The 144,179-nt window shown below is 42.6% G+C and overlaps 2 protein-coding genes and 1 pseudogene across 5 annotated transcripts; 1 reads left to right on the top strand and 2 right to left on the bottom strand.

The window, feature by feature from the left end:
• Window positions 1-29,750: 29,750 nt before the first annotated feature.
• Window positions 29,751-92,577, top strand: Rbpj (recombination signal binding protein for immunoglobulin kappa J region). 4 transcript variants are annotated; one of them, XM_032915965.1, is made up of 12 exons: window positions 29,894-30,119; window positions 56,287-56,470; window positions 68,149-68,187; window positions 75,609-75,704; window positions 82,696-82,861; window positions 85,856-86,030; window positions 87,771-87,908; window positions 88,067-88,179; window positions 89,109-89,249; window positions 90,214-90,369; window positions 90,732-90,835; window positions 90,954-91,487. In XM_032915965.1, exons 2-12 carry the CDS (start codon window positions 56,454-56,456, stop codon window positions 91,267-91,269), a joined length of 1,461 nt encoding a protein of 486 aa, XP_032771856.1. In that variant the 5' UTR covers window positions 29,894-30,119; window positions 56,287-56,453; the 3' UTR covers window positions 91,270-91,487. The 4 variants fall into 4 exon arrangements, with proteins under 4 accessions (XP_032771854.1, XP_032771856.1, XP_032771855.1 ...); XM_032915963.1 differs by lacking the exons at window positions 29,894-30,119; window positions 56,287-56,470 and adding an exon at window positions 29,751-29,887 and having other exon boundaries at window positions 90,954-92,577; XM_032915964.1 differs by lacking the exon at window positions 56,287-56,470.
• A 28,811-nt stretch (window positions 92,578-121,388) lies between these two features.
• Window positions 121,389-121,539, bottom strand: LOC116913018 (annotated as a pseudogene).
• An 11,002-nt stretch (window positions 121,540-132,541) lies between these two features.
• On the bottom strand, window positions 132,542-141,224 carry Cckar (cholecystokinin A receptor). Its single transcript, XM_032916972.1, is given in 6 exon segments — window positions 132,542-133,488; window positions 134,426-134,553; window positions 136,506-136,767; window positions 139,914-140,165; window positions 140,907-140,971; window positions 140,973-141,224. Coding segments are annotated over 6 exon segments (1,332 nt in total). The 5' UTR covers window positions 141,062-141,224; the 3' UTR covers window positions 132,542-132,952.
• Window positions 141,225-144,179: the final 2,955 nt, after the last annotated feature.

Below are 144,179 nucleotides of genomic sequence, written 5' to 3'. Positions count from 1 at the left end.
CGTATATAGTGCCACTGTTGCCTGAGTTCTGGTTTGCAAAGGCCATGTCATGTCCGCAGGACAGTTTCCCAACCTTCCCCCCTTGGGCTCTTAATTTTTTCTGCCTCCAAATCCGTGATGGTCTCTGCACCTTGGTTGGGTTGATACTGATGCTCCATTTAGGGCTAAACCCCCAAAGGTCGCTTATTCTCAGCACTGTGACCAGTCATGAGTCTTTGCACTAACCGCCACCCCTCACCCGTGGTAGCTTCTCTGGTGGAGGCCACGAGCAGCACTGATATATGGCTCAACACACACACACACACACACACACACACACACACACACACAGAGAGAGAGAGAGAGAGAGAGAGAGAGAGAGAGAGAGAGAGAGAGAGAGAGAGAATTGCCAACATTGATTTTCATTGCATGAAGAAAAAAACTGATAAAGTAACAAAGACTGTTGAAGATATTGTAGCAAAGTTGTCATTTAAAAATCAAAATACATAGGCCCTAGGTTGGTCCCCAGCTCGGAAAAAAGAAAAAGGAAAAAAAAATCAAAAAACGTTTAGCTCCTGCACTAGCTTCAGGGCTGGGGTTGTGGTTCAACAGCAGTGTCCGTGGACCTGGTACTTTTAAAACTGTATAAACTTCAGTATACAGGGGGAGAATTAAGAAAGCAGCTGTGGTGGGGAAATGTGTTCTGAATTGCATGAATTGACAAACTGGCCCAGGCCCTCATTCAGAGGAAATGGGCGGTAGAACACACAGGGAATCCTACTTCTAGGGATTGCGGTCTCATGATTTGTGTTTTGCTTATTTTGTTAGTTGGTAGGTTTTTCAAGACAGGGTGTCTCTGTGTAGCCCCGGTTGTCCTAGAACTCACTCTGTAGAACAGGCTGGCCTCCATTTTACAGAAATCTGCTTGCCTTTGCCTCCTAAGCACTGGGATTACAGGCATTTGCCACCATCCAGCTTGCTTTGTTTTTTAAGGTTTTATTTTTTTTCTACCCTTGTTGAGAGAGAATTGGCAACTTGCACAGTTTTATTGTGTGCAGTGGTTTGTTGTGCGTGAACAGTATGAAATGATTGCCGTAGTCCAGTTAGCTAACAGACCTATGGACCCGCAGAGTCGGTTTTTTTCTTCTTGTCTGCTTAGCAGATTTCGGGTGCACAACACAGTGTGTTTAGTTATGGTTATCACGCTGTATCTTAGGCCGCAAGAACTTGCTGGTTTTCTTTTCTGTCTGTTTTCTGTTGCTGTTTTGGTTTTTGCTTTATCTTTGAGATTAGCATTTAATTAAAGTGTTTCTCCATTCCCTTTCATCCCTCCAACCCCTCCCATGTATACGCACTCCCCCATCCACCCATTCCCTTTTTACCCTGCGAGTCTCTTTGCATTAATTCTTGTCGTCTTAGAGAAAATGTGTGCCTTTGATTGCATCTGTCAACCCCCCCAGCCCTTCCGACCACTGTAGTGTCCTCTACTTCTCTGAATGCCCAACCTTTTAGGTCCCCGTGGAAATGCCAGTTGGGTGGCATTTGCTTTTCTCTGTCCCATTATTTAATTAGTTGGTTACTTATGGTTTTTGGGGATGTAGTGTCTCCTGTAGGCTGTTCTCGACCTTCCGATCTTCCTGCCTCTGACTCCCGAGTGTTGGGATTATTACAGGATGAGCCACCATTCACTTAGTGTGGTGCTGTCAAGGTCCATCTTTGTTATTTCAAACGCCAGGATATACTAATTGTTCGTTGTGGTTTATTTATTTATTTTGTATGTTTTTGATGCAGAGTCTCATTCTTTAACCCAGTCTCACCTAGACCTTGCTAAATAGCCCAGGCTGCCCTGGAGCTCAGAATATTGCCTTTAGTTCTCCCCCCTAAGCCCTGGGATTACAGACATAAGACACTCATGTCCTGAGTGAGTTTCATAGAGAACTGATATTCTACTGTGTATGCCTCTATCTCTCTCTATATGAGGACTTGTATATAAGATAGAGAGGTAACGTAAAGGTGTTTGGTTTGGGGGGCACTTGCTGTGGGCTGAACCCAGGGCTTCATGTGGGTTAGTGAGCCACCTCCCATTAGCTACATCCCCAATCCATATGGCGCAATTCCTTTCTTCATCCTTCAAAATACTGTTCCTATATCTTTGACTACCATGGACTGTATACATCAGTGCATGAGGACAAGCAGCTGCCTCTTAAATACTGGGTTTGCTTCCCTGGAATACACATTGGAATATGATTCTGGATGTTTGGGTGGGGCATAAGCTACAAGGAGGAGAGTGAAAGAGGCCAGAGGCTGAGATGTGGCCAGAAACCACACCTTGAAGGGGCCTCACAGGCCTGTTACGTCCTTCCCTCTGCAGGGCCTCCTCAGGCACCAGGTCTGAACAGTGTCCTTTCTTCCTTGGCCACAGATGACCGGGCTGCTCAGATTCTGCTTAGCCAGCTGTCACGATCCGCTCTCTGGCATCTGGAAGTGGGCCCTGGGTTCCTAAGCTCTTTGTTTCTTGTAAGATTGCACATGGCCTTTTTGTTAGCAGATTTTCAATGCTAATTATGGTGGCACCATGCTTGAGAGATGACAAAAACAGTAGACAAGTGTATGGGAAGTTTTAAATCTAAGAGTAATATGAATATGATGTCTTTGTTGCTGTCTCTCTGTCTCTCGTGTGTGTGTGTGTGTGTGTGTGTGTGTGTGTGTGTGTGTGTGTGTGTGTTGGACTTCATTGTGAAATCTGAGTAATCAGACAGTCCCTAAATTCTGTTTCTGGGGTAGAAACAAGGGAGGGGAGATTCTTCTATGTTGAGGTCCTCAGGTGGAGCAGGGAATCACTACAGCTAAGCACGTCTCTCCTCTCTTCAAGTTTTTTCTGGGAATGGTGGTCCAGGCACTGTAACTCCTTGGAGGACATTTCAGCTATGAACTCCACTGTCCTGTTGATGTGCCAAATACATTGTCAAACCTGGCAATGTTTAAGATAGATTTTTATTAAGGGCAAAGTCGGTTCCAACACCAGAAGAGTAGATGTCACTGATAAATTCTCAGAACACAATCTGGTTCTAGGTGTAGGCCAGTGTGCCCTTTAGATCTTCCCATGGAGGGTTTCTCTGTGAAGCGTTGGCTGTCCTGGAACTCACTCTGTAGATCAGGCTGGCCTCAAACTCAAAGATCCACCTGCTCTACCTCCCAAGTGCTGGGATTAAAGGCCTGTGCCACGGTTGCCTGACTAGATTGATTTGTATTTCATGTGCATATGTCTTGTCTGTATGTGTGGGCAGTACATGCATGTCTTGTGTTCCAGGAAGCCAGAAGAGAGCATCAGCTTTTCTAGAACTGAAGCTACTGATGGTTGTGAGTCAACATTGTGTGCTAGGAACCAAACCCAGGTCCTCTGGAAGAGCAGCCAATGCTCCTAACTTCTAAGCCATTACTCAAGCCATGTTGCTACCTTTTTTGAAAGTTGAGCCCAGATGTCAGGTCAGATCTACAAGTGGTCCATTCAGAGTAGGCACATAGCTGACCACATCAATGAGTTTACTATTGAGTTCAGAGATCACCTGGCTCCCAGGCTGGTGCTAACAGCTACCAGGATGATGTTCTAGTTGTTTCTAGGGAGTCACCTACAGTCTTCTAAGGGTCAATGATATTTTATACCATGGTCATGAATTCCCTCACAATGTCAAAATTGTCATTGATGAACCTTTGAGTCCACCCTTTTAAGTGAGTTCAGCTTTCTTCGTTGTAGTAGAAATGCCAGAGATTCTCCCAAAGTATTCAGCACTGGCATCCTCCCATTTGATGAAGGCAGGGTCTTCTAAAGATGAATATAAGTTTTCCATTGATGAGATAGACATTCTATTCTCAGCCTTCACTGAGCCGTTACACTCACCATGGGTGGAATCACACTAGAATATTATAACATGCAATTGATATCGATGAAGGGTCACCGATGGCCACGATATCCTGGCAACCAACTCCCATTCCGGGTAAATCTACATGCTTGGGAGAGAGCTGCATGACATGAAAACTCATGGTTGTCTGTCAAACAAGGAGTGGTGGTGAAGCAGGACTTACAGTTTTGAAAGGTCATTCCAGATGACCCCGTGAGCTGGGGGTAGTTGACACACACACCTATAATCCCAGAACTAAGAAGTTAAAGCCAGAGAATTGTGAGTTTCAGGCTAGGCTGGGCTATTAGTAAGAACCTATTTCCAAAAGACCAAAGCAAGCAAACCAAAGCAGGTATACTATGAAAGGTGGACTGCAGGAGAAGAAGGTAGAGTGGAAGAGTAAGGGCCCCTCCACCAGGCCTACACCCAAGGTGTGATGTGGCAGAGTTTTGCCCATGGCGAGAAACTAGAAAGATGGCTTAATTATATAATGACTCATTTCACTCCGGCAATGCTTATCAGACGAGGATAATTGTGAAAATGGCTTCTTCCCACTTAGCACCATTATCAGAGCACCTGAATTAACGAGCCCAGTAAGTCCAGAAAGACAAAAGGAGCCAGCACTGCGTCCTCCACCAATGTCTCCCCCACGCGTTGAAGGCTAAAGGCTGCGTTTACAGGAACCGTCTGAGCCCTAGAATTGGCGGTTTCAGTGACTCCACCCATAGAACAGAGAAAGTGAGTAATATTTAGCACAGTGATCTCCCACTGTAGTTACAGGAATGCAAGGCTGTCAAGTCCTACCTGCCTTGCTTCTGGCAGCACTGCCACCCCCACACCCCCTTTATTTTAGAGCATTAAGTAGCTGAGAGGAGACTTTAGCCTAGAACTCCACTATTGAAGCTAGCTGCTAAGCCTGGAATTGTGGCTGGTGTTCTTATTTTTAGGATTGGGTTAAGCTCAAAACTAGTCAATAGTATTTATTTCCTCATGTTTTATAAAGGCTTTAAGGAGGCTTGTCATAGGTGAACGGCTAAATGTGTCCATCTGATAGCAAATGGTTTATTTTATTGTTTTATTGTTTTTAATCCATTTTTTTCCTGAGTATTTTCCTTTGTACCTAAGATGAACAGTATTTGCCGTGGTTCCCTACAACACCCTCTCCGAAGATCAAGGTCCACAAGAAAATAAGCCCTTAATTTGGAGGCTGTAACTCATTCTGTTAACAAGAAACAGCCATTGCAAAGAACTCTGTTGCTTTCCAGGCCAGGGTATCATTCATATGGAGGCTCAATGCAATCGCTTCTTGGCGGACTCGCCTGCCCGAATGTAAGCTGTGTTCTGTGGGCAACCGTCTGCTTATTTTCTTTTCTAGACAAGTGGTTAGCCCATGTTGGATATCCTGTGTTTATGGAATTCCAGAAAGGCTATGTCATAGGAATCGCTGGTGCGCGCGTGCGAACTTACGTACGACTTATGGAGAGAAAGTAAACCGAAGCAGATTGCGGAGAAAATCCATCCTCTAGAGGTGGCCAAGGTGTCCTTTAGAAATGCGGACCTTCATTTCCAAGCGCTTCATCCGCTTTGGTACCTCATAAGTACCAGAAAGTAAACAGTAGACCCAAATGTCAAAGGCTGAGGTGGCCGGCAGAAAAATCATAAAAGCCAGACATAGCAGTTTATTGTCCATCATTCATAACATTAAAAAAAAAAAGATCTTCAAGTTGCACTCAAACCTTAATTTATATTTAAAAGGTTGCTTTTTCTCATAAAATCTCAGAGGGTTCCCAAATTAGCATCGGCTTAGAAAATAAACAAAGACCATAAAGGAAAAGCCTAGAATTTAATAGAAAGAAAGAGTCCTATAAAAGCTTTTATACTTTAATTTTTTTTTCAACATCTAAATGAGTTCTGTTCCACTACTCACTTCAAGAAGCTTGACTTTGTGTGAGGAGGGAGACTCAATCTTGGAGTTCAAGGGTTTTGTCTGTGATTTTAACATCACAATTCGCACAAGCGCTAAAGAAACTGTTTGTTCTGGTTTCTATAAACTTGCTTAATGCTTTAATTCACCTGAACCAACAACCGAATGCTACAGGCCATTTTGAAATAACTTTCCCTAATCATTAAAGGTAGCATGTGCTTCTCATATTCTTTCAAATACTGATCCTCGAAACAAAACCAAAAACATACCTTTGCCCTGTTTTCTATTCACTGTTCACTGTTCTAAGTAGGTCCTCTTTGGGGGGGGGGTGTGCAAAATGAAGTTTAACCCACAATTGAGTCTTACATCCTGTGGTCTTGGAATTTTAAAATTTCATTCAAAACACACATTATAAACAAACTCTCCCAAATGACCATCTAGAGAGGAATGTGGCCAAAATCCAGAAACAATTGTAATATTTGGCCCAAGTACGAGCACAAATAGCCAGCGTGTGTTTTCGTGAGGAGATTATGGCTTGCCGTTTCACAAACCCTACAGGGGATTTTGTAGATGAGCAGAGCGCAATTCCATGTCGGTTGAGTGGTCTCCAGAAGAAAACAACCCCTTGACAGTCCGTGAGGATGAGCTATTAAAAGACTTTGTTTATTGGAAGCAGTGGTGTGTGTGTGTGTGTGTGTGTGTGTGTGTGTGTGTGTGTGTGTGTGTGTGTGTGTATAATTCATGCTAGGGGCCTTTTCACATACTAGGTAAACACCCTACTAACTGAGCTCCAGCCCCAAAAAATATCTTTTTAAAACCACTCATATCTGTTGACTACAAACATTGGGAGGAAACTTTCTGGCCTATAAATGCTCTATACACTCAAATACACTCAAGCTTAAAGTTGTATACTTGGCACCTGATCTTTAGCATAACAGTGGAGACCAATTCAAGGTGGAAGGGTGCTAGGGAAAGGTCAGGAGCAGGAGGATGGAGTCCAGCTGTGCTGCAGGGTCAAGCTTCAAAGAGAAAAGGTAGGATAAGGAAGCTATAGAGAACCTCCTAGTGTATGCAGTAGCCTATGTGAACATGCGCGCATGCAAACGCACACACACCACATGTGCAAACACACACACACACACACACACACACACACACACACACGCACGCACATACCACATTGGCATGAGAGTGAAGAACAATTAAGCCAGAGTCATTTCAAAATGGTTCTTGGCTCCTTACCTCCGCAGCAAAGTTTAACATGAGGAAACCTTGTGATTTCTCTTTTAGCCCTCAGTAAATTTTAATGGTCTATGAGTTCATCATTTCTTCAAAAAATTTGTCTAGAACAGCATTATCTGGAGATCTACCGTGAATCTCATGCCTATTTTTAATAGCATCAACACTCAGAAGAGCTCTACAGGAACTGGCAGGATCACCTACTCTAATGAGTCGACCTTCCCACCTCCATGATGCTTCGGTTTCGTTTTTAATACTTAATTCTGAGAAGCCTGGGTGGACTAATTTAGCATCGTAGGTCGCTGGGTTTTTATCATCGTGAAAATGCATCATATCTCTGGGAGGGACAAAGGAAAGTAGAGGTTCTTCTTAGGAGCTCCGTGAAGCTCACCAGGCACAAGCAGGAAACAGTGAGCGTCTTCTCAGAAGACAGGGCCGAGGCTGCTTTAGAATATGGTGCTCATCACCATTACGGGTTGATAATTATCTGAGTGTTAGCACGGGCAATATGTGATCTGCAAGGCGATGAAGCCGGGCCTCAGAACTACCGAGTTGGTGCCATGGTGAAGTGGCTATGTCCAAGGTCCTTCACACATCTTACTACTTCTTAAAGTCGGTTCTACAGTGCAAAAGGAGGGTTTGGCAAGCTGTGGAAATGCTACAGAAGGGTTTGGGCCTCAGAGAGAAGATAACCATCTTTAGTGTCTGTTTCTGTCCTTCCCTCTCCCTGCTACCCCTTGTCTCCTCTCTGAAGTCCTGGAGCTTGAACCCAGGACCTCATGCCATTCCAAGGAGCCAGCTCTGCACAGAATCGTTAGACATCTCCAGCATTGATTTTTGTCTGCATCTGACCTGGTTATACCAGGATAAATCAGTTGAATTTTGGATTCCCATTTCATTTCTCAAATGAGGATAAAAAGCATCTGATGCTTGCAGAGCGGGGGTGTGGGGTGTGCGGGGGGTGTGTGTGCACATTCGATCAAAGGAGTCTGTAATACAAAAGCTAATGGTTGGTCAGGGTTTACTGCATTTCTTTCCTTTTCTCACATTGCTTTCACCAAAGAAGAGTAGAACTATCCAAACCTATACCTCACGAAAGAGCGTAGTATCAACCGAGTGCTGGATTTTATTGAAATTGAAGGTTATTGTTTTCTGCTTGTGTGTCTGACAACCTTCCTGTTGGAGTACAGACTTAAACTGCTTTGCTCACCTTAACTGAGTCAAATTCACCAGTAGGGAAAAGGAATTTTTGATTACAAATTTAGTTGGCCTGTGTGGAGTGAGTTTTCCTTTTTCCCTAGCATCCTGTTTAATTTCTTGCATGGCTTTTATCATCACTGAAAATCCCTTACGTACATCATATGCTATTCTCGGTGTCCTGGTACTTTGCAGAGCAGCCTGGCCTGTAACTCACAGAGATCTGTCCCTCCAGAGTGCTGGGACTAAAGTCGCATACCACCACACCCAGCCCCGTATTTCCCCACTTCCAGTTTAGCCCTGTCTCCCAGTTCCTGTCTCATAGTAAGTATCCAATACATATCACTTTTGAGTTAATAAATGTCAGGGGGAAATTCAATAAGATGAAGGGAGGTGAGTCAAATGAGGCCATCAGTTTCTTGAATGACATACATAGTTGGTCAAACTGCCTGATGGTAAATTCAGGTTGTTTTGAGATAGAGTGAGTTTGTCTGACCTTTGGTCCTAGGCAGAGATCTTCACCGATAACCTTTAAAGAAAAACAACCCTAAAGCATCCAGTCAGAAAGGGATAAGTATCTACTGATCTATAGCCTGACCTATAGAGTGAGTTCCAGGATGACCAGGGCTACACCGATCTACATGTGTCTGCTTTGTACCAGATGTTAGCTGAATATCGTGGTCATAGCCCAACTGACAGGTGATCTCAGAAGTTAAGGCATGTAAGCAAAGTTCCCACCTAGCAACAACTAAAATTTGGCCTTCTTCCCCTGCACCTAATCTTATGTTAGGTTAAATCATGGTTAAATGCAGCATCATTCTAATTTTCTCCTTCAGTTTCTTTGATTACTATAAGTGGAAGATTATTCTGCCCTGGGACTGACAATTTTGCTTGCTAGAAACCAAAGTAGGTTACAGAATATTCCTGAAAGCTGAGTGTGGTGACTCCTAGCACTTGGGAGGCAGAGGCAGGCAAATCTCTGAGTCCAAAGCCAACCTGGTTTATAGAGCGAATTCCAGTCAGGGGTGGGGCAGAATGTTCCGGGAATGTTACTCACAAAACCGATAGTAGAATTTTCTTTTTCGGAGAAGAACATGACCGGAGTCTGGCTTTTCTGTTCATGGAGTTTTGCCGGATAAAAACAATATTAAACTTTCATTTCAGCTGTTGGGAGACGTAGCTCAATGGCAGAGGACTTGAGCAACATGTGAGGTCCTAGGTTGAACCCTTGGTTGTGAAATACCCAAAGGAATAAATAAATAAATAAATGATAATGAGACAAACAGCAAATAACTTTAGTTTAAGTGTACACCAAATAACACATGGGATAAATATATATCATCTAGGAAGAGACAATTTAAAGTGGGATAGCATTGGTTCTGGGGGCTTAAAATGAAGTTAAGAAACTACTGTTAACTAGATCCCAGACTTTCCTGCACACGAACCTTTGACTGGGCTATTGACAACGTCTCCTCACATGCCAGTTGACCTTTGAAATGTTGTTAGCTTCTCCAGACTATCTGCACAAGAAACCCCAACTCCTCAAAGTCTAAAACCATGTTCAATCTCTTTCTTGGAAGAGAGCTCAACTTCTGTCAGCACCAAGCACATCTCACTAGCAAGTGATGAGTCACCAGTCCCTTATGACTTAGACCAAGTGTAAGCTCTGGTACCTCTTTGGAAAACCTCGGGCACTTTTTATAAAGTAGGCTTAAATCTGTGCTTGCCTGGATTACAACCCCAATTATATCCAAATCAAAGAAAATGTCTTTGATCTCAACCATGTTGATCTTGTTCTAAGGTAAAAATAAATAAATAAAAAGATAAACAAATAAATACACCTCACTAAATGTGCACATGGTGTTTACTCAAATTATATCTTGTATTTTTATTTGCTAAACCTGGGAAGTACAAATATTCTTTTCTATAAATTTAAATTTTTGTTCCATATGTACATATTGCTCCTTTAAAATGTAATTGTGATTTTTTTTTTAAAAAAGTGTTTTATTCCCCCTGTAACTGGAGCATTGTTAGAAGCAACTTTGGGACCGGACTAGGACTCAATGGAATGTGCTGAAGTTAAAGGCCAATTTAAAAAACAAGATTAAAGGAATACATTTGCAAAGGAGGCGTTTAAAGACAGACATGTACACTGGCAGAGGGAACAGCAAAGAGGAGAAAGTTGAAAAATATCCTTCCCGAGGAAACTGTAGTCAAAAAGCTCTGAGCGTTCTCTTCGGGCCTGGAGCAAGGCTGTGTCAAGCATGAAATACAAAGGTCTCTGGATTCCAGAATATCTTAAGTTCCAGGTAGAACTTTAAATGTACTCTGTTCTCCTACCTGCCTTCCTTATTTAAAAAAAGACTTCCATTTCCCATAGGGATTCTGATGCCATTCCTTTCCTAGTCCCTCATTCCCAGAAACACCCACTCTCAGGAGTAGCCTAGACATAGTCTTCAAGGCAACGTTAGCACACTGACTTTGTAATTGCCCTTTAAATCCCCTACTCCTACCCCCAGTCCTCTCAGCTATGATTAAAGGTGGGAGAGAGGCAGAAGGCAGCAGCTGAGCACCCAGTGGTCGGGCTACAGAGGAAGGCTAGAACACAGCATTAAAGCTGGAACTGTCCGGAGCCATGTGTGTGAGTTTAGGAAAGTTACTTAATTTCTCTGGGTCATAACTTCCTTCCTAATTTCTCTGAGCCATAACTTCCTTAAAAGGGGGCACAGGAGTCTTAGGGAGAAAGAAGGAGCCGCAAAGAAAATGTCCTATAAAACCACTCGAATTAAGCTAAGGTTTAATGATTCCACCCATTAATTTTTATTAAGGATAAGCTGGGGAGATGGCTCCATCAAGAAACTTGCCAAGAAAGCTTGAGGACTTGAATTCTATCCCGAGCACCTCCATGCCAGGTGTCTTGGTGCATGGCCCAGACCTGTAATCCCAGGGTTGGGAGGCAGAGGACGGAGAATCCCTGGTTTGCTAAGCAGCAGGTCTGTCCGAGTCAGTGAGTTCTGTGTTCAGTGGGAGACTGTCTCAGAAAATGAGGTAAAGATGGAGGGAGATGCCCGAGGCCAACCTCCGACTCCACTGTAGGTGCGTGTATAGGACACACACAAATAAGATCGTGCCACATCAGAGATGTTAAAGAGCCTGTCTGAAAAACATTCTCAATTTTAGTGTGAGAATCAGGGGTGGATCAACACAGTGATGACTGTTCACGGGCTTTCTGTGGAGTTCATTCCATTATTTATTTATTGTCCCATCGAGGCAAAGCTCATAACGAGATTTTAAATCATTTAATTGAATGAAGTATGAGTATCCCCGTCTTCCTCCTTTCTCCTATTGTTTTTGGCCAGTCCTCTTAACAACGTTAGTAGTGAGATGTTAGTGAGGTCTGTTTCCCAAGCTTTATAATTTAGTGATTTAGAGTAAACGTTCAGGCTAGGATACAGCTCAGCTGGTAGAGTGTTTACTTGGCATGCATAAAGCCCAAGGTTCCAGCCCAGCACTGCATAAACTGGGTGTGGCGGTATGTGCTTGTAATCCCAGGTCTCTAAAGACGGAGGTAGGAGGATCAGGAGTTCAAATCAGATTCACGCAGTATCGAGTCCAGGCCAGCCTGGAGGTTGCCGAAACACTGTTAAACAAGACAAAACAGACAAAAGGGCACATTTGATGATTTTTAGTATGTTCACATTTGTACATTCGTCACTACAGTCAAATTTTATCACCCCCGACTCAAGTCCTGTCCCATGTGGTAGTTATTATTTCTATCTCATCTGTCTGTCTATCTACCTATATCATTTATCATCTGTCTATCTACCTACTAGCTATATAATCTATCATCTGTCTATATAATCTATCAATCATCTATGTATCTATCTCTCTACCTACCTATATAATCTATCATCTATCAATCATCTATCTATCTATCTATCTATCTATCTATCTATCTATCTATCTATCTATCATCTATCTGTCTACCTATATAGTCTTATCATCTATCTATACATATCTATCAATCATATATCTATCAATCATCTGTCCATCCGTCCATCATCCATCCATCTATCCATCCATCCCTCCCTACCTCTCTATATCTCTCTGTCTATGTCTATGTGTATCTTTGTCTCTAAATATCCCTCCGGTCTAGACAGCCAGTCTTCTGTCTCTATATTAATCTACCGACTGTACAGACTTGTATTTTCCAGAAATTAGAGTCATACTATACCGTGTATCTTCTTGTAATTTGCTTCTTACACACAGCTTGGTTTTAGGTGCTTGTAATGACTATCAGTGATTAACTGTTTTGTAGCCTAATAATCCATTTTCTGGACATACCGCACTTGATTTATAGATTCATCAGTGAGTATGCATTTATAGTTTCCCATTTTCAGAGGTTATTAATAGTACTGCCATGGACATTTATGCTTCTGCATGGACATGTACTTCATGTTTTCTGTTCTCTTTGGTTTCATACCTGAGCATGAACTCCATGAGTCATTTAGAAAGCCTGTCTTAGCCTTTTGAGGAACCACCAGTGTGTTTTCAACATGGCTGCATTGCTCTGCATCCCCATCAGCTGAGTATGGGGTTTCTAGCCTTGTCAGTCTTTGGTTCTTGTCTTTATCTCTTTTTCATTGTCGCTTTCTTAGTAAACATGAAGTGGTATCTCACGAATGCTGCTGCTGAGGCCACTGAACACTTAAAAATCTGTTTAAAGGTTTTTGTATATTTGGGGGAAAACATATCTAGTTGTGTCCTTTTGTTTTGAAATGCCGGGAATTAAACCCAAGGCCTTGCACGCTCTAAGCCAGGGTTATCACCAGTCACACTTCCGGCTCACTGTCTTCTCCCTCCTCTCTGCTTGTCTACTCTTCCTCCTTTCAGGTTCCCTACATGCTATATCGCTAGGCTCTCTCTGCCCATTTTAAAATTGAATTGTCTTTTAGAGATGTGCGTGCATGTGTGTGTGTGTGTGTGTGTGTGTGTGTGTGTGTGTGTGTGTGTGTGCACCACAGCACAAATGTAGAGGTCAGAGGACAGCTTGAGGGAGGCAGTGCACCCCTTCTGTAGGTGAGCACTGAAAGTTAAACCCAGGCCTTCAGGCCTGGCAGGTGCCTTTACTCACTGGGCTAGCTCACCTGTTGGGGTTGTCTTTTTATTACTCAGTTTTAAGAATTTTCGCCTTATTCTCTCTGCTAGGCTCATATCAAAGGAATCATTTGCAAAATATCTTCCTCCATTCTGTGAGACTTAATTGTCACTCTTTCTTTGGTGTGCAGTACATGCATGTGTGTGTGTGTGCACTGGTGTGTAAAGCACAGAGAATGGCATGTGTCTTCTTCAATATCACTCCTCCTTTCCTTAGTGTGTAACTGAAAATGTTGACACATTTATTTTGCGCTGGCATAGTTCTTAGAGTTAAAGTTGAATAAATACCACTGGTATTATTTTGACAGTCTATAAACTTGGAGCTTTTAATTTTTATTTTTATTATACTATTTTTTTTAAATTATAGTATAATTACACCATTCCCCTCCCTTCCCTTTCTTCTCTCCAACATCTCCCACATACTGTTTTCTCTCTCAAATTCATGGCTTCTTTTTCTGTTATCACACACACAGAAACACAGACACAGACAGACACACACAGGTTACTAGATAATACAAACACAATCTACTCAATCCATATATTTGTATGCACATGACTTTAGAGCTGGCCACTTGGTATTAGATAACCAAATGTGAGGGCTCTTTTCTGGGAAAGACTTTCTCCTGCTTTAACACTCCTCAGCTGCCTGTAGTTCTTTGTGTAGGATCAAGGGCCTCATGAACAATCCCCCTTCCATGTCAACATTCCATTAATGTCCTTCTTGTTCACGTCTGGCTTAGGCAGTCACGTTGATGACATTTCATGAGTGTTGCTTCCACATTATTTTCCAGACAGGCTTTCCCTGAAATTGGAGCTTGCTATTTTCAGCTAGTCTGGCTGACCAGTGAGGCCTCAGAATCAACCTGTGCTGGGATTACAGACCCCTGGCTTTTCACATGGGTGCCAAGCCTGGAGTCAGGGCCTCAGGCTTGCTTTAGGAAGCACTTTAAACACTGAGACTTCTACCTAGCCTTCCTTTTACTCTCTTGAGAGTATCCTTTGAAGCACAAAAGATTTTAATTAGAATGAAATCCAAGTTATTTTTGCTTTTCATTGTTGTGGCTTGGTTTCTATTTTTTTGAGATATGTTTTCACATAACACAGGTTGGCTATGTGCTATGTAGCACAGGTTGGCTTTGAACTCCTGATCTGTCTTCACTTACCTTTTAGGTTCTGGGATTGCAGCGATGTGCCACCGTTCCCTGATTCATTGTTTCTATGCTTTCACATCATAGCCATGAAACCATTGCTAACGCAGACTTCAAAGGATCTTCCTTATGCTTTCTTTCATGGATTGGAGTTTGGGACTTTATGTTGACATATGATCTGATTTTTAAGACATAAATTTTAATTTATGTGTATGCGTCTATATCTCTGTGTATATGCATGCTGTGTGTGTATGTGTGTCTGTGAGAGAGAGAGAGACAGAGACAGAGAAACAGAGACAGAGACTGCAGAGGCCAGAACAGAGGGCATTGGATGCCCAAGAGCTGGAGTTACAGATGGTTCTGACCAGCCAGCATGAGAGTGAGGAACGGAATTTGGTCCTCCTCAGTAACAGTTGAACTACCTCTCCAGCCTTCAGTTACACTCTTTTGCATGTAGATACCCGATTATCCCTGGGCCTTGGTTTTCTCATTGAAGTCTTTCTCAAGATCAAATGAATGCAAATGTGGGGGCTGACCTGTGGACTTCTGATTTGCTTTCTCTGTATGTCTGTTCTCATGCCAGGGCCACACAGACTTAAGTATGTTTTGTGTTTGAAGCGAGATCATGTCAGCCTAACTTCTTTTTCAAGATTGGTTTGTTTTTTTTTTTTGTTTTTTTGTTTTGTTTTGTTTTGTTTTGTTTTGTTTTGTTTGGTGGATTCTTTATAAATTTCCTTGTCAATTTTTGCAAAGCATATGCTTAGGACTGCATTAACCCTGCTCAGTCAGAAACGTTGCCACCTGGATGACAGCATCCTTGAACACAACATGTCTTTCTACTTGGCTCTCTTGGAGTTTTTAGTTAGTGATGTTTTGTAGTTTTCAGATTATAAGCTTTAAACTTAAAAAAAAATGTTCCTGAATACTTTATTCTTCTTGATGCTATTACAAATGGGATTTATTTATTTATTTTGAAACAGTCTCTCTCCCATGTAGCCAAGGCTTTTATTTCAATTCAAGATCCTCCTGCCTCAGCCTTGTAAGTGCTACAGTTGCAGGCATATGTTAGTATGCTTAGCTTGGAGTATTTTCTTAATTGCATTCTTGGTGTTCATTACAAATACATTGACTAAGCCAGACAATGCTTTTAACCCCAGCACATGGGAGGTAGAGACAGGAGGATCTCTGAGTTCGAGGAAGACCAAGTCTACAGACTGAGTTCCAGAACATCCAGGACTACGAAGAGAAACCTTGTCTTGAACCCCCACAACCTCCCCCAACCCTCAAACACATCGACTACATTTGACTGCTGTATATTGATCTTGTTTCCAGCAATCATCCCAATTGTCATACGTTCATTCCTTGCCTAATTGCTTTGGTTAGAGCATTCTGTACAATGTTGGGTGGAGTGATGGATGTGCTTCCCTACTCTTCTTATTGGTGCTATAGAGAACACCTCAGTTTTCTACTGCAAGCATGAGCTTGGCTGTTGGTTTCTTCTAGAAGTCCTTTTGTAGGTTGAGGACAGACAAGTTTGTACATACTTTATGGGTGCTTGCTAGTACTTTGCTGAGAGCATTTATTTATTTATCCATTTATTCATAAGAGCTATTGTTGATATAGTTTATATATTTATAAATTATTTATAAGAGCTTTTGTGTCCTTATTTATAAGAGCTATTGATATATATTTTTCGTCATGAAGATATTGGGGAAATATTTTCTTTAAATAACCAACACAGTAAAAAACAAAACCAAAAGCAAACACGACAACCCAACAAACCCTCCTAAATGGGCATTGGTCCGTGTTCTTGCTTTGACTGTCAGACATCTGTTTCTCAGTGTTATTAGTTCACATATTTAAAGAAAAAGCAGAGCTAATTTTAAAAATACATATTTCCGGCCTCCCCTTATTTGCACTTCTGCACATCTCTTGTTAAAGTTCTAGATTGGGGCTGGTGAGGTGGCTCGGCATGAGAAATGTGCTTGCATCCAATTCAATCCCTGATAGTCACGGAGTCAAGCCGGATGCAGTGGTGTGCACCTGTGTCCCACGCACTCTACGGTGAAGTGGGAGATGGAGACAGGAAAGTCACTTGGCCCGGCTAACCTTCAGTTCGCAGTGCAGCAGATACAGCAAAGTGGAAGGAGGGAGGGAGAGCTAACTCTTGAAAGATGTCCTCTGACCTTCACATTGGTATATGACCTCACGAGTGCACACACAGCAAATAAATAGATATTTATAATCTGATGACAATGTTGACATTAACTATTCCTGCTAGTTCATAATAAGATAATGTAGTTCCTAAATGAAGAAGTGTCCTTGGGTCATTGATTGTACTTCTAAGAGTTTAATGAACATGAATCATATCCTCTGAGAATATTCTGTGAAAATGGAGACAAGTCCTCACTCTCAGCATTGTGCTGAAGATTGACAGAGAGAGATGACTGATGTTCCTCTGAGGGCCTGGGACAAGGAAGATGCAGTGACACTTACTGAGCTCGCAGATTATACACCACGGCATGCATTCTTTATTTACTGCACTGCTGGGGTGTAGCCCAGGGCCTCGTCTATACCTAGGCAAGTGCTCTACCACTACCCAGCCACAGACTCAGCCCTGGCATCTTTTAGAACAGAAAACACTTGTGGGTTTGGCACACATCCTTTTGGAAACCTTCTACTGCATACAACAAAATGCTTCTGCACAGAACCCATTCTTCAGAAGTTATCTTTCGGGTTTTCACATCCTTCTCTTCTTGCCTTCTATGATTATTGCTTATTTTGGGAACTTGGAAAGTACCATGCAAATATAGATATAGCCATGCTAGTTAAAAATAAAAGGCTTAGATTTGCTGGCGAGGGAAAATATGATGCTCTCTGTAGGTATAACTGCTTGATGAACACCAGATTTGCATTTCATAAGAACCTTACTGGAGAAATTGAGAGTACATTGAAAACGAGGAGCCAAATGCTTTTCCCAGACGGTAATTTATAACTCTCAGTGAAGTCAAAAGTAATTCTGAGGGTAGAGTTTAGGCCACGTGTTTGGAAAACTGGAAGAAAAAAAGAGGCATGAATAAATTTTCAAATCTTTCCAAAGTACTTAGAAGGGAGGCAATTTGTAGTTACGAGCTTAAGAAATGTTTTTTTCCACTGGTGGAATATTCCTTCCACTTCAGTATAATTTATTTTACCTATTACAGGATGCTAATCACGATAAAAATTTAAATAATCATTTAAGCAGCAAAAATTACATAGGGCCATGCCAGTTATAAATCCTAATGCAGTCCTTAAGGATTCTTTTAAGTCAATTCTCTAATACATTTTCTAATAACCAGGTCGGTAGCTGGAGCTGAAGCTTTTCAAGCATACTGTGTATCAGGATGACTGTTCTCATGATTTATCCACAGTTCAATTGAAAACCACTGAAGGCTCTTACTTTTGTTCCTTCCTTCCATTCTTCCTTCCTTCCTTCCTCCCTCCTTCCCTCCCTCCCTCCTTCCCTCCTTTCTTTGTTTTCCTCTTTCTTTCTTTCTTTCTTTCTTTCTTTCTTTCTTTCTTTCTTTCTTTCTTTCTCTCTCTCTCTCTCTCTCTCTTTCTTTCTTTCTTTCTCTCCCTTCCTTCCTTCCTTTCTTTATTTCTGTTTCCTTCCTTCCTTTCCTTTTCAAAGGTTTCAAGAGCTCCTTCTAACAATCCCTACATGGGGCTGGTGACAGTGCGAATTAAGAGCATGTACCACTCTTCCAGAGGACCTGAGTTCAATTCCCAGCACCCACATCAGGCAGCTTGCAACTGCCTGTAATTCAGGTCCAAGGGAGAATCAAACACTCTTGGACCATTGGAACACCTATATAATTTAAAAAATAATAAAAAATATCTTTAAAAATCCCTACATGTAGGACAGGTGTGGTGGACCATGTCTTTAATCCCAGCAACTCATGAGTCAGAGGCAGGTGGATCTTTGAGTTTGAGGCCAGCTTGGTCTACAGAGTGAGTTTCAAGACAGCCAGGGCTACAGAGAACCCCTGTCTTGAAGAACCAAAACCAAACAGATATTCTTACATGTTGTGGCTGGAGAGAGATGGCTCAGATGTTAGAACTTGTTTTCCTGTGGGCACTGGGCACATTCATGGTGCATAGGCATGCATGCAGGCAAAACACCCTTATACAAAATACAAAACAAATACAAAAATAATTTTTAGAAACTCCTACATATTAATATCATGACAAGTCAATGTGGTTAATATCTGAAATTGCATGTCAACAGCTACACACAGAACATAACTCTGGCAGGGATGTTTCAGGAGGGGACCAGCTAGTTTGCTGACTTTGACAGATATCTGTTATCGCTTGAATAGATGTGTCTGAGATTAAGTTTCTTATTACTTAGTCCATATTGGACAAAGATACTGGCCACAAAATTCTTGCCACAGTTTGATGCCTCTCATTATGACACGATATACAAGGTTTAAAGCCTTTCTGGATGGCTTGCCTTGAAACTGTGAGAAAGAGCATCTTCATGTTCAGGACAGAAGCTTAGTCATAATACAGACCAGAGAAGGAGATGTAAGGCTTGTTTTTCTATCATAATGATTTGCTTTATAGCCAGTTACCCTGTAAAAAAAAAAAAAACAAAACTCTTCCTGTGTATGCATGTGACTGTGTTTGTGTTGAAGGTATACACACGTGTGTGCTTTCACATGCACATGCATGTGGAGGCCCAAGGTTTCTGTCAGGAATCACCCTCTATTGTTCTCTACAGTCTTCCTTGAGGTGAAGTCTGTGAGTCAAACCCAGAGTTCACCATTATAACCAATCTCCTAGCCAGCTTGCTGTGGGGATCCCCTTGCTTTGCCTTCAGAAGCTAGAATTACAGGTGAGCCGTTACTGATGGGCCAGCATTCACTTGATTTTGTGGGAACCCAAACTGGGATCCTCATACTTTCTGGATGAGCACTTTTAACTGCTGAGCCCATACGGAGCCCTAGCCCAACAGTGGACTTTTCAAAAGCAAATGTACCAACTGAAAATGAAACGCCATGGCCTCACTTAAGGACAGCTGTTTCTGTTTAGTTGCTTACAATGATCTAGGTTGGATGCATGCTATAAAACACTAATGGAGGTGATCGTCCATCAAAGGGTTCAGAAAACTGAATGTGGTTGTAGGGTAGGGGTGAGAAGCTTTTCAAATACTTGATAATTCATATAATATTTCAAACTGTGTATTTCCATTTGCAGATTAGGAAAAAATGAACCCGTTTACAGTGGACCAGGGGTTTCTTCAAACTGGACATTTAACACTGACATAGTGCAAACCCCTAAACTAGTGCAGTATATGATACACAACAGAAAGGGAACGCCTAGGAAGTCAGAATTTAAATAGGTGCTGCCTCTATGAATGGATAATTAGAGTTTTATGATTCCCATGGTCTTACTTTTTAGTGTTTAATTGCCTTTATATCACTTATTATGAAAAGAATGAAATATATCAATCATACTTGGGAACATTTTCTTCCTATTAATTTGCTGTTAAAACTCTGACAGATCATTAGCCTTGCTCACATGCTGTGCACCGAGTGCACACTTGATTCCTTTCCTGCTGCACTTAGCTAGAGCAACTGGCCTGCTTCCTAGCATTGCTGAACCTCAGCAATAAGCAAAAAGTAAACCAGGCCCACAAAAAAGTCAAATTGCTAGGGCCAAAGAATCTTGTGAAAACTCAAATGTAACTGGAAAGAAAGGGTGGGTATTTGTTTTCTTTTCTCAAGTTCACCTGAAGCTCGTCCGTTTTGTGACTCACTTCCAGCGTTCTCCTTGTTCTTTTTAAATCTTGGAGTTAGAACTCACATTCCTTACAGAATTGCATGGTTTAATAACATCCTGCACACTTTCAACGTTCTGTAAATTCGATTAACATACACTTGGGTACAATAGAGATGATGCTGTAAGTACAAGGGAGGTGTGAGGAGGAATGGGAAATAGGCTATGCGTGTATATGCTTGCGTGTGCATGTATGCACACATAGAAGCCAGTGCTTGGCATTAGATGTCTTCCCCAGTTGTTTCTCATCCTGTATTTTGAGACAGGGTCTCTTTATGAATGGGGAACTTGCAGATTCCCTTAGATTAGCTAGGAACCATTCTGTCAATTCCTTCCCAGCTAGGTGTGTATGCACGTGTGTGTGTGTGTGTGTGTGTGTGTGTGTGTGTGTGTGTGTTGTTGGGGGGATGCCTAGATTTTACATGGGTACTGGAGTATTAAACCAAGGTCCTCATGGTAGTCTGGTATTCATTCTAGCTGAGCTATCCCCTCCCTACCCTCCAGGAAGTCTTTTAGGTAGAGTCCCCATTCCATGTGATGGATGGCAGGATGCCCTACTTCATATATTCAGAGGTATACACTACTCATCTGTAGTGGGTTTTCTCAATTACTTGAGGCATGTGAGCCATTCTGAAATTAAATAATACTTAACTTAATAATATTAAATTATTAAATAACTGCCATTTCCGAATGGGATATGCTAAAGGGACAAACTAACACTTCTCTGGATATTTGGCTATCTTAAAATGGGTTTTTGAGATTCTCAGAATACTTTGTGCTTTAGAAGGATTTTGGCAAGAATATAAGCCTTGGACTATTGAGTTGATCTCATGGTATTATTCACAAATAGTAATACTTTGAGTCCCTGGAACAGCTCTCTGAGTTGGGCACCATCATTTACATTTTACAGGGGAGAGACAGACCTTAGAGGTTAAAATCATTCTGTACTGCCTTATAGCTGTGAAAGGTCAATGCTGGGATTACGGTTCATTTATGTGGGAATCTTTCTTTGTTTTTATTTTTTTTTAAAGTATATAAAGGGGGTTTATTTGGTGTTAGCTCTCTGGCAGGTTCACCGATCTCACAGGAGGTCAGTGAAGCCTCCGTGGAGAGGGAGGCAGAGGGGAGGGGGAAGAAAAAGAACTTGTGCACATAAAATAAGTAGAGAAAATGGAGAGAGAGAGAGAGAGAGAGAGAGAGAGAGAGAGAGAGAGAGAGAGAGAGAGAGAGAGAGAGAGAGAGAGAGAGAGAGAGAGAGAGAGAGAGAGAGAGAGAGAGAGAATGTGGGAATCTTGATTTCACTTGATTTTAGGATAAAAGCAGCATTAGCCTCATTGGGAGGCAAAAGTAGGCTTTTCAGAAGTTCAAAAGCAGCTTGATTTACAGTGAATTCCAGTCAGCCAGGACTCCATAGTGACACCCTATTGAGAGAGAGAGAGAGAGAGAGAGAGAGAGAGAGAGAGAGAGAGAGAGAGAGAATGAATAAAAGCTACACTGAATGCTACATGTGTTAATGAGCCACTAACTGTTTTGCTTTCCCACTGGACACATGTTCAGGGACTTCCAAACTCGTTTCTTTCCTATTTAAATATTTCATTTATTGGGTTATAAAAAGAAACAATACACCATCACTCCTGAAATGAAAACTTCTGGGGAAAGGCGATGCCGTATCTTAAACTCTCCAAGCCTGTGTCAGGCCACTGCATCAGCATGCTTCACATCTCTGATAGTCTGCTGTACACACCTGCCCAGGCCACTCACTCACTCCTCACTCACTCACTCCGAGTTTTAGTGACCTACACTAAACATGTTTTTTTAATGAATGTGGGCAGTTTGCCTGAATGTATGTAGACACACCATTTGTGAGCACTGTGCCTCTGTAGGCCTCTAGGCACTGGATCTTCTAGAGCTGGACTTACAGAAAGTCGTAAGTAACCATGTGAGTGCTAGGAACCCAGGTCCTCTGGAAGAACAGCCAGTGCTCCTAAACCCTGAGACATTTCTCCAGCCCCTATCCTTTCCTTTACAATTAAAACATTTTAATTTTCATGTAGACAATATAGGGTTTTATTACAGCATTTTCAGATAAAATTTATTTTTGCTAATTCTTCTATCCTCCTCCTCCTCCCCATGACCTCGAAGTTCTTAGCCACCTTGCCATTTTGATGTCACATGTATCTTATTGCTTGCCCTGCTCTGCTTCCTTTTTTCTTGTCTGCTATTTTTTTTTCTTTTTTTTTGGAGCTGGGGACCGAACCCAGGGCCTTGCGCTTGCTAGGCAAGCGCTCTACCACTGAGCTAAATCCCTAACCCCTCTTGTCTGCTATTCTTTCTAGTTTCATATTGTGTGCTCACACGCGCGCGTACCCACTTATATGCATATGTATAAATGTAAGCTAGGAGTCATATATGGGAAATTTGATATTTGTCTTTCTGAGTTGGGGTTACCTCACTTAATCTATTTTCCAGACCTATTTATTTGCCTGCATATTGAATGATTTCTTTTCTCTTTTCGACTGAACAAATTCCATTGTGTATATGGGCCACGATTTCATTATCCACTCATCTAGTGATGGCAGTCTCTGGATGACTTTTTCTTCAGTTCCTGCTTCAATCTTTGTCCCTGTGTTTACTCCCATGAATATTTTGTTCTCCCTTCTAAGAAGGACTGAATGAAGCATCCACATTTTGGTTTTCCTTCTTCTTGAGCTTCATATGATCTGTGGATAGTTTCTTGGGTATTCCAAGCTTTTGGGCTAATATCCACTTATCAGTGAGTGCATACCATGTGTGTTCTTTTGTGATTGGGTCACCTCACTCAGGATGATATTTTCTAGTTCCATCCACTTGCCTAAGAATTTCATGAAGTCATTTTTTTTAATAGGTGAGTAGTACCTATTGTGTAGATGTACCACATTTTCTATATCCATTCCTCTGTTGAGGGACTTCTGGGTTCTTTCAAGCTTCTGGCTATTATAAATAGGGCTGCTAATGAACATAGTGGAGCATGTGTCCTTGTTGTATGTTGAAGCATCTTTTGGGTATATGCCCAGGAGAGGTATAGCTGGGTCCTCAGAAGTTTTTCCATTTTAACTCCACTGAGATGGCACACCGCATGCATGCATAATGTCTATTGGAAAAGGAGTGCAGTGAAGTACACGGAAAAACAAGTGTGCTCTCCCTCTCTCCCTCTCCTTATTGAACATTTATTACATTTTCTTTTATTTTCCTCTGTTTTATATTTTGAGTAGGCAATACAAGCACTTGGCACAAATTCAAAGGATCTGGAGAGGCTGCTCTGAGGGAAGCTAGCTCCACTAGAAACAAATAGGCCACTCTGTGTACATTTATGTATCCTATGTGCTTATTGTTGAAACTATGAGATTCTATCTATCACATAAGTATATAAAAAGTAGTTCTGACTTCCGCAGATGCATACTATTACTGTTCCTACAACCGTTTTCTATAGTATCTGCAAATGTATACATAGTATCTACCACTGTTTGCTTGTTATTGAAACATCCACCTAAGTACCTGAAGAGTAGGTTTTATTAAAAACAGGTACATACTATTACATTCCTCAATTTTTCTTGATTTACAACAAAGCAAAGCAAAACAAACCCTGGGCTGAGAAGAGAAGACCCAGTGAATAAAAATGCTAGATGAGGACCTGAGTCCAATGTCCCCAAACCCATGTTAAAGTCTAGCAACTGTAATCCCATCGCTCTTATGGGAAAATGGGAGGTAGAGACAAGACAATCCTGAATGCTCCCTGGTCAGCTTGCTTGGATTATGCAAGAAAAACAACAGACCCTGTCTCAAACTAAGTGACAGGTGAGTATGGCCAGTCTTTATGTCTCTATGCACATGCATTCAGTCATACAAATACAGGAAAAACAGTAAGAAAAAGGCATTTCTTACTGATAGACAGGAGGTTCCCAGTATTTTCTTTGACCATCAGAAGTGCAGAAACATACAGGCAACTTAACAAATAAGTTAGTATATTTGTAGCATAAACCACACCTAGTTGTATGATTAACACCCAGTGACAAATACACACAAGCAATTTCCACAGAGACCATTTTTTTATGTTATAGGTTTTATTGTAGTTTTAATAGAGAAAAATGATATAAGTCATAGCTTACTTTGAACATGTATTAGAAAATGTGAACGAAAACATTGAAAGCATCATTATTCACTACATCAACACTGTGGGAAAAAGAAACAATACTTTTCAATAGGAAAACAAATGAATAGAGAGATGCATGTTCACGATGAAATACTGTGATCCAAATGAATAATATAGAGCAATATAATGTGGACATATCAATATAATATGGGCATATCAATATACTATGGACATATCAATATAATATGGACATATCATAGCAATATGATATTAAATGCAAACTGTCCCCAGCTTTGCACCGTATATCTCTTTCTCTGCACATAAAACAATAAAATACTTATGTACCTTTTAAGAATATACAAACTTTTAAAAAAAGAATATACAAAATTGCACATATAATAAACTACATTTTAGAACAATAATGAGCACAGGATTTAGGATAATATTTGCCTTGAGTAGGAAATGCTTGGGGAACAGATTGGGAGAGACATGTTTTCTATTGTAAATTATTATCAATTCTTTAAGTTTTATTTTGAGTGACGTGTTTGAAAGAGTTAGAGCCAACCTCGGGCCAGTGGGAAAATTCCCACCACAAACCTCCAAGCACAGGGACCCCTCCCTTCCGTGAAGAAAAAGGCTGGTTTGGTTCCTGGAACAGCTACGAGCCAAACTGTCACACAAAGCTACCTGTGGCTTCCAACTGATTCCCCCTCCCCCAACTTGGGAAAGTCTTGAATGGGACACTGAGTCCAATCTGAAAGTTGTTTCGCTCCACCAAGTGATAATAGTACCCTGCCTAGCTACCATTGTGCAAATTCTGCCCCAATTGTTTGAATTTTGCCCCAATTGTTTGCAAGGTATATAACTCTCTGTTAGAAACTGTTCAGGGTTGTCTCCCCTTGAAGTGAGAGGACCCCAACATGAGACCATATTTTTAATCCCACGAGCCACTAATGGAAGTATCTTTTTCTTTATTGTCCATTAAAAGAATTTTTTTCTTTCCTGAGCGGCTCACATGAAGAGCAGAAAAACTCTTAAAAGTAGAGCCCCATTTACTGGTCTAATTCTAAATGGGCTCCCCTTCCACCACCACCACCACTTTTTTTTTTTTTATTATTAATTTGAATATTTCTTATACACATTTCGGTTTTTTTTCCTTTTCCCTGTTTTCGGGCAAACATCCCCCTCCCCCCTCCCCTTCCTTATGGGTGTTCCCCTCCCCACCCTCCCCCTATTGCCGCCCTCCCCCCAACTGTCTAGTTCACTGGGGGTTCAGTCTTAGCAGGACCCAGGGCTTCCTCTTCCACTGGTGCTCTTACTAGGATATTCATTGCTACCTATGAGGTCAGAGTCCAGGGTCAGTCCATGTATAGTCTTTAGGTAGTGGCTTAGTCCCTGGAAGCTCTGGTTTCTTGGCATTGTTGTACATATGGGATCTCGAGCCCTTCAAGCTCTTCCAGTTCTTTTTCTGATTCCTTCAACGGGGGTCCTATTCTCAGTTCAGTGGTTTGCTGCTGGCATTCGCCTATGTATTTGCTGTATTCTGGCTGTGTCTCTCAGGAGCGATCTACACTTCTGCACTTCTTTGCTTCATCCATCTTGTCTAATTGGGTGGCTGTATATATATGGGCCACATGTGGGGCAGGCTCTGAATGGGTGTTCCTTCAGTCTCTGTTTTAATCTTTGCCTCTCTCTTCCCTGCCAAGGGTATTCTTGTTCCCCTTTTAAAGAAGGAGTGAAGCATTCACATTTTGATCATCCGTCTTGAGTTTCATTTGTTCTAGGCATCTAGGGTAATTCAGGCATTTGGGCTAATAGCCACTTATCAATGAGTGCATACCATGTATGTCTTTCTGTGATTGGGTTAGCTCACTCAGGATGATATTTTCCAGTTCCAACCATTTGCCTACGAATTTCATAAAGTCGTTGTTTTTTATAGCTGAGTAATATTCCATTGTGTAGATGTACCACATTTTCTGTATCCATTCCTCTGTTGAAGGGCATCTGGGTTCTTTCCAGCTTCTGGCTATTATAAATAAGGCCACCACCACCACTTTTAAATATTCTTCCTTTCATCCTTTAAAATCATCTCTACTTTGCCCTGAGAGATTACCTATCTCCCCTCCATTCTTCCTGCAAATGACTACCTACCTCACCTCAGATGATGTTCCAGGAGACTGAGGCTTGAAGACAGAGAAACAAAGCATGTAAGAAGGCATGCGAATCACTCTTGGGAAGGATGGCCAGAAATTGGCCAGGGTCTGACATTTCCCTAAAGACTTAAAGAGTCTTCCTTCCTCCTATATTCGTGAGGGGAGAGCACTGTTGTTCAAGGAAACAACACAGGCTTGGAGTTGCGAGTGCTTACTCTGCCCCCTGAGCTTCAAGAAGGGCAGCAGGCTAGAATTGCAAGTAAAGGAAGGGGAGGGACAGCGTGGGAATCAATCAGTCAGGAGAGTTAGGCAGCTAGCACAATCTTGAAGCTCAAAGTAGTAACGTGAGAAGTGGTTGAATTTTCAAGAACTTGGGCCCAGTGGCATATAATCAGGGCATCAAATCTGACAACCAAAGATTGATCCCTGGAACCCACATAGTAGGTGAGAATAAACTTAGCAAGTTGTTCTTTGACCTCCACGTGTGCTGTGGCCTGTGCACACCCACACATATAAAAAAAGACAAGGTAACTTGATCTTTTAAAAAGAGTCGTTCTAAAAAGAATAAACCTGGCTCTCGTTCTGCCTCTGGTTTCCAACCTTCCAGTGTATGTGAACCTCTTTTATTATTGTGTATGTGCACATACTTTTATTATTGTGACACCATCTGTTGAGGAGGACTTGCGGCAGTCAAACAGATGTTAGCATCATTTGCTCCTGCACCCTCCAAAGCTGGGAGCAATATTAGCTTCCTTTCTTTACATATTACTGATTAGAAAACAGACTAATAGATCTGACTAGCATGATTTTCCTTGGTGGAATCCAGGATGTGCAATATAAAAAGGCAAAAGTAATTCCAAGGTCCTCTTCTGTGAGAGCAAAGGAATTGGCTTTATTGAGAAAAGAAAACACTGTAGGTGGAGCTGATGAGTTGAGATTAGTTTTATGACTAACAAGGCTTTCCAAGGTCTCATGGCCGTCGGTCCAACATTAGTGTCACAGACCACACTAGGTTTTAAATTCATTGGGATGACCATGGCTCTGAGGAAATGTTTAAGGGCACTTTACTTCTGCAGCACTTTCTTGTTCTGGGTGAGACTTGTTTTGACATAGCATATTAAATGGCCACACGTCTTTTTTAAAACGTCAAGTAAATAATCAAAGTAACAGGCAAACGCATATTGCATACCCTTATAAACCTTTATAAAGCAAAGCTTGATTTCAACCAGGAGACATTAGCTATTAGAGGGTTCACTGTCCTTTAAATGTCAAAGTTCAGTCTTTATTTGTGGGTGCATGATGACAGCAAGATACTAGTCCTACACAGCACCACACCAATCTGAAAAGTGGCAGACTGAAGAAAGTTCTGACACCTCTTAAGCAAGTAAATAATTCAAGAAGGGTGCGTGGAGAACAGCAGCCACTAACGTATCTGATGAAACAGTACCTAAAATGGGATGCTTACTACAAAAGTATAGAAAGAGGAAGGAAACAAAACTGGCACTTTAAGTCCTATGGGGGAGAGAGGAGACAAGAAACTGGTATCTATGTAGGACAGACAAGGGGTAGATATTTAAATCTTGTCCTCGTACCACAATACAAACGTGTGAGATCGTCAAGCTCAGCTTTCCCGGAGCCTTGCCCGGCTCACAAAGCCATCGAAGACAGTATAAAGAAAAAACCACCCATTGCTAGCACAGTTAAGGGAATCCAAACTTGTTGTAAAGCAAGTGAAGTGGAGGCCAGACTAGGTGACTCAGATGTATGACTCAAAGCCGACACGGGGCTGTCTGTCAGCTCCCGGAGGCGGGGGGCACCGCGTCTGTCACATTTCAGGAAAGTACCAGGCTCGGGAGGGCGACAGGAAGCTTCCCTGGCGCGTGCGTGAGTGTGCCAGGACGGCCTCCGCCTGCCGCTCCCCGCCACACGCCCACCGCCCCGCCTTGCGGGCCAGCCCGACCCTGCCTTTCGCGCCCGGGCACGCGCGCCGGGAGCCGCACGAGACGAACACCTGTCGGGGCCCCGCTCCGCGAGATTTAGGGCGCACGCCCAGCCGCCCGCGGGTGGGTAGGAGAGCGCGTTCTCGCGAGGTTTAGGAAATTTCCCACGGCCCGTGTTGTGTCTGAGCCGAGCGGTGGAAGGCGGTCGGAAGGAGGTGTAGCGTGAGACTCGGCTGCCCGCATTGCGCACATGCGCAGTGGCGCGAGCGCTCCGCGCCAATCCTGCGGCGCTTCGGAGAGGGTTTCGGGCGGTCTAGTCCAGTTTTCCGGGTTTTGTGGCTCCCTGCGGGAGGCAGTACAGGAGCTGGGAAAGCTCTTGGAAAGCAAAGGGCCGGGAGGGGGAGCAGGGAGGATCGCAGGTAGGGGAGGGGAGGGGCTGGGCTCTCGGCCTCCACCTGCCTAGGTGTTCCGGGCAAGCAGCGGGCGACAGGGTCAGACCACCTCCGGAGGAGCTGCTTCTAGGCGGTCACCTACACGCCTGCACCTACACCTCCATCCTGCAAGCTGGCTGCTGCCTTGAGTTCCTAGGCAGCCGGAGCTCGGCGGGAAGCTCACTCCCAAGTGCCTAGGCTTGAAGTGTGGCTCGTAGTGGTGGCTCTGGGGAGAATCATTCGGGGCTCTGGCGTGTGGGTGCAAGGTGGACATCTGGGGGGCGCCTTTGTCAGAGGCTGACCTCGGGATGACCTCGTCTCCCATCGGGGAGAAGCGGCGACAGCCACAGAGCTTTTAGCTCCCAAAGCTTTTCGCCTGCAGAGCTCTGGAAAGGGTCAGGCCACGCGGCAGTCATGCCTATCTCACCACGTGTGCGGGTAGTGCAGGAGCAAATGAATGAAGACTGTCGCTGGCAGGTCACGGGGACCGGACAGAGATCCGGTCCCCACCGCTCCGGCACCTGATACGGAGATTAGAAAAAGGGAGGTGTCCAGTGAGCGTCTGAATGAATGAAAAGGGCTGGGAACCCGCGGCGAGCGGGAAGCCACTTGGAAAACACCCACTTGAGGAGGTGTCTCATCTAGGCCCGTGAAACGCTCACATTTTCCCAGGACCCCTCCTCCCGGCCCTTGGGCCCCGCCTCCTGACCCCTCTAGTCTTGGTCCCCGTAGTAATGCCCTCCGGTTTTCCTCAGTCTCCACGTACGTCCCCGAGGGCGCGTCCCAAAACCCGGATAACCGGAGCGCTCCCCATGGACTACACGAAGGGCTCGTCCGCGGAGGAGCGGCCTGCGCATGCTCCATCGTCGGGGTAGGTTTCCAGGGAAGGCAGTGAACAGGATCCCTTAGTCCGCGGGCGGCGCGAGGTGGCTGGCTCCTGGCGGCGGCGGAGCGGGGAAAGACGGCGCGGGGGCCGGGTGGCAGCGATCAGCGAGGCCGAGGGAAGGGGCGGGGGAGAGGAGCAGGGAAAGGCGGCGGGGGGAATCTCGCGAGGGTTGGAGTTTTGGCGAGAGTTTGTGGAAGATGGCGCCTGTTGTGACAGGGTAAGTCTGAGGGGGCAGCGAGTGCTGGGAACCGGGAAAGTTGCGGGCGTCTGACTGCCTGCGGTAGGCGGCGGGCCGAGGCTGCGCGGCGCGCCTGGGCTCGGGAGTCGGCGCGGGCGGCGACGCGGCCGCGCGGGGTGGTGCGGGACTCTCGGTGCGCCGCGGTGGAGCGGGCTCCGGCGCGTGAGGGCGGCGGTGACGAGGCCGGCGGCTGCGGGCGGAGTGCGGCCGGCGCGCGGGGCCGTGGGCACCGTGCCGCTGCGCGCGCCTCCCTTGGCGGGCCTGGCTGGGATCCCAGCGCAGCTTTGTTCCCTGTGGCCCGCGTCGCCTGTCCGCCCAGCCGCTGCCCTGGGCGCCCGAGCGCTTTGTCTCTGCGCGCTGCCCCCCGCGACTCTGCCCCCGGCCCTTTGTTTCGCCGCCTTAGGCGATATGTGGGAGCTGCTGCGCGCCCCGCATCCCGTCTGCACCTCCACTCCACTGTCCTTCCTCCCGTGCCCCTTTGTTGTATCCCTCTCCTCAGTAGCCGGGTGACCTGCCACAGCCCTGGCACCAGGTTCCTGCCTTTCTCTTTCTTCCATTGTCTTTCTCGTGTGTATCCCCTCTCACCTTTTTCTCTTTGGTCCTTAGTCACCCCCCAGAGGCTTTGTCTCCCCCATGTAGTGTCTCATTCTCTTAGCATCCCCTTCCCCTCGCGTCACTGCTTGCTTGATTTATCCACTGCCCACTGTGTCTGTCTGTTGAACTGTCTCAGCCCCGGGGACTCCATCTGGTGCTTCTAAGTGCACACAGACTCTACGGTTTGCTTTTGTTGTTTGAGTCTGGGAGATGCTTGGGGATACTTAAGTTTGCTCCTCCGCGTCCCTGCTCCCCCCTCCCCCCGCACCTCTTTTTCTCGGGATCACACCCCTACCCACCCCAGTCCGCCTTTCTCTTGGGATTAAAACGATCCCACTTTTCTTTGCCATCTTTCTGGGCCCGTGATTGTTTTGCTTGCTAACAGCGCTGGAAAAGGATCTAGATTTCTTGATGGTTATTGCTCTCCCATCACTGGCTTCTGACGGCCCAGGCCAAGGGCATCCGCAGTAGCGTTGTACCTGGGTTACCTGAGGGTTGATGGGAGGGTATATTTTAAAACTGTTATAAGTAGGCTCAAAGGTACTTTTTTTCTTGTTGGTGTTGGAGAATAGTTCCAGATATTCTCCAGTGGATATGCGTTTGATGTGAATAGGAGGTGAGTGAATTTTGATGTTGAAAATTTGTGAATGTTGGGGTGGAGAAGTTACCTTTTTCCTGGAATCTGTATCTACAGTTTTAATTGATTTTTCTACTCCTGCTTTTTGGGAGGAGACATCTGGTTTGGGAATTTGATCACTGGCTTGCTTCACCATAATTTAAATGAGTTTACCATTTATGATTGTTTGAATTTGCAGTTTGAGTATGTAGTTTGTGCTTTTTACATCTGCGATGTGTGGCAACTCCTAGTCCGACGTTGGGAATCAGGTGTCAAAGACCAGAGCACAGTTTTGGTTTGAAGAATACTGCTTTGAGAATCTTTGTGGAATGCATTAATTACAGGAGGCCAAAGACTGGTAGCTTTTAGTTTGGTTATCTTAAAGGTACTTCCTTAAGTTACAGGGGCATTAAGTTGTTTTTGGCTTATTGTTATGGTAATGTTAAAAGCTTGGGTGATGGGTGGGGGTGTGGTGTAAGTTATTGTATACCAATAGCCTGAATTATTGTATCAGGGTTGTTGTTAATACTGAATGTATTGTTGAGAAAATTCTTTTCTACTAGTTGACCACTACTTTCAGAAGATAAATTACCCATAAAATTATATGCAGCTTCATAAAGTTGTACACAAAGGACTGCTGATGAGGACATAGATGAGGTCTAAGGACTATTGGCATGTTGGGAAGCTTTTAAAAAACGTAGTTATTAAAATTAATAGTGTAATCAGTTTAAACCACATTTTGTGAACAATACATAAAGTTGTGAGAATTTGTATTTGTCTCATACTTTAGCGCAGATCTGGAGGTTAAAAGTGGGGACTCAGTGGTTCTGGTAGTGAGCACAGTGCAAATGCTGTATAATAGTTTAGTTTGTGATTTGTGCATTTAAGAATGATCGCAAAGACACCATAAAGCTAGCTTTACGACTTGAGTTGTGTTGTTTCTATGCATGTGAGACTTTCATTTATAGTTTTATCTTAGCCAGAAGGTGAGGAGTGTAAGACTTTTCATGAAATAAAAACGGTGCCTTAACTTAGCAGGATATTTGGACATATAAATGAACGGTGGCTGGGAAACTTTCTAAGTATTTGACTATTTCAGCTTTAAACTTATTACTCCAACATATTTGTAAGGAATTGGTCTATTACATACTTCTCGGCACTCCATTTTAAACAGTTAAGTCCATGTAAAAGTTACTTCTGCTGTCTCTTAAATGGGTGAAATAAAAAAGTAAAAAGCGGCTGTTGCCAGGTGTGATTCATTGGATAATCTTTGGCATTAAGGCTGAGTTCGGCATTAGAAAAAAATGTGTTTTAAAGGTCTTAAATGTTTTAATTCTGAGGTTCACTCAGTTTTTAGAAATAAGACTTGGCTTGAAAGCAAGCACTAGTTTGCATTTTGCAGCTTCCTAATACTAAATTCATGTTATTTCAGCTAGGGGCAGTATTTTCTCATGGACTGACTAAAAATTGTTATTTTTGGCGTTTGGCTTTGTGATTATTTCCAAGATGCTCTCTTTCCTCTGCCCGTTTGCTAACTGCAGAATGGGGATGGAGTAGCTTGCTGCATCTGTAGAGGTGCCCCCTAGGGTTTGCAGAGCCCCTTTGGATGAACTGTGTGCTTACAGCCTAGGAACTATTAGGGGAACGAGCTGATGTGAAGTAGGTCATATTTTATAGGAAGTCAAGTAGGAGGTTATGAACTAAGTTCTTGGCAAGTTATAGGAGTGACAGTGGAATGAAAGAAAAAAACAACTGTATTATTGTAGTTTGTATAAAAGATATAATTTAGAGGGAGAGGGTCAAGTAAAACCAAGCTTGTGTAAGAGATGGAAGATATATCAAACTGACACATTGTAAAATTATGGAATGCCCTCTATTGATTTCTGTATGTAGTAACACTTTATTTTTTATTTATTTTAATTTTAAAAAGGTAATACTTTTTAAAAGATAGTACAAAGTATTTTTTGTACTCTTAGTCTGGAAATTTTTATATCTGCCTTACAGTTTTTGATGTTTTGAAGAATATTTTCTGAACACTAGGACATAATGTTAAACTTGGCTCTTTTTGTAGATACTAACCGATGAAACTCATTTCTTCTTTATTTTGAAAGTTGATAATCACGTGTCATCTAGTTTCCCCAGTCAAAGTTTTGGGCTTCTCTCTCACTAACCCTTAACTTCTGAACCTTTTAGACAGGTTACACCATGCAGCCTAGGCTGCCCTGGTACTTAAGATATACCTGCCTAAGCCTCTCAGTGCTAGGATTGCATGTGTGCACATAGCTGAACCTTTACTGTTTTCTAATTACTAAGAACTGATAGTTTTACCTTCTGAAGAACCTCTTTAATCTGTCTTCATCCTTAATGAAACAGTGCACGCTGACATCACTTCTCACCTATTTTACCACAGGCCCCTTTTCCTTTCTAGATTCACCTCTAGATTCTGTAGCATCCCCATGGCAACAGCAGTGTTTCTGAGCAGTGAATCAATCACTCTAGTTTTTAAAAGCTTTCAATGGCTCCCCCTACAGCCTTCACTAGGAGAAGCAGCAGGCTAGAGGGCTTTGAAGTTCTATTTGCTCTGTGCTGGGTTCCAATTCTATTTTTCTTTCTACTTAAGTCTCTGTAATATTATCAGACTGGCCTATCCTTTCTTCTCCCAACAGTTGCAAGATAATTATTCCCAAGTTAAAGGGTTGTGATGGTCAAATGAAAGAATAGGTTAGCCCTGGGTTTGGTCCCCAGCTCCGGAAAGAATAGGTTAAAGTGTTGAGTGGATTCAAGGCTCATACTGTTTTAGAAAAATCTTTGCTAGTGTTTCATAGTAGGCTTCCATAGCTATTTCATGATGCCTTCAACAAATTGTCCTTTCTTCATCTCAGTGCTCATAGTTAAGAATTTGGAGTCCCAACATAGGCCCAGCAGTTTAATGCCTCCCTGAATCAGATATATCAGACTAAGTTCCATGTAATTCTATTTTATTTTATTTTTGTATTGTTTTGTTTTTGTGCTTTTTAAGTTTTACTTTTGCTCTGTGTGTGTATCAGGGTTTTGCCTGTATGTGTGTGTGTGGATGTCAGATCTGGGAGCTACGGACAGTTATGAGCTGCCATGTGGGTGCTAGGATTTGAACCTGGGTCCTCTAGGAAGAGCAGGCAGCATCCCAATCAGTGAGCCATCTCTTCAGACCCTGGTATAATTCTCTAGGAAATATGTTACTAGATCCGTAGTGTAATTATTATACTCAAACCATTTCCTTTTAATCATTTATATATTATACTCACAAATGTGCCCAGTACTTGATAGGGCGTCAGAAAAAAATTTTTTAAATAGATTTACATTACTGTGAAACATGAATGTGACATGGCTATATAGTCTGAATTTAGTATATATAAATTATTCTTCTAATAAGATACTCATGGGGCTGGAGTGATGGCTCAGCAGTTAAGAGCACTGACTGCTCTTTCAGTAGGTCCCAAGTTCAATCCCTAGCAACCACTTGGTGGCTCACAACCATCTGTAACGGGATCAGATGCCCTCTTCTGGTATGGTTGAAGAGAATGACAGTGTACTCACATCAAATAAATAAATAAATAAGTCTTTAAAAAAAAAGATACTCATGCGTTTCTAGTTTATAATTCTGTTAGGAAACTGTTGTTGATAAAGCCAAAGGAATTGGTGTTTTCAGCCTCAGGCTGGCACATAGTATTAGAAAACATAGTGAGGTACATAGAAAAACCTTTTAGACAGTAAAAAACACTGCCATGAGTTGTTTGTCCAATAATTACAAGTGTACATTTCACATTGTGATTTTTATATGTGGTTGGTTATTAAGTAACTCTTCAGAGGTTATTATTTATTCAAAGATGAGATTTTTGGCCTGGAAGATAGCTTAGATTTTAGTTCTTAGGATGTGAATGAGTCTCAAATACTGGCATCTCAACTTTGGGGAGATTGAGACAGTAGATCCTTGGAGCTCTATTGGGCAATTATCCTAGTTACCTTGGTAAAAGATTTCAGGAGAGGGAGAGAGGAGGGGGACAGGGAGACAGACAGACAGACAGACACACACACACACATACCCCAACTGTCTTTTAAAGATAGTGCCTAAAAAATGGCACCAGAAGTTGTTCTATGACCTCCTTACATATTTACACTTAGGAAGACACACCCATGTCCATAGCTCAAGTTGTCTTAAACTCACGATCTTCTTCAGTGCTGGCATTAGCACTAATTAGATATGTTACCTAGCTAATTCCATTTCACTTCTTAGATGCATAAAAATGTACATGAAACCTTCAGGCACTGTGTACTGTTTTGTTTTTTACCCATGCCACAGACTCAAATTAATGCTGTATAGGGAAATTCATCTTTAGGAAAGATTGCTCACTAGCAATTTCTTCATTAATTGTAAAACAGGGGATTATGTTTTCATTGTATTTATCTGCTGGGCACATTGTGATTGTTTTACCTGTGAAATAGAGGTGTCTAATAAAACAAGGTGTGAGTGATTTGTGAATAATAAACTCTGGAGCTCTTTTAGTAAGTCAGTTTCCTTGCTAACCCTTCATGCACATGGCTCACAATATTCTTGTGGGTCATGTTTTAGGAAGGCAGCAGTGTGTGTTTAGTACATAGGGCTGCAACCCTTGAGGTATGGCTTTGACATTTGAGCAGGCATATTTAGTAAATTACTGCTTCACCAGGGGTGTTGTCATTGAGTCATCCCCAACTTTGGAGTTTACTTCTTGCTGCTCATGGATCTGCTTGGACAACCACAATAATAAAGGAACATTGACTGCCCAGCTGCTACTATGTTTCAGACACTATTGGCAGTTCTGAATGCCTCTTAGAGTCTGGCATGATGTTGCTTATGCCTCATTAGGCTTGCTGCTACTTTGGTGAATGAAATGATAGTCTAATGGTCTGAAAAATGTATTTTTCAAGCATACATAACAGATTTATGGGGATGGGGGGAGTATAAGTGGCAGTAATTGTCTATCTGTGTAAATATTTGTGTAAATTTGTTGGGTTGACAAAATGCACAGAGGTATACACAGCATCTGTTCAGTCAGATTGGTGAGCTCTCAGGCATTATTAGGTATAGTTAAACTAGTTTAAGTTTATATAAAAATGAAAAGACAACCATTTCTTATGCATTGTAAGTTTCAAAGACATGAACTGAAAGTGCTGTCTGCATCTGATGTATGTGAGATAGAATACATTAACTTAGAAAAATCACCAATGAGATTGCTGTATTCCTATAGTATGTTTTGTTGGCACTAGAACTAATTTGCATTGTTAATGAGATGATAGTCTAAATTGCTAAGTCTCCTATGAAAGTATTACTTTCTGAACGTGTTAGAGAATGTAATAGAAACAGACTGCATTACAGTATAAAGCCAGTGTTAGAGGGCCTTGTAAAGTAACAGACATGCTAGCTTCAGACTAGATTGCATTAGAACAAAGGTATTGTTCCCCTTTTCTGCAAGTTCATGAAGGACTTATGCAGACAGTTATTCAAATCCTAATTTTTGTTTTAGGTGTGAGAATAGTTCCCATGCCAAAAAACAAACAAACAAACAAACAAACAAACAAAAAACAGTTAATTCTGTACCAGGTTCCCAAGTTTTAAACCAGTTGGAGTAAGCAAAAACGTGGAGGTCCCCAAGACATGATGAGTAACTAGGGAAATGAAGCTAACTTCTTCCCTTAATGTTTCATTAACAATGTGTCGGAAAGAGTCAGATGTTGATTGAATTCTTCTAAGTAAAGGACCCCACTCTAACAGTCTCCTAAGTGTCCAGCATGCTGTGTTGGACATGATTTAGTAGGAAGTGTCCAGATAATTACAGTTAAGAGAAATTGTGGTCAAGGCTGAGATGCATGTCTTTGTATAGTATTGGTAGGGACACTGTCATTGATTGATAGGTGTTTATAGTAAAGATGGGTGGTAATAGGGGATTTTAATTAAGCCAGAAGTGTAGTTTGGGCTCTTTGAAGAAACTTACCAAGCTAAGTGAGGGTTTCAGAGAGTAGGTGCAGATTTTAGTTGATCTCAGGCTGGTTGTAAACTGAAGTAGGTTGGAATTGGTGGTGATGATAAAGAAAACATAATAGAGAGATTGGTTCATTTTAGGGGTAGGCCTAGGAATGGAGGGCAAAACACCCTTTTCTAAGGCAGTGTAGTAACTGGAATCAGTGTGCTGTCTGTCACTAAAGTAGGTCTATGGTAATGAACATGTTAAGTCTTTGTTGTGTTGGTATGAGTATTAAATACAGTAAGGGATATAAAATGCCTTGCTCAGTTTCGGAAGTAGGTATTTAAGAAATAGTTTAATTTCCCCCTCTTTGTAATGTGGACTTTTCAGACAATGAGAGGGGGATATGGAAAGGAAGGGAGAAAAAGAAGCCTAAGTCTTTGAAACCTGAATGTTGACATAGTCAGAAGTGGAAGAGTAGGAATAAAGTGAATAAAATCAAGAGAACCTATATAAAAACATTTAAGTTATTTAATATCAAAGTACTCACATGCTTATCTCTTGCTGTGACAGTTAACATCGTTCTGCAGGTGTGGATTTGTTTGTGTTGATTGTCTGTCTAATCTTCCTGTGACCTCCCAAAGACCAGAGCTATTTTATATGTGTCTAATAACATCTCCCAGATTACTAGCCATAGGAATGCCTGTTCCTGAAAAGGATTTAATAATATGTAACACTTGCCACTAGGTGGCACTTGTTCTAAGTGATAAAGCCAGAATTCTGCAGAGTTGATTTTCTACTTAAATGATAAACTTACTCTTGGATTATATTCACCATTCTGCACTTCTGCACTATACTGTTTGAAATGCAATGTAAAACTTATCAAATAACAAACCCTGAGTGTTAAAAATAGAAAACTGAACATCATTAGACTATGTCCCATAGATACAGCCTTTTGCAGGAGGCTTTTTTTGTTGGTTAGACTGGATTGCTTTAAAGGAGGAGGGTGGGTGTTTCTTAGAAAATTTGTTGGAAGGTGATAAATCGTGGTTGTCCTGACAATGGAGTATGTTTGTTTGTTTGTTTGTTTTTTTAACTCACCTCCTTACCTCAGTTCTATATTCTCATCACTGTTCTAGTCTCAGTATTCAGTAATATGTCTCATGATGGTAACTGCATCCTGAGTTGTATACATTGCATTGTATATATAGACCCCATTAGATTCAGGGAACTTTAGAACTGGAAAAGATCTTACTAATTTCATGTTCTAAAAATCCTCATTCTTTTTATCAGCCACGGGTAGATTAAATAGTTGAGAGGTTCGATGACTGAGATCCTTCTCTTTGGGGTGTGTGTGTGTGTCTGTGTCTATGTCTGTTGAGGTATATGTTTGTGCTTTCATTTTTTTTATTTAAATTCATGCCACTTAGTGATCCGTTACTGTGCCAGGTCCTTTATTTGTGAGGGCCAAGATGCAAGCAAGTTCTTCAGGCCAAGTGGAGTCCCACCGTCCACACTGCTGTGCAGCTGTCTGGTCTTCCTCCTTTTGTTGTCATCCTGCTTTTATTTTTCATTTAATTTTTATTTTTTCTTTTGAAACAAGGTCTGGATGTGTAGTCCAAGTTGGCCTTGAATTGATTATTTATCCCAGGCTGTCTCAGATTCACTGCAGTCCATCTACCTCAGCCTCCTCTTGCTAGGATTACAGTCCTGTACTGCCATATCTTGTTTTTGTACTTGGAGACAGCAATTTACAATGTTGATTTGGCTGGCTGTGAATTGCTATTGCGGCACAGTCTGGTCTCTGACTTAGCCTCCTGCCTTAGTTTTTCCAGCAGTGGGTTTAGTCATGAATCCCACATCCAACTGAGGTCCTTTTTTTTTTTTTTTTTTTTAAATTTACATTTCAAATGTTATTACCTTTCCCGGTTTCCTGTCCATAAACTCCCTATCCCATTCCCCCTACCCCCTTCTTCTATGAAGGTGTTCCTCCACCCATCCACCCAACCCTTCCTGCCTCCCAGCCCTGACATTCCTTTTCAGTGGAGGGCGGGGCTCCAGCTTTGACAGAACCAAGACTTTTCCTCCCATTGGTACCCAACAAGGCCATCCTCTGCTTCATATGCAGTTGGAGCCATGTGAAGTCTTTGGATAGTGGTTTGGTTCCTGGGAGCTCTGGTTGGTTGGTATTGTTGTTCTTATGGGGTTACAAGCCCCTTCAGCTCCCAACTGAGGTCTTTTAGTCTTGATACTACTTAGGATGCATTTTCTATTTCTGATGGGCTAAAGTGGCCTCTTAGGAGTGTGGCCACTTACTGCAGACCTTCTTATCCACGGAGGACGTAATTCCTCCCACCTCATTCCTCTCCTCTCTACAATCTTAGTTTGCACCTGGCTGGCCCTAGAAGAAGATGGAAGGGCAGATGGTGAAAAAGAAAGACTACACAACTTTATATTTTATGCTGAAAAGCTGACTGGCTTATATAAACTTGATGAACATGCACCCGTTATTCTGGTGTATAGCTAAGACACTACTCTCAACTATGTAGTTATTAAATCTTTTGTGTCTGTCATCTCTGCTTATGCAGATGTCAAATGAATTGAATTCATTCTGGCATTCAAAAAATAGTGGTGATAGGCTTTGGTAAATCACTTACAGTCTAATAATGAATGCCATTATTTGATTAAATGGATTGCTGTCTCACTGGTGTAGTTTTTGGTTTTGAATAATCAAACATGGGTACTTGTCCCTTGTAAGAGTTATCTCACAAATATTGGCACCCGTCCTTTAAGTTGGCCTTCTCTCTTACATTCAGTGTACATTTTGCACTCAAAATCTAGTGACATGTCATTTATTTAAACCTGTGGTTTCTTAGTTGTAACTCCTGCGAATTGTTGGTTGGTAAACTAGGTAATTGTTAAATTACATAAGCACTCACTCTGTAGACCATGTTGGCTCGAGTGCAGAGATCCACCTGCATCTGCCTTCTGAGTCCTGGGACTAAAGGTGTGGGCCAAATTTAAACCTAGATTTATCTGTTAGTTGTGTCTTGACTCTTTCCACAGTTCCTTTGTGTAGCTGAACCTTTCCTTTTCTTTTAGACCCCTGGCCTTGTGCCTTTGAGGCAGGCATTCTACAGGTTACATACTTCTTAAGGACTAATGTTACATTAGCATGTGCTTTATTCTTTTGCTAATTGGAAACATTTTACAAAAAATTAAAATCTAATAGCAATATATCTTATAAAGTGAACCATTGTACTTTCATAACAAGAAATAACTTGTTAATATTTGTGAGTATATTTTTTAAATTTTAATAAATGCAAATGTGAACATTTTTATATTAAAAATGTCAATGGATAACCATCAATATTAAAAAGATGGAGGTGGGCAGGATAGATGGCTCAGTTGTTGAGAACACTTGTTCTTGCTTTGACCTAGGTTTGATTCCCAGCACCCATAGGTAGCTCACAAACATCTGTACATTCGGTTTCAGAGGTCAGTGTCCTCTTCTGACCTTCATTTGCACCAGATACAAGTGATATACTGACATACTTGTAGGCAATACATCCAAACAGTGCAGTAAAATAGTAGTAAGAAGATTAGGAGTTGACAGAGTCCTCAGTACAACCCTTGCTCACAGATGACATCTATCTGTCTCGTGGAGAGTTGAAGGTCAGAGTACTTTGGCCTCACCCACTACTCTGCTTCTGCCTGTTGGGCCTGCCTGTTTGGTTGCCCTGTACTGTGACTGGCCTTGTGTTTGTCTTTCCGGTTGAGTGCTTTCATGATGCTTGTAGGGACAAGGCAGTTCTGGGTTTCAGTAAATGTGCTTACAATACTTTAAGAAATTACAATGTACTCTTTTCTATTAGATTGCTATGAAAGTAAACCTTTCTAGAAATGCATTTCAAGTTATATTTGATCACATAGTGTTTATAATCAACAGTGCTGAAATAACAGAGTTTATCTTTAAACTTTCTATTTAAAAAAAGTTCAAGATGACAATGTTAGGCACTCTAGACATGCTGTTTCGTTAGATAATGCTTTTTCTACTTTGTGTTTTCAGGTTCATTCCCCTCCCCTCACCCCCAAACAATTTATTTTCTGCCTACAGACCAATTTCAGGTCTTGTAATTATTGTGTATAGTTCAGGATGGCCTTAGGTAAGAGTAACTGACTTGCTTTGCAACTTAAATTTTCCCTCTTGGGAAATGGGGAAAAAGCAAGTTCTTTCCAGGACCAAGCCTACTACAAAAAGCCTGCAACATGAGACTGACTATGGAATTGCTCATGACCATCCTTTTGCTCAGCTGCAGCAGCTGCTGCCCTCCCCTTTCAGCATGGTCTCCTTCATAGTCCCTATTTATTAGGTGTCAAGATCCAGGGATGTGTGCATGCGTGCGTGCGTTGGTTGCTTTTATTGACTACAATGTCTTTATATCCTTGACTGACTCCAGCAAACTCTACCACTTGCTTGTACATGAGCTTTCCTTGATATTCCTTTACTGTCGAAAATGTTAATTTCCCTTGTCTCCTCTTTGCTTTTCATTATACTCTGTCTGTTACTACTTTTGGCGCTAGAGCTGTATTTCTAAAACTCCTGCTGTCTGCTCTTCAAAATGAGTTTGTTGTCCAGCAGCTAGCGTGCATGCATCCCTTCCACTATGTGTAAGCTCAATCCCTGCTGCTGGCCCGTCTCCTCACGTTCCCCTGCATCCCCTACCCCTTTCTCTGGGAAGATTTATCCACTGGCTCCTGTCTTGATGTCTCTTACTTCCTTCTGTTCTCTTTCTTTCTTGTTTCATTGAAGACCTGATTTTATTCTTCCAGGTATCTTACTTCTTGTTTACTGCAGCTGCCTTATTAAGGGTTGCCTGGTCCTGCAGCTAGACTGTCACTGTCTTAACTACTCTGACTCCGCCTACTGCCATTCCAAGTTAGTTCATCCTGTAGTCTGTGGCTCTTGGTGTTTTGTTCTTGGTGTTTTGTTTTGTTGCTTTTTGGAGGTTATAGGGATACTTGGTAACCTAGGTTTTTTGTGATTGTATCTGTGGATTTTGATTTGGCTAGTCTAGTGCTGCTTCTTCTTTTGAGGGATTATAAATTTATGTGACTGTCATTTCCATCCTAAAGTTTTATTTTTAGTTTTTAAAAGACATCAGATATATAAACCAAGTAGCTGTGAAGTATGTAGTTTCTCTACACACATGTAAGTCTCAACTCTCAGGGATAATATGCTAAATGTCAGTGGGATGTTTCTTTCCAACTTGGAAATTCTTTTCTTTATTGACTCTTAGAAGTTGTGCGTGTGTGGGTGCATGTGTGTATGTGTGTATGTGTGTAGATGTCTGAGGAGTCCAGAAGAGGGTGTTAGAGTCCCTGAACCTGGAGTTATGAGCAGTTTTAAACTGTCTGACGTGGGTGCTGGGAACTGAATTTGGGTCCTCTACACAAGAGCAGTATGTGCCCCTAACCACTGAGCCACCTTTCCAGTCTCTCTGGTAATTTTTTGCATTTTCAGTATGTGTTTGGGAGGCCGTTTGTGGAAAGAACATAAGCTAATCATGAGAAACATTCTGCTCACCCCTATTGGTTATGGCATGCTAAGTAGCTAGAAGCTGCTTCTAACAACATATACATCAAAGGCATTGCTGTCAAGAATAATCCAGTATTCTCATAGTTTGGTACTTTGGGTACCATTAATTACTTTGTGTTATTTTCAGCTGGGGGGTGGTGGGGTCTTTAATGTAGCTCATCCTAGCCACAGATTTACCCCCCACCGTACCTGGTTGGTACTCCTGTTACACTGAAGTGGTTTAGTGTCAGTTTCACCTAAAACTGTTGTATTCATGTCATTTTAAAGTCTTTGCTATTGAACTTGGTTGTTTTATGGCAGCAGTTGTGGACGTGGCCTAAGAACTGATGAGCCCCCGTAGTGATTAGCTGTTGCGGAGCCGTGAAAGGCTCCTTACAAACTGTAGCCACAGCTGCCGTGAACGCTGTGTTTGTGGGTTTTGAGGTGGCAGTGGTGGGGGGTGCGACACACAAATCAAGTGTTTCTGCTTTGGTATCTTAACGCTGTTTCTTTCTTTGCCTTTGAGGGAATTTGGAACATTTGCTTGAATGTTTTAATGCTTTTTTCTCTCTCTCTAGATATAGTCTGATGTGAAGGTGAGATATTTTATTGGCATTGTTTCTGTCGTCTGATACTCTGTGTGACAGCATTGCGTTCACTGTGCTGAGTTGTGGACATTGAGTTACTTGGAACTAAGTATTTTTCTGTTTGAAAAAAATCATTGTGGGGGCTGGAGAGAGATGGCTCAGCGGTTAAGAGCACCCGACTGCTCTTCCAGAGGTCCTGAGTTCAGTTCCCAGCAACCACATGGTGGCTCACAACCATCTGTAAAGAGATCCGATGTCCTCTTCTGGTGTGTCTGAAGACAGCTACAGTGTACTTATATGTAATAAATAAATAAATCTTTAAAAAAAGAAAGAAAGAAAAAAATCATTGTAATGGCTAAAATATCTTTTGACTCAGATTGAAAGGTTGGAATTTTACAATTTTTTTTTAAAAATCAAAGTAATGATATTTACATTATATATATATATACATATATATATATCTTCTATTTATGTCAAAATACAGTTTTCCCAAGTAAAAAGAATCCTAGTGCTTGCCTTTAATCCCAGCACTCAGGACTCAGAGGCAGGAGGATCTCTATGTGAGTTTGAGGCTAGCCTGGGTCTTCAGAGGGAGTTTCAGGACAGCCAAGAGTAAATACATAGAGAAAGCTTGTTTTGGAAAACCAAAAGAAACAAACAAGAATTCTAGATTTGATTCTATATATCTACCAACAAATATGTCTGTCTGTCTGTTTTTGAGATAGGACTGACCTGGAACTCACTATGTAGTCCAGGTTGGCCTGTTTTTGCCTCTAGGGTGTGGAGATCAAGTGTATGCAGCTATAGTGTCTGTGCGCGCGCCCGCGCGCACACACAGACACAGACACACACACAGACACAGACACACACACACACATACACACACACACACTGCTTACTGTCTGTGAAAGCCTTAGACTGACCATATGTAAAGTCAGAGCTTAACATGATTTCATACTGTAAAACCTGTAAGCTTTGTACTCGGCTAGTAGTTTAAGTTCAGACAGAGACTAACATTTGATGTTTTGTTGTATGGGACATATTTCCAGGAGGATTTTTATTCCTTATAAAAGAGAATAATTTCTATGAATTGTGGTTATTAATCATAGTTCTAAATCCAAAAGCATTCCCAGTGAGTTAGTGATGATTCATTATCAAATTTTTAACAGAGTGGTTGTAGACTAGCAGTGAGAATAATTAGCTAGAAAATATTAGCAGAGTAGAGATCTTTGTGTGACATTTAAGCTTAATTTCCTGGCCAGTTTATATGACTAATTAGAACTTCTGAAGCATTTGGGATGTGCTGTTGTGGTTGACTCCCTGAGCTCACTAGGGAAGTGGAAATATGATTTCAGTCTAGCAGCTGGCTTTCCTATTGCCGTTCCTGAGCAGTACCTCCAAGTTCATGTTTGAGTTGGGTGATCTTCTAGTCGTACCAACTCCGTACTTTGGAATGCCTGGACAGACTACGATGTAGACGTATGCTTCCCACAGTTGGAGCTGTGTGTGCTTAATCATGCTCCAAGTGAAGGAAGCCTACTTTCTTTATCTAACAGGCAGATACTCTTCTTCAGTCCCAGGGTATTTATTCTTCCTCCCCAGTCATCCTTTCAGGAATTTCTTAGCTGCTTGTTCAACCTTTTTACTCTCATCACCCCCCTCCCCAATATTATTTTAGACAGGGTCTTCCTATTAATTAACCTCAAGTAGACTTTGAATCTAGGAGCCCTTACTACCTCAGCATCCTGAGTGCTGGGATTATAGGCCTGTTACTGTCAGTGTGCTATTTTCATTTCCACTTAGTCAGATGACAACTTCTAATTAGTGCTTTGAGGACACCTTGTGATAGAATTAAGGTGGGCTTCATTGTGCTGGGGGAGGCTTTCAGAATGTAGCCGTGCTGGGGTTTGCAATTACAAGACCATCTTCTTTTTGATTCATAGTGAAGCTTTTTTAAGTGGGTTTTTTCTGTGAGCCCTGGTCATCCTGGAACTTTCTGTAGACCAGGCTGGCTTTGAACTCAGATTTGCCTACCTCTGCCTCCTGGACACCCTTATGAAAGGTGGGTGGCACCACTGGCTTTGATGGAGATTTTTACTTGCTAATAGGGTTACTTTCTCTAATTTTCAATGTGCTTGACTTCTCCATTGGAAAAATTTTAAAAACCAGAAATTTGGGATAGCCATACTTACTTGTGCTCTTAAAAAAATCACTTACTAAGATTCTAAAAACATTGTAGACTTGATAGTTGAAATAGCCAGAAATTTTCAGTCTACTTTTAAAGTTTTTTTCTTGATCATATATAAAAGCATTCTAGTGATGTTTTGAGATAGTACAAAGATGAGTTTTATCTTGGGAGAGAAGGTAAGATTTTCTTTTTCTGACATAATTAATTGGGCCAGTTCAAAGACTGAGTTGAATTAAAGAACTCTAATAAATTTGTCAAGGGGGAGGGGATTCTAATGTTCTGTATGGATTCCAAGGGCTCATTGGTGTCATTTATTGGGTAGGTGGCACTGACATAAATGAACAGTAGAGGAGTTCAGTTACTGTTGGGAGTTTTGGGTCAGTTGACCAAGAACTTGAGAATTGAAGGCTGACTCGAGAGCTAGATGAAGGTATTCAGTGGCAGTTACAGGTACGTATAGGATTCCAGCTGGAGAGGTCAAGATTTGAAAAACACTGAGACTAGTAGGTAGCAGTTAGACCACCATCCTATGGAGAGCTAGCAGAAATAGCTGGGAAGCCCCAGTATGCAAGGAGTGTACAGTAGAAACTGTAATAGGAACCAACAGCAGGGCAAGGCCTCAGCATTGCAATAGTACAGAAGTGAATGAAGGACCTGGTCACTGCGTCACACACTGCAAAGAAAGAACAGGTGAGAGGCACACTGTCCATCAGAATCAGGACTTGTAAGACCCTAGAACCTGGCAAGACAGTTATGGTAAAGCGGTGAGAACTGTAGTGTAAGTTGAGGAATTGAGTCAGAGGAAGTAAACAGTAATGGCTCTGAGTGTGGAGGATGAAAGCTATGAAGTTGTGATGGAACTTTAAAAAACAAAACTATAATCTGTGTTGGGGGAATTTATTCTTTTGTACATCCATCTGTCTTTTGTTGCTTTCAAATAATATCTTGAATGCCATGGTAACTTCATATATTTTATATCACAAGATGTTTTGTATGTATATGTGCACACACCCATTTTAATTGTGTGTGTGTGTGTGTGGTATTGTTGGTAGTGCATGTGGATGTAGATCTGTGTTCATGTGAAGGCTAGAGGGCAATCTCTGTGTTGCTCCTCAGGCAACATACATTGTTTTATTTGTTTTTGTTTTTGTCTATGTTTTTTTATTTTTTATTTTTATTTTTTTTTTTGTTTTTTTTTTTTTTTTTTTTTTTTTTTTTTCTTTTTTTTAAAGCTGGCAAGGCCCCTAATCTGGGGGAGCTTCCGTAGGTTGATTTTTTTTTTTTTTAAGATTTTTGTTTTTTTTTTTTTTTTTTTAAGTGTCTAGAACTGGCCAAAGTAGTCTAGCCCTGCTGGCCAGTGATTCCCTAGGGATTTGCCTGTGTCCATTCCCCATTACTAGGATTACAAGCATGTGTCACCATACTCACTTTTTAGGTCCCTGTACCTACCAAACTGTTTCTCCAGCCCCAGTTTCTATTTTTATTATGTCATCAGTGGAACTTTGATCAGTGGAACAGGGTTTCTGCTGTATAAACTTGGCTGTTCTGGAACTTCTTCATCTTTAGACCAGACTGGCTTTGAACTCACCTAGATCTGCCTGTGCTGGGACTAAAGATGTATGTCACCACAACACAGCCATCAATGGGACTTTTAAAGGTGGTTTTTGAAGGCTTTCAAATCAAAGATGGAAGACTTGAGGGCCTCCCTCCATGTTAAGGACATGCATACAGTGGTCTTTGCCAGAATAGGGCAAGGCTTCTCTGGGACTGGCATTACAGATGTTGTGAGCTACCATGTGGTTGCTGGCTCCTCTGGAAGAGTGGCTAGTTATCTTAGCAGCTGAGCTCTTTTCATCCCCAGTCATTTGTGCTGTCAAACCTTGTGCCCAACCTCTAGAGATGGTAGAAGTTTCTGTATTGCATAAGCTCTGGCTTTATGCAATTGCACAGATCTTTTAGTGTATAATATGTATATGAAATGAGATTATTGTTGATAATGGATTCAAGTTTTGTTTTTTTTTAAGTAGTCATTGCTCTTATTGTCTTGATATATAGCTGAAGGTCCCATTGAGATAGCGAGAGTTTAAGGATTGGACCTTAAGGAAGTGTGGTCAAGATGGATGCGAGTGAGGTGGTGGGTGTCTGGATTAGTATGTAAGATAGAGACATGAACCAAAGATTACTCCATGGTTTTTGAGCCTGTGAAATAGTAATATAGGATTTCCATTATTAAGTAAGGGGAAACATCTTGGAATGAAATCCCTAGATGGGCATGTGTGTGAGTGGTGTGCTTTTATGGCTTCTGGATATTACATAGACATGAAAAAAATCTCAAGGTAGTCAGCTCCTTGTAAGCATGGTTTTGAGTACTATCCATTTACTCTTAGGGAAGATGTCTAGTCAAAAATAATATAAAGGGGGGGGGAACAGCTGCTAAGATGACTCAGTGGGTGAAGATGCTTCTAATCGAGCCAGAGGACTTAACTCGGTGAGTTGTCAGGGATGACTTGGTGGTTAAGAACACTAGCTGCTTTTAGGACGTGGGTTTAATTTTTAGCACCTCTGGCTTCTGTGGGCACCAGACATAAAAGTGATGTATACAGACATTTATGCAGGCAAAACATTCTGTCCTGGCTAGTTTTATGTCAACTTGACATAAGCTAGAGTCATCTGAAAAAAAGGGGGAAACCTTAATTGAGAAAATGACTCCATAAGATCATGCCGCAAGCATTCCTGCAGCACATTTTCTTAATTAGTGATTGATGGGGGGAGAGCCCAGCCCTTGGTGGGTGGTGCTGTCCCTGAGTTGGTGGTCCTGGGTTCTACAAGAAAGCAGGCTGAGCAAAGCCTTGGGAGTAAGCCAGTAAGTAGCACCCTTTCATGGCTTCTGGATCAGCTCCTGTCTCTAGGATCCTACGTTGTTTGAATTCCTGCCCTGACTTCCTTCAACAAGCAATTTACCTGCCAGGCCAGCTCCCAGGCCCCACTAGCTTCCTATTTTGATAGTATGGTATATTGTTAAAAGACATGCATGCTTTTAAGCCCATTGACTTAAGTAGATTATGGTAGGTCACTCCAGTTTTTAATTTTTCTTGTCCTATTGGAGACGGGATCTGCTAAGAACTGCTTTACGTGAGTAGAGTTGGGGAGTTCCTTATCTCTAGTTTGCTAGTGACTTAAGAAGAGGTTTCCTAAGTTTATCACTACCCAGAAGTCACATTCACTTAACAGTCATGTACAGTCAGCAGCCATTGTATCTAATACCATTCCATCTCAGAAAATGCTTTGTACTTTTTGACTTTTATGATGAGATTTTTTTCTTGATAATCTTTCTGGGTAATACATACCTAAAACATTTTTGATAATTGGCAATGGAAAGGTGAGAAGCATGAGAGAACAGAAAGCAAGTGTGAAGAAAGGTAATTGGAAGTTATCACACGAAAAGAAGCCCCTGGAGGCTTTTAAAAATAGCTCTTTCTACCACAAGTTTTCAGCTTTCTAAAATTCCTTTCTCTCAGTTTCATTGTAGAAATTAAGCTAATGAAAAGCACTAGATCATTGAAATTAGAAGTTTAACCTGTGGGAAACATTTCCATAAATGGTATCTTGTTAAATTTATTACTTCTGGGGCAGTGGTGGCACATGTCTTTAATGCCAGCACTTGGGAGGGAGAGGTAAGCAGATAGATCTCTTTAATTTGAGAACAACCAGGGCTACACAGAGAAACTATCTTGAAAAACCAAAGTATTATTTACTATTAGATAGATAGATAGGTAGAGGTTCAAGACAGGTATTTTGGCTACTGACTTTAGGTGAAATTGCCTTTATTGCTTAATTACTTGAATATGAAATAATATTAAGTTAGCTTGTATGATATAGTGAAAAATTAAATCAACCCAAAAATGTGTGAAATTTCTTTCCTTTCAGCAAGTTAGTAATTGGTTCTGTTGCAGACACTTGGTGGGGATCCTCCAGTTAATTAAGTTCTAAAGAAGGCCCCAACCAGGTCTGGTAGTGTAGACCTGTAATTCCAGTTACCTGGGAGACGTGAGTCTGGAAGATTGCAAGTTCAAGACTTGACCTGGACTACATAGTGAATTTAAGGCCAGCCTCAACAATTTACTGAGACCTTGATTTGGGGGGGAAATTTTTTTAAAGAAGGCTGATGTAGCTCAGTAGTAGAGAACCTTCTTAGTATGTCCCAGGTTCAATCCCTAACACTGCATTGTGGGAGAATTCAGAACCCCCCTCCCTTTTTTTGTGGTGTGTGTGTGTGTGTGTGTGTGTGTGTTTGATTTTTTTTTTTTTTTGAGACAGTACCTCAGTAGCCCAGGCTGGCTTAGAACATAGCTAATTAGCTCATAGCCCAGGCTAATCTTGAGATCTTCTTATTCACTTTCTGAGTGGCAAGATTACAGGCATTCTTATTTTAATTTTTATCATGTGATTTACTTTAGGGGGAGTGTAATATACATGTTCTTGCTATGTAGCCTTCATAGGCTTCAGACATGAGAACCTCTTGTCTCAGCTTCCCGCTTGCTGAGATACAGTAATGCGCCACCATGCCGAACTCTGTCACCATTAATGGGCTATAAGGGATGTTTTGATATTCATGGTGGTTAAACAGTAAAGAAAACATTTGAAAGGATTTTTTAAAATTAGAAGAGGTGCGTTCTTACTTGTGTAGTATTTTCTGACCTTAGTTGCTTGCTTCAGTAGTTAATTTTTTTTGTCCTTTAAAAGAAAAATATGAATAAAGGACAAAATTTAATTTTACTGCCTTAAACAGTCTACATTTTAAAATAAATCCATGGCCTATATGTATGTCAGTATAGTATATATTGGGTTGTGATGTGTATTTAGAACTTCTGTGCCCATTTAAAAATAATCCAGTTGGGCCGGGCATGGTAGCACATACCTTTAATCCAGTGGAAGTTGAAGACCTGCCTTCCCTGCTCTCTGATAGTTTATTTGCTATCACTCTGTGCCTGCCTGGCAGTGTTTATAATGCCGTGTGTGTGTGTGTGTGTGTGTGTGTGTGTGTGTGTGTGTGTGTGTGTGTGTGTGTGTGTGTGGTCTTTTTCTCATTGCTGCTCTGTGAACATCTCTTTTGCCCCAGGTTTTCAGAAGGATAAAGTATGATTCATAAAAGGTGGCTGCAGTACTGGAGGCTCTTTAACTTACTGCAGTCTATGGGGAAGGTCTGGGACTTAGTCTTAGTCGCTCTTGAGGGGCCTTTTTTGTAGTTACTTTACTGCCACTCTGACAGCTTCTGGCTGAACGCTGGAGATACAGGTATAAATCTACCCAGGGTGTGTCTTGATCTCATGGAGTTTATGGAGGCACAAGTTCTTCATAGTTACTGGGTATAGTTGCATCTGACCTGCATATACTACAACTTCAGGTCATCCTTAGCTTACTTACAACATCTCATGCAGTGTAAAGCTATCAAGTGTGGTCACACTGTATTGGTTTTAAAAGACAAGTCTGGATATAGTAATACAGACTAAATACTCTTCATATTTAAAAGATTCTGCTTTTCAAATTATGTGTAGTATGTGCAAAGGCATGTGCACATGAGTGTAGGTACATACCTTCAGAGGCCAGAGTGCCCGGTCCCTTGAAACTGGGTGCCCTGTGCGTGCTGGAAGTTAAACTTGGATTTTAACTCCTGAGCCACATTTCCAGTCCTATTCTAAGATATCTTTTATCCTGATAGGTTAGTTCTCATGTGCAGACATGGAACCTCACATACAGAGGGTCACTTGTAACCAAAATTCAGCTGTCAAGAAGGATGCCTTATTTTTTGATATAATTTTCTTTTAAATTGTTGCTGTCCTGATACTTTCACCACAGCACATCTTCATGTATACAAATAAATACAAAGTTGTTCATTATAAATATGTATCAGTACAATTAAACATAATTTCCAAGATTCCCAATATCCTGAGTTAATTTTTAAGAATGTAAATAAAAGTGGATGGATATGCCAGCTATATTTTAGAGTGCTAATATCTTTTGATAGTGTTTTTCCCCATCCCACCTAGAAGAGTCATTGATGAATATTTTCACTCACATTCAACAGACACTTGTGTGCCCACTGTATTTAGAGCGTGTCACACATGCTCAGCATGTTAGCTGACATCGTGTGCAGAATACTGTGCTGTGCTACATTATCACTTGGTATTTATTAGTGCTTAACAACAGATTTATGAGAATAAAACCAAAAGGATTTTAAAACTGGCATGGAAATGTATTTCTGTGTCTTCTGATGAAGTGAAATATCACAGACATTTGCATAGGCTCTTTCATAGTTATTAATGTTACAACTAAAGTTGTTATAACTAAGGGTGAGAATTTTTTTATGAATATTCTTGTTACTGTCTGCTATTTTGGACCTGAGGCTTTTATAGTAAGTTTTGCCTAAGATATGCTGTTTTTTGTTAAGTATTTTGTTTTTTGAGACAGTCTGTGTCGCTTTTATTGGCCTGGAATTTAGAGATCTGCCTGCTTCTGCCTATGCCTCCTGACTGCTGGGATTAAAGGTGTGCATTACCAGGCTGCCCTGGGGAAGATATTTTGAAATGATGTTTTCATTTTCTTGTTTTAGTAGATTTTAAACTCTTGACTGCAACAATTCTGCAAGACTTTTTCAGCTGTTAGGAAGACAGCATAGAGTGTCTTGGGTTTCTTGCTTGTGTTGTCCAATTTGTTACAAAACATTGGCATAGTTCTTTTATTTTTTATTTTATTTTATTTTTTTATCCTGCCAGTGGTTTGGAATAAACAGAGTTTCTGTTCAGATCTTGAATTGCCTAGGTGTTTCCTGAACTGAATTTGTGAGGTTTTTTTTGCTATGCATGTGGTCTTCTTTTAGTGTCTTCACTATCTGAGGCTCTGTTTGTCCCCACTTTGTCATCTCTGTAACCTAAGAGCATAGTGTCACCTTCCACATTGATTTTCCTTGCAAGGATAGGATTTGACCATTAGATAAGCCGAGGAAATGTCTCTGCGTCTGCCTTTCAGGGTCATTTTTTTGGGGAGGGGGTTCATGGTTACTTTTGATTTAACAGCTAAAATTTAGCCAAAGCTACATTATTTAGACTTTTTCACATTCATTTTATTATTTTATATGTATGAATGTCTTGCCCATATTTATGTATGTGTACCATGTGTGTGCCTGGTACCTGTGGAGATCAGAAGCAGGCATTAGTTCTCCTGGGACTGGAGTTATGCTTGTGAGCTGCCATTCGGGTTCTGGGAGTCAGGCCCAGATCCTCTTGTTACAAAAACAACAAGTGTTCTTAACCATTGAACCAGCTTTCTAGCCCCAAACCACATAGTTTAAAGCAATGATAAAAGATCAAGTGTATCACTTCATGAGAAAATTGGGTTTCAATTGTAGGTACCAAGTTTCTGGTGTCATTAAATATAATTGCTGTCATTCTGCTGACTTATCAAATATGCATACAGACTCTTGGTATATCATAATATACCAAGCTATTTATATGATTTTAAATATAAAACTGATCAAGTTTCACATGAGAAGCAATTATATAATCACATTATTACCATATCAGCCATGTTGAGAAATAAATGTATTTGTTTGGTTTGGTTTGGTTTCTTCTAGTTATTTCTAGGAGAAAAATTGCTATAGTAGTGCTTGGATAGGTTTTTATTTGGGAATTAGATCAATGACTGTCCTACTACTTTAGTCTTTTCTAAGATTCAGCACCTGTATGGGCTAACAGATTAAAGATAGCATCAGAGAACACCGAAATGTGTTGATGATGCATTAAGGGTTGAAAACCCAATCCTTACTCTTGGACTAGTTGATCTAAACAATGAGCCCGAGTGTGAATTCTCCACTTCAGTCCCAGTATCTTCTGTCCATCAGTGTGTGTTTACTCATCTATCTAGAATCTTGTTTCCTGTGTCTGTGCTTACCTTGAAGTCTGACTGTCCCTATGTTTATGTCCTTGTGTCCTCATTGCTGTCCTTCACAAAGTGCTTTGCCCTGAACGACTCAGAATTACAGAAAGCATGAATAAGGAATTCTTTATAGAAATATTGAATAGAGCTTTATAAGGGAAGAAACTTTACTGATCCCCAACTAACCAGGAAGCACTTAGAAAAATGAAGCCCCTGTGAACATTTTCAAGTCACATCCAGAAGTCGCTTACAACATGGATGACCAGTATTTGTTACTTAAAGTTGTTTCCAGTGTGTTGGCTGCTTTCAGCAAATGATTACCACAACACACACACACACACACACACACACACACACACACACACACACACACACACATATACATCACACCACACACACTTATCTGGGTCAGGGGCATAGAAGAGTACATAATTTCTGATGAAAGATAGCTGAGGTTATCAAGGTTATAGTAAGGTGTTCTCCCCACCCCCCAGACAGAATTTCTCTATTTAGTCCTGGCTGTACTGGAACTCACTTTGTCAGCCAGGCTGGCCTTGAATTCAGAGATCACCCTGGCTGTACCTCCTGAGTGCTGGGATAAAAGACATGTGCCACCATGTCCAGCTATACTAATTTTCTCCTAAAATTCAGTTTAAACTTAAACCAGCTGAGTACACAGTAGGATAGTGGGTTAGGTACATAATTCTTAAGTGATCTCAAGCCGTAGTATTTATTGACTTTATGTTGAACTGTGACCTCACCAGTTCATCCTCTGGGATCAAGAAGTATTTTCATAAAATTGGATCACTGTAGGCAGCTCATCTACTTCTCTCGGGGTCCTAGTCTCTTATTTGTCAAAGAAGGGGTCAGGATGGATGCCTTGAAGTGTTTAACATTGTACTGAACACACACCAACCAGCTCTAGAGCTGCTCTCTCTACAGGATTGCCCAACAGCATTGCAATATATTAGGGACATTCTGAAATTGTAGCTGTAAAATTCAATATAATTTCTAGTTCTTTGGTTTTGTTTTACTACATGTGTTTTCTCTAGGCTAGTCATTTGAGTACAGGTGCTGCCTCCTTTAAAACAGGGCTCTTCTAACAGAATGCGGCAATGAGTAAGTCCAGTAGACCTGTGATTTTATTCTTTGTTCTCTCATGTACTTGTAGTTTTGCTGACTTTCCAGTGGCTCATTCCCCTACTCCCAGTGGAACTGTTTCAGGAACATTCACTTGGTATCCTATATGTAGGATGCATTTATTTGCAGAAGCATAGTGTAGGAAACCATGTAACATTCTTCCAGGAGGGGACAGACACATGTGCACATAAACACCTACTACTAGCTTGTTTTGAGCAGGAGTGGGGAGGGTCTGGGGGCCACTAATATGGCACAATCATTAGTTTGAAAAGATGCTATGTCTGCAGACAGGAATTTCATTGGACCGGGTCTTTTGGTTCTGTTTTTCATTAGTTCCCTTTACCCTGGTCAAGTTCTTATATGTTGTGCATTATCAGTTTTCTGTAGAATAATCTACATTATAATCTGTGTCTCTACAAAAATCTAAATTTTAGAGATGTGTCATTATCTGACACTGGACTTGGAATATTTTCAAATAGGACTAGTTTCACTTTCACCTTAGCATAGACTTAGCCCTGCTCCACCCTTCACCAGACCTTCATATGCCCAGAGTCCTAATAGCCTTTCTCATTCACTCTCTTTAGAAACTTGCTTTATGGTCTAGCTTCATTAAAAGTTTCCTGACCAATCATCCTAAAATAACTTATATTGCTTTGTGACAGTAAATGTATATATTCATTGATAAGCTATCAGTATTGTTTTGTACAATACAAGTTGCAGTATTCTTTGTATTAGATTTACAGCAAAGATAGTGAATTCTTAGTAGATAAAAATATGCAGTATGTGAATTTATTACTATATCTTAATTATGAAATATTTTAAACATGGGTCAGAGTGAAGAGAAAGGCCAGGTGTCTGCCAGGGTGCTCACAGAGCAACACTAAAGCCATTCTGAGGAGTAGATTTTCCCTTATTTTACAGTGCATAACAAATACTTCTGTGACCAAGCCCTACCTCCATACAGGCTTACTTCTACACAAGCCCCACCTTAACACACACAAGCAGACAATTTCTGTCCACCTGGCTTGCTCGCTCAGTCTGTTCTGACACTTATCTTCCCAAAAGTACTATTAGGACACAGGTTGAGGATACAGGCTCCGAGACAGCTCTTTTCCCTTCAGAGTCCAGGCACACACTCTGGGTTGTTTTCCTTGTGCTTATGATAGCCAAGCTGTGGATCAGTGCTCCCATGATCCTCTCTTGAGTTTTATTAATGTTCAAGAGCATTCCTAGGATTGTGTGTGGCCAACACTAAATTGTGCTCAGTGGTTGATTATAAAGAGTTTCACAAAGAATATTGATGACTCAGATGAAGAGATGAATAGGACAATAGGTAGAGGAAGCAATTAAGACTCAAATTTGTGGGGCTGTTAGAGAAACATCTGTATAAAATAAGTGCTGATGGTGTTACATTGTAGCTGCAGTGGCTCCTTCCTTTTCTAAGTCATAGCAGCAGTTAACACAGTGCACTAGAACCTTAATAAACAAACACTTAAGTCCTTATTTATTTTTTTTGTTTTTGTTTTTAAGTTATTGAACTTATGAGACTATCAATTCAAATGGATGCATTATAGTTCTTCGGAACCATTATGATCTCAAAAGCAAAGGAGAATGATACAGATACACTGACTGAGGTGTTTTGAGGTGCTTCGAAGTGTTCCAAGCTGTGACTTACCTTAACATGTTCTTGAAGTACCATGGCGTGGATTAAAAGGTATGCTTTCAGAAATCTCTCAGTGACCCAATGGTCATGGGCATAATCAACACTTAACTATATTTTTATACTTTAAGATACTTTAATATTTAGATCACAGGTATGTTTATGGATATATAGTGGGGGTTTTGCTGTTAGAATCACAAGTTTTTGACTAACTGGTTTTTTTCCCCCTCTTCTGACAGAAGTTTGTGGGGGACAGGGTAGATGCTCTCCTTAGATGATTGTAAAAACTATAATTTCTTTCATCAAATAGCTTAGAGATAACTAATATAACTAATCTTTTCTTCTAGTCTTTTCTTTCTTTTTTAATTGGTTATTTGGGAATTTCACATCTTGTACTCTGATCATACTCTTTAACCAGGCCTTCCTCCCATGTGCACCCCTTCCCTTGTAACTCCTCCCCCTTAAGAGAAAAGGGGGAGAAATTCCGTTTGGTGTTGTCCATATATTCAGTGGAGCATGGTCAAACTCCTAGTGGATCCCCCTACCCCCTGCAAGGGAAGACGAGTCTTTCTCCTCCTGTGTTCCTGCCAGAAGCCATCAACTATGGAGACCTGTGTGTATGTGTATGGTGTGGGGATGTGTGTGTGCCAGTGGTTGAGACCAGCTCTCCTGCCCAAGCACCATGCTGGGCACATAATTAATCTTAGTTATGTATTAGTCTATAATTATCCTAAAGCTACTATCATAGACTAATTCTCTGCAAAGCTGTCATTAAACAGTGTGTAAGTTCTTCATTTAGGGCATTAATGTTTCCAAACAATGATTCTTTGGACTGTCTGTAGAACAGTACTACCCTTTATGGAAGAAAAAAATCATTTAGAGGAAAATGAAGGATTTTAAAAAATAATGTGAGTTCATGAATGTAAGTATGCAGTTAATCATACATATGTTCATAGTATGTAGTCTTGTAATTACTTATGTTTACTAGGAGTGGTAAGTTTAGACTCTGTAATACCTACTTATCCCTTAAGGGTCTTTATGGTTTTTATGTTCATAAAGTTTTACTTGCATGGTATAAGATTTATGTCATTATTTGAGATTTTGGAATCTAGTTTTTTGTGCTGTGGTTGTTCCTGAGTTTATTTTGTATATTGCAGTGAAGGAATCTGGGGGCAGCACTGAGCTTACTAATTTTTATCACATTTAGAATTGTCCTTTCCAACATGAAGTAAAGTGTTTTCACTGGAAAGATAAAGGTATAAGCCAAGGACCAACAGGTCGAATGGAAACACTGATGATACAGGCCGTGGTTTCATTGGGCTGCATATAGAGGGTCCTGTGGGATGTGGATAGCTCCAGAAAAAGTACTTTATAACTCATCTCAAGTATGAGCCCAGTTGAGAAAATGGAGTTTGTTGGGTCAGGTCAGTTCCTGGGAAGAAAATGAGGGAACGAGGAAAATTAACCTTTTGGAAAAATTCATTGACACCACCTTTCTGTGCACCACAGAACTGCTACGACATAGATAGATGAGCAGGAAGATGGGCTTGTGGTCTTCACAGTGCCCAAACTTGTAGTTAAAACAAGGAAGCACCGTTTTCATTAGTAATGAAGTCAAGCTCGTACACAGGGCTCAAGTGCCATGAGGCTTTCGATAGCCCATTGTGGGGAGACTGCAACTTCAGGTGCCTTACCATCTCTTGTGTTAGTTAATGTGGATCTTTAAAGTTGTGACGGTGAGCATGCAACATTGAAAAACTGGTTAGGAGGAGCACAGCTGGAAATCCTGGGACAGAAAGACAAGATGACTCTGAAAAAGTATTTCCTTTGAGGGCTTTTGTGTTTTGCCTATCACAGTAATGGTGACAAAGGTGATGATAGCAGCTGAGCAACTGGGTTAACTCAGTATTAATTCAGCTTTATTAAGACTTTTATGTTGACATTCCTGTAGGGAAACCTGTGGTTGAGAATTCTAGCCAGGGTTAGTTGACAGGATAGAGACAGACAACATCTATGCACATCCATAACAAGGTAAGATGGGGCCAGTGGAGCCACAGAAAGCGTTCATTCACCTTTCACATTTTCATTAGCTCCCTCTTCAATAAGCAAGTTTAATCCTAGCCTGGTTTCCCAAATGGATTCTATATATCCCATTAACAGATCTTCTAGTCATTCCTGTAGTCCTGTTTCTGGTGAGTAAATGTCTAGAAAATAAATACTTTTCTTAAATGAAGCTTAAGTTTTTAAGATAAACACCTATCTTGTCATGGGATAAATCTATACGCTTATTTGCTTGATGTTTGATTTACAAATAGAATGATAAAATATTCAAAAGGGTTTTGTTTTTTAAACAATCTTTGTCTCTACAAATGCATTATTGTGAGTTGGATACTGGTGGGTCTAAAGGAGCAGTTCTCAACCTGGGGCTTGAACAACCCTTTCATTGGAGTCACTCGCCTAAGGCCATCAGAAGACACAGATATTTACAGCGATGATTTATAACAGTAGCAAAATTGCAGGTATGAAGTAGCAGAGAAAATAATTTTATGGTTGGGGGGTCACCATAATGAGAACTGTAATAAAGGGTCCTGCCATTAGGACGGCTAAGAAACTGCTCTAAAGCTAGAAAGGCTTCAGTATTTACTGTATTGTCAGACAGTGGTGTGCTGCTTGCTAAAGAAGTGCTTTACCTGGACTCAGCATTCCCATTACACACATGTGGAGGCTGAAGTTAGAGAGTAACTGAAAAGCACTGGGAAAATGGGGGCTTTACTAGAGCAGAGCTTGAAAGTAGCTCGCTTAATCATTGGAGCATCTTCTTGAAGTGAAAAGAGATTTTTTATAGGGAAACTGATTGTGATCTTTTTCACATCCCGCAGAAGAAAAGCTGTATCCAACTAAAACATTGCCATATTTGGGGTTGACCAGATTTGGTTTGTTAGGAGATGGATAATTGCCCTTTTATAGCTACTGGATTCTCCATCACTCTTTTGCTTCCTTTGACTCAGTGGCTCTGATACTCCCTAAACAGTCTTTCCCTCCTTTCTTTTGTTGCTGCTCTCTTGGCTCCAGTGTCTCTGACTCCTTTACCTTAGTATTTTGTACTCTCCAGTCCACTCCTTCCCCCATTACTTGCAGTTTAAACAAAAGACTGCTCTGTATTCTTCCTGCAGATTAATACTACAAACATTGTCTGAAATCAACTTTTGTGTCTCGGAACCAGGCAGGTCAAACGAGAAGTGAGTAGACTAACTAGAGTCAGTGAGGATGCTAGGAAAGTACCATAAATCTTAAGTCCTAGAAGATTGACCCAGGACAAGATACCTCCTTCAGAATAAGGAGCTTGTTAGCCTTTTGGTACTTCTTTTACCACAGTCTGTCTTGATCTGTCTTTTGCCACATACACTGTACAGAAAGAGGAAACTGAGAAACTCACCTCCTCTGAGCCCTTAATGTATATCGGGTCTGTGTTTGAATAGGGAGGACACAAATGGGCTGAGGCTTCCTCAGCTATACCAGAACCAAACCAAAGGAACGCTTTGGTCCATTTTAGATGTTTTGACATTATATTTATTTCAGTCAATGTTTAATGTGTCTTATAGTGCTATCTGTGTGCATGTCTGCCATGTAAAAGGATAGCCTAAAATGCCATTGTATAACTCTGGCTCATTGTAGAAACTGTTTCTAGGCTACTTAGAGTTGTTAAATACAATCTGTATTTAACTAACCCTTAGAGCCATTACCACAGTCATTTTTCTTTTCCTGGCTTATTTAATCATATGCCAGTCTTCATATTTTCCAGTTTGGTTACTGTAGTATATTTGATCATTAGAATGTAATTTTCATTCACTGATAAATACTTTATTGAAGAGTTTTCCCCAGAAAGATTAAATAAGATATGACTGTTATAATGGGACAAGCAAATGAGAATTATCACAAAGAAGAAAAGGGCATCTTAAGGCAATATTAAGAATATGGTGTCCTTAAAGGTTTTTTATGGTGTTTTCTCATTGTCTTTGCACGATCGGTGTGTGATTAGAAGTTAGGGGATGGCTGGGCTAGAGAGATGGCTCATGGTTAGGAATGCTTGCTGCTCTTAAAGAACGCACTGGGTTCCCAGCACCCACATTGGGTGGCTCACAACTGCCTATAGCTCCAGCTTCAGGGGATTTGATGCTCTTTTGGCCTCTTTGGGTACCAGGTACACATGGTGCACATACATGCACACATGTAAACACTCATACACTTGAATTAAAAATACATCTTTAGGAAAAATGTAGAGGAAAGTTCTGCCTTGTGAGTTAAAAATAACACCAACTTTGAGGAGTGTTGATGAAGATGTGGAAGTCAGATGTGAACCATGTCCCCTGCCTACAACTTCTTAGCTCTGTAGAGTTAGGCCAGATTTCCAATTGCTCTGTTTTCTCATTTCTTTAGAATAAAATTCTGGCTTTTGAAAGTGTTTTAGTCAGTGTTCCGTTGCTGTGAAGAGATACCATGACCAAAGCAACCTTATAAAAGAAATAGTTGGGGCCTGGCTTAGAGTTTCAGAGGGTTAGTCATTGACATCCAGGTGGGGAGCACGGCAGCACACATGGCACTGATGTAGTAGCTGAGAGCTACATCCTAATCCATGGGCTTTGGAAACCTCACAGGCCACCCCCAGTGACACACTTCCTCCAACAAGGCCACACCTATTCCAGCAAGGTCCCACCTCCTAATTCTTCTAATCTTTTCAAATAATGCTACTGCCTGCTGACAGAAGCATTCAAATATCTGAGCCTGTGGAGGCATTCTTATTTAGACCACCACAGAAGCTAAGTAAACAGGAAACAGCCACCTCTGTAGTTTATTTGCAATGATGAATTATCAGTTGTGCAGATGAGACCATGCTCCTTGTCTTTCATTTGACACCTGGTTTTGCATTTCTTGGTAGCACTTACAGCATGATAATAGGGTTGGAAAGAATTTAGTGTTTAATTGTCATAAAATCTATTTTATAGGAGCGGTTGTATTCAAGAAATATCAAACATTTATAAAACACCTTCTGACCACAGGCACATGTGCTCCTTACAATCACAATTTTGCTTTCTCTGAATTTTATTACTCTAAGATCTCAATATTCCTGTTAACTTTTATGTCTTGAAGGTTCATGTACGTAGTATATGCCAGCATTATCTTTCTTTTGGCCGAATAATAACTATTATCACCAAGTTGTCTTTCAAAGAATTACCCATATTTAAACCCCTAACAGTTTATGTCAGGTCAGTTTGCTTCTCTGTGTGCACCTTTTACCTAGGTATTAACAAGTTCTTAATCTACAGACATTACTGCATAATTGAGCTAAAGCTGTGCCAAGAAACTGGCCACAGGCCTGCTGTATACCGTCTCCCTGAATGATTTTTTGATAGTTTTCACCACCAAGTTATGCAGTCAGCAGAGTCAAGCCAAGGTCTTGATGAACAGATGATTATTTCCCCTGGCCAGGCCTTGTGTTATACCAGTTTCTGGAATAGTCACCTGGATACCCAAGTGAGACCATTAACCACATTTATATTATTCCTGTATATCTGTCTACACATACAAATGATGGACACACAAAGATGATTCTTTATCTTGAACCATTTGAAGATAAAATGCCAGTATCAGATTTTTCTCTAAACACTACATTGAGTATTTCTAGAAGTAAGAATTGTAATCGAAATTAAGAGGAAATTAAAGTTGATCTATTTTATTCAGATACTGTTAATTTTCTAATGTCTTCTACAACTGAAAAACATCCTAAACCATATGGTTTTTGTCTCTTTAACTAGGTCAGTTTCTTATTTTGTTTATTTCAGTTCGAATTTATTCCTTGTGTTTAAATTCAAGGTCTACATTTTCACCATAATGTAATTAAAATGACACTGTGTCTTATTGCATAAGTGGCATTCAGTAAATAAGATTTAACTCAGTCCCGTTCCATCTCTGTATTGCTTTATTTTATGGGGAGTGGGATTCCTGGAGATGAACCCAGGGTTTCATACATTCTAGCTAAATATACAACACACACACACACACACACACACACACACACACACACACACACACACACACACACACAGTTTCACTAACTTGAAAAGCCAGGTTCTGAGTGCAATTGAGGGTGATGATCTTAGTTAAGCTCCTCTATTCCCATTCATTGACACAGACTGCTGGCAGATGGTTAGATTTTTTTTTTTTTCATTTAAAATTTAAAGAGCAAAAATCGAAGGGACTTTAAAAATTAAGGAGAAAGGTAGTTTTGAAATGTGTCTACATAGTATGTATGATTGGGGGGTGCGTATTTTCATCTTTTGGCATCTACTGCCTGTCTTTGACATCAGCTCTGGGGGATGTTGCTCTGTTAGGAATGTGTTTACTAAACGTGGTGGTCCAGGGAGATCCAGCACACTGCCTTGATTATATCTGTTGAACTCATCAGAACCAGTGGTTCCACTAAGCTAAATTCTAGCACAATTGCTTTTAAAAGTAACATTAAGATAAAACCTGATTCAAAATAAGTTTGAAAAAAGTGGACATGTTACCCTTTGTGTTGGGAGTCAAGGGTCAGAGATTGGGTACTAAGCAAGCATTCTCTCACTGAGCTCCTGATGGAGTGTCTTTTTCAAAGGACTGTCTTCTGTTCCTATAGATAGAAAATGAGTAAACTCTTTAAAAATAAATTACATGTTTACTTAAAATGTATGTTCAAGGCTGGGAATATCACCTAGTTGGTAGAGTGCTTGCTTAGTATACAAAGGCCCTAGGTTTGACTCCTGAGTATTGAATAAAACTGATGGTGGAGGTAGTAGAAAGAAGCATGTGGATCACAAGTCCAAGGTTGTCAATTACCTGGTAAGTTGGAGACTATCCTGGGATTCATGAGACCCTGTCTCAAAACAGCAAATATCAATAACAAAAAGTTATTTTCATGAACAACAATGCCAAGCAACCAGAGCTTCCAGGGACTAAGCCACTACCTAAAGACTATATACATGGACTGACCCTGGACACTGACCTCATAGGTAGCAATGAATATCCTAGTAAGAGCACCAGTGGAAGAGGAAGCCCTGGGTCCTGCTAAGACTGAACCCCCAGTGAACGTGATTGTTTGGGGGAGGTGGCAATGGGGGAGGATGGGGAGGGAACACCCATAAAGAAGGGGGGGGAGGGATTAGGGGATGTTTGCCCGGAAGCCGGGAAAGGAATAACATTAAATGTAAATAAAAATACTCAAGTTAATAATAAAAAAAAAAAAAAAAGTTATTTTCAGATAGATAAATTTTTCTACAATTTTTGCTGTTTTAAGTTATGAATATGAATGCACTCTGTCCATTTGCCCTGATTGTGCTTAAGTTCCATTAGGGCATGGGCTTCTGTCTCCTGCTCATTGATGTTTGGACATACCTGTACTTAGTTCCTAGTAGCTGCTCAATAGGTAACTGGTGAGGGCCAGATTTGGTGCAGACATTACATGGTGAGCCTGCTGTGGTTTTCTTTTAGTTACCAAACACCTTCCCAATCAGTCCCAGTTCAGGTTTTATGCCATTTATTTATCTCATGGGATGTATACTGATGTACACAGCATGTGATCAGTTTAAGTTAATCTGCTCTGTCTAGCACTGTCTTCTTAAGTGACTTCTCAGAACCCCCAGTGCTTTATTTCAATTACTGCTCATAGAAGTTTGGGTTGTAAGTGTTTTCTTTTTCCACATTTTCCTTGAAGTAGCTCACTGGTGTTGCTTACCTTCAGTTCTTTTTAATCCCATTTCAAGATGATGGAAAAAAATTGAAAAATTCAGATAAATAGGACTACTTTTAAGTTCTGTGACCCCATTGACGAGATTCTCCCCTGTTTTGCACCTGTTCTTCAGTTCATTGATTGATAAGCTTCCAAAGCCTGAGCGCTGTTGTGCAACAGCAGAGGTAGGGAGTGGCTGCCTCTCTCTGGTTTAGGGGTGTGCTTACTAAATTGTTCTGTACTCACTGCATTGTTCGGTATCTGACCTGGTTGTTTTAGTTTTTTAAATGTGAGTTATCTTTTGGCCAGAAAAAGTGTTAGGATGCTGAAATGTGATAACCTCTATCCTTTTTTGTACATTTGTGGTCATACATTTTTTTTTATCTGGTGTGGAGAAAATATTCTTACCTCTTCCTCAGCAGAAAAGAAGTATACACAGATGCAATGGGTGTGCAAGTTAGGAAATTCACGAGGACTGGAGTATGTCGGCGCCAGCACCGACCTGGTACCGAGAATCGGGCGAAAGCCTACGGGATGAAAGAAACACACATACACACACACAGGTTATCGTGTCAAGCCAGGAGAGGAAGAGAGGAAGAGAGGGAGAGGAGGAGAGAGAGAGAGAGAGAGAGAGAGAGAGAGAGAGAGAGAGAGAGAGAATGGAAGAGCCGGAAGGAAGAGTGAGGAGTGAGGAGGAATAGTGAGAGAGAGGAAGAAGAGTGAGAGACTCCTGTAGCTTTATTCACCACTTATATACCCAAGTCTCCAGGTAGAAAATAACTGGGAAGCACAGAGGGAAACCCTGGCTCGTGACTACCTGGCTCGTGACTTGGTAACAAAAGACCAACTATGAGACCTGAATTAATTAGGGAGAAATCCCAGAAGACCAGCCTAAATCTCCAGGATAAAGGCTGAGGAAGCAAAAGGCAGAAGTAAATTGACCACCACCCAGGTGTGGTCCAGGTGTGTCAGTTCCACAGGCATCAGCCGGGTTCAGCAGAGGTCATGCAGTGGAGACACCCGGTGTTTACTACTTGGTCTTTTCTTCCTGTGCCGTAAATACATGGGAGAGGCCTCTGTCCAACAATCCCATGACTATTACTGTGGCCATGCAGTTACAAATCGGCCAGGCCCAAATCCAATATGGCACTACAGGGGTATGCAAAACAAACGAAACCAAACCCTTAAAAGAGCTTTGTGCTCACTCCTTCTACCACTTGCTGGGATTTTGTCTTGAAGTTGTCTGGGCCTTAAATCTGCCGTCATAGTCTGAGTTCATACGTGTATCAGTTTTGCTGTGTGTGTTTCCTTGGAGTCATCTGTACCTGTGGTTTTTACAGTGATTCCACCTCCTCCTGAGCCCAGAGGGAAGAGGTTCATAAAGACTTTCATTCTGTTTAGGGCTGCATGCTCCAAGGTCTCTCTCCCTCTCGCACATCATCTGTTCAGTTGTGGGTTAATTACCCTCTACCTGAAGAAAAAGCTGTCATCCCAAACAGGAAGCTATTTGTAACTGATACCTAGTGGGAGAGGGAAAAATCAGTTTTCTCTAATGGGTGCATCATGTAGTCTGGGTTAAGAAGGGTACACATGATCTTCAGAGTTGGGCACCATGGCTGTTACGTACTTTATTGGATCTTTTCCAGAAAACCTATTTTGTAATCACTCTCTCCAATAGACTGATGGCATATTCATTAAAAAAGGTCAGGATTGCATGTAACAACTATTGGATCTTTTTCATACTGAAGAAGCAATTTGGTCTTAGTATTTATAGGATTCTTCACCTTAGCATAGCAGCTAGGTTAAATAATGTGTGGTTTTGTGTAAAATGTTACCAGGCTCAGCTGACAATTAGGATTTTAAAGATAACATTTGTAATTAAAATACATTTACATAACTTTACCCTTTCCACCCAGGCCCTCCCAGATCACCTCCCACAAGCTTTTTACACCTCCTCTTCTTACTCTGGAATTAATAGCCTCTCCTTCCCTGATTATTGTTTTACACACACATATACACATGTATACATGTAAATGTATACACAGATATAGAAGTACAACCTGCTGAATTGATTTGTTGTTTGTGTGAACATTTTCAGTGTACATTTCTTTATATTAGACAACCAGTTAGGAGGCTTAGCCCCTGAGAAGAGCTAATTCTCCCAATCAGCAGCCATCAGCTGCTTGCAGTTCCTTGTCTAAGAAAGTGAGCCCATAAGGCTTGCTGTTGATATTGCCACGCTTTAGGCCTTGTTTATGCAGTCTTTTCTATGAGAGATTTTCACAGCAGGCTTCCTGATGTTTTACCTCTTAACATCTTTCTGCCTCCTCTTCTAAGATGTTCCTTGAGCCATAGATGCAGGAACTATGATGTAGGTGTGTCCACTGCGGCTGGGCTCCCTACAGTCTTTTGATTTCCGTATTGAAGTTTTCTGTGATAGTTTCCATTTACTGTAAAGAGAAGTCTCCTTGACACAAGTGATACCTATTTATCTGTTGGTATATACTTATCTATATGAGTATAGGAATAACATTTAGAATATAGTTAGTAATTGCTCAGCAGGCTATATACTGCATGGTCTTGTCCACATTTCCTACAAGGGTGCATGATGTTGTATCAGCATGTTTTATTGTCATTGACCTGATCTAATGAGTATTTATTTATAGAAGGGATGGGTCAGGTACTCTGATTGATACTTACTTGATGATCTAGGTTTGGCAGAATTAGATTGTATCTAGGAATAAAAATTATATTTGAATTCTTAGTGCAATTACTCTCTAACTAAATAATTCATATAATTAACTTTTGTTAGATCCCAGAGAGTGCTTGCTGATTTTGTCACATAGTGGTTATTGAAATGTTTTATTTCATTCCCCATTTCTTTTTATATATAAAGGTTTTATTGTTTTAATGCTCCAGTAGACTTTGGTTAATTCCTCAGTTTGTGTAAATTATATAAACTCATTGGGTTTATAGTATCTTCAGTCCGAATCAGACCTCTCTGTTGCACCTATTTGACATAGTGGTGCATTCGATCACTTTCTTTGATTTTTTTTTTTTTTTAAACATCCTCCTTGAAAAAGAATCCAGGAGTGATTTTTGCCCCATACTCTGTAGCAGTAATTTGTGAGTAGTGAATGTTTTGAAATATTTAAGCTTAGGCTTTCTTGGTATATCAGGAAAACAAACATTGTGTGGGGCAGGTTGTGGGTTTCAAAGTTTGTTATGGCCATCTTCGTCTGATTATGTGCATAAAGCCTGGCATTGGTTTTTGGGGTGTTTTTTGTTTTGTTTTGGTTTGGTTTTTTGTTGTTATTTTTTGGTTTGCTTCATGTGATCATCTGTGTATGTGTACCACATTCATACCTACTGCCCAGACAACCCCCGCACCCCCACCCCCCTGTACATGGCAGTTACAGTTGATAATGAGCTGACTTGTAGGTGCTAAGAATTGAGTTGATTTCTTTGTGCAAAATCAGCAAGTGTTCTTTTTTTTAAAATTGGTTATTTATTTACTTTTCAAATGTTATTCCTCTTCCCCGTTTCCCCTCCAAAAACCCCCTATCCCACCTTCCCTCCCCCTCCTTCTCTGAAGGTTCTCCCCCACCCTACCACCCACTCACCGTCCTAGCATTCCCCTATGCTGGGGCATTGAGCCTTCCCAGGACCAAGGGCTCTCCTCCCATTGATGCCGGATAAGGACACCCTCTGCTACATATGCAGTTGGAGACATGGATTCCTCCAGTGTAGCCTTTGTTGGTGGTTTCTCTCTGGCCCCACTGCTTTTGTTTTAAGAACTCTTTGTATTGTATATTTGTTATTTCTGGGCACAGATGGTTGCTGAGGGATTTCTCTTTCACTGTTCATGATTAAGATTGACAAGTCCTAAGGAACATTTTCTAATGCCCTATAGTTTACTGTGGTATTTATCTGACAGCTTATTTACTTTATTTCTTTAATTTTTTTCCAGGAAGTTTGGTGAGCGGCCTCCACCTAAACGACTCACTAGGTAAGCATTATATCAGCCATTTAAACATTGACTATACATGTAGATCCTGTCATTTTAGACACTAGTATGAATGTTCTGAGAAAATCATTCAGATGTTGACAATACATTTTGAACCCTTCCATTTCCTTCTCTCCTAAAGAGGGAGAGTAGAAAAGAAAGGCCATACTTTAAAACTGAAGTCGTTTAGACACACAATAACACCTGCAACTGTGTTTAGCCAGTCAGACTTCAATGAGTAAGGGAAGATGAGAGATTTAATAGATGCTTTTGGAAATGAGCGTTCAAATACATTCCCCGATTATTTTTAAAGAAAACTTAAGATTTACTCACTTTTTATGATAATATAGTGTTCTAATTCTAATCATGTAAGTTAATTTTATAGTATATATTCTTAATATATGTCAAAGAATTAACTTAAAAATTATAAAATAAAGAAAATCAGTGATTTTCATTCCTCAGCATTGACCTTTCTTTGTTGTTGTTTTTATCAAATTTTCAAGGAGGGAGGGAGAGAAAGAGAGAGTGAGTGTGAGGTGTGTGTGTGTGTGTGTGTCTTTTGAACTCAAACTGGGATCTCCCTTTACTGTTGTCCTGTGTTCTTTAAACCCCACCATGTATTATATTATCTTAGACTTGCAGAGTTCTCTGTAGTAGAGCTCTGTGGTGTTCTGTTGTATTCACATTCTTCTTGGTTCATATTTATGACTGCTTAGGCTACTACCAAATAATTACTACTATTAAGATATTGACTGAAGACAGTTGTGGGCTGCACATGGTGGTGCACATCTTTATCTAGTACTATACTCAAAAAGAAGAGCAGACAGAACTCTGTGAGTTCAGGGCTAACCTGAACTACATAGTGAGTCCCAGACCATCTAAGGCTGCATAATGAGATCAAAGAAAGGAAGGAAGGATTTCTGGGAAGAAGGAAAGAAAAGAAAAGAAAATTGTATTAAAAATGAAACACAGAAGATGGTTTGAAGAAAACTTTGGACATCTTAAATAATGAAGATAGAACATATTAAAATTTAAAATCAGTCTCTACTGCAGTGAACATTCATAATCCGAAAATCCAAAGTCTGTTCCCCAGAACTCCCTTTTAACAATTCCAACATAATGGCTTAAGTTTCAGATTTTGGAACATGGATTTAGGGTGCTCAAACATGAGCACCCATGAAAATATTCCAAAATATAAAAACAATAATATCCTCTATAATCTGAAATACTTCTGGTCCCAAGAATTTTGAAATAGAGATAATTTATATGAGATAGCTATTTGTCTATCTTAGAGTTTATACTTGTTTAAGTATTACAGAACTGTTATTAAGGTAACAAGGGGATGGAGATGACTTCTTAAGACCACTTAGTGAATGTGTGTCTCTACTGAAGACCTCAAGAGTAGGACATCAGTGCAGATCTGCATGCAGAGGAATCTTCGCACACACACACACACACACACACAAACACACGAACGAGAAAGCTACCCACAGCTAAGGGGAACACTGAAAACAAACCACATCTAAAGGCTAGGGAAGGCTGTGAATTGTGTCTGCTTTCAATAGTCAGAATAAAAATCACACAAAGTCTGTCTTTGTAGAATTATGTCCAGATTAAATTGTGCTTTGGTTTCATCTAACCGTCATGGAATAGAGTTAAAAGCTGAAACTTCCAAGAAACTCAGTTTTTAACAAAACAAAGTTCAGGAGCAGCAGAGTAGGACAATGAGGCCCCTGAGCTCCATCAACAACAGCTCAGTAGAGGAGCAAGGACAGTGTGGGGTGTTGGGAGCAGCAGAGCTCAGTCACCCACACTGAGACGCTGCACACAGTGTCTTCAGTGAGAAGAAAACCAATCCAGACCAACCCAGAAGTGGCTATTGCAGGAGCCAAGACTCAGCTGACTTCAATAGGATGCTTAAGGAAGAAAACACCACCACTAGATACCTTCCTAAACACTGGGAAAGAAGATCTAGTTCCTAGTTCATTCTGAGGACAGAGTGCTGTTACCTATGGTAGGCAATGCTCGTATGCTACTAAAACTCAGAAAGCACAACTATAGACTGACATTCCATATGAACAAAGATTTCTGTTCAGAAGTTCAAAAAAGGACTGAACTCTGCATATACACGTTCTAGAAAATGTAGGCTGTCTTACTGACAGGATGTAGATGAGCATTGTTTCCTAGAATGGAAAAGAGCAGTAGGGACCCTTTGGGGAACTGAGAATATCCTGTTGTTGCAGTGTGGCATAGTGTGCTGGTGGTAAAGCCACCATATGGTAGGCCAACTAGATCTCATTAACTCACATTCTAGTAACCATTTTACATAGGAGATAGCCTGGGAGACTAGCATGTGCTGCGGGAGAATTCCATTAAGCTTTGTTTCTCTTATGAGAAAGCAAACTGCACATCTTCATTGCCTGTGTAACCCAGCAAACACATCTAATGGCAAATGCAAATTGAAAACCAATAACCAATTCTGTGGTAAAAATTAGTTTTATTAAATCCAAACTTGAAATTAGGATATTTTCTTAATAATTTCTATACCAAATTTAGTACCATCTATTCCCAACTTTGAAGTCTTATTCTCCTCTGAAGGAAGTCTTATTTAACTCTTACTCTCCTCTGCTTTAGGAAAACAATGTCTTATTTGGCAAAAAATATTTTAAGAAGTTTGTCTTCACTGTGTTGTAGGGAGTTTAATGTGGGGGCCATGTCTGTGCATATATGTGTGTGTGAATGCTCATGTGCACATGTGAATGAGTGCATGCTGCACTGTGCTTGTGGAAGTCAGAAAACAGTTTGAGGAAAGGGAGTCGTCTCACCTTCCATGGATGGGTCCCGGGGGCAGAAGCCTACACATTCATTCAGAGATAGTTTTGTAACTCCTGTAACTGCAGACTAGGAGCTGCTAACTAATGCTCTTGCTAAAATTTGTTGAGTAGCAGAGGATTTTCGTTGTGAGGTTTACCATTATTTTAGTTTTCTATAATTGCTAGAATGATTATATATTCTCTTGCTCAAAATATCTTTTGTCTGTTACTGAGAGTAACACTTTTCACAAAGCACATCTCTTTCATGGAGACATCTGTGCTCTTAAAATCCTGTATGTAAAACACATGAACCATGTATTTTTGTTGACTTAAGCTAGGTTGATGCTTGAACACTGTTTAGTAGTCAGACTCCTCTAATGTGTTATTGTCAGTGGGATGCAGATCAGTGGCATATGTCTGGAGATCAGAGGACAACCTTTTACCACTAGGTTCTCTGTTTCACAGTTGTCAGGCTTGCAGGGCAAGCACTTCTACTTGCCGCACCACCTGCCTGCCCCCTTCTCTGTTTTCACATAGTAAGATGCTGTTCTTATGATTTAAAGACAAACATGTATACATGTACTTACAGATTTGATAAATATGCTGTACAGAGTTGAATGAAAAGCTCTCATCTCAAAGGAATGAAAGACCGGTTTAATCTATAGCAAAATATAACTGACCATGTCCTAGAAATATTGATTTAGGTCTCTCCAAACACAGCATTCTAACATGGAAGCAGTTTTATGGAATTTTTTTGGTAACAGAACAAAGATTATAACAAAGTTATAAATCAAGAGATTTAAAAAAAATACATAGTTACATCAGGGAAGCAGGTTACAGCAAGATGGGAGATAGGCACCTTGTATGCCATCTGACAACATTTGCAGTCTTTTGATTGGTGGAAAATTGAGGTTTTGGTGGAAAATTGAGGTTTTATTAGGTTAATACATTCTAAATCTGGCTAGGAGCAGGAGCTGGCACAGAGGTGGTGGTGACCATTTAGTAGACTAATGATAGCCCCAAATAGATTGTAATTACTCTGAAATATCAAAATTCCAACCTCCCACATCTTTTTTACCAGGTCAGTCATGGAAGTCCCATCCCCATTCTCTCCTGCATGAATATTGTTAAGAGTTTGGAATGGCTTTTTCTTTTTGTGTGTGTGTGTGTGTGTGTGTGTTGGGGGGGTGAACTTAGTTGTTGTCTTTTTCTTTTTCCCGGTAGTTTCACAGAGGAGACAAACCTCAGATTCAAAAGTAACAGAGTTAAGATTCAGACCCTGTTTCATAGAAGAGATGTGGCTTAGCCATTGTACTACCAGTAGTAAACTTTGTCCTTGAGATAGCTTAGCCACCTAGCTTTGATTCCTGCCCCTTCTGTATCATTTCAAGAAGTGACTGATCATTCACATCACCGCAGGGCTGTTATGTTACATTCATAATACTTGCTTAGAAGAAGTAACCAGCGCAGCCTTGTTTCTCAGTTTCAGTCTTTTTTTTAACATTTCAAATGTTGTTTCTTCTACCACCACCACCCCCACCTGCCCTAGTCCTGTTCCTCCCTCCCCTTCCTGGTGGCACATCAATTCTCTGCAAGGTTAGCTGCACCCTCTCCCATTGCAGCCAGAAAAGGCAGCCCTGTATGCTTGGGGCTCAGTCCAGTCTGTGGATCAAGTAAAAGAACTTGAGGCAGGTACAGATTTTCTACAGAGCATTTTTACTTCTTGAAGCCTCTATTGTGTGTGTGAAGATAAGAAAACCAAACACATAATCTGGTAAACATATAAACAAATAATTACTAAGTGACATGACAGAGATCATACTGTTCGTAGAATTTAATATACAAAATGTGCTTGAAAGCACCTAAAGAAATGTTCAACATCCTTAGTCATCAGTGAAATGCAAATCAAAACAACCCTGAGATTCCGCCTCACACCAGTCAGAATGGCTAAGATCAAAAACTCAGGTGACAGCAGATGCTGGCAAGGATGTGGAGAAAGAGGAACACTCCTCCATTGTTGGTGGGATTGCAGACTGGTACAACCATTCTGGAAATCAGTCTGGAGGTTCCTCAGGAAATTGGACATTGAACTACCTGAGGACCCAGCTATACTTCTCTTGGGCATATACCCAAAAGATGCCCCAACATATAACAAAGACACATGCTCCACTATGTTCATAGCAGCCTTATTTATAATAGCCAGAAGCTGGAAAGAACCCAGATGCCCTTCAACAGAGGAATGGATACAGAAAATGTGGTACATCTACACAATGGAGTACTACTCAGCTATCAAAAACAATGACTTCATGAAATTCATAGGCAAATGGAATGAACTAGAAAATATCCTGAGTGAAGTAACCCAATCACAGAAAAACACACTTGGTATGCACTCACTGATAAGTAGATTTTAGCCCAAAAGCTTGAGTTACCCAAGATCTTGAGCACAGGAAGCTCAAGAAGAAGGATGACCAAAATGTGGATGCTCCCACTCCTTAAAAGGGGGTCAAAATATCCACAGGAGGGGATATGGAAGCAAAGTTTAGAGCAGCAACTGAAGGAACGACCATTCAGAGCCTGCCCCACATGTGGCCCATGTGGCCCATATACATACATACACACACACACACACACACACACACACACACACACACACACACACACACACACACACACACAGAGCCACCAAAACTAGATAAGATTGATGAAGCTAAAAATTGCATGCTGAAAGGGACCGGATATAGATCTCTCCCGAGAGAGACATCCAGAGCATGTTCAATACAGAGGTCAATGCTAACAGCAAACCACTGAACCGAGAACAGGACCCCCTTTGGGAGAATTAGAGGAAGAATTGAAAGAGTTGAAGGAGCTTGTAACCCCATAAGAACAACAATGCCAACCAACCAGAGCTTCCAGGGACTAAACCACTATCCAAAGACTATACATGGACTGATCCAGGGCTCCAACTGCATATGTAGCAGAGAATAGACTTGTTGGGGCACCAGTGGAAGGGAAAGCCCTTGGTCCTGCCAAGGTTGGACCCTCAGTGCAGGGGAATGTCGGGGGTTGAGGGGAGTGGTAAAGGGGTTGGATGGATGGATGGTTTTTTATCTTGGTTTGGTTTTTTTTCTTGTATATTATGGAATCTTCCTCAATCTCTCTTCCACTTCATTCTTTTGAGCCAGGGTCTTTTAATCAAACACAGAACTTGACAATATAGCTGATTTTGCTCCAGGGATCTGGCTCTGCCTTCAAGGCTGGAATTACAGGTGGGTCACCATGCTCACCTGACATTTAGATGAGTTCTGGGAATCTGGCCCTCTTGTAAAGGTTTTAGCCACCAAGCCATATCCATAGCCTCTGTTCTCTAACCTGTCAGTCACCTCCTATACCTCAGTGCCCTTGTCATGGCCGGTCATTCTATACCTAGATCATGGGAGAACTTACCCAGTGCAAGGTCCTTTGTCTCCTACTCCCTGACCTAGATAGACACCATGTTTCAGTGCTGGCTGTGCACACCTATGCTAGTAGTGTGCTGTTCTATTCTGTTCTTCAGTGGGAGAGGTTTTGTCTCTCTGCCCACACTGTGTATCACTTACCATGCCTTGCAGCTAAAACATTTTTCTCAGTAAGAATAAATGTCATTTAGGTTTTGCCATTAGACCCCTTTAACCACCCTGAACTAGGTGGCTGTGTTAGCTCTAGTATTTAGATTCATTCAGAAGTTGGGTGAGGCTCAGTGAGTTTAGTGCACAAGTGATGCATCTATAATTCCCTCCGTTCAGTGACTTGTTGACAGCTTTAACACCTTATTGCTGTCATTTGGATATCCATTTGTACGATTTGCCTTTATTTATAATGTAAGTTGAGTATAATTTAAATTTATTAAAAAAATTCCTTGATTATCCTGACTATAATTTTGTGGCATGTAAAACATCTCAAGAATTGAGATTCTGCTTAAACCTGTAGAGGTTTTTTCCTCCTGTGTGGCGTTTAACTTGGGCAAATAAATACACATTGGATTTTTTTATAAAACATTTCCTTAATAAGCATGTGGCAGTTTTCATTTGATATAATGTTGAGTGTTTTGAAAGGTTAATGTAATTTTCAAATTTTTCAATTAGCGTCTTTTTTTTTTTCCCCCAGAGCTGGGCACCAAACCCAGGGCCTTGTGCTTGCTAGGCAAGCGCTCTACCACTGAGCTAAATCCCCAACCGCCCATTAGCATCTTTTTAAGACATTTAACAAAGTTCTTTGGGAGACTGTTAGTTTGGGATCAGGCAGTAGAAGTTTGGGGGATTGATGTTTTGTTGTGACTTAAGTGAGAGGGTAGAAGACCAAGATAAGTTATAAAGTCAGTTAATTCATTACCAGGGTAAGTGTTAATTGTATTTTAACAACCAGAAGGTAGAGTGAAAGTGTGTATATGTTGTCCTTTGCACAGGAACTTAAGGTAGCTCATGCAATTGTCTTTGGTTTTTAAGTTTGTCTTTTGGTGTTTAAGTTTGTTTGTTTAAAAAAATGCTCATAAGCATTCCTCTCATCAGCTATAGTGAAAGAAGATTTTGACAAAAACACCATCCCAACAATAGTAATATTTATATTTGATTACAGGGAAGCTATGCGAAATTATTTAAAAGAACGAGGGGATCAAACAGTACTCATTCTTCATGCAAAAGTTGCACAGAAGTCATATGGAAATGAAAAACGGTAAGATTATTGGGTATTTGAGGCAAATAATGCTTATTTTATAATTTGCATATGATTTATCTGAGACTTGTTTCTATTCCTGGGTTTATTTGCATAGTAGAAAAGAAAAAGTAGGTAAGAGGGAACTTCTCTCTTAAAGGGGAGAAACAGTGAATGTTCAAATCAGAAAACTTAGTGAATACCATCTGGCCACATCCCAAATTTTATAAAATTAAGACTGTTTTGGAACTGTGTTCCAAGCTTTTCAGTGACACGTTCGCATTTACAAAGCATCTTTCTTTTTTGGGAGTAAAGTATAATTTGATAAACAACTGCACCCTCCCACCCCACCCCCATGCTATTTTTGAAAGGATGAGGCAATTGTGACACAGTTGTGTAATCCTAGCTATTGAAGAGGCTGAGGCAGGAAGATGGCAAGTTCAAAGCTTCCCTGGGTTATAGAGAAGTAAGGCCAGTGTGATCAGTTTTGACTCTGATTCAAAAAAGTCTGGGGATGAGGCTGGAGAGGTGGCTCAGTGATTAAGAGTACTTGCTGCTCTTCCAAGAGACCTCTTAGGTCCAATTTCCAGTGCCCATATCTGCACTGGCTCTAACTCCAGCTCCCGGGAAACTGGTATCCTCTTCTGCTCCCATGGCCACTCATACACATCTGGCACATTCACACCTACACACACAAATAAAATGGTATCTTTTTAAAGAAGTCTGGGGAATGTAACTCAACGATAAGAGTATATGCCCACATAAACAGGGCTCTAGGTTCAATTCCCAATGCACAATAGGTAGGCACATAGTTGCACATAAGTAAGGCCAAAAAATTCTGAGCTCCCAACTGCTTGAACCTATACCTGGTAGTTAAGAAAGTTCATCTGCCCCATACATACATTGGACGTGGTGGCATTGTGCACCTGTAGTCCCACCTGCTTTGGAGGACAAGTCAAGAGGATTCCTTGTGCCCAAGAACTCCTGGGTTGCATTGCAAGGAAAAGAAAGACAAATCTTCACATACTCAAACCTAATTGGGCACTACAGAGATTATCTGTAAAGATAACTAGTGAATGGACGTTGTTTCAGTGTAGTCTTTTCCATGAAACTCATGTCTCATTATGTTTGGCTTGATTATGGATTTCTTGTTGGTCAGGGTTTTAAAAATTAGTGTTAGAGCTCAAACCCAGAGTTTCTGCACACAATGCTCATAGTCTACCACTTGGTCACATCCCATACACTCAACTCAGCTGAAGTTACCCAGGGGAGGCATGGCAGTGAGCAGAACCTGACCTACTGGATCAGGTCATTGTTGACTCAGAACCTCATCTCTGCTGTTCTCACTTGATTCCAGGTACTGTAAGCATTGTCTTTCAAACAGCAGGTTTTGGTTAAGTATTATTGGACAAAGATATCCTGATTGGGGTTGGGGGGGGTGGTGATCCAAGTTTTAGGAATTGGCCAGAAGGAATGAAAGTGTGAGTTTGAAAATTAGGTTAAAAGAATGAAAGGAATCTTAGAATTTGTGACTAAGGAAATATGAGCAAAAGTAGGGAAATATAAATGAATGTATAATTAATTAAATCACTTTACATGATAGAAGGTAATCAGGAAGTCTCTTCCTTGATCTCTGAGCTGAAAAGAAAAGTAAAGTTATTGAATTGATGATTCGTCCTCAAAGAGGATGAATAGTGAAGTGAATGGAAATAATGTTTAGCATCTTCACAGCCTACTGTTGTTAGTCAGCTCTATGAAACTTTCTATTCTGGGCTTGGGTGGCATCCTAGGACTTTCTCATATTCAAAGATTCTTTAATGAGCTCCAACCCCAGCCCTATTTTGTTTTACTTGACATGTGAAACTTGATTACTCATTTCTAGTTAAACATAGAAGTTGATATGAATAGCCAACTCTTTTTGTTCATTACATTGGCCCTAGATGAATTTCTAGGTTTAGGTTTATAAATAATAAAATTTAGTGTGTATTTGTAGTGTGTTAACATAAAATGGTTCTTAATTCTAGAGCCAAGTGGCTCAGGAACACAGATTTAGGTCACTTCATGCTGTGTTGTAATGTGAATATGGTTTGTAAAGTTAGAGAACAAAACATTGTAAATCAAGAAACCTCTCTTGGTTAAGTGGGTTACAGCAAAGGGTTATACTGCTGTCTGATGAAGTTCTTGACTGTTGAACTGGTGAAAGCTAGTAGTCTGATAATACGTGTGGAAGATTTTACATGACAGTCACAGGCTCTTAGGGTCAGGCACAGGTACATGGTGATTTAGACTAAAGACAGCCCCAGAGAATTTTGGTTTGCAACATTCCAACTCTCCACAGTTGTGACATTATAATCAGTCAGTCAGCCTTGGTGACATGGGTGTAATCTTTTTTCTGGGAACTTGAGTTCACACTAGTCAGTTGTTTTCTAAGCAAAACAGGAATGCTTCTCACCACTGAAGAATGCTATGTTTAAGGCCAATTATGCTTTTTGAGATGAAATAGATTGCTTAGCAACTCAGGTCTTGACCCAGAGAAGTGCTGTACCAGTATTAGGGTTTTAATACACATTTTAAGGGAAAGGAAGATAACTCTAAACATGCCTTGGCTTCAGTTGATTGTGATCCTTGGTACCAGAATTGGAACTCCTCCAAATAATTGCAGGGTTTTAAATTTTCTTTTATTTTTGTAATTTCAAAAGTAGAAATTCACATTAAGCTATTTCTATGAAGTGAAAAACCCCACAGGTGTGTGCTGTCACCTGGGTGTAGTGTTGGTGCTGCCTTATTTTCCTACCTTTGTGGGTTAGCCACAGCAAGGTGTCAGGTTGGAGGAATTAAGGCACTCAGTGTGCCTCAATTGTGAGGTCTGTGTGAGTCTCGCTCAGTCTCATCTCCTCCTTCTTGAGTGGGTGAGACCAACCAGGCTAGACCTCACTGAAGCACGGGGCAAACATATTGGTCACTTGGCTTCAAACACAGGCAGTGCTGGCTTTTCATTCTCTGGAGTTTTGACAAACCATTTATCACTTATTCCCTTTTTCACTTATTCTTCACTTATTCCCTTTTTAAATTATGTTAGTTGCTAGTGCAAAAGGACCTAAACAAAGTCATGCGGCATTTAATTTTATGATGGCTGAGACCTTCTGAAGTAATAAAGGTTCATAATCACTGTAAGAAATACAAGACCTCCGGGCTGCAGTGGCTTATCAAGAACCATAAACATTTGAATGGCTGTCTTTATTGTTGTAGTAGCCTGGTTTGTTTTTACCTTCTATTATTAGGTATGGCTCAGTCCATCCACAACCTATTAAATACTTGAAAAACAAAGATGTTACAGTAACTAACTCTCCTCTGTCTTTTGAATCATGTATATTAAAATGTTTCCAAAGACATACGTGGGGTGGGGGTGGTGTGACTGGCCAGTTTTCCTGAATAAATTCAGGCTGTTTTTTTAAAATTCTTTTTTTTTTTTTCGGAGCTGAGGACTGAACCCAGGGCCTTGCGCTTGCTAGGCAAGCGCTCTACCACTGAGCTAAGTCCCCAACCCTAATTCAGGCTGTTTTAAAGAGTTGCTGAGGTATGAGGCATGAAGTAACCTTGGGATATGGCCACAGACATTTGGCCATATCTGTCATAAAAAAGAATTCCAGTAAATAATGCTAAAAATATCTGGCTAGGAAATTTCATTTTAGAAAGCTTCAACTTTTGGGATTGATAGCCATGTGTGTGTGTGTGTGTGTGTGTGTGTGTGTGTGTGTGTAATATATATATTTAATATGTGTTAATGTTCAGCATTGTCTCCTGTTGAGCAAACAGTTATATGAGAGGTGCTCTTGGAACAATTACTAACTACTTAGATACTTAGTTTCTGATTTCTAAAGTGTTAACTGGGGTAGAAGATGTACTAGGAGCTCCCAGATGTTCTTTCAGTGGTGACAAGTTTGGATTTTGTCTGGCCAAAAACTTAATTGTCAATTTAGAATACTGAACATTAATATATTGAATCTATCAGATTTTTTCCATGTATGTTCACAGGATTTGAGGGGAAAGGATTGTTAAACCATTGACTAAATTTTGCAATGAGTAAAATTTTAAATATGTACATACTGCCACCAAGTGGGAGAGAATAGCATTGCTTGTCAGTTAAAAGATACTGAGAAAAAGGAGAAAGACAAAAGGCAACATTGTTCGACAGGACTGAGTTCAAAGTCAGTTTCAAACACAGCAATGCATTTTAATTGTTGTTTGTTTAAGTATTATGGGCTTTTATTCCATAGATTATTGGAAAGTCTTTGTTTTTATTGTATTCTTGAAAAACTTTCGAGGTAGAATTGTGATCCATGTGGGGTTTTTTGTTTGTTTGTGGGGTGTTTTGGGTTTTTGTTTTTTGTTTTTGTTTTTGTTTTTTGGGTCAAGATATATCCCTATAACCTTGGCTATGCTCTTCTGGAACTCACTGAATAGACTAGGCTGGCCTCAGACTCACAGAAATCTGCCTTCCTTGCCTGTGAGTAAAGGCATGTACTACTAATGCCTGGATTTGATCAGAGTTTTAGATAGCTATATATAAACAATTACTTTGACTAATAATGCTGTTAATTTCCTTTGTTTTTTTAACTGTACTTCCATGAATATTTTAATATTTGTTCCTTTATCATTTCTGTATATATAGCCTTCAGATGCGAAATAAAAGTACATTTTGTGGTAATATATTAATCAGTAATATCAAATCATTCAGGTTTGATAATACCAGTTCACCAATGAGTTTTAATATTCAGTGCCCAATAAAACACTAAGATGGGAATGAAGTTCCTGAGAAGGTATTGGCCTAGGTGCTTGAGATGTGCCATGCTGTGTATTTGGTAGCCACTGTAAGCCTGAAAGATCCCTGGTACAGAAGTAAACTGAACCAATTATAAAACATGCCCAGCCAGTGTAAGCATCTCTACATGTGGAATGACCTGGACCTGGACCCAGTACCTGGACCATGACCTTGATATTCTTGGCTTCAAGTGTGAGCATGCAAGCATGAACGCTCCTCTTGTTCTGTGTTGCTTAATTAGATATTACAGAACCGCAGAGGCTTCCTACTCGCTCCGAACGAACTCTTTCCAGGACACACTTGGGCTGCTCAACCTTTTTTGCCTCAGAATTCCTTGCCATGATTGATCCCCTTCTAACCAGCCACTGCTTCTGTGCTTTGTCTTCCTTTATTTTAAATGCTGCAAGTTACCTCCGTAAGGATGTTTTCCCTGGCTGCCTCAGACAGTCCATATTTTGGCCATCCTATCCTGACTTTTTTTGTAAAGCCAGGATTCTTACTACTAGCTAACATAGTCTCTATTTTTATATTAACTTTATACCCACCCCCACCTCCACCTCTTGTTAGTTAAGTTCCATGAGAGCAATTTTGTTTGGTGTTGCTGGTTTCATTATATTCCTGGCACCTGGGGGTATAATAGGTATTTGAAGAACTAATAAACACTGAATCATCTCAGCTTACTTCTTGTACATTATACGTGTCAGTTATATAAAAGCTCACCTGATCAGGGTTGAGTAAAGAAGGTGCTGGTACCTTTGGAGGCAGTTGAGTTCATGCTCTCCTTGGTTTGCTGAAGACGCACACTGCTTATATCTTCACAGACCCGAGACTGTGAGGCACACGCAAATGTTTTGTTCGTTTGTTTATTTGCTTGTGTGTTTGTTTGTTTATCTGTCTTTCTAGCTCTATCTCTATAGTTCTGACTATCCTGGAGCTCACTGTGTAGATCAGACTGGCCCCAAATTCACAGAGATCTGCCTGCCTCTGCCTCCAAGTGCTGGGATTAAAGGCATGCACCACCATGCTCAACAACACAATTTACTTTTCTTAGTCTGGGGTTCAGGTAAAATTTGACTCCCAGTATCAGTTGACTAGAAGATGTCACCGGCCAGTAGTAGGCCCATGTGCTCATGGTTCTGCAGTGTAAGTTAGTACATATCCACATGGGTGGTCATCTTCCCCTGTTGCTTTCTTATAATTGGAACTTGGCTATTGTTGACTATTGTTACAGTTAGGCTCTTTTGCTTATAGTAGGATTAGCAGAATCAAGAAACACTTATGTATTTATAACTATACAAAAAGTAGGAATTACCAAGAGGGCCTTTTGTTTTAAGAAAGAGGGGAAGGAAGGTAGTTCTTTGAGTGAAGATACTTCTACATGTTGACTATACACCTGTTCACCATTTATACTGTTTGCCTGGTCACTAGTCATTTACATTTAAGGTATGTACATATCAGTGGGTGTCATTAGGCAAAAGTATATTACATTATCACTGGACAAGTACATTCTGCCCTACATAAGAGATAAATCCATAGTTCCATTATTAGGTTATAACAAAGTCATTGTATGTGGAGAGAACTTGAGGCTGCTTTTTGGGACACAGATGAACAAGTCTGTTGGTAGTCATGAGCTGAAGAAATTCGGTGTGTTGTTCTTTTGGTCCAAGAAGTTTCTCAGTCCTGAAACCAGGTGTTCAGGGGCTAAGGTACATAAAACACGGGCTCTTTATGGAACTCACATCAAGCAGTCTTTTGTCTTTTTCCTTAGTTGCCTTACTTGTGGTGTTACTTTAATGCTATTTTCCAGGTGAATAATGTAATATGACAAGAATAGCATTAAAGTTAATGATGCTGTTGTCTTGGCTAGAACTTAGTAATCACAGATTCTGTAGTGATCTATTATGTTTTGTGCCTTGTTTGCCAAATTCCAGTAGAGTAGAGCCTTGAGCCATGAGAATTCAAAGTTCTGCTTAAAGCAGAACTAATCTAACTAGTGGTATAAGTCCTCAGATTTTATTAGGACAGATAAAAAAAATTTATTTCAGTCCTTTTGACATGATTTGCTTTATAAATGACCAAAATGTTTTGTAAGGAACCAATTTAGTATGTTGAAATATGATTTTGAATTCATATTTATTAAAAAATGAAGTATGATCTTGAATTTAATTTTTCTGCCATTTTTTTCCCCAGATTTTTTTGCCCTCCTCCTTGTGTGTATCTTATGGGCAGTGGTTGGAAGAAAAAAAAAGAACAAATGGAACGAGATGGTTGTTCTGAACAAGAGTCTCAACCCTGTGCATTTATTGGAATAGGAAATAGTGACCAAGAAATGCAGCAGCTGAACTTGGAAGGGAAGGTAAATTCAAAACATACATTCCGCATTCATTCTTGCGGTATTTATTTTAGTTTTTTTCACACCAGTGTTTATTACACTTAATGTGTATATCAGAATCACAAAGACACCTTCAGGACGGCTGTGGCCTGGTGACTCATAGAGTGCATAGGCAGCACCAGAGCTGGAGAGATGGCTCACTGCTTAAGAGCACTGGCCGCTCTTCCAGAGATCCTGAGTTCAATTCCCAGCAACCACATGGTGGCTCACAACCATCTGTAATGGGATCTGATGCCCTCTTCTGATGTGTCTGAAGAGATCAACAGTGTACTCATATACATAAAATAAGTAAATAAAGGCAGCAGCAGGAGGCAGCTTCCTGGCTGTCTTAGTTGTAAATTAGATTTCTATTGGGAGACTAATCCCTCGTTTTCTGCTTGGCAGCATTGTAATACTCAGATAGTAATGAGAATGGATCTCTCAGCTTCAGTTTTCTGCCACCTTACCTTCATCCTTGCTGGGAAGTAACTGCTGACACATGATAGATAGAGCATGGGTCTGGGCATAGTAGTCTTGGCTAACCGACACCAGTCCGAAAAAGTTACACAGAGAAGGCTCTGTCTACTGGCTTCCTGACAGTTTTGTGAATTTAGAAAGCAGTAATAGTCAGTATACTGCTTTTGTTCAGGAGGACGGCTTATTCATTTAATATATTCACTAATTCAATATTTTCTCGTAATATTAAAGGTTTGAAAATGATTCTGATCTCAGTGACTACCCAGCATTCAAAGCATCATACAAAAGCTATCCCTTATTTATTAACTCTTTGTTGGCTATTTTGGTATTTTTGTTTTATATTTGACACTAGGATAAGAGTTTTGAGGGTAGTGAACTAGGAGTTAGAATTCTTAATCACATTTAGTCATGTTTAAGAAGACCTTAAACCTAACCTTCAAGTCTGGATGTTTGTCTTTAGGTCTTTATAGTTTTTTAGTCAATACCATATGTTGACCATGGACTTTAGATAAGGCTTGGTGTAATATTTATGACAATAGTGACAATAGTGAGTGCTTGTTGCAAAAGAGAACAGTAAACCATCTTAAATTATGACCCTTGAGCTTTAAAAAGCATGAGTTGATCTATTTTCCTGTTAAAATAACTTCTGGAGTTAAATACAGCACATTGCATGCTTAGCCATTCAGATCTTTAATGAGTAGATGGGCAGTTAATAAAAAAAGCCAGGGATCTCACTACCATTATGTCTAACTGTTGGCTGAACTAGATTTTAACCAGTTCTAACTCTCAGTCATTCACCTTAAAGTGACGTGATTCTAAAGCCATCTAATCAATAGGGTCATTGACTGTCCTTCCCTGGATCCTGGTACTAAGCTCCTTGGGGGCTGTCTCTGCATGAAACCCTTCCTTCTGTCCAGTGTTAGACCTTATTATAGGAGTCCTGGGCGTTGATAGGGCACAAGTGCACATGTGCTGTGAGGAGGTAAAGGAAGGACTCCCTTCACCACCAAGGACCCAGGCCGTGATCTGTCCTTTCACTGAGCTACCTCACCAGCCCTTGTCCATCTGCTTTATATCTGCTAGACATACTTTCTCTTTCCTGATGCAGGTTATACCTAATAATGCTAGGGCTCAAAATGAACTGATCTGATCTTAGGCCTTTCCATTAAGCTCAAGTTCCCTTGTTTAGATACAAATCTTAGTTTTGTCCTGTGACTGTCTGCTCTAGTACATTAACTTTATCTTATGTTCCAAAGCAGAACACTTTCAGCTTTGACCTTTAGTTAGTGCTTAGAAAATATGATGAGCCTATCTATGTATGAATGTATGCCATATCTAAGTGTGTAAGTGGACCACCACTGCGAAGGACAGTTTATTGCAGTTAGCTTTTATTGCTATTGTCTTATTTTGCCTTTCAAAATTTAGAATGTTCGAGATCACATTTAAATTTTCTTTATGTAACTTTGATGTAGAGACAAGCTATTGCAGAACTTTTATCTATTACTAACAGTATATATTAATAAAATTTTAAGAACAAAGGCCTAGAATTCACTAGCTACTTTCTAATGAGTGGTACTTATTCTGCATTTTAAAAGAACCCATAGCAGAAGTAGTTGAAATAAAATTTAGACATCATTTATCCTGTTTGGTAAAAGAAGTCAGTATTTTGGCCCAGGCCCCTTAGTTTGTGGTGATTAAGGAAATAGGATGAGAGTTTTAGAACTGTTAACCACAGGTGAAGTTGTAGCATTTTAAACATTTCGGCAAATGCATGTTTCCTTTTGCGCCCTTAAAATAGTTCTTTAGTATATCCTTAAAGAATCCAGACCTCGGGCTGGAAAGATGGTTCAGTGGTTAAGAGCACTGGATGCTCTTCCAGAGGTCCTGAGTTCAAATCCCAGCAACCACATGGTAGCTCACAACCATCTGTAATGGGATCTGATGCCCTCTTCTGGCGTGTCTGAACACCAGTGTACTTATATATAATTTTAAAAAAAAATCCAGAATGCTTTATGCTCCCATTCAATCTAGCACGATTCTCCTTTGTTGTAAGTGGTTACCACAGCATTCAGACATAAGAACAGAAGTGTTATTATGAGCCACTTTGAAACTGTACCCAGTAGGGAGCTTTTTACATGCTTTACTCTTATGATAGCTCTATTGCAGGTAGTCATGAGCTTTATTACAAGGATGCAATACTTGGCTGCAGCATTGAGTGGTGATTTCTGAAACCTAGACTAAAACAAAGGAGTAAATGTGGGCCCTAGAAAGACTGTGTGTGAATGCTCTGTCTGTGTGTGCACTTGCACGCAGCTGATGGCCTCAGATCACACTGTGCATGGTTCCGAGCCACCGTGTGAGTGCAGCGAATTGAACTCAGGCCAGGACCGCTGGAGAAGTCTAAAGCATGTCCAAGCAAATGTAGCCACATCATTCTGAGCTGAAGGTGCATAAGTAACCAACAAGGGTTTCCCGCTGTTACACTTTGCTTTTCTTCTACAGAACTACTGCACAGCCAAAACATTGTACATATCTGATTCAGACAAGAGGAAACATTTCATGTTGTCTGTAAAAATGTTCTATGGCAACAGTGATGACATCGGTGTGTTCCTTAGCAAGCGGATAAAGGTCATCTCCAAACCTTCCAAAAAGAAGCAATCATTGAAAAATGCTGACTGTACGTATGCTCACGCTTATTTGATCCCAACTTTCACATTACATGGCTGAGACAAACATTTGAAAATTTAAAGGTTGTTCTGTCAGTAACCAGTTCCTTGTTAACTACTAGTTTTTGGCCTTGCTTACTATGTTTTAAATTAAAGTATGAATGGATATTGTTTGGCCTAATGAAGTGATTGAGTCTCAGTTATAGTGTTCTGAGAATCTCAGTTACTTCGTGAGGATTACTTTAGCATGGTTTCTTACTGTTTCCAGGGGCATTTAGGGAAATGGAGGGGTTTTTGCTCTTTTTTATCAGGGTGACTAGGTAGGAAGATAATGCTTTGCTCCAGTGATGCTAAATGTCCAAGAGTCCAAAAGCACAGTCCTTTGAGAATGACAGAAGTACCACTTATAAACGAATTATGGTGTGCTCTGGGGACTAAGCCAAGGAGCGAAGGTCTCCAAGGCAGAAACTGCTGCTTCATTGGCATGGTGTTAGATTGTCAGAGTTGTGTTCTGTCTGCGGTAGTCTGCAGTTCAACACACGTGAACTTGGTTGTCTGACTTTCTTCTCTTAAGTTTTTATTGAGTAAGCTTTGAAGAAGGCAGCATGATGCAGCCGTCTCCCCACCCACAGTGGTTTCACTAGTTCTGTCCTGTGGAGGTCGTCACCAGCAGCACCGCTTCCCCTTTCTGACTCTGCAGCGGGGGCATCAGAGTCTCAGGCATCCTGTCCTCTCACCTGGCTTCTGTAGTAGCGACTCTAATGCGTGCCTTCTGGCATCACACCTCACATCATACCTCTCTTGTTTTTTTTTTTAAATTAAGTTCTTTGATTTTGTTTGTATTAATAGTTTGTAATGCAAAGAACTTGTTGCATTTTTAGGATATTTTATGTAGATTTTTTTCACATCTAAAATACATCTTTATTTTAAAATTTTACTTATTTTATAAATTATAAAACAAGTATTATTTTTCATATAATACAATACTGTATGGCATTTGGGAGATAGAAGACTTCCCTAAAAATCATAATGCAATGGCACTGGCTGGCTGCTTTGGTAAGTATCCTTCCAGAGAACTTTCTGAACATATCTCACAGGACTGGGTGACAGCACGTGGGGCGCTCTTGCTCAGTCGGGCCACAGTGTATAGAGTCTCATAGTTGGCCTTGCCATTCAGTAACTTCGCAGGAATTTTGCGTACATAAGTTAAATGGTTGAATGTTAACTTTAATGAAGTATCTATTATTAAGCATTTGCTGTGTTTTCAGGTAATTTTCCATCTAGTAATCATCACTACATTAAATGTTCGGTGTCACTCTCTGAGTGAGATGTTGACATCTGGGAAGGCTGGGTGATGGGTACAAAAGTTATTTGTGATATTTTCCATTTAACTTATGCCTATTGGAAAGCCTAAACTAACTTAAAATTAAAATAATTAAAAAGAAAACTAGCTTAAACAAAACCATTTAAACCCCCTTTTTGTGTCATTATCTTGATACTATTGTAAAAAGATAGACCTTTGATTTGTTTTTTGTTTGTTTTGGGGTGGTTTTTTTTTCTGGGGGGGGGTGGTTTTTTTTGTTTTGTTTTTTGTTTTTTAACTATCCCCTATCTTGGAAGGCTAAAATATTTGCCACCAGAATCTGTTTGTTATTTGCATTTTTGTGAAAAAATATAATTTGCCAAGCTAAAGTCCCTTCTTTTGTGAACTCCTTCCCCACCCAGTTAAATAGAAACCCCTGTCTTTGCAGTGTGCATTGCCTCAGGGACAAAGGTGGCGCTGTTTAATCGACTTCGGTCCCAGACCGTTAGCACCAGATACCTGCACGTAGAAGGAGGGAATTTCCATGCTAGTTCACAGCAGTGGGGAGCATTTTACATTCATCTCTGTGAGTATAAAATGTACATTTGGTATTTTTAGTGTAAAGATAATACGTTCTCCTTCTTGGGGTAGTAAAACATATCAATATATTAAATTAATATTTTCTTAAGCATATATTAAATTTCAAAGGATAACCATCTGATCATTTTTCCCCACCCACCATAGTGGATGATGATGAATCGGAAGGAGAGGAATTCACAGTTAGAGATGGCTACATCCATTATGGACAGACTGTCAAGCTGGTGTGCTCAGTTACTGGCATGGCACTCCCAAGACTGGTAAGACTTGACTCTGCTCATTTAATGAAGAGGAGATTAAAAACAATCAAGGAAAGGTAGAAAGATGTAGCTCGGATTTTATGCTGTTTAATGTGAAAATGTAGTGTTCTTCTTACTCCTGTTAGCCATTAGCTCGATCCAGAAGTGCTCTTACAGAAGAGCAGAAGTTGTGTCAGATATTTGTACTATGGTTCATAACTAGCAAAGTCACGGTTATGAAGTAGCAATGAAAATAACTGCAGTTGGGAGTTGCGAGCCACTGGTCTAGGTTGTGAAAGTTGTGGAATATTGAAGGGTGATCAGGCAGCCTACGGTAGGCTTGTCTCTCAGCTGTTAATATTAAAGGTTTTGCCACTTCCCTGATCCCCCTTTCCGATGGTCATGTTGGTCTTGAAATATGTTAAATATGATTTAATCCCATTGTAATTTCTGCTCTGACTAGCACACTCAATAGTTGGCTATTGTGGATATTTTCCTGTGGTATTTAATTTATATATTAATGAAAAGCTTGTCAGAACCTGCCAATCGAAATACTTCTGTCCACTAGCAGCATTCACAACACTAACCATTTATTAGAAATACAGAATACCATGCCTCAGACAAATCATGGTGGGTAAGGCATTTTTAGTCAAGAACTCCAGACAATTCTTGTGTGTGTTAATATTTAAAAAGCACTAGTCTAGACAACAAATGACTGCCTGCCTTATTTTTTTAATGTATTCTTTTAAAGGGTGTTATAATACTTTTATACATGTAATACACGTTTATAAAATATAGGAAAAACTTTTAATTTAAACACTGTTATAAATGTTTCTTAATGTATAGGAATAGGACAAATGAATAATATGTAGTCTATACTATGGACTGTAAAAGTGTACAAAGTAAAAGATGTTTGTGGATGACTGACTTTTTAAATTGTTGAAATACAGATAATTAGGAAAGTTGATAAGCAGACAGCATTACTGGATGCAGACGACCCTGTATCACAACTCCACAAATGTGCATTTTACCTTAAGGACACAGAAAGAATGTACTTGTGCCTTTCTCAAGAAAGAATAATCCAATTTCAGGTATGTTATAAAATGACCACTGAAATCCAAACTATACAAATAGGACAGGGGTTGCTGCTCAGTGGTGAATGTGTGCATGGCCCTTCTTTTAGCCCGCAGCACTGCAGAATAGTCATGACTGACTAAAATCTACTGAAAAACTAATGGATTGTCAGTGTACAGAGACATACTTCTCATTGGCGGCTAATTATATCCACATACAGGAAGCTGGGTTCACATGTTAACTTAGGTTCATTGGTTCTTAGCACACTGCCCTCAAGCATGAGTATTAGAGTAGTTGCTTACAGCAAGTTCCAGGAGTCTTAATCTGGCCTTCAGAGAGCATTGGAACACAGTGGAGCATTGGTGTTCAATGAGTCCTTCAAAATGGCGTGTGTGTGTGGGGGGGTTCAAGTCTTCATCTTTAAAATTGGGCTCCCCCAGTAGTTACACTGTCAGAAACTCTCAAGAGGACGTTTACGACATGGATTGATGCTATAATAGGATTGCCGTGGGTTCATGCTGAACTCCTTTACTGCTATTGGAGAGGCATGGCTCTGTACTACAGTGCTAGGTGGACTAGATCACAGGTCGGGTTAGGGCTGCCGTTCAGCCTTTGTTTCCTCCTAGAAGTAACAAACAAAGCTCCTACTCGTTCTGCAGACTTAGGGATCTCTGGCAATTCTCTTTCTTCGTGAGTCCACTTGCATTTCACATCACAGGTACTGACCTGTTACTGAAATACAGTGATGCTACAGCGTGAGGTGTGCGGCGTCACCGAGGTGTTTCTGTTCTAGAGAAAGCTTCCGCCTGTGGGCTTCATGCTAACATCCCGTTTGCATTGGTGTAGGACTAAGCACGTTAGGATGGTCCCAGATTGCTCTAAGTTCTCTCCTTGTTAACCCAAGTAGGTGAACACTACTTAGTGAATTCTCCTGTGCTGAGATGTTTATAAACTCAGTATATGGGCGTCTGTTTTCTTAAGGCCACTCCATGTCCAAAAGAACAGAATAAAGAAATGATAAATGATGGAGCGTCCTGGACAATCATCAGCACAGACAAGGCTGAGTACACGTTCTATGAGGGAATGGGCCCTGTCCTTGCCCCGGTCACTCCTGTGCCTGTCGTAGAAAGTCTCCAGGTGAGCTCCTTTAGCTGGGAGGTGACTTTAGTCTTTACTGCTGTTCTTAGCTACAGTTTACCATACATAAACTTACTTTCTGTGATACTGATTTTTTTTTAATGTTATGATTCGGGTTCTTATTACATGTACTATTACAGAAAATAAAAATAGAAATAGTTTGTTTACATTGAAGGAAGCTTAAATCACATTGAATGTTATCTTGAAATAGCTTCAGCCAGATTTCTAGTCATGTCATTTAACCAAGGTGTTTTATAAATCTGAACTTGTTAGCCTTCATGGAAATGAAAGCAAGTGTGTAGCCCAAGCCGTGTTCTCAGTGGAGAGTGAAGCTGTCTTAATGTGGTTTCTCTGACTTGCAGTTGAATGGCGGCGGGGATGTAGCCATGCTTGAACTCACAGGACAAAACTTTACTCCAAATTTACGAGTGTGGTTTGGGGATGTAGAGGCCGAAACAATGTACAGGTACTGATGGAGCCCGTTCTATCCCCAGAGGTTGGGAGGGTGTAGGCGCCCGAGTGAGACTGTCCATACAGACCTGTTTGCTTTGAAAATGCCTCTGAGTGCTGTGTTTCCTCCTCAGATGTGGAGAGAGCATGCTCTGTGTGGTCCCAGACATCTCTGCATTCCGAGAAGGTTGGCGATGGGTCCGGCAGCCAGTCCAGGTTCCAGTAACTTTGGTCCGTAATGATGGAATCATTTACTCCACCAGCCTTACCTTTACCTACACCCCAGAACCAGGGCCAAGGCCGCACTGCAGCGCAGCGGGAGCCATTCTCAGAGCCAACTCAAGCCAAGTGCCCACCAATGAGTCAAACACAAACAGCGAGGGAAATTACACAAATGCCAGCACAAATTCTACCAGTGTCACGTCGTCCACAGCAACTGTGGTGTCCTAACTACCGTCTTTTTGCTGGGACTTAAACTGACTTGAATGCGGCAAAAAGTTGACAGAAAAAGGCAAGGATAAAGTGAACAATCTTTTGTGGTTTCTTGGGGAAACGTTTCATACCAGGTGATCTATTCAAAACTGCAAGTGCAGATGTGAAATGCAGAAGCCACAGTGAAATGAACAACATCACAATGTACAGGCTGCTGGAAATCCAGTTTTCAGCTGTCTCTCACACACCCCCCTTTTGGTTGTTTTTGGTTTGGTTTTGATTTAATGGTCAAGAGATAGACATGTGGCTGAGTACAGGTTAAGCTAGAAGACACAAACCTAACCTAGTTTTTATGGACCAAGGGACTTGCATAAGCTTTAGTAAAAGGTACATTTTCACCATGCCTTTTTTATACTGCAGTATGTCAAACACCTTGTTACCAAACGGGTTGCGCTCCCCACCCGTTGAGGGTTGGCTCTAAAGTCTAATCAGGTTCTAGCCTGACCTTGCTTGTTCAATCTGAGTACCGAACACTTCCAGGTTCTTTTGGTCTAAGGCTGGAACTTTTTTTAAGCTGAAGTCTTATGACTTTTTCATAAGTTGGAATTATTTTGATTTCAGCAAGTCAAATTTTGTAAAGGCCTGCATATTTTTTTTATGATTATATGAAGTCTGCAAAAGCTTTAAAAATGCCTCTGCCTTGCCTGCAATACATGCAATGTATGTTAACTTAGTCTGTTCTCAGATACTGTTGGTAGTTACTTCTGTGTTTTCCCCTTTTTAAAGAAATGTATTTATAGTGGTAATCTAAGAGATGCTAACAGCTCAGTCGGGGTGGCCGTTCCGTGATCCTGAGTTGATGGCACTGAACACCGCCATTTGACAGCTGTGCGCCTCTGCCTGTCCATCACTTCATCTGTGTTCCAGGAGTCGTCCAGGTCCCCTCCCCAAGTCTGTACATAACTTGTATTATGTGTAAGTTAAACATTTTTAAACATTTTATCTTTACTTGGAATGTTCCCAGTGATTACATTTAACAGGGTGTTTCCTACCTTGTTGGCAAATGGCAAAAAATATCATGAGAATTATTTGCTACCAAGTTGGTGCCCTTAGGGTAAAATGAGAAAGTCTCTGCAGGATGATTTATTGTATTTTTTTTCCTTTTTTTTTTAGCCTAGCCAGAACATCATTATAATTTTAAACTTAAGACCATAAGATGGCTTTTATTAGATGATAACTAAATAAACTGAACTAAGTAGCCAGAAGACAGTACCTTAGAGACAGATAGTTGTAAGTTTATAAAAATACAAATGTAACTTATATTTCCATTTTCCTCTTTGCCCCTTTGTTTACTTTTCCCCAATAGAAATATTCTGTCCAATTTTCCCCTTTTTAAAAAGTTAAGCTTTGCTTACCTTCAGGCGTGTGTGTCAGCCTGAGTGCTAATATTGCCAGTTTTGTTGTTTCCATCCCTGCACTTTGGTAAAACCTTGTTCAGTTTCTTAGGAATTGCAGCAGACTCATTGGGCTACATTTAGTACAAGAACCACATATTGATGTTAAAGGACACAGTCTAGTGATGCCACCATCCTTGAGTAAGAACTACCTCTAGATTGTGGTAAGCGTTTACTGTCCCTTAAACAGCGGCCACTAGTACCTTACAAACGCAGACTAGCTTCTAATGGCGGTTTGTCTTTCTGGCTCTCTGGGCATCTGAAAGTTTTCACATAGACCCTTAGCCTCCCGTCAGGACCATTGCTTTCCAGCTTTGCTGCCTTTCTCTCTCTGTCTCATAGACTGTGCCACTGTAAATGCCACTCCGAACACCTTTAAACTGCCTCCTCCTTGTTTGTCAAGGGGAAGGCCACCTGTAAAATGTGGTGGTGACAGCCTTCTTACTCACCCCAAGCTGGGGCTGCTGCAGCCCGCCGCCTCCCCACCTCACACCTCCAGGCTGTGTCAGTGGTGCAGGGCGGAGCTCACTGTGGCCTTACCTATCTGTGCAGTAACTGTTCTTGGTTCCCTTCAGCCCTGCTTCTTTCCAAGCACCTCTCCTCAGCTGCCATGGAAGCAGGGCACTGCGGTCCGACAGACCGGAGCAGTTTGCAGTGCCGCTGTGCTTTCTGAGGGCCTAGATTTAGGGTTTAGTTAAGTCGTTAACTGAGAACACATGAGATGCTTTTGAAGAACAAACTATTCCTTACCCAGCTTTGTAGCTTAAAGTAAGTTTTCAAGTTCATGGCTTTATTAAAATGAACTTTGACTTTTTAAAATGCTTATATCTCATTTCGGTTCTTTTGTTTATTTTAGTAAGAATTGAAACAATTAGACTATAAGTCGTTTTCCTGTTTGTTTGTTTGTTTTTTTACAAAGTTCAAGAATGTAACAATAAAGGCATTTTCCTATGGTTCTATGTCAGACTCCTACCACAGAATAGCCTGAACAGATATGTCTGTTTTACCATGTTATTGATAGTTCTTTTGTCAGCTGCTTTTATTAAAAGTCCTTTTTGTGGATTTGTAAATCAGTTTCAGTATGTGATGTACAGGAGTCTTGTCCCGGTTACTGTGGAATGTTCCCTCCCTGTTGATGCTGTTGCAGATGCTGGCCCTTTATCCTCTTACCTTCTTAGAGCGGGAATTCTTCAGTCGTGGTGTGTGGGTGTGTTTTTCCATTCTGTCTAGTGAGTCTACACAGCTTCTTAAAACATGTCTAAATGTAGAGTCCGAGACCCACGGTGTATTTCAGCTCCTTGAATTTGTCAAGAGATTGGAAGGCAGGCCAGAAACTGAAAATGTGGACTGTCCTTTGTGCAGTTGCAGAGCGGAACACTGGGACTTTGAGCTGCTGACCACTCAGACTGCAGCGGCTTCCCTGTGTACAGTAAAATGCCTGCCATTCTTACTGCCACCATCTTAACCTTAACAATTTTGTTTCTTTTCTGTGTGGTGCTGGGGTCAAAAATCTAGGGCCTCAGGCTTCTTTGCTAAGGCTTTTTGTTAGTGTTTTCAGAAGACAAGGGTCTCACCCATGTAGCCCCTCAGGGCATTCTTGAAAGTTCCTGCCTTAGTCTCCAGGTCCTGGGGTGGGTACCAGCTATGGCCGGGTGCCTGTACTGCTTTTGCCTAGAGAACCTGGTCTGTGTTCAACCACAGAGAAATTCCAATGCAATTTTTAATAATTAATCCACTAGTTATTTAATCAAAATCTTCTTGTGGGAAGAGATTCCTGTTTGAAAGAAAATGTTAATTGATTATTAACCAAGTTAACAGACATTGTTTTCCAAAGCAGCTGTGTTTCTGGTGAGTACTGAACAAATGTGTGAACTTCTGTGTCACTTTTGATTTACTTTTCAAGCACTGTTACTTGGGATGGATGGTTAGAAACATAATATTTTAGTGTTTCTACTTAACCCTTTCAGGACTGAGCTATATCGCCTTCTATTGATTTCTCCCTGTGTCATGATAAATGTTTGCCAGTGTTCAGTACTGTGTCGGTCCAGATGTAGGTTTATGTAAAAGCTCAGTTTTAGCTTATTTCTTGTACCTTGCAGCATGCTCTACACATTCAGTCCTTAAGGGGTTTACTTTACAAACTGTGCGCCTGTAAGGGTTATTAGCAATAAGATAGAAAATTGAGCAAGTTTATACCATAATTTTGTAGAAAAAGGAATCTGCTCAATTCCATATTTCATCCATGAAAACTCTGCAATACGGGCAGTTTCTAGGAATAAATAAAAAGGAAATGTCAACCATTGTAAATGTCTTCTGTGGGATGTGCCCAATGCATGTATCATCGTCTTTGACTTCGGATACTTCATAAAGATAAAATTAAATTCTATATTACAGTTTGTGGACTAGAATTTTACCTTGTGTTTCACATGACATTGAAGTAATAATGCTAAATTAGTTTCCTTTTCTGTTTTATAAAATGATTTTCTTTACTGTGTTAATGGTTGGGAATTGTTGCTAAAAGGGTATATCTCCCTAGCCAACCCCAACAAACTGGAGACTGCTTTTCAGCGAAGGCTTGCTTTTCTAGTATGGGTTTGTCTGTTTGTCTAGAATACCAAAGAATAAACATAACAGCAGTGTATGCCTTTAGGGGACTCGCCAAAACAGGGATGATTAAGACATATATTAATAAGAAGATATATATATATGGAAGAAATTATACAGTTTCACATCTCTGGTTTAGCGTTTCCCTAACTTCCAAAAGCGAGCTCTGAGAAGTCGTACTAAAGCCGTCTGCAGTCTCTTCCAAAGCGGCCATAGCAGATCACTTTAAGTCCTGTCTCTGTCGCTCTTGGTTCTTAAATGGTTGCTGATTACAACAGGGCAGAAGGTAAGCTGCGTTACTTTCCACATACATGAGTGGTCACAGAGGGAATCTCAACAAATGGACAGACACTATTTAATGTACACCACAAGAGAGGTCCTTAAAAACAGTAGCATAGAAAACAGCCTTTACATAAAAATGTCCGCAAGGCAGCTGACTCACCCCAACCCAGGCTAGCACCTAGGGCAGAGCCAAGAGAGCTGTGAGAACTCCAGGGACACTGTTGGACTGTGCTGCAGCACACAAGACTCTTGGGCTAGGGGTAGGATCACCGATATTCCTGAAGTAGAAGTGCTCAATCCAGACTAAGGTGCTGCCATGTCTGGGTATGTAGGAAACATGCCAAATTTTGGTTTCTTAGCCATCTGTAAAACATGAAAAGTTTCTATAAGTAACGAACATACCAAATGCAAATAGGTTATCATGCAGCTGTTGGAAATAGTGTTGACTTTGGGGAAATGACAAAGTCTGATGCTCTGTGAACATTTATTGCAAATATGAGCAGGAGGCAGTCGCAGCATTGATGTCTTTGGCTCAGTGATGTTGGCCTGCGTTTATCACCCACTATGCACCCAGGCATCTTTCCTAGCAGTGCTTTACCAATTATGACTCCAAGCATCACACACACACACACACACACACACACACACACACACACACACACACACACACACACACACACACAGTGGGGGGGGGGTGGAGGATGTGACCAGATTGTTGTTACAGTGCCTTCTTGAACTGGTTTCTCCTGTCACAAATTCTTAACATGGTACGTATTGTTTCAGAGATATAGTGAAGTTTGGGGAAATAATCGGAACTTTGAGGACAATTGGCATCAAGACAGATGCTCTGGCTACTTACTCTTGGGATTTATTCTGAGAGAACGGTGCCTGTTCATGAGTTGCGACTGTGCTGGTGGCTGATAGAGTCCAAACAAATGGAATGGTACTTGGGAAGAGCTTCAGCAAAAGGAAGGGGGGTTTGCTTAGAAGTGTGGGTATTTATTTTTTTCCCCTCTTGATGTATTTTGTTTGGGAGTCTCTTGTAGCCTGGACTAATCTCAAATGTATTATGTAGTTGAGCATGGGCTACATAGTAAGATTCCTGCTTTCTCCCAACTACACAGCATAAATGGATATTTGTAGAGCTGGCTTATTTCTAAGTAGTACCACCACCGGGTACTTCAGATCTAGCCACAATACAGTAGATCCTCACTTGACATGGTTGCCTGTTGCCTAGAGATACAAGCACGGCCTTTCTATTGGAAAATGGCAGTACATAAGTGCTGACGTCACTTATTGGGGTATAAAGAAGGAGAAATAATAAAGTTCCACTATTAAAGTTCTTCCGGGGACTGGAGAGAAGGGTTAAGAACTGGCTGCACTTGCAGAGGTCCTGAATTCAGTTCAATTCCCAGAACCACATGGTGGCTCACAACCATCTATAATGAGATCTGGTGTCCTCTTCTGATATGCAGGCATACATGTAGGCAGAACACTATATGCATAGTAATAAAATCTCTAAAAAGAAGTTTTTTTTTTTTAAGTCTAATAGCACCTTGGGGTAGATGTTTAGGCTGAGAATTCTTGTCTGCTGGTTTGATGAGAAGATGGGGAAACCAGGAGTTTCTGAGTGGGGAGAGAGCGCAGAGCAGGTGGGGCAACATCAGGAACCAAGGCTTGCAGTTAAACAGCTCACAGGCAGGTGAGTTTGAGCTCTGATGGCTGCTGGCATGCACACTGAGAGTCACCTCTGGGCAGTGTTTGAAGCCATAATTCTGATGGGACTGATGCTCTCTCTCCACCTCTGAAAACTCCAGCCTCTGAAAGCAATTAGCTCCTGGAGCTCAATCAACCCATTTCTCCATCTGCATCAGTGAATCCTGAGGTGACTTTCTTGTCTCATAGCTGGGGGCAGGGGAGAAGCAGACATCTGCCCTGAGCTTATTAAGACACACAACCCTGGAAGATAGAAGCCATGATTCTGATGGGATGTTTGAGCCCTGCATTGCCTGTCCAGCATTGTCTTCTCCAGCCTGTGTAGAAGAGCCTCCAGGAGGGGACAGTGCAGTGCAGGTTCTCAGCGAGGAGAAACCTAGTGGACCTAGACAGAAGCAGGAGTGATTGACAGAAGAAAATGAAAATTGCTTCACTGTCTAATCATAGTTTTAGATAACCTTTTCAGATCACTGCAAACGTGCTAACAACCACTTTGGAATTAAGTTTCTCTACGCCAAGGAAGGCTTCATATCTAATCACAGCATAGCTAGCCCAGCTCCAGAGCTGTGAGTGTTGCATGTCTAAAACGGCCTGTTCTCATACATGAGCAGGGTTAGGTGACCAAGAGTCAAGGCACAGCTGTTCAGCCTCCAGAGTGAAAGTGACCACAAGTTAGAGGTGCTTTGTAAACCTTTGGCTTGAAAGCAAAACACCATCTCAGTGGTAATTGTGCTCCTTTTTCAGGAGAGCAGTCTTTACAGTCTAATCAGGAAGCAAGCAAACAAGCCCAATGAGCAGTTTATGTGGTTTGATCACAGGCTCAGCCCATGTCCTAGGAAGGGTAACAGTTGCTGTGAGAAAACACCATGACCCAAGCAACTTGGGGAGGTAAAGGTTTATCTGACTTAGGTTTCCATATCACTGTTCATCATTGAAGGAAGTCAAGAACTCAAGCAGGGCTGGAATCTGGAGGCAGGAGCTGATGCAGAGGCCATGGAGGGGTGCTACTTAACTGGGTTCCTCTGGCTTGCTTGCCAGCTTTCTTACAGAATCAGACTGCCAGCCCAGGGATGGCACAGCTCACAGTGGGTTGGGCCCTCCACTGTCAATCGCTGGTTAAAATGCCCTACAGACTTCCCTTGGAAGTGTTTTCTTAGTTGAAGATTCTTCCTCTAAAATGACTTAAGCTTATGTCAAGTTGACCTAAAACTTGCCAGAACAGCATGACTGTCTGGCAAGGTAGAGTTGGAATTGGGGCTGCAGGGCTGTACCCCAGCATTCTGGTGCCTGGAAGGCAATGCCTGTTCCTCTTCTCAGGGTAACCAGATACCTAAATGGCAGCAGATGACAAGACCCTTCTTAGAGTAGGTCGTAGATGCCTGGTGAGCTAAAAACCAGAATTCTGGAGGTTGAGAGGGTTGCAGGAAGAAAGCGGAGTCGGAAAATACAGAAGCCTGTACACACATGCCACACACCTGCACGACTGCATGCTTTGGAGCCTTGCTCTGAGCATGAACAGAGCCAAGCAGTCGTGGGATGGGATGTTGGTGTTTTCCATTATGCAGCTGGAACACTGGCTTCTCACCATGGACCAGCTGTAAGAGTGATGCCACCTGGCCGGTACTGAAGCTCTGGGCACCTGAGCTAACATTTTCGTATTTCCATTTTTAACATTTGTAATAAATGTATTTTTAGAGTGAAAGAATGTTAAGGTATGTATACTTTATGTTTTTGAAGTAGCTGGGGGTGGGGTGGGGTTACGACCCCCTCCTAGTGTAACCAATAGAACCGACTTTTACAGACTCCGCTTGATGTTCCGTGACTTGTCTGGGAACTCACTGTGATGCACTTCCCCACCACACCCAACACTTGGGAACCCTTCACCTTTGGCTCCTGGGATACTGTTTCCTGGCTACATTCACAGCCTTTCCACCTTTGACAGCTCTGCACTGTCCTTTCTCCTGCTCCCCTGCAACACTGTCTCCAGGATCACTCCTTTCTGCCTGACCTACTGAAACACTACACATACGGAGGGACTCTGAAATCTATGGCTTCTGGCCAGGTGCCATTGCTACTGCAGTGTCCCCCAACAAAACTCCAATGCCTGTGGGTCAGGAAAGGGCCTGGGGAAACCACTCCAGAGTTGGTTCGGGGTACAGACACTGCTTTATTGTGTGTGAACTGCTTCCTACATAGTGGAAGCCTATCAACTGATCAGTGAGCATATTACCTCGAATTGGACAGTGAATGCTCACAGCACCAAGGCCTCTGTGGAGAAGAAACGTCAAAGGAGACATGGAGAATGGCACATCAGCAGGCTGGCTGACAGCAACTCCAGCTACTTCAGAATTCATGTTCTGACTCCTGGGAATACTCAGGAGCCTGGTGTGCCCTGGTTCTTACTTAAAAGAGCAGTGTGCCAGGTGGGCTGGCTGCCAGGTCATGCCTGCATCTTCTACACTCAGGCTTTGGGCTCGTACCACACACATGTAGTGTAACGGCTCACCCACTTTCTCCCTAGTAAACACTTCATTTTTTTCCCCTAGCTGCTATCTTTCTATCCAAGCCACTCAACCAGTTGGGTAAATGATACCTCCTAACTTTGAATTTCTGAGGGAAAGGCTTCATCTGAGTTATTTATTACTGTTAAGGAAACTACTTGAGATAATCGGCTTAGAAAAGTTGGCTTGGTCATAGTTTGGAAGGCTTCTGTCCAAGTCATTTGGCTCCTTTTGCTGTAATGAAACAGGACATTATGCAAAGCAGCTCATCAGATGGTGGCAGAGAAGCAAAGGGACCAAGAGACTAGCTCCCACAATCCCCTTCAAGGGCACACCCGTATGGTAAAACACCCCATATAGGTGCCACGTCTTAAAAGTTCCTCCACCTTTTTAAGTTGAGGGACCGGTTGTTTTTAGATTAGTGCCTTAAGAGTGAGTAGAGGAACTCTGAAGACAAACAGGCTCTTCTTTCTCTAGTCCCACATCAGCTCATCAGTAAAGCCAGTAGCCTCCTTCGAAATAAGAATGGAAGCCAACTACATCTGAATGGAAGTAAAACCACCAGAGGCCAAAGAGCCCTCATCCAGTGGTCAGCCTAATGTCTAGCTGTCCTCCCAGCATCCTGCCTGGCTCTGTATCTCCACAGCAGCCCCGGGAAGAGGACCTCTGCTGCCTGATGGCTTCCACGGCTCACCTTGCTGACTGTGTCAGTTACTTTGCTAATCACTGTGACAAAGTACCTGAAGTAAACAATTTAAAGGAACCCATTTTTTTGAGTTCACTGTTCCAGGTATTTCTGTTCATCAACCTTGGCTATGTTGATTTTATGCCCAGGTTGAAGCAGCACCGTGGGGGTGAGAGTGTGGCGAGCAGGGGAAACAGAAGAGAATGCCTTTGTTTAGCTGCCTTTCCTCCCTTTTATTCATGGCCCCCAGCTTGTGGATGGTGATGTCCATATTCAGGGATGTCCCTACTCCAAACAGCCTCAGACTTTTGTAACCAATCCACGGTTTTCTCCAAGCTGACACTAATCCTTGCCATCCCATCTAGTCCTTCCATAGACTGCTCACCCTAGCTAGCTCTCCAGCTTCCCGGTTCTCACCTTCCACCTGCTCCTCATGTTGACCAAACTCTAGGCATGCTGATTCTGGTGTCCCTTGAGTTCACCAAACAAGCTTTCATTTGGGGCCTCCGCCATCTGCTGTGTCCTATGTCTGGGACACTTCCTGTGATTTTCCCAAGTCTGTGCCATAGCCTTTCTGAACACCTGCAAAGTTCTATTTTCACACCCTTCAGTCCCTATCTGCACCCTTGACCTGACTTCTCATGGCATTTGCTGTACCTGACCTTATTTGTATTCACTTGGGCTGTTTATTTTTCTCCTCCAACCAGCATGGAAGCTTCTTGAGACTGACTGGAGACATCATTTTGTTCCTTGTGTCTCCAGACTCCAGCACGTGGCAGATGTCCCATAAAAGATCACACCAACTTTGTGAGCACATGTATCCAGGATAGTAGGGCCCATCAGATTTGGTTTTTTTTTTTTTTTTTTTTTTTTCCGGAGCTGGGGACCCGAACCCAGGGCCTTGCGGTTGCTAGGCAGCGCTCTACCGCTGAGCCAAATCCCCAACCCCAGATTTGGTATTTCTTTTCTTAATAAAGGAACTTTACCCTGGAATGCTTCAGTGACAGAAATACGTATTTGTCTTACCAATCACACAAGCCCAGTAAGACAGAACAGACACACAAGGACATAAATATGGGGGTGAAGGGATTCTTGTCAGTCAAGAACATAGAAACTTTTGGTGGCTGTGGCAGTAAGAATGTCTGATTTAAGTGAAAGAAACATGGAGGGGTCCCCATACCTGAAGGGATAGTTGGCTTAATTCTATTGACTTAATTCTTTCCTGAGTAATTTCCAGTTACTACAGGAAAGGGAGTAGGATTTGTGGATGTTTACAGAGAAGCCAGACACTATTAGGGTTTTCTAGAACTAATGAATATATGTACTAAAAGAATTTATTAGGTTTACTTACATGGGGTGGGGTGGTTCAACAATGCTGTCTATGCACTGGAGAGTCAGAGAGCCCACTCAAGAGGCTAAATGCCTCAGTCCTCGGGTGCTTGATGACTGGAGAATAGCAGCTGCAGGAACATTAGCAGGCAGATAATACCCATGTTGGGCAGGTCACAAGCACCTGTAACTCCAGCTCCAAGGGATCTGACATCTCCGCTAGCCCCAAGAGCATCTGCACACACATGTGCACAGATCCACACACAGATATATGCATTCAATAATACATTTTTCTTTAAAAAATTCATTTTAAAAACAATTTTTGGTATACATATAATCACTTTTTTTAAAAAAGGTTTTAAGTGTTAGATTTATTATTATTATTAATTATTTTGTCTACATGCACATATGTGTCCCATATGAGTGACTGGTGCTTGTAAAGTTCAGAAGAGGGCATCAGGTCTGAAACTGGAGTTATGGATGGGTCTTAATGTTACATTTTACTATTTAGTAGACACCACAACTTTGTATACTGATAAGATAGATGAAGATGCTAATTTTTACATAAATAAATATTGTCTGAATATTTGCTACTGTAGGATTCACAGCCTTGTCAAGGCTTTTCAGTCTTGATTGATGTTTTGGTTTTATGATCGTCATTCCTGAGAACATTGCCTTACGTAAACACATAGGACAAAATGGCAGAATCATTTCAGAACGTGTTGGAAGTTCTGTCTCAGTCCCAAGCCAAAAGTTATCTAATGATTTCTTTCTTATAAAATTCATCAGCAGATCAAACAGCATTTTTTTTAAAGATTTATTTATTTATTATATATAAGTACACTGTAGCTGTCTTCAGACACACCAGAAGAGGGCATCGGATCTCTTTACAGATGGTTGTGAGCCACCATGTGGTTGCTGGGATTTGAACTCAGGACCTCTGGAAGAGCAGTCGGGTGCTCTTAACCGCTGAGCCATCTCTCCAGCCCCAAACAGCATTTTTATACGTATTTATTTTGTATGTAGATATGGGGTAGAGGTTGTCCTAGCCACAGCACAAGTGTTAGGTCAGAGAACAACTTGTAGGAATTTATTCCTTTCATTACTTTGTGGACACCAGGGAGTGGACTCGTGTTACTGGGTTTGATGGCGAATACCATCTTGTGGGCCCTACAAACAATGTTTAAAATCCAGCACAATTCAAAGACATGTTAGTTTGAGGAACGATGACAGAAAAATAGTAGGCTTTGGTTTCTCACAATTAACCCTGTGTATGAGCAGAAAGCCTCATACGTATGTACAGTAGAAACACTACAGTTCATGTCACACGCTGGTCTTCCGGGGGAGCCACAGTGCTTCAGGCAGTTTGTAAGACTCATGCAGTATTAATGACGTGCACAGTACTAAGTTTGCACATTGTGTATCCAGGAAAAGAGCTGCAGTGAAGTTACTCGAACTAACACAGAAACACCCAGATTCACTACACATTTGATTTTGATTTAAGTTTTGCTTTTACATTCAGAAATCTTTTACTGTCATCAAATTTTGTATCACCCTCCACATCTGACCTCATACGGGTCTGCCAGCCATGGTTAAGTGCTTGTATTCTAGATGCTGTTTGTATACTCCCATTTACCTGTCATAGTAACAAATGACAGCTCTATTGGCTGTGTCCTTGTTCCCCTTTCTCTCCTCCTCCCGCCCCCTGCGCAGTTAAGACTTTTTTTTTAAAAATCGTTAGTCAAACCCCACATTCCGATGAATTTGTTTCATTGTTCAATTTTGATAGTACAAAAGACTAATGTAACTGAAATGGAAACCCTAAAATTTCAAAATAAAATAGAGATTTGTTTCAAGGTACTGGGGTAGGCACAAAATTTTTAGTAGGACACCAAATAGAATAGAAATTAGTCCCAAGTATCAACAGGTGGGGTTCCATCAAAATAAAAGGTTTCTGCACAGAAGAGGGAACGATTGGCAAAGCCAAAGGGAGAAATCTTAACCAGCTCTACTTGAGACTCAGCATTGCAGAATCAAGTGCCAAGGGAGTGAAACGGTCAGTGGACAAATGGGAAAGTGAACTTAATAGACAATATTAAAGAATGACCGCCCCCCCCAAAAAAAGTTTTCAATGTCCCAGATCATCAGGGAAAGGCAAAGTAAAAGTACTGTGAAATACCACCTCATCCCAATCAGAATGGCTGCCATCAACAAATGACAATGTTGGAGAGGACATAGAGAAGAAGGGATCCTTGTCACTGCTCTGGGGTACAGTTCGATAAAATCATTATGAACATCAGTTTGAAATTTTCTCTAAAAATGAAAAATGTAATTACCGTACGATCCATCTGTTTCACTCCTTGGCATATGTCCAGAGAACTCCATATACTATCATAGAGATATTTGCACCCCACTTTCTTCACTATGGCAAAGAATTGGGATTAACCTCACTGCACATCAACAGATGATTAGATAGTAAAAGTTGGTATATACCCATAAATTATATAGAGTGTGTACATGTAATTTATATATACCATTTATTATCAATATATAAATCAAAATATATTTTACATATCAGTTAATCTAAATGTGTAACTATATACAATTATATATAATACATATATTCTTATATATACAACACATATATGTGTAATATATGAAATATATATAATGGAATGTCACTCAACTCTACAGAAAATGAAGCTAAAAAGTTTGCAAGGAAATGTGTGGACTTAGAATGTATATGGTCACACAGTCTAAGAAAGAAATGAACTCATGTTTTTTCTCACATGCAGAAGCTGGCCAGTGCTATATACATATATGGAAAATGTGCATTTGGCTATAGTATAACATAAAGAAAAGAGAACAGGAAGGTCTAAATGTGAGGACTGCAGGTAATAGACAAGAGTTAAGAAAGAGGATATGAAGCTGATTGTCTTTCTAGTTCTAATTCTATCATGGATTGTGTTCATTTTCGTAGTGGATAAGTGCATAGAATATATTTGAAACAGAAAGCTTAAGACTTAATGTGAAGCTTCACAGCTCCATTTTGAGTCTCAATTCTAACAAGATCATTAAGTTGTATAGTCTTTGGGTCTGGTCAGTTTTGGTGTGTATTTTTTAATTCTAAGTTTTTAAAAATAAAGTAAAAAGATTAGCAGCAAGTACTCACATTGGTAAATGCTGAGAAATAAAATTTACCTAAAGTATGAAAATAAACAAAACAGCATATCAGGCCCTCTGTGGCTCGACTTTCCTCTTAAAGAACTTTGTGCTTTTCCAGGGGTTCATGAGTGCATAGTTTTCCCTTACTTTACTTTCTTCAGGTCCAACTCTTTATTTCAGAAGGCTCCATTGGGTCCAACTATTCAAAGTTGCTGTGCGAGTCTGACACAGTTCGTCAGTGCTGGAGATCAACAAAGAACAACTTATACTTGGTTAAAAATCCATCATAGTTAACGTGCAAAATAGATGTGCACCCGAGAATCATTGCATAACACCCCCCCTCTCTTTTTTCTTTGTTTATTCCTTTGGTTTGTTATTTTCTCCTCTGGAAGATTTTAGCATTATTGTTTAAGATTTTTTTGGCTTTGTTACAAAGTAGTATACACTGTATGTGTTTCTGAGCATCCCCTTCCCAACACACGTGACCAGGTAGTTACTGGGAGTGTGAGAATTTCCGGGATAGGACCTCATGCTGCTTCACTGAAGCATCCTTACTCTTCCTCTGGAGTTCCCACCAGTCAGGCCCCTCCCCCCACCCTCCACCCCCGGTCCGATCTTTTCTTCTCTTCATCATGCCTACCCTTTTCTTTTTTGATCCATGTTCCACGAGTTTTCCTTTAATCGTTTTTGGACACCACCCCTTTCCGTTTCTCACCTGTCTCTTCTATATATTTCGAAGGTATGGACGGGCGGGGGTGGGGGTGGGGGTGGGGGTAGGGGACTTGGTTTATTGAAGTCCATCTGGATTTACTAACTGGTGCGGATGGGGAGGTGGGGACCCTGCTTCAGGTATCCCTGGGAACAAACAGCGAGTTCTTTTGGTCTTTGTGGGAGGAAGGCCATCCTAAGGTTGTGACCTTGAGTGGTCAGAAACTGACTGTTTGCTCAGCTCCAGAGAGGCCAATGGGAGGTGTCGGAGATGAGAGTTGAGGGGGGCTTGGATAAGGGTTGGCTCAGGTCAAGCCTTTATCTCTTCTTTTAACCTTTGTTGGCAGCCTTACCTCTCCGTGCCTCTTTGAGCCTTTAGTTTCACAAGTGTCTGGGGAAAGTACATTTTAAATAAGGACCAAAGTTGGGGGGAGGGAAAAAAAAAAAATAAGGACCAAGTCGAAAATTTGGGTGTGACAGAAAACTCAGCCCTGTAAGCATTTCTTCTAGACTCCGCCCAAAAGTTACCTAAACAACCTCCGGGTAACGTCAGCCTGCCTTGTTTTAAAAGGACTGTTTGCCACACCACTCCCTCTTCTTCCTCCTCCTCCTCCTTCCCCCTCCTGTTCCTCTTCCTCCTCCCCCTCCCCCTCTGTCCTTCTCTGTCCCCTCTCCTCTGCCTCCACTCCTTTCTCAACCCCTTCTCAAGCCCCATATGAACTTCATTTTATAATAGACCAGTTGTATTGCTGGTACCCAGACAGGGGACCCTCTGCTTGGGCCCGCTAAGGCACGCCCTCCCACCTCATTACAAACTCACCAAAAGGATCTAGAAATTAACATGGTTTTTTTTTAATTTAAATTAAAACCTTACGTTTCATTTTTTTTTTTTTTTTTCACCTTAACGAAATCTTTTTCCTTGGTGATCCTGGTTGAGGTGTTAGGGTCCGTGACTCGCTGAAGAATGATACGCCAGGCTCAAATAGTATGTAAACGCAAAGAGTGCTTTATTCTGCATTAGTCCAGCATGCTGGGGTCTCCCATTACCAAAATAGAGAGACACCCCCTCCCCAGGTGAGCTTGAAGGCCCAGGTTTTAGCACATTCGGGGAATTCCAGGGTAGCGCTGTCTTACTCTATCTCTAGGCGTTCCAAAACCATTGCCGGGGCGTGGTGGCTGCAAACTGTTGGTGAGGAGTCTGGGGAATGTGGGCTTTGTCTTACTCTATCTCTAAGGACATTCCACGACCTGGGCGTGGGGCTGCAAACAGGTGCTGACCCATTGTCCTTGCTTCAGGCCAGGTGATAAGGCAGTTTCTGATTAGCTTCCTGAAGCCTGGGTTTTTAGGCCTAATCTCCTGAACTGCCAGTTTAAGTCTATCGTGGAATCGGCCTAGCTTTCTCAGAGGTTTGATTGACAAGAAACAGGACTCACCTGGAGCAACCGTGCAGTGCCCGTGTCCAGAGGATTAGGCATGGGTGTGTGTGTGTGTGTGTGTGTGTGTGTGTGTGTCCAGATGCTGTCTCCTCCTCAACACCCTGAGCACCCGGAACCAGGAGCTGGTGCTTCTAATCTGAATAAGACAAAGAGATGGCTTAGTACCTTCTGGCTGGCCAGCTAGTCCCAGGGGATCCCTCTCGTCTCTGCCTCACCATGATGAGATTGTAGACATGTCCCCACGACTACATATTTGTTTGCTCATTCATGTATTCACTCATTCATTCTTCTTTTTATGTGAATGGTGAGATTGAGTCAAGTTGTGTGGTTAACATTTCATTGACTGACCCCTGGTCCCTACTATGTTTTCATGGTATCAGAGAGCACCACTACTTTAAGAGGCCTCTGACAACCCCTAATTTCTGTTTGCAAGCCAACCTCGCCTTGCCAGGGCAGGTTGCCGTCTAGGTTTGTACTCATTCCAAAGTTCTGCTATGTTGGGATGGAAACTCGGATTCCCAAGGAGAGTCATCAAATCCTTGTACAGGGCTTGGGTCTTGAGCACAACTTCTTAAACGACACGGGTTGTTCCAGACAAAGTGATGGGAGTCCAAGCAGGGGTTTCTTGCTCTGTGCAGATTTTTATGTGACTCTCTGCTGCCTCCCTGTGGACAGCAGTGGGAAAGGTTGTCCATGTGCTGTGCCTGCCCCGTTTCTGAACTGGAGTGGCACAAACAGTCAGAGACTCCACTTTTGAGAGTGAAATGGAGAGGTTGGGCACAGAGAACAGATGTTTGGCCTCACCCGCCTTAGATTGATAATTATCTGGATATGTGTATATATATATATATATATATATATATATATATATATATATATATATCTTACCTGAAAAGTCACCTGAGGGTTAGACTACAGGATTTTGGGCTTTACTCCCACAGTGTCTGAATCGGAAAGACTGTGTTGGGCCCAAGAAGTGACACTTTATAGAAGTTCCAGGTGATGCTGACCCAAGACCCCCCACCCCCCGCCACACACACACCCCTGTGTCTCAGGATACTCGCCCACATCGCCATCTCTAAAGTCTCTCAGTTGTGGCTTGGCACTCCACCTCTCACAAGAAAATACCTACCATATGTGTAAGGGGCAAGACGTGGACGTGGTCCTCTTCCTCTCAAAGGTTACCGCTGTTCGTATGGAGAGTGTACCATTGCACCTCCACGCATGCGTGTCATTGGACTTTGTGCTCATCCATCTCCTCCCACTGCCTGCATCTGTCCCCCCAATCTAGTGCCTTCCCTCTCCCAGTTGGCCTCACCTCACCGTCATCACCTCTAGGCTCTCGTCCTCCTCTGTCCGTGCTCCCCTGTCTGGTTTTAAAAGGTATCCACACACCGTAAGTACGCACGCGTGTATACGTTCTGTCCTGACTAGTTCTTGACACAGCTTGACACAGACTATGGAGTCATGTGGGAAGAGAACTTCAATTGGGAAAATTCCTCTAGCGGATTGTCCATGGGCAAGTCTGTGAGGTGTTTTCTTTTTCCTTATTGATTGATTGATTTAGACACTGTTTCTCTATGACCTGGAACTCACTCTTTAGACCAGGCTGGCCTCAACTCAAGAGTTCTGCCTGCCTCTGCCTCCCAGGTTCTGGGATTAAGGGTGTGCGCCCCCACCGCCCAGCATTCTTGTGGTTCTTTGTGTATCTGGATATTTGTCCCCGTCCTCTGTGCAGCTGGCAGGTTGCTTCCCTTCCTGTGGGTTGTCTCTTCACTCTGATGATTGGGTGCAGAAGTTCAGGGTCAACTGGGATGACCCTGACTCTCTTCTTGAAAAAGCAGGAGCACAGGGACATGGGTGTTTCAGACCCAACCATTCACTAGTGCTGCTTGTGACTAGGGGAAGGTCAGGAGCGGGGGATTTAAAAACTGAGCTCAGGGGAAGTAGGATAGGGGTGCGTGCCCTCTCTGCTGTTGAAAGACACAACCCTGGGGCTGGAGAGATGGTTCAACGGTTAAAAACACCGACTGCTCTTCCAGAGATCCTGATTCAATTCCCAGCAACCACATGGTGGCTCACAACCATCTGTAATGAGATCTGGTGTGTCTGAAGACAGCTACAGTGTGCTTGTATACATAAATTAAATAAATAAATCTTAAAAAAATAAAAGCTGTCTTGCATTTCTGCCTAACTGCAAATTTCGCCCCACAGATGCTCCTCAGTGGGAGTCTTTTGTGGAGTGATTGGGGCTTGGGGCCCGGGGAGGTAGGATGTGAGGCAGAACCTTCAATCCCGTGTAACCCAGAGAGTGGCTAGTTACAGCGATTGACAAAGGACACAGTGTCCAGAGCCCTGGAGTCATTGAGGAGAGGAGGAAACTGTGTAGGGCCCCTGCCTTTCAGTGAGAGCCTTCCACCTACAGGGAAGGAGACCGCTTTTCCAGGGTTACAGATGAGGTGACCAGCAGCCAGGTAAACAATACTGTCATTGGCTTCATCACCAGGAGCTCGAAGGCGTGCTCACCCACGGGAGATAAGCCGATCTTGAGGGAACACAGGTGTGCAGGATCTCACAGATGAACAGTTAAGAATTCAGGCCCTGCATGCGGTGGTTCCCACACAGAGCAAAACCTTGAGAGGCAAATAAGGACAAAGATAACTTTTCAAAAGAGTTCAACAAGCAAATGTTGACATTAGTCAGGTTCCTTTGAACTAGCAGGAGGAAGTGTGCAGCCAAACACACGAGTTCCACATCTCGCTGGGCATCTGAGGAGATTAGACATTGGTTGCTCATTTATTTACTTTTCTTCCTTTTTTAAGAGACAATCAGGTCACAGGTTGGCCATACATTTCATCTCAGTGAGCAGAGCCTAAGTCTGGGGATGAGTTGAAGTTCTGTAGATGGGTACCTGAGATCATAAGGAGAGGAGAAACATCCTAATTTCATCCTCTGGTTCCTGGACCAGGTATTCTAGCACTCAGGAAAATGCTGTCTTACAGTTCTAGAGCCACTGTGCATGGCACATCTTAAGGGCCAGCATCCTCCCTGTGAGGTACTGTCTGAGCTGCCATGAATGGTCCAGCTTTGTTGCTTGCAGGTCCGTACTGGGAGGCAGAAGTATTTCAGGACCTGCTGTACCTGCATGGCCATTCTGTTGAGCTGTGTCCTGATTTTTTCTTGTCTCTGCCTCTGGCACTCTTTCCAAGGTCACCAGCAGCTAAGTCTCCACTTCTCTTTCATGGGTTTCTCTAGTCTTCTCTAACTGGCCTCCCCTCATACACCTTGGTTTTTTGTTTTTTTGTTTTTTTGTTTTTTTCATGTAAACCAATGAGATGTCCTAAATTAAAAGTGGTATTACATCTTTCTCTTAACTTCGCTGCCCATGGGTGGTCAAAGAGGCTCAGATGATAAGGACGCTTGTCTCAGAGACTGCCCCTTGAATTCAGTCCCTGCAAACAGCATGGTGGGCAGAGAGAAGCAACTCCCAAAATTTGTCCTTTGACCTCCAGGAGCATACGGTGGTACATATACTTCCCAGCCCCCACCCCCACTCCCCACTCTTGCTAGCCACCATAAGTAAAAAAATAATTATAAACCCATTCTGTGGAAACGAAAATCCTAGTCCTTGTAAGAGCTACTATAATTAATAAATGCAAGTTAGTCAGTAACCTTATAAGTGATCAAATCCTTTAATGTGTTCAGAAATATATTTCAAGTTGTGCAGAGAACTGATACGGTTAATTATGAGATTAAGTCAACACACTCCCTGTGGCTGAGTCAAATGTCAGAGCTCTAGTGTAATAGGCGACCATTTTGAGTATAGCTAAGGAAGTCTGGCATATCAGTCCTCCCATTCCCTCTCTCATGTCCTAGATCCTCCCTCCTCCCTGTCTCTGCATCCCGACCTGCTCTTCCCCACTCCCCCCATCAGTTCTGCTTGTCTGCCATCTGCTGTGTCCTCAGCCCTGTTTGCTTGTGGAATACCTTTTCCCTCAGCCCTGTCATCCTTAATGCAGCGTGATCTATTGAGCTAGGCCCAAATGTCACATCCTCTGCAGACCCCTGGCTGACTCCCTCAAGCCTTGTCTCTTTGCTTTTCCCCCACTCACCTTCCTCTCAGGGGGATTCTTTGTTTCTGATTGCGGAGAGTCTCATCTGCATATGAGAAAGGGCGGGCACCTCGGAGGAGAGGGTGGTCGTGGGAGGCCTCAGGCCTTCTATTTTCAGAGCTGTAGGACTTACAAGAAGGATTAAGTTATATTTGGTAATTGCTCAAAAAGGCGTTAGTGGAGAGACAAGCAGGGGATGGGTGTGTCTTGTTTGCTTGCCCTTGGCAGCACAGCAGCTCCAAGGCCTAAGTGGAAAAGCATCACCCAGCAAAGCTGCTTGCTCTAAGCTTGGCCACTATCCAGCTGTTGCCTGGTGAAAGCCCAGACCAAGGAGAAATCAATTCAAGGAGCCACAAAACTTCCCTATCCCTGGATTATAGGGACCCTTGGTCCTTACCCACTCTGTGTCCTTTGTCTGAGTCCCAGCGAGGGAAGCTGGCAGAACGCGCAATGTGCCACAAGACACGGTCATTGAAGGTACCTTTGCCAAACACGCTAAGGCAGAGACTTAAAAGGTAAAGAAGTTTCTAGAATTGCTGTCTAAGGTAAAAGACTAAGAAAAAAAAATAAGCTTCTGCATCAAAGGTGGGCAGGAATCCCATTTGTTTGCTTGTTGACTCCGGCTTCATTTTTCTGCTTATGACAGGATGTAGCTTTGTAATCGAGGTGGTGTGGAGCTCTCCATTCTCCTACCTCAGCACCTCCCCACCCCACTCCACTGCTAGCTCTCACACTTGCCTCAGGAGTGAATATTTTTTCCCGTTCATTCTCACAACTTGCTTTATTTCCTCTACAAGTAAAAAAAACACGTGGCACCAACTGTGAGCTATCCTCAGAGGACTATAATTGTTGGGGTTTAAATCTCGGCTCGCATCCGGACAGACCACACCAAGCCAACGTGGTTCCACGTGGAGAGTTTTAATGAGAGAAGAAGAGTAGAAGAGGGGAGAAGTAAAGGCCAGCCATGAGCCGTGGAGGGGAGGGGGATGGGGAGAGAAGGGACAAAGGGGAAGAGGGAAAGAGAGCAGAGCAGAGAAGAGAGAATCAAGAGAGTGAGGGGGGCAAGCAGCCCCTTATATAGTGTCAGGCACAGGTATCTGTTGCCAGGTAACTGTGGGGCGGAGCATACCTGCTGTTGCCAGGTAACTGTGGGGGTGGAGCTTAGACAAAATACCAACAATAACACCTTCCCATAATTAAGCTGCTTAAAAAAGCATCCTGTCAATGTAACAAAAACGACAATCAATCTAAAAGGGCGAATGGTTTACTTTGCTTCATACTTTTAAAGGCTCTAGACCATGGCTGGTCAGCCCCACTAGATCTATGACGGGGTAGCGCATCATGGTGAAAGCGCCATGATCACCCCATGGCTGGCATGGGAAAATAGAGTAAGTCAGAGCCCCAGTAGCCCCTTCAAAGGCACAATCCCCAAAGACTTATAGCTTCCCTTACACAGGGCCACACCCTTCAAAAGTTTCACCACCTCCCATGGTATCTCAGCCTGGTGACTATTCCTCTAGCACATGGGCCCTTGAGGACTGTCTACCCAACAGGAAGACTCTCTCCTGCAGCCAGCCGGTGGCAGATTGGCCCTGGCCTCCATTCCCTGCTGTCTTTACAGTGCCTCCTACTTACTCCTCCATCCGGTGTGTGTTTACTGCCTTTCTCCTCCCCTGGAAGACAAGACCTAATGAACACCCCCATCTCTCTGTCCCAGCACAGAACCGTCCCGGACCCAGACAGTGCCCACCACGACTTCAAGCAAGCTCGCTGGGTGGCTCTACCTGTGACCAACAAAGTCCGTTAAGTGGATGTCCCCCATGCCGTCTCTCATGCTCATTCCCACAGACTTTACATCAGGTTTTAAGGTGGGACCACAGCACAGCATGCCTGCCTGTCTCTGGCCAGAGAGGATTTTCTGTGGGTCTACAAATAGACACAGTAACAGCTAGAGTAAACTGACAGGCATAGAGACTATGTACATGAAAATCAGGAACCCTTCCGGAACTGTTAATTCTAAATTATCATTCCTAAACTGCCCCATTCTCCAGAGACTTCCATGAAAGCTTCTCCCTTTCCCCCTTCCTCTCTCCCTTCCTCCTCCCTTCCCCTCCCCCTCCTTGTCTCTGTCTCTTTTCTTCCTCTGTTTTGCTTCTCTCTCTCTCTCTCTCTCTCTCTCTCTCTCTCTCTGTGTGTGTGTGTGTGTGTGTGTGTGTGTGTGTGTTGTTTCTGGGGCAGTAAAAATTACCAGACTAACCTTTGAAGGGGAGGTAGTATGAAGGGGTGACACTGATCTATGACAGATGCGTGCGTGCGTGTGTGTGTGTGTGTGCGTTACAAAGTTGTACCTGATCGGTCTGAATTCTCACGCTTAGGTTTGAGCATCACCAGGAGGTTGCCTCTGTAGCCAGAGTTTTGGCTACTTTATAGGTTCCGATTTCTCCACCCTTCTCCACCCTTATCACTTCCAATCCCTCAACATTACGTAGTAGCAGAAGAAGACTAGAGGGGAAAGGGGTCTTCAATATGTTAGACTACTTCCTGCTGATTAGACGTGTGGGATTCCCTGGGGCAATGATCTTCTTAGGGTGTCTCCAACCAGCAGCCAGTGGCAGCTGGTGGCTATCAGGAGCAGGCGTATGGAGCAGCAGCACGGGGACCAGCAGTGGGTACACCCCCTCTGGGGGGCGGGGCTCTAGCATTTTATACCCTCTCAAGGGCACCCAGAATTCCAAACACTTGCAGAAACTATCTGCAGTTGGCAAAATCACGCCCCAGCTAGAGCCTGACACAGATCACAGTCAGCTGCTGTGGACAGTCTGAAGCAGCCTCATATCCCACACCTGGGATTAAGACAGAAACACATTCACATGATATTTCTGTGTTAAAGAAACCAAACATGCCTCTGTGTTTTTAATTTCCTTTTGAGACAAGGTCTGTAGCTGAGACTGGTCTCAAACTCTCTGTGGTATAAGAAAACCTTGAACATCTGAGCTCTCGCCTTCTATAGGCTTCTAGGTGTGCAGCAGTCAGCATACCTGGCTTTATGTGCTGCTAGGGGTGAAAACCATGTTTTCGTGAATGCTGGGCAGATTCTACCAATCGAGCCACATCCCTGGCTGCATCTTCTGCAATCAGTCTGTGTCTTCATAGACTTACAGATCCAAAGGAGTGCGTGGTACACACCCTAGTGACCGAGTCAGCGACTCGTGTCAACCACCTGTTGTTGTTGTTGTTGTTATCTGTCATCATTGTTGTTGTCTTCCAGACAAGGTTTCTCTGTGTAGCCCTGGATGTCCTGGAACTTGCTTTGTAGACCAGGCTGGCCTCCAACTCAGAGGTCTGTCTGACTTTGGCCTCCCAAGTGTTGGGATTAAAGGAGTGTGCCACCACCGCCGCCCGGCCGTCATTTATTGACTGGAGATTCTGTGAGCTCTAATTTATAATATAAACTTAGAAAAACATTATAAAGCCCATGGCAGTTTGTGCTCATCTCTTTGAAAACGGGGTACTGTGGAGGTCTCTGGGAGCCCACGGTGCTGTGGAGGTCTCTGGGAGCCCACCGTGCTGTAACCTTTCAGGCCTCACAGGTTTCAAGTGGAGCCAGGTATTGCAGACGCTGTGACGGCCAGAAGATGGCAGCAAACTTAAACTTGACCTGGAATGTAGATTATTTTTTTCCCTTTCTTTGGGAGCCTACAAGTCAGCCCCAGCCTAGTAAGGACGGAAAGGTTAGCCAGGACTGGAGGTGCAGGCCTGTATCCACTGTGCTGCTGAGACAGGGGAATCAAATCATAAGTTCAAGTCCTACATGGGCTGCACAGTGAGGTCAAGACGTGCCTGAGAAACTTAGTGAGATCCTGTCTCAAACTATGGAGTAAAAGGAGGGTTGCAGATGCAGCCCGGTGGCAAAGAACTTCCCTAGCGGGAGTGAGCCAGGGACCAGACCCCTGCACCACACACAAGGAAACAGTTGGGATAGAATGAGAGTGGCAGTGGCCTCCATTCCTCAGCCTGGTAGGTCTCCATGTAAAGTCCATGCGTTTCAAAACTCTGACGCTGTGATCCAAATACTTCTTCTCTTGTGTTAAATGGATTGTCTCAGGTGGTTTGAAAGCTGACCCACCTCGTGCCAGGTAGGATGCTAATAGCAGACTATCCATGCCTGTGTTAGTCGGGGTTCTCTAGAGTCACAGAACTTATGGGATGTCTTTAAATATTAAGGGAAATTATTGTAATAACTTACAGTCTGCAGTCCAACTAACCCAACAGTGGGCAGCTGTGGATGGGAAGTCCAAGGATCTAGTAGTTGCTCAGTCCCACGAGGCTGGGTGTTTCATCTGGTCTTCCATATAATCTGGAATCCCGAAGAAATAGGTTCCAACAGATGTGCTGGCAAGGAAAGGCAAGCAGTCAAAAAAGAATGACTCTTCCTTCTTCCAGTGTCCGGATGTAGGTCTCCAGCAGAAAGTGTGGTACACACCAGGCCTGGATCTGGAACTTGCTTTGTTCCAGGCTGACCTAAAATTCAGAGATCTGCTTGCCTCAGACTCCTGGGATTAATGTACTACCTTGCCTGGGCCTAAGTTTTTCATGACCACTATGCCTCAAGATCTCCATGATCAAGATCCTGGCAGGAGCCTGTATCTTCCAGCCTTAAGATCTGGATCACAGGTGTGCCCTCCATTTCTAGATTGTAGTTCATTCCAGATGTAGTCAAGGTGATGACCAGGAATAGCCATCGCAATGTCCATTTGAAAGTTAGTTGTCATCCCAGGGCAAGCAGCCTATCAAAGCAGACACACTGAGCTGGAGAGCAAAGGTGTGACAGAAAGATGAGTGACTTGTTCTTAGCTCACCCTTTTCACCGGCACAGATGGGAGATAGAAAACTAGTTCCGTGCCTCACAGGAGGGAGTTTTGTGCCAACTCAGAAAAGAAAATTCTGTTTCTGGGAGTTATATCATAGAAATGAAGAAACAACTTGCTATTGTTTCTTAAGCTCAGAATAGACAAGCGACTGTACACAGGCCTAAGAAGTGTGTGGTGAGCTAAGAAGGATCTACCTTCCGGTTTGCGGGCTTGTGCCTGTGCTGCTTGCTTTTAACTGTCAACTCGTCACAACCTAGAGTCACTTGGGAAGAGAGACTCAATTGAGGAATCTCTCTAGCCCAGGTTGGCCTCTGGGCATGTCTGTGAGGGGTTGTCTCGATTGTTAATTGATGTAGGAAAACCTGGCTCATTGTAGGTAGCAGCATCATCCCTAAGGCAGGGGTCCTGAACTGTACAGGACAAGAGAAAACTAGATGAGAGCAGGCAAGGATGTGTTGACTATGCTTTGTTCCTAACTATGGTCATGGCTATGTGACTCTTGCCTATGGCTAGCTGCTTGAGTTCCTGCCTCTGTGACTTCCCTGAAATGACTGAAGTGGAAGCCAATGAACCTTTTCTCCCCATGGCACTTTTGATCAAGGTGGGTTTTCTTGTTGTTTTTGTTTTTTCTTATTGTTGGGTTTGCTTGTTTGTTTTTTGAGATAGGGACTCTACCAGCCTTGGCTGTCTGGATGTTCTGGAACCCTAGTAGATTAGGCTGGCCTTGAACTCATAGAGATCCACCTGCTTCTACCTCGGGAGTGCTAGGATTAAAGGTGTGATCGAGGTGTTTCACTAGCATCTGAAATAGAGCTAGGGTCATGGCACAGAAAGGAGCCTCTGGCCACAGTCAGGTCTCTGCTTTGTAGGTTTTTCAGGTACACAGGCAGGCCAGAGGATGGCCAATAGGAGAAGGCATGCTCCCAGGAATCAGAGGCACCGGTCAGTGATGGGCAGGGCACTTGCTGTCCCAATGCATGATGCTGTTGGACCTTCCTGAAGTCTGCTGACTGCGGTCTGTGGGGACATCTGATGAGAAACTGCCAAGTTATCAGGACTCTAACTTCAAGTGCCAGGTATCCGAGGTGTGGCGGTTGGATGGGGAGTGGCGTTTTAAGCATGGAGGCCTGGTGTTCAAGTGTAAAGGACAGTGCTTAGGACGAGGGGCCCTGAGCTATAACAGGCTCAATCCCGCTCAGTTTTGTTCTGTTTGAGATGACTTTACTACTCTGTAGCCCAGGCTAGCCTTTAACTCACAATCCTGCTGCTTCAGCCTCCTGAATGCTTGAATTATAGATGGGTGCCACCATACCCTACCTTAAACTTCCTTTCTGCTGATAAGAATGACATGGAGATAGGCAAGGGGTTTACTCAGCATACAGATCCAGGGGGTTTCCTTACAAGTCCTATTTCAGTGTCTGTTCAAACTGGGTTTGATTCTAGGTCCCACCTCCTTCAAGATCCAGTGGAGCTGGTCACTGGACAGCATTTTGAGTAGCAGGGCATATTGTCCTTCTCCACCTTTAATTCTATCGTGGGGTCTGTCATTGCACTGAGAGAGGCTTTGCTTGCAGTGGAGAAAAAATAATTTCCACAGGATCTAACTCCTGGCAGCCCCACCCTTGACTCTTATCATAAGTTGTTCCACTTAATCCTCCCCACTGCCAACTTTGTGGGATTGCTTTTTATCCCTGTGGTACATAAAATAAAAACCAGGATCCGAGAAGCCAAGTGACTTCCTCTGGGCCGAACAATTAACAAGTGAAGGATTTGGGATATAAGCCAGGATCTGACTGGTACAATGCTCATTAATTAGTTATCTAACTAATTATCCCCAAGAGAATTAAGGGCTGCTCCCAGAAGCCATGAGTTTTTAAATGAAAATTCCAGTGCCAGGTATGGGATACTTCATTATAAGTTGTTGGCCAGGGAACCCCAGAGACTCCCCAAACAATGCATGCTGTTGCCACTGCTCTTGGATACAGACCAGGACTTGAAGGTAAGACTGATTACTAAAGACATCACACACTTTGGATACAGAACACAGAGAAATCAAGCTGGCACTGAGCTGGTAGCTTCCTTCCTGCCGGTTAGCTTTCATAATGCCAGAGGTGCTCTAGAAGCTGCGGTGTGAGAAAAGTCATCAACCATCAATCCCTAGCTGTAGACCCTGATGACACTACATTATGGACCTGCCAATCAACTGTCATCTCCAGCTGTAGACTGTTTACTATATTATGGACCTGCCAATCAAGATATGGACACTGGTGTGACCGTGGTGTGACTGGGGGTTAACCAACCTCTTTCTACCTGGATGTGAAGCGGGCTACTACAGTAGCCATCAATACCTGCTACTGTAAGCCTGGTCAGAATCTGCGGCTGGGGAGCCCACAGCCTCCCCTGCCAGTGGGAGAAACTCTACTATTGGTTTTTAAGAAACAGACAGGATACTGAGCTGCCTTCTAAGTCTTTATGTTCATCTCCACAGATGGCGCCGCTTTCGGCCTTGGTCAGAATGGCTTCTTGCAGAGGGCTGGGATTACTGCAGAGACTCATGGCCGGTCAACGTCCTGAGCATAAGTGATTGCTGTGTGATCATCCTGCCCCTGAGCAGAACATCCACTTCACCCCATTCAAGGTCCAGGGAACATGGCAGAAGAAAGGGTGAAAACAGAGTTTGAGAGCTGCAAGGTGGAAGATGGGGAGGGGTACTGTGGGGTGCTCTCTTCTGGACGTGACATGATTGTTGCAGTCATGGGCACACAGCAGCTGCATGAGACCTACAAACACACACACACACACGCACACACATACACACATATATATACACATACACATATATACACACATACACACATATATATATATACACATACACATATATACACACATACACACATGCATACACACATACATACACACATACATACATGCATGCACACACATACACATATACACATACACACATACATACACACACACACACAGGGAGAGGGAGAGGATGAACGTAAGAGGGAGGGTTGTTGGGTAGAAGTGAGGCAGCGGGGTGGAAGGGGTGAGAAAGAGTAAGGAGGGGTGAATGTAACATCACATCACATACATGTATGAATACACACATGAAATTGCCAAAGACAAAGGAATTAAAACCTTAAAAAAAAGAGACAAATTCATGAACTGTGCACTATATGTTAGCACTAAAGCAAGTAAAAGGGTGAACCCGAGTCCTGTGGGTTAATTAGTTAAAGAGGAAAAGACGAAAATGAACACTCTCCCCTGAACCTTTACATGGCTGCCCCCTTCCTGCTGCCTGCTTCTACTCCGATCTCCTGGCTCCATGAGGTAGCATGGAGCCTAGAAGATAGAGAGTGGCTGTAGCCACAGTACCGAGACTGGGCTTCCAGTTCCTCATGTGTCACTGCTGTGTGATTTAGATAAAGTTGCCTAACCTGTGTATCAGTGTCCTTAGCTGTGAAAGGGGAGATGAGAGTCCCTACAGTAGCATGTTCATGTCCGTCAGCCCGTTAGCTGCACGGAACATCTGCCTGCGTCTCCTTGCCACCCTCACCTAATTGGGTGCACTCCGATGTGGAAAGGAACCATCTCACCCCGTTGTAAGTTCTTTCTAGCTTGTCAGCAGACTAGCACGTCAGTGTGTTTTCTGAGCCAGGAGACATAGCATTGTCAGGTACCATATGTATGATAGCCGTTTGCTACTTACAACGGGCTTGGGTGGAGGTGTGTGAGAATTCTAAGGGGCTATGGGGAAACACACTGAGCCTCTCTAACCTAGGCAGGGGCCTGGCCTGGTGCACACTGGTGATCCTGCCACAAAGCCATGACCTTTGCCATTAGTAATGGTTGATGGGCAGAAATGGATGGCTCTGTTGGACAGTGCTGACCTCTTCTCTATGATTCTGGGCCTTTCTGGGAAAAAAAAATTGTCAGAGGCTTTAAGCCTGCAAGTCAAAGCTGGAAGAACACCTAGTTATTCAAGGTTAAGGCTGACAGTCTGCTTTGGATCCTGTTGGTCTGTGTCATACCCTTGACATTATATTTAAACATGGTTTTCTTGATTTAATAAACAGAAGGGCCCTGAGAGGTTCTCTGGAGTCTTCTGAGAACATTAATCTCCTCCCTGAATGCATTCTGCCATTTGGACCGGGAAGCTGGCCAGAGCTGGAGCGGGGAAGGAAGGAGGGGTCCTTAGCCACCAGCTGAGGTTGCCGCCATGCCTCCATCTTCTCTCAGCAAACAAGAGTATGAGAAAGATGCATGACCTTTGCTGAAGAAAATAAAATCATCTATGTACTGGAGTTTGCCTTGCCCTAGGCCGTGAGGAATGTGAGATCAAGAGACCCAAGAAAAATGCCTATGTATGTCCAGTGTCGCCCACTGGAGGATTCCTAAGAGTCCAATAGTGAAGACTTTCCACTGAGACCAGAGGATTGAAGTATGTTTGGAAGGAGAAAGGCTACAGTTGGAATTCACTCCAAGAGTTCCAGGGTTGGTCCAAGATGTTTAAACAGGAAGGTTTTGCTAGGAGGCAGAGAAAAAAAGAATGGAATCACACACAGATGGTAGCAAACAAAGAAAGGACTGCGAACCAATCAGCTACTGAGGCTACATAACCAAGTATGGAGCTGAGCACTGGGGTTACGCTTGGATTTCTCCGTCACGTGTCTATTAATTCACCTTCGGTCCACAGACCTGTGTGAAGCTCTGCGGGTCCAGAGCTGCCCCACTTGTTTTTCATCGTAGGACTAGCTTCTACCAATGGGAATACTCAAAGCCTCTCCGACTGTCAGTTTTAAACTTGCCCAGCGTAACTGTCACCCTGTTCCTTGGGCCAGAGTAAGCGACACAGTCAGGGGCAATATTTATGGGGTGGGAAATATGCCCCACCCCACATAAACACACATAGAGGTGGTAGTGGAGATGTTTAGACACAGTTTACGATACTGGAACTTTCCATAGGCAGCCCGGAGCTCAGAGACCATCTTTTGCAACGTCAGAGTCTTTTGGCCCCTCCCTAACTTTTCTGGGTCCTCCTGGAGTGAAGACAGTGACTCTGAAGGGCTTGCAGGTCATGTCACTACCCGTCCCAACTCCCTGCTTGTAACACAGAATTTTATTCCTCAAAAGGTTGTGTGTTCCCCAACACCCCTCCCCCTCACTCCCTGCCCCTGCTGGTGGTGATGGAGATTGAGCCCAGGATCTTGTGATTGCTTGGTCCTGGGTCGCCTACTGAGCCACAGACATCACACTAGCCAAGAGAAGGTGCAGTGTGGACCCCACTACCCCAATTATGCAGTTGAGTTGCCTACATTTGGGAGAATCTTAGGGGTCAGCACATTCAGAGTCAATGGATGAGCCTCACCCTGAGAAAACCAACTGCATGATCAGCCTCTCCTGTCAGCTAAAAAAAAATACTCCCCTGTCTTTTTTTTTTTTTTTTTTTGGTTCTTTTTTCGGAACTGGGGACCGAACCCAGGGCCTTGCGCTTCCTAGGCAATCACTCTACCACTGAGCTAAATCCCCAACCCCTACTCCCCTGTCTTAATGCTCCTCCACTTTCTATACCCAGAACTAGGGTGCTAACTCCGCTGTGCCAGCCTCCATCCGATTCCCCTTTTTTCCTGTCAGGAGCTTTTTGTCCTTGACTTGATTCCCGAGGCCAACATGCTTCCGGTATAAAACACCCAGCTATTCTCCAGAGTTACTGCATTTCTAAAATTCCACATGTACATGACGCAAGAGGCCAGAGTTTCAGAATCACCTTAATAAGATTATATTTCCCAGGAGATACTCAATAATAATGGTGACTTTTCATAGCTAATAAGCATATTCTGCTTTCGCAAAGCCGAAAATGAGTCTTTGACAGACCGAAACGGACAGTGAGGAAGTCAAAACCCATTTTGTTTGATGAGTCCACTGTGCACATGTGCAAAACCTTTTGCCTTCTGAGTTCATCCTGCCTTTTGAGAGTAGCAGAGGTCACATGGTAGCCCATACAAAGAGAGAAAGCCCTAGAGTGGGAACCAGTAACAGACAAGGATAGAAGCTTGAAGAAGCTTTGCTCTAACTTGGATTCAGTGCGTTCCCAATTACAGCTGGTGCAAACAGGCAACAGTCAGTTTAGGGGGCGGCAGGAACCGCACCAGATGGATTCGTCCAGCCTGGAAGGCAGGCAGTTCTTGTTGGTTTGCCAATGGACCCCTGAGTCCAGCTTCAGACTGAGGATCTGAGGCACATGCTAGGATGGTCACGTGATATTGGACACCCATGCTATTCCCGGGCCATGTAACGTGTCTTCTGTTCCATGATGCTTTCAGAACAGAAAGGTTGATTTTCTTCCCCGTACTTGACAATTCCTTTTAGTCCTTGGTCAGTAACAGCCTGTGACTCAGTCATCTGTGACTAGGTGGCCCAAAAGTGGGGACGTTGGTGAGGTCTGTTGATCTCGCCATCCTTGTCTTGGGAAAAAGGGAAGTTAACCCCCTAACGATAAAGTCAAGATTCTGAAGCAGTTGGTGGTTTGCCACCTACATATCAACCCGGGGGGGGGGTGGTGGTAGCAAGTTTCTCGGAGCCTCACTTGAAACCCTTGGCCAAAGTCCAGTTTCTGAAATCTTATTAAACTCTTCCTACGTTCTGCTGTGTGCTATTTGAGAATGTGCTTTCCCATCCCCTTCCTCAGAGAATTCCTGAAATGTTGCTTGGGTGCTTGCTGGACACATTGACAGACCTGATTACACAAAGGCTGGTGGTGTGACATCTGAGAGTTGAGAATGCTAACTGTCACGTGCGCATGTCTGCATGTGTGACCTGAGAACGGCCTTCCTTTCTCCAGGCACAGCTGTCCCCTGACAGGACATCTTATACCTCTGTGATTTCACTGGAAGCATGCAGAGCCAGGCACCTGACCAGTACCCCATAGGGAACTCAGCTCCTCGCCAGGGGACATCTTTTGGTGAAATTAGGCCTGAGTCTCACTCATTTATCCTTCTTCGGAGGAGGCTAGCGCACATGTATCCAAACGTGCACCTTTCTGCTCTGCCCTCAAACTACCCCTCTGGTAGTGTGGCTTTGAGCCTGGAGCTCATCTCTTGGGGTCTATGCTGTAAACGGAGGTCTGTACTCACCCCCAAAAGCTGTGCACGTCTTCCGAGCAATGCCCGTCTGATCTGTACTAAGCAGTCAAGTGGTCACCTGCGTTTGAAGGACCCACATCATCCACTCACTGAGACCACAGTTACCTTTGTCTATGGTCGTTTGTGCCTATATCACGGGAAGCCAGGAAATTTAGAGATGGGAAAATTGAGATGGGCTCAATTGTGTCTTTTCAAAGATTCTGAAGTCCTTAACCCTTCAGCATCTCTGACAATAGCCCTAGTTAGAGGTAGATTTTACAGGTGTCACTGGCTCACTAGGGTGGCCCTAATTAAGCTAAGGTGACGGTGTCCTTATCCACAAGACGTGCACAGAGAAGAACACTGCAGGTATCTGGAAGCAGCTGTGAGGGCTTGCTTCCACAAGTCAAAGAACTCTAAAGATGGCCAACTATCTCCAGGCCCTGAGAAACTCCTTTCTCATAGACCTCGGAAGGAAGCAGGCAGCCGATTCTTTTTCGTCTTGCCCTTTCAGCTTCAGAAATGCAAGGTGTACTTCTCCATGTTAAGCTGCCCTTCTGTGGCCCTGAGTTGTGGCAGCCACAGCGATCTCACACGGGCACAAAGACTGAGTGCCCTCTATGGATTTTAGCTGCAAATCCCTAATTCTTCTCTTAATACCAACTCCCCACCTTAAGACTCTTAAGACCTCAGCTTCCAAAACTTAGAACCTTGTTTTGCCTGCTGGGACCTGGTTACGAGGAGCTCTAGTCAAACCCTGTTTTTCCCCTCACAGTAGCCATGAAAAAGCAACAGTAGCCCAGGGGAGAAAAGCCTGGTAGGCAGGGTAATGGTCCCTCACAGGTGTAGTTGTGCCCTAACTGATAGATCATGTGATTAGGTGACGTCATGCAGATGAGCTGATGTAGTTAACAAGGAGTCTTATAAAATAAGGGCAGGAGGTTCAGTTGGAGAAGGGATGATGATGGAGAGGAAACTAGATCGACACAGAGACACGGAGAGAGGAAGAAACAGTGAGAGAGCAGGAGGAGAGAGTTGAAGATGCTCCAGTGTGGGCCTTGGAGATGGAGAAAGAGGTCAAGAGTGAGGGCACAGGCAGCCTTGGGAAACCAGAAAAGGTAAGAGTGTAGCCTCCCCCAGAATTTCTCACCGAATATTTTCAGTCTGACTTCCAAGAGCAAAAGATAGGGAATCCATGCTGTCTTGATCCACTATTGTGGTGAATGGAAATTGAAGTTTAAGATTCTTTCACTGGACTCCAAATGAGGGCAATAGGCCTGGATGGTGGTTGACACTGGTGTCCCTGGGACAGTCATTTCCTTCTTTCCCGTTGGCATGGTGGGTGGGTGACACTGTCTGTTAGTCCGTTTGTGTCTGCAGTTATCAGGACAAAGCCTGGTCACATTTGCTTTATCTCAGTTTACTTTCTCTACGGCTTACAATATTCCACCAGAATCCCTTGATTGGCCTGCAGATTGGGCAGATAAAGACTCGCTGCCCAGGTCATGCCATACCAAAGCTATCACTTAGCGCTTATTGGGATCTCAGATTAGTGGCATTTTGTGTTTCATCTGGCAATGCTACCTCTGCACCAGGGCGATACCTGCTGCCTTAGGCTCTGGGCCTGATCCACCAGCTCCATCCCCGGAGATGCATTCTGCTCAGCTGAACCGTTTTGAATTCTCACTTGATCTGTCCCTGAGGGGCGTTGCTGAGATCAGGGAGCAGATGGGAAACCCAGGCAACTGTGGGAGAAGGGGGCTTGGAACAAGTATGAGGTTCAGTGCCATAGCTCAGGTTTCCTCGTGCCGAGCTGCCATCTTCTCTGACCACGGGTGTGTGGGGGTGTGGTGGGGGCGTGGGGGTGTGGTGGGGGTGTGGGGGTGTGGGAGGGTGGTAGGGGCGTGGGGTGGGAAGCTGGCTGTAAGCACGTTGTATCCTTCAAGGTGGGGAGGAATCATGGCTTCCTAGGGCCACTATGACCAAGGGGCTTAAGTAGCAGAAGTTTGTTTCCTCTCACTCCAGAGGCTCTAAGTTCAAGGTTGTGTGTTGGCATCTTGTCGCTTGTAAGGGTTCTCTTTCTGGATGGTCGATGACCATTTTCTTGCTTCTTGTCCACATGGTTCTCTTAAAGTGTCCTATTCTTCTAAAAATCATTGGTGACATTGTATTAGGGTCAACAGAATATCTTCATTATAGTCTTGCAAAGCTATATTTCCAAATATAGTCAAATGACGAGGAGTTGGTAGTTATGACTTGAGCATGCGAACAATATGGGACCATTCAGCCCATATCAGGAAGCTGGCTAGATAAACTATCCCAGCATCTTTCAGAGCTCAGGACTGTGGCCCAAGGGGAGGGGTTCACAGAGGCCTTCTGCAAACTTCCTCCCTGGCGAGGAGTCATAATGGCAGGAAGCTGGGAGAGAGCTCAGGTCAGAGGCACTTAACCCACCCAGAGGAAATTAGACAACTAAGAAATCGAAGTCCTTCAATGCAGGGTACAGCCCAGGTTAGGACCTTGATTTTTTTTTAATTTAGTAGTTTTACTCAGGAAGACTAATGAGTCCAGTCACTACAGTTGGCTTGTGGAGCCCTTTGATGTCTGTTGGTGTCAGGACATCATTCTGGAAACTGCGTTGAACAAGATCAAGCTCCTAGCCAGCTGGCACTGGACTGACGCCTCTCTTTTAGGGAACCATGCAGGAAAAGTCTTGTTACAAAGCTGAGAGGGCTGGCATGATGCACTGAGAGTCTGATCATTAAAGTCAAATGGAAGGAGGCTTTCTCCGTCAGCAGGATCAAGGGTGGAGCATGTCTGGAAATTAAGGTCATGAACTCGTGTGGCCAAACCTAATTGAAGCCACTGGCTACTCCTGACAAAGGCTGGTATTGCAGGCCCTAGAGTCACAGAAAAGGGGGCCAAGCTGCATTAACGGTTTTCAAAGTGTGTCCTCTAGAACCCAGGGGTTTCTCCTGAGGATTTCAAAGGGAAGGAAAATCCCCATTCTTCCTCCTAGGTAACTATACTGTTACTTCTTTCCCATTTTGGAACTCTATTCAGAACTGCTGTAAGGAAAGAATATTTGCATAAAAATATGAAGACTGCCAAATTAGTCCAAATACTTTGTGTATGAAGGATTCGTTCTTCAAACAAGATTGGAACTCTCTGACTTATGGTACAGTACTAGACCTGGAGGTGTTTGTTACTGAAGCACAATGCAGCAGACACTGACAGATAAACCCAGAAGTGCCCAGGCTCTGCTCCACACTCTCCATTGCCGGGAACCAGTTGGGGCCCGTGTTACCTTATGCTGCCTTGCAAGTGACAGTTGTTTATCCTTCTACAGACTTGGTAATGAATATTCAAAATGTGCGGCTTCCTGGGAGTTGGACATATGACTCATTCATGACTCATTAGAGTTTACAAAATTTACCTGCAAGTTCTGCCCATTTGGGGTCCCACAACCATTTAGAACCAGATATGAATTCAATTCTAACTCCAAAGTTTGAGTTCTTCCTGATAACTGATTTTCAGAAATGATTCAGATTTTGAGCTTGAGAATCTGAGATAAGGGGGGGAGGTAAGCGGAGGTTGGAACATCATTGGCAATTAGGGAAATGTCAGGAAAAGAAGGGGTGTGGGGCATGGCAAGGATCTCCACTGTAACCCCATCCGTCTAAGGTTGTGCTGGATCCAGGCATCCTCCTGACTCACCTTGGCAGTCATTCCTTACGTCACTGGGAAAGGGGGACTTGGTAAAAAGGCAACAAGTGGAGGAGAGACCAAAAGGCTTTACTCTGATGGCTGATGGGAAGTTTGGCCCATATTTATCTTTGTTTGAGAGAAGCCGAGAAAACAGATCTGTTTTAATATAATGCTGGTATTTGCCAAAGAGGCGAAAACTCATTTACTGATATCTTCTCTTGGCTTTCTTGTAAGGCCGTAGAGTGTATTTTACTCCTAAAAACAAACACAGGGCTGGATGTATCCAGGACAGAAGTGCGAAGAACCAGCTTTCAAATCCTCCTTCAATCAGGAGGCTCAGAGTGAGGCCCATGTCCGTAGGGAAGCAGAAGAATGACATAGACAGGTTCTTGCTCTCCTGGTGGAGGTTTTAGCATAAGGACTACAAACTGGCAGCATTTTGGAAATGAAATTATAGACTATTGAATATTTAGAAAGGTGAATGCCCCAATCCCAGTAACAGCCTGGTGGAACGAACACAGTTTTGTCTGTTTATATTGTGTTATATTGTGTGTACACCTGTGGAGGTCAGGGGACAACTGATGGGAATCAGTTTTCTCCTCCTACAATGTGTGTGCTGGTGACAGCAGGCTTAGCAAGCAGTAAGTGACTTTATGTGTTAAACCATCTTGCTAGCCCATGACAGAATGAATATAAGAATGCACTTTGCCTCTGTCGCTTGTTAGCTGTCTGATTTCTGTTGAATTACTTAGTGACAAATCCCAGCAGCGGTTTCCCTACCCACCCCAAATGTTTATGTTCCCGAATGAAAGACAGAAACGCAGCCTCTGTATTCGATATGCCTTAAACAGCTCAATAGCTGGGCCATTTCCTAAGCTCTACATGGTTAATTCACCTCTCACTAAGGTTGTTTCTTACTATCTTGGCTCCTCTGAACCTAGAGGGCTGCCCTCTGGGCCGCACTCTCCTGGCTCCTCACCATGGAAGTCATGACTCTCTGATCTGCGCTATTCTCAGACATTGTATCTCTCTTCTTTTCCATACTCCATCAACATGGCGGATCCCCCCAGTTCCCAAGCCCATAAAACCCTAAAAGCCTCTCCTCTTTCTGCCCTGCCCAGCCATTGGCTGTCGGAATCTTTTATTTACCAGTCAGAACGAACCCGGGGCAGGGTCCCTGAGCACGGACCTATGGACTCTCTAATGCAAACAATTTCAGGGACCCAAATTAACATTAAGTGTAAGCAGCATTAGGTCAAACCCACTACAGATTTCTTCACTTTGAAATGTGGGGAGTGATGCATCACACATGCTGTTGGGAGATTTAATTAAGAAGCTACATGTAGCAAGTGTTCATTGCCCCCTTGCAGTGTTTATTGCCACCCAAACCATCAGTGAACCTGCCCATCTCCTGAGGTCATTAACCTCAGTAGCCAAGTCTGCCCAGGACAGATTTAACTTGAAAGTAGGACATTCTGTCTGAATATCCATTGGAATGGGCTGGCATTCTAGGGGTGGGCCGTCTACAAGTTGCTCTAGGAATTGAAATTTACAAGTGGCTGAAAGCTTGGGAACTCTCTCTTGTTTTATACCTTTTCCCAACAGGTTTTTTCAGAGACAATTGTATGCATAGGCACCAAGAAGTTTCCCTGTTGCAAAGACAGTGGGAAGCCATTGAAATTACGGGAGGCCATTGGATGTGATAAAGATAGACTCTTACCCACTGAGTCACATGTTATCATACATGGAGCCATCACCTCTCAAGAGGAATTGACCTCCTGAGAATGAGCATGACTTGCTCAGGGCCACAAAGCAAGCTAGGAATAGCCACTGAGCTTAGCCACAAATCTCTGGGCCTTATCTTCATTACCCCAGAAGCTTTTAATGGTCAGTGAGCTTGGAAGCCGATTTCCTGGACATTATGTACAATTAAAAACAGACCTTGACATCTCAGGCAGATTCATCTTGCATCAAATGAAAGTGCATATCTGCAGCCGCCTGATTGTGAAGGTGGCGCTTCTCAAAGGGGCCAAGGAAGAACTGGCATTGATTCAAGACTTCATTCAAACCCATCCATCCATCCCTTAGAAGAGTTGCTAGACCTTGTACTGTGCTGTGAATGATGGCATGTAGTGGTGCTAACTGTTCCTCCTCTTCTGTTAGTGATCTTGGAGACTGCAAGTGCTTTATGGGGTAGTCACACTTGCTCTGTTCAATATGGTAATGACCATCATGTGTCAGAAGGAAGGGCATGCCATGTATGTCCCTGCCTGATCTCTCCTCCTCTGCCAGAAGGGCATGTGTTCTACAAAGACTACGCTTTAAAGTGGGTGGGAGGGGTGTGGAGTGATAGCAGCTCTTGGGAACTAGGAAGCTGTGTTCGTCTGAGAGGCACCAGGACACCAGAGAGGTCAAAGACAACCGAGCCAAAAGAGAGGGAAATTGTGCATTTGGAGACAAGAGCCGGAGGGCAGCATGGATTGGGGTGGCTCTGCGAGGCTCCCACTGGGGTTCTGCTGGAGAGCAAATGGATGGGGGCATAGCAAGGGGTCCATGGGAGCTCTGATGATAGGGGTAAACTGAGCTCTTCAGCAAGAGTTAGACAGCAGGCAAGGGTTTTGATTGTTCTTCTCAAAAGAAATGGGAGCCAGGGGAGCTAACCTGAGGAATCTTAGGGACCAGTGGTTCCCGGCCTTTGTTTACCTGCATCTCCACACTGTTTCTAGGCAGGATACCTAACTCCTCATCAGAAACATTTGGGGTTATATCTACTCTCTCTATCCACTTTATGGGACTGACAGAAAAAGGAGGGAGAACAGATCAAAAGGTCAGGCAAAAGGTCACGCATGAGAATCTAGGGTGGATGCATGCAGAAAGGACCTTCTCCCCCAAGAGTGAGTTTTCCCTTGTCGACTACAGCTGTGGATGGAACGAGAGACCACTGAAAGCAGAAGAGGTGTAATGGAAGTCAGTCAATGTTTACTAAACATCCACCGTCTGTGGGTTGCTAGGCAAAGCACAGGAGGAGGTGCAGCAGAGACCCAGCAGCTGTCCTCACTTAACTCAGATGACATTTTGCTTAAGCAGAGAAGCACCTGTTAAGCATACAAGGACACGTGCGACCAAACCCGGCGACGCAGGGACTGCTCATCTGCCACCTTGAATGCATTAGGAGACCTTATCATGCTGATTGGGGCATAAGAAGCAGAGACACAACTCTAAATTCCAGTGCTCCAATGTGTTATGCTGCCTGAAGGAATGCTACTAGCAGACAGCAGAAAGTACTAAAAATCTGAGTGTTTGTTCCCTTGACTTGAATTCATGTTCAAATCAGTAATCTTGTTAAACGCAAGGCGAGGGAAGTTGACTTAATGAAACATGAGGACAGCATTGCTGTACTAAAAAGAAAGTTCATCAGTAAAATCAGATCTTTCCGAAGCTCGTCACAGATTAATGGCCCTCCATCCCTGTCTTTCAGCTTCCAGCAGGTGACTTCCCAATAAATTAAATGAGAAAAGGCATTTATTTTATTACTGTGGATGTGGAAAACCTTGTTTATGTTTTTACCTGCTTTAAAATATTTCAAAATAGAGTCGGCAGATAAAACATAGTATGCCTTTTGGGATGCACTCAAACTAAAAATTATTAACTATAACATTGTTTTTCAACCTGTGGGTGTCGGCCCTTTTGAGGATGAACAACCCTCTCATGGGGGTCACCGAAAACGATTAGAGCACACATATTTACATTATAATTCATAACAATAGCAAAAATTACAGTTATAAAGTAGCAACAAAAATAATTTTATGGTTAGGGGCACCACAACACGAAGAGATGTATGGAAAGGTCTCAGCATTAGGAAGGTTGAGAACCACTGCTCAACGTCTTATCTGAAGTTACACGTTAGTTGCATATTTGTATTTTTATTGACTAAATCCTGGAACATTGTCTTTTTTTTTCCGGAGCTGGGGACCGAACCCAGGGCCTTGCGCTTTGCTAGGCAAGCGCTCTTCCACTGAGCTAAATCCCCAACCCCTGGAACATTGTCTTTAGTTTAATAAACCTCCACAAACTCCAGCAGTTCCTAATAATGGAGGGGCTCTTAACTTTTCTTCATTTATTTCCTGATACTGTCAGAAGGTCAGAGGGAATGATCCAGTCTCTATTTTAGGCAGGAAAATTATGTGAGACCTACTCACCTGTCAAAGGCATTTTTTATCTCCTACATCTTTTGTCTTTGCATTTGGACTCTTCATTTTGGCTTTGAAGTCACTGACTGGTGAGAGCTTCTTCCCTAGAGTGGAGTCTGAGGAAGGGGATGGAATGGCTTGACAAGGTGGGAGTGAGGGACGGCTTTGTGCTCAGCACGCTCCCTCAGGCACAGCCGTCACTGTACGACATACGTCTTCTCAAATCTAGAACTCCGGAAGCCTTATCCTGCCTTGCTGCTCCCCTGCTCCCCTCTTTCACAGAAAGGTTTGGGGACTGTTGAGGGTGTGGGGCCTGGATGGGTGCATTGTTATCGCCTCATGGAAAGCAGAAGAATGGCCCACTCCTTAGACAGTCGACAGCTTCGCAGCAATGAACTTACTTGCCTTGGACCCTTTTCTTTGCATATTTTTTAGTTTCCACATGCGCGTACAAACTTGTTTCTGTTGGAAAGGTTCATCTAACTCTTTTTAGTAGACAAGACAATAACGTGCAAGGAAGAAGAATGAAGGGGGGAGGGAGGGAGGAGCCGAAGTGTGTGCTTGGTACACTGGATCAGTACGTGGTATCTAGAAATGGTCTCCCTCATTGTGTAATTTATTTCAGTTTTTAAACAGAGTTCTCAGAGTTCAGTATTTTCAACACTAACTTTTCAAAGAAGTGAAGCTCACACGATACTCCAACTTTTATGGAAGAATGATGACATTTGTTGAATTCCAATATCCACTTACAAGTTATTACACACACATAATGTAGCCATATGTTCAGAACACACACACACACACACACACACACACACACACACACACACACACACACACTGAGCCAAATTACCAAGAGCTACATCAACAGTACTTAAAAGCATACATAGTTTTGGCATTCAAAGCTACTTATTAACTGAGTCCCAGCATGCCAGTGTTCCTTGGGGACTGACTACACACGTTACCACCCTTGCCCAGGTATGTACATCTCCCTTCTTACCTGGAGGTGTTTCTGGAAAGGAGGAAATACAGGTGAACACACGAAATTAAGTTGAGGTAAAAAAAAGTTGTGGGGTTAGATACAGAGGAGAGATTACACCGTATAGACCACCCTCCCTTCTGCACCTTGACATTGCTGACAGAAAACAGTCCTTCTGGCTACTGGCCTTGCACACGCTTTCCTTTGTAGAAATAAAAAATTCTAAAACCTGTCTTTTAGACACATTCTTGGTTTTCTGATGATGACCCCAGCTTACACCCATGAGTGTACTTGGCCAACCTCAAGCTTTAAAAATTGTCAGACTATTCCCATATTCAGACGTGGCCAGAGGAGGTGTGTGTGTCCCACGTGTCCTTGGTGGCCATGAGAAGGTGTGTAGTTGTCGTGTGTATATAGGAAGGAGGCATGAGTTGCCTGGGGAGGGCCATAATTCTACAGAAGCAGAAGCAGAGAACAGCAGCGTGTCACTATAGAGACACTTCACCTGGGCTGTTCTAGAAAATTCTAAAGCTCATCAAAGTCTACACCTCCATTTTGAACATGGACTTGTCAGCGACATTTGTCACATGGGCCCAGTGGGGCTCTTATCACCGGCCTGCTGAGGTCTCTCCCACGGTAAACATTATGGAAAATGTCTTGGCGTTTTCATGACCCCACCTTAAGTTCCTTCTGGAACTTTGTGAAGGATGAAAAGCAGACATTGAAGAACCCCCGTGAGAAATGGGTCTTTCCTCTCCTTTCCTCCCACTTCCTCTTCCTCCTTGTCCCCGGTCCCCTCCTTCCTGCTGCAGCAGTGGACCAGGTGGAGTTCAGGGGGGTGGAGCAGAGGTGCTCATGTGGCTGTAGGAATACCTGGACAGCGATGCCCTTATGGTCCTCCCATCCTCCTCCTCTCCCACCTCTCCCCTCACCCCTGGGGGACTGGGATTCGGGCAACAAGGGAAGGTGGCCATGAAGCCCAGGCGAAAGCGTTTGTTCATGAAGCAGTAGATGATGGGGTTAACACAGGAGGAGGTGTAGGAGAGGAGGAGGATGAAGGAGATGGGAGTCCCTGAGAGGTGCTTCTCGGCAGAAACCGTGTCATATGCCCGCCAGGCGTTGGCGCTGAAGATGGGCATCCAGCACAGGAAGAAGAGGACCACGATGACAATGAGCATGCGGATCACGCGCTTCTTGGCTATCAGGTTGGCAGCTGAACTGCTGCTCCTGATCCGGTGGACTCTGCCGCCACCGCTGCCGCTAGACAGCTGCTGAAGCTCCAGCTTCCTCCGGGGCTGGGACTTCTGCAAGTAACAGCCATCACTATCCTCATATCGGCTGCCGCTGCCAGTGCTCAGCTTCTTCTCTGGGTGGGAAAGGGACATCATTTTAGTGTTCAGGACAAGTCATGCCAGAGAGAAGACTTAAAGCCCCTGACTACCCCCAATCCAGGAACTTGATCTGGAGAAACGGACAGGCAGCCTAGCCTGTACTGATTTAAATTAGTATTGGTCTGCACTAGTTCTCCGAAATAGAAGCCATGTATGGACAGCAGCGACAACGATGACGACTACGAGGACGACGACGACAACGATGATGATGATGATACAATCCTACACCCAAAGGCTGAAAGTTATTACAAAGTAAATATTTACACTCTTTTCAGTTTTCTTTCATGTTTGCTTGCTGAGTTTTTAGATTACTTTTATCATGAGGACTCCAAGTAACGAGGAGAGAAAGTCAATAGAAGCCAGAGAGACTGCGTTATCTACACAGTGAGGAACTGAGAGAGGGGAACAGAGTGAGAAAAGGAAAAAGTTATGTCAACACAGGTGTTGGGGACAGGTTCAGGGGGAGGAGGGAGGATGGAGGAGGGAAGTGGAGAGGGGGAGGAGGGTGGTAAGTGTGAGAGGCAGAGGATGAGAAATGAGTGGCCAAAAGCTGAGCTTATGGGCCGGAGACCTGATGTCCCTTAATGTAGTGTACAGAACAGAATCACCAGGGGCCATCTACTAATACTACATAACAGCAAGCCTCGGGGACAGGGCCCTCTGTGTGTCACTGTGTCCCACGAGAATTGTCTCCTTTGAATCCACTCAGGACCCCACCAAGAAGAAATATCTCTTCCTTTTGTAGATGTGGATTCGGAGAGCTTGGGTCTGCTGACTGCCTTGTGACCCAGAGTGTCAGAACTACTCTTAAGTTTCCAGCATGTGCTCCATATATCCTGAGTCCTTCTAGCTAACTTACAAAGAAAGCTCTGGAGCTCTTTTGGAATAAATATCCAGCCCAAAGATCAGTACCTTTAGCAGATTTCTTCTGGCTGGCATCAAATTTGATTCCTTGGTAGAGTTCCAGAGAGATCAATCCGTAGGCCACCACCATCACAATCCCAGGGATAAGAAAGAGGATGAGTAGCAGGAATGTTTGCCTAGTACAATTAAAAGAAATCTAATTAGTGACTCTGGACCTTCACGTTCTGATGGGCGGGAATGACGAGGGTGAGGTGGTGTGGGCAGACGCGTTAATTTCTAGCGTTTGGCATCTTTGAAAAGTCCATGTCTGGAGGTTTGGCTACTCTTACTCTTTAAAGTGTCCCTGGAAGACTGCTTGAATTGGAGAAATGTGGCACCATTCTGTGCTCCAGACAAACTAACCTGTTAAAGGATAACAGAGAAGGTGGGTATGGTGTGTACTCGAAGCCCTTGATATTCAGGAGGCTGAGGCAGGAGGATTGCTCAAGTCAAAGAGTTTGAGACTGGCCTGGGTGACATAGTGAGGCCCTGTTTAAAAATGAATGACGAGAACAATAAACAAATAATGAAATTTTTTAAAAAATAATAGGAGTATGTGGATTATACATCCAAGTTGTTGAAATAATATGAAAATAGTTTCCATCTATTGGGGACTACTGCCATGCACTACAGGGGAGACTAAGCTCTTGGTATACATGGCTCAGCGTGATTCACATGAGAACCTTTGATAACAGCTGCTATTATCCAAACACTTAATGTAGAGATGAGGATATTGAAGAGATTAAATGTGTCCAAAATCATACAGCTATTGCAGAGGTGAGATTTGAAACCCAGCGACATGCATCAGGCTATGCAACTTGTTGACCCTCCAATGGGAGCCATTAAATGTTTCCATCAGAATCATGGAAAAATCTTTCAGTTCTACCAAACGTGTTATTTGCTGCCCATAAATCTCTCCAAGTGTACCCTCTCCATCACCCTGTGAAGCTGATTTGCTGGTTCACGAGGTCTTGTGCCTGGCAGGATTGAGCTATGCTTTCCCTAAACCCGGTTGATTGTTGAGGATTCACAGTCTCCTGCTCTGTGAGTCTGGCCCCTAAATCACTTTTGTAGTCTGGCATGTGTAAGTTACAGATTAGACCATACAGTCGTCAGAGGCAAACAACGGCTGGGCCGTTTCTCATTGCGACTGGACATGTTTTGATAAGTCTTGTATATCCTTCTCTTTCACAGCGTAATGCTTTTTGGTTTTCAGGCTACTTGGTTGAACGAAAGGAAGAAAGCATGGGAACTTGATCTGGGTTTTTAGCCACTTCTGAGCGTCTAGTTCCTGCTTCTTAGGCAGCCCTATAATTAGTAAATGTAACGGGCACGTGTGTATCTTTTCATTAAATTCTCTCATCAATTCGTTTGAAAATCATAGCTCTGTAAATCAACCGGTTTAAACTCCTCGGAGACTGTAGATGCATAAGCATAGACAGAGAGAGAGAGAGAGAGAGAGAGAGAGAGAGAGAGAGAGAGAGAGAGAGAGAGAGAGAGGGACTTTGCTTTTTTCCCCTTCCTATCTTTATGGGCTTGGCCACTTTGGCACCTCTAGTTTCCTTATCTGCAAAATGGACATGCTAACATCACTTCATCTATAACTGTATGGTTGTCAGGGTCTTGGTTTCTCACTGTGTGTTCTCTCCATCATTCTAGGGTGAGGCTGGAATGACCCTCCTCGGAGTGGACCACGAGGCTGGCAGCTAACTGTTGTTGGGAGATGCGTTATTTTCTTCAGTGGTGTATAGCCAGTCACAAGGTGTTCCAGTAAATAACTTCCTATTCAGTGCTTCAAGAAGAGCTAATTTAACTCTGTGGGTCCCGTAGAAAAAGAAGGCATGGGAGTAGAAGGGTGACTTGTGGGGAAAAGAGGGTTCAGCCAGAAATGGAGGGGGAAGAGAGGGTGTGTGTAGGGGGAAGACAACTAAATTTCGTTATATAAATACATGAAACAACAAAAACAGAGCCTCCTTAGAAAGCCTTTAGGATATCTGACTCGTAGTCGTCTGGTAAGGCTTTCAGGTCCCTCACACTGCTAACTTAGACTAGCTGTGTTGTAAAGGAGGAGCGAAGCGCACTGCCTTACCAGGACTGCTGCATAGCGTCACTTGGCAACAGGAAGCGGCACATGTTCGCCGTCTGGTTATTATTTTTAGTAAAAGGCACCAAGTTGCTGTAAATGGGGTACGGAGTCATGATGGTAAAGGAGAGGCACCAGGTGGCAGCGATGACCTTCAAAGCATGGGACTTTGTTTGCCAGACGCGGGACTGTAGGGGTCTGCAGATGGCGCCATATCTCTCCAGAGAGATGGCTACCAGGTTGAAGGTGGAAACGCTCACGGAAGTGCCTGGGAGGAACAAAGAGGGTTGGTACTCAGGTGTTGACTCCAAAGTTTATTTGTACATTAGCTTAAATGTATTCGAACTGCAGTTTAGAATGGCCTGAGAATGCTCAAGGGGTAAAGTGAGACCGTGCACATTTTAAAACGATGATTTAGTCCCAGCTGTGTATTAACCAAGACTCAGACAGTTAAGCGTATGCAATTGCCAGTACATCCCATTGCCAATTTTTGGGTAAGTTTTTTGAGCTTCGGTTGCAGTCTAACTCCAGCTTGGACTGAAGGTACTCATTAATTAATAAGCAAGGGGATAAAAATAAGTTGCCATCCCACAGAAGGGCTTTTTGGAAACCTTGGGAGAACTCTAATTTTGATCAGGAGCCTGTGGTCAAATCCATGTTCTTCAGGACTCCATGTTGCCAAGGGTCACTTGGATCTGAGCCTGAAGCATTGACTTTTACAAAATCTCTAATACACAATTTTTTTTCTTTTTTTCGGAGCTGGGGACCGAACCCAGGGCCTTGCGCTTGCTAGGCAAGTGCTCTACCACTGAGCTAAATCCCCAAGCCCTCTAATACACAATTTAAAAGAGGAAAACAACCTTAAATTTAAGGTATCTGTTGAAAAAAAAATGCCCAGTCACAAAAGATGACAGAGAAAGGCTCTAGAGTGATCTAAAGGTTTCTCTGTGGGGGAGAACCAGGGTCTTCCCAGCCCTTCTGCCTCTGTGTTTTAAAAGTGAACATACATCCCGATTAGAGTGGGAGAGACATATCCCAACCCTTGTACAGCACCCACTTGCAGATACTGAAAAAGAGTCCCGATTGTGTTGGGTGTTTGCTGATGATAATGTCTTACGCTCACCTTAGAACTTTCAGGTCCAAGAACCATTACTCACCAATTAGCTGTTACCAACAGATCTGGGAGTAGACTTTCTAAGCTTGGCATCCTAAAGCACCACTCCTTACCAGGATAGAGACAGTAACTCCCTAAAAGCCATGTATAATTTTATTCTAGAACCATTAAGTAAAAACTATTTTATCCCTTTCTTTTTCTTTTCTTTTCTTTCCTTCTCCTTCCTTCCTTTCTTCCTTCCTTCCTCTCTCTCTTTTCTTGGGTAGAATCACTTACTGTGTTTTATTGGACTCCACTCTAAAGAGCCTATGATATAGAATTGAAAGGCTTGCTTTAAATCCCACTGAGTTTTTTCCTGTGCAATGGGTCCACAGTCACTACAAACCCACGATCAGACCAGCACACCACCACCTCCAACTCCCACACGAAATCAGGTATTTGTTGTTAGAGTAGAATTGGAGAGACCATGAAATAGAGGGTAGGATCTAAATCACCAGAATGAGAAATTCAGCAAAGCCCGGTGCATGCTGGGAATTGCCAATCTAAGCTACACAGTAACTTTCCAGGTGGTCAAGGCCGCCTTCAGAACCCTGCCCAAAACAAACCATCAAAAAACAAAACCAGTGCCAAAACCAGGAAAGGTGAATTTAACAAAGTAAGCTATTATGACACTCTAAATAATTCAAGAATTATTTTGCTGCTTAATTTTGGCTATTGAAACCGTTCTGAGGTGAAATTCACCCAGCACAGAGCACAGAGGTGGGCATCTGTTTTTTTTTTACCCCGCCCCAAGAGGTGGGCATCTTAAAGTGAATAGTTCCATTGCCATCAGAGCTGTGTGACTATTCACTGATGATGGGAACACTATGTCACCTCTCCTTCCTGCTCTGACTAAGATGCTGGACCACTGTACCCGTGAGACACCTGGGAGGGCCCCAGAAGTTAAAGAGCTCTCAGCAAGGCTTCAGTATCTAACAGGAAACCTCCTTGTGTTTAGAATACGTTCAGGAGACTTGAACACAGGACACTTCTTGGTTACTTGTCTCAGGCACGGGGGTCGGGGATTCATCACCATTGCATCTTGTGCTGGAATCTGCATACTCAGCTGGGAAAAATTAAGACTTTTAAAGCTTTCTCAGAAGACTGTCCTACCCCGAACTTAGTGCTGTCTGTTTTATACAGGTCAGTCAGAACCAAACATCCCCCTTACACGCACACACACACACACACACACACACACAAGCGCACACGCTTCTCCCTCTTCTAGTTGGTTCTGAGAACAGTCAAGGGACAAGGCAATATGACAGACAAAGAGGACCAAGGAACATGTTTCTGTCCAGGGTTAGGGGAAACCACAGCAGCTGGCAAACCGAGGCATGCGCTCACCATGGGTGGTGCCTGCTAATCCAGGTTCAAATCGCAGCCGCCATACTTCCCGCTCATGCATGTGCTTGGTGAGCCAGGGAAGATTTAATGGCAGTTACTTAGACAGGTGGTTGGGAAACAAGATCGTGGAAGTAAAGTGCATAAAAAGCACTAAAACAATCGCTTTGTTTTCATATTTGTTTATTTTTCCCAGTTTAAGAGTTTAATTATAGCCATTGTTGTGTTTGATATGAGCAGCAAACTACATAGCTCATCCAGTCAGGGTCTCCGCCATAGTTCACAGTCCCTAGGAACACATTCAGCTTCTTATTAGGGACACACACACTCACCCCACTCCTGACCTAAGATGTCCCCAAGCTTTGACAGAACAGTCTGGAAAGTGAAACCTGAGAAGAAAAGCTATACTGTGATGAAATTGTTTAAAATAGCCTCCACTTCTCACAGAGCAACAACAACAAAAAAACCTCAACAGTAAAGAGCTCTGATCTCATGAACCCTCTCCATTCCAAGAAACCCTGACTCAAGTTGGGAGTTAATAGGAAGAAGTTGGGAGTTAATAGGAAGACGGCCACCAGGAAGGTGAAGTTACCTATGAATTCTTGTCCCTCTGCAAAGAGCCAAGTCTACTCAATTGCCATTGTGTTTAGAATCAGCTTCATACACACACACACATACACACACACACACACACACACACACACACACACACACACACACACACACACACACACCTTCCTGGCATGAGGAGGACTGACCTGCTGTGAAGAAAACACCCGTGTCCTTGCACATAGGCTCAGACAACCAGATGCTTGGTGTTTCGGAACCCAGCAGGGTCTGTCTGCTGTGACCATCAAGGGGCTGACAAAGGGGTGTGGGGGGGAAAAGCCCTGTCCACAGACACCTGCAGGACTCACCCATGAAGTAGGTGGTAGTCTTGCACACGGCACTTCCAAAGATGAAATCCTTGAGCAGGTTGGGGATGAGGTTGAACGGCATGCAGAAGAGGCAGAGCATGAGGTCACTGACAGCCAGGGACAGCAGGAAGATGTTGGTGACCGTCCGCATCCTCTTGTTTCGAATCAGCACCGTTATAACCAGCGTGTTCCCCAGCACACTGAGAAGGAATATGATGGAGTACAGGAGAATCTGCAGTGCAGACTGCCACTCTGCGGAGTAAAGGGGAGAATTGGAGGGATGGGGGTTTAGAGGGCAGAATGTTAAAAACCTTAAGCCCCCAAGGGAGTGCTTAGTTCCTGATGATGTCCCCAGTGGTAGGCACTGAACTGAGCATCCTGAACTAGCTCTATCATATGAAAACCAGCCCAGGAAGGCACAGGGCGGTCCAATTGCTTTCTAAAGGTTGGGATGTTAACGGATCGCTCAGGAAAGCAGTTTTTCCTAAGGACAACGCTTCTGAATTGAACACCCCTGGCTTTCTTCCCCTGAGGCTAAACATTTATTTTGCTTTAATTACTTTTTTATCTTGGGTTTCCCCTAAGAAAAAGCAACCTCTACCCTGTGACAGTGCCTTTTCTGTAACGCTTGTAAGTTCAGACTTCCACACTTGGCACCCCTTTCTCCCTACGTCTCTTCAATGCTTTTAGCATCCCCCTGAATCCTGCACGAGCCCCCAACTCTCCCATGGGAACAATAAAAATATTTGACTGTAGATTTCTCTTACTCTTTTATCCAAACTTCTGAACATACAACTTCATTTAGCTTTGTCTCCCAGGGACTTTGTGTACACACACACACACACACACACACACACACACACACACACACACACACACACACCACATATATATGTATATTTCATGCATGTATATTTCAATTAGCCTTGCTGTTGCCATATCTCCCTTAACTCGCTAGTTTTCTGAATTCTAATCATAGTGTCTGACACCTACCTTTTGAAGGTTGAGGTTGATCCAAGCAGAAAAGCGTCTCATTTTCCAGTCCGAGTTCACAGGGGAGTGATGTTGCTCCCATTCATAAGAAGGCTGTCGACCACGTCCATCCTGCTGCTTTCTACCAAGTGCTGGCGAGCTGGTGAATGGCTCATTCCTGTCTCTCTCCTCTAATGATCACAGAGTCTCCCAAATGCAACCTGCCGTGGAGGAGCAGGGAGGGGGAGATTTCCAGGTGTGGGCTTTGCAGCCATTCCTAAAGGCAACTTGAGTTCGCCATTCTCAGAGCATCTGGGCAAGCATTTGCACTCCTGTGGGGAGAAGGCAGCCCGTGCAAGTCAAGCCTGCTCCACTCCACCTTCCAGGCCCACCCCTCCCACTCCTGGGCCAGGCTGAGGCCCTGAACACAGGCAGAGCCTGGCTGCATATTAACCCTTCCCAGAACAGGGACACATCTGCACACGTGCATGTGCGCCACGCACACACACACACACACACACACACACACACACACAAGTGTGGAGAGAGAGAGAGAGAGAGAGAGAGAGAGAGAGAGAGAGAGCGAACTCCAATTATTACCTCTCCCCTCTGCCTGTCATTGTCCCAGACATATTCAGAGTGAGACCTGAACTGTGAGAGACAGCATCAATTAACATGGTAACAGATCCGATAATGCAGACCATCAGGACTAAGGGACACAGAAGGACTGCATTCCTATCTCCTTATATACAAGCAATTAGTGCCTTTTAGCTTTGGAGCCTTGCCCAGCAATGTGTACGGAGAGAACTGCTGGTTGTTAAGGTGTTACCAAGCACGGTTCTGTGGCTTGTGGTCTCTGCCCTTGTTAACCAGAAATGGGGACTCTTCTGAATACAGATTCCTAGGTCCTTAATACTACAGAAATCAGCAATGTTTTTATTCACGTTTGTTTATTTTGTTCGTTTTTTGCTTTGTCCACTCAGACCTGTTCACCAAGAGTCAACCATTTGCTGAGTGCTTTCCAAGCCTTCCAGGATGAGAAGGAAAGGATTGCAGCCTCCCTGGTAGGGGTCTGGGGTACTGGTGGTGTGAGATCTGAGGGGTAAATAAGAAAGCTTCCAAAAGGAGACACAACATATTTTGCAGAGGTTACCCCTGGGTCTTAGGCAGTAATGAGATTGGCCTGTTTGAGCAACAGAAGTAGGAATAAGTTAGGGAATGTCGGGAGCAGGGAGGAGTATGAGAGACATGTTCAGGGGCCTGGATTTATTTTAGGAAGTTGCACAATATTTAAAAGTCCCTCACTGTTCACTGTACAACTGGCCTTAGTCTGAACATCTGTGTTTCTGACTGGTTTGTCCCAGTGTACTATGACCTGATCTATTTGCTAGGTATCCCTCGCACCCATTGTGTACAAGTTTCCCACTGATGGAACCAAATGCTGACTCTGCCCAGCTCTTCCCTGACCCAAGAACTAACTGGCAATTTTCATACAGATGCTTAGGAAGACAGCGGTAAAACGTCTTTTCCTGTTTGGGGCAAGGAGTCATAGAAACCAGATGGTAGGGTGCAGAAACCAGAGGAGAGGTGGGTAAGTATTAGCAAGACAAACTTTGGTATCAAATTCTGGCTTCACTGGGTACTCATTGGAAAGTGCCATGCACAATTTGTGACTTTACCAATGGTCTTTCTTCATCAGGGAGTGGTCACAACGGCTTCATAGAATTTGTGACAAAGATAGGCTGGCCCATGAAGGGTGCAGTAAATAGCAGATGTCAGGGTACGAGCCTTTCACCGATACCATTACAAGGGTGTGATGGTTTTCAACATGAACTTGCCACACTTAGAATCACCTGAATATGGAGCCTCAACTGAGGAACTGAGCTGGTAGCTTTACTGGATGTGGGAACATCCCCCTCCAGTGTTGGCTGCACCTTCTGGCAGCAGTCCTGGTAAAGGCTCAGGGGAAGGGAGATACTGGCCGTTCGCTCACCTGTCACCAAGTCAACTCATCCTGCTGTAGCTGCTATTCCTTCACAGAATCCGTGGATACGGAGCCAGAGTCTCCAGCCTTCCAAGGCAGCCCCGGGAATGCTTCAGTCTTTGGGGCCAGACCGAGAGTTCTGAGACCCCTTAGTCTTCTGTGCTGAGCAGCTGCGGCCTCTGACTACTATGAGCAGTCACGGTGGGGCTACCATGCCAGCCAAGGGGCCCTAGAGGTCAGAGCAACCACCAGGTTCCCAGTCTCTCTGGTGTGAGACAGCTGTTACTGTGTCAGCAAAAGTTGATTTTAATTATATGTGTAAATTAATTAATAAATAATTAAAATAATAATTATAATGAATAATATATTCACTCTATCTGTTCTAATCCTTCTGGAGAACCCTGACTTAGAAAGTGGTTATTTTCTTTTTAGAATTGTGAACACCAACCCTCAGTCGCCTCATGACTTGCTGGTGAGAACTGGTCACGACTGTCACCACCCCTCACCCAACTCACCTGTGACCTGCCAGCTCTAACCTCAGCCCCTTCCTGTCCCTGGAGACTTCCTGGGTTACTCTACTTCCCACAGCTCATTTTGGAGCCATGGTCTTTATCGCTCCTTCCGGCCACGGATCCCATCAGCTGAAATCTTCCTTATTGGCAGACTGACTACCAAATCTGCTAGCTGGGGGCAGCAAGGGATCCCATGTCACAATGTCCCAGCTGGTTGGGGAAGCATTACTTTATAGCCTGGGCACAGCTATCACGTCTCCTCTGGTGCTTACGGCTGACCCAGGCATGACAGGCCATGGAAGTGTCCCATGTTGGGGTTCATGGGGGTATCAGCCCTGAGGGTGACATACTAGAAGAGCTGAGGGCTTGGGTTGAATCTGCTCTGAGCCAACATGGAGCCCAGATTGGCTAGGTTCTGTCCTTCCTTCCTTCCCTTGCCATGGTGAGTGTTTGACTGACAGAAAGCAATCTCAGGTGTTGGTCTTTATTCTCCACCTTGTTTGAGATAGGGTTTTAGGAGTTGCTCACGGCTGTGTATGCTGGGATACCCGTGAATCGATGGCTTTCTCCTGTCTATGTTCTACCCCACCTCAGGAGTGGCACAGGACATGTACTACTGTGTCCAGCTTTATCTGGGCTCTGAGCACCCAAATTCAAGTTCTTACTGTTCCAGGTGCTTTATCCACAGTGCTCTCTTTCTGTTGCCCCAATGCACTTTTACCAAAGGCCCTCGTCTGTACTGGAGGCTAATGTGAGCCAAATGGTTGGGATTTCTATCCTCACACACGCTCAGTCCCC

This window comes from Rattus rattus, chromosome 11, assembly GCF_011064425.1.
Source record: "Rattus rattus isolate New Zealand chromosome 11, Rrattus_CSIRO_v1, whole genome shotgun sequence".
Lineage (NCBI taxonomy): Eukaryota > Metazoa > Chordata > Mammalia > Rodentia > Muridae > Rattus > Rattus rattus.
Note: the sequence above shows the minus strand (reverse complement) of the source record. Positions and strands in the feature narration are given on the sequence as shown.

Coding starts and splice junctions, on each gene's coding strand:
- Rbpj (XM_032915963.1), top strand. CDS start 29,751: ATGCCCTCCGGTTTTCCTCAGTCTCCACGTACGTCCCCGAGGGCGCGT. Junction 88,180..89,108: donor GCATGGCACTCCCAAGACTG/GTAAGACTTGAC, acceptor GTTGAAATACAG/ATAATTAGGAAAGTTGATAA. Junction 90,370..90,731: donor CTGTCGTAGAAAGTCTCCAG/GTGAGCTCCTTT, acceptor TCTGACTTGCAG/TTGAATGGCGGCGGGGATGT.